Raw genomic sequence first — 144,179 nt, 5'->3', positions numbered from 1 at the left:
ATCTGTTTGTGCCTCTTAAAAGTAAATGCCTGTACCCACACCTATGTCATTTCTCAACGTGAACTGGCCTGCCCAATTGGTATTGAAGAATCGTGATGTTAATGTGTATTATGAACTATAACGACTTTCGCTTGAGGTTACCAGAGGTAAAGTAAATCTCTTTGTGCCTCTTAAAAGTAAATGCCTAAACACACACCTATGTCATTTCTCAACGTAAACTGGCCTGCCGAGTTGGTAATGAAGGAACGTGATGTTTAATGTGGATTATGAATTATTATGTCTTTCTCTTGAGGTTACCAGAGGAGAAGTAAATCTGTTTGTGCCTCTTAAAAGTAAATGCCTGAACCTACACCTATGTCATTTACAACGTAAGCTGGCCTGCTCAGTTGGTAATTAGGGAACGTGTTGTTTAATGTGGATCATGAATTATAACGTCTTCCTCTTGAGGTTACCATAGGTAAAGTAAATCTATTTGTGCCTCTTATAAGTAAATGCCTGAACCCACACCTATCTCATTTCCCAACGTAAACTGGCCTGCCCAGTTGGTAATGAAGGATCGTGATGTTAATGTGAATTATGAATTATAACGACTTTCTCTTGAGGTTGCCAGAGTTAAGGTAAATCTCTTTGTGCCTCTTAAAAGTAAATTCCTAAACACACACCTATGTCATTTCTCAACGTAAACTGGCCTGAGCAGTTGGTAATAAAGGATCGTGATGTTTAATGTGGATTATAATTATTACGTCTTTCTTTTGAGGTTACCAGAGGTAAAGTAAATCTGTTTCTGCCTCTTAAAAGTAAATGCCTGAACCTACACCTATGTCATTTGCCAATGTAAACTGGCCTCCTTAGTTGGTAATTAGGGAACGTGATATTTAATGTTGATTATGAATTATAACGTCTTTTTCTTGAGGATACCAGAGGTAAAGTAAATCTATTAGTGCCTCTTAGAAGTAAATGCAGGAACCCACACCTATGGCATTTCCCAACGTAAAATGGCCTGCCCAGTTGGTAATGAGGAACGTGATGTTTAATGTGGATTATGAATAACAATGTCTTTCTCTTGAGGTTACCAGAGATAAAGTAAATCTGTTTATGTCTATTAATAGTAAACGCCTGGAAGCACACCTATGCCATTTCCCAACGTAAACCGGCTTGCCCACTTGTTACTAAAGGAAACGTGATGTTTTATGTGGATTGTGAATTATAACGTCATTCTCTTGAGGTTACCACAGGTAAAGTAAATCTGTTTGTGCCTCTTAAAAGTAAATGTCTGAACCTACACCTAAGTCTATCAAAACGTAAACTGGCCTGCCCATATGGTCGTGAAGAAACTTGATGTTTAATGTGGATTATGAATTATAACGTCTTTCTCTTGAGTTTACAAGAGATAAAGTAAATCTCTTTGTGCCTCTTAGAAATAAATGCCTGTATCCACACCTATGTCATTTCGAACGTAATCTGTCCTGCCCACTTGAAAATGAAGGTACGTGATGTTTAATGTGGATTATGAATTATAACGTCTTCCTCTTGCGGTTACCAGCGGTAAAGTAAATCTCTTTATGCCACTTAAAAGTAATTTCCTGTCCCCACACCTATGTCGTTTACCATTGTAGACTGGACTGCCCAATTAAGAAAGAATGAAGGTGATGTTTCATGTGAATTATAAATTATAACCTCTTCCCTTGTGGTTACGAGAGGTAAAGTAGATCTGTTTGTGCCTCTTAAAAGTAAATGCCTGAACGAACACCAATGTTACTTTCAGACGTAAACTTGATTGCCCAGTTGGTAACGAACGAACGTGATATATAATGTGGATTATGAATTATAACGTCCTTCTCTTGAGGTTACCAGAGGTTTGGTAAATCTGTTTGTGCATCTTAAAATTAAATGCCTCAACACACGCCTATGTCATTTCCCAAAGTAAACTGGCCTGCCCAGTTGGTTATGAAGGAACGTGATATTTAATGTGGATTATGAATTATAACGTGTTTCTCTTCAGGTCAAAAGGGGTAAAGTATGTCTGTTTGGCCTCTTAAAAATCAATGCCTGAACCCACACACATGTCATTTCCCAACACAAACTGGCTTGCCAGTTGGTAATTAGGGAACGTAATGTTTAATGTGAATTATGAATTATAACGTCCTTCTCTTGAGGTTACCAGAGGTAAAGTAAATCTGTTTGTGCCTCTTAAAAGTAAATGCCTGAACCCATACCTATGTCATTTCCCAACGTACACTAGCCTGAAAAGTTGGTAGTAAGGGAACGTGATGTTTAATGTGGATTATGAATTATAATGTCTTTCTCTTGAGGTTACCAGAGGTAATGTAAATCTGTTTGTGACCTTTAAAAAAAATACCTGAACCCACACCTATGTCGTTTCCCAATGTAAACTGGCCTGCCCAGTTGGTCATGAAGGAACGTGATGTTTAATGTGGATTATGAATTATAACGTCTTTCTCTGTAGGTTAACAGAGTTAAAGTAAATCTCTTTGTGCCTCTTAAAAGTAAAGGCCTAAATACACACCTATGTAATTTCTCAACGTAAACTGGCCTGCCCAGTTGGTAATGAAGGAACGTGATGTTTAATGTGGCTTATAATAATTATGTCTTTTTTCTAGAGGTTACAAGAGGTAAAGTAAATCTATTTTTGCCTCTTATAAGTAAATGCCTGAACCCACACCTGTCTCATTTCCCAACGTAAACTGGCCTGCCCGGTTGATAATGAGGGATCGTGATGTTAATGTGAATTACGAATAATAACGACTTTCTATTGAGGTTACCAGAGTTAAAGTAAATCTCTTTGTGCCTGTTAAAAGCAAATGCCTAAACACACACCTATGTCATATCTCAACGTAAACTGGACTGCCGAGTTCGTAATGAAAGAACGTGTTGTTTAATCTGGATTATGAATTATTACGTCTTTCTCTTGAGGTTACCAGAGGTAAAGTAAATAATTTTGTGCCTCTTAAAAGTAAATGCCAGAATCTACACCTATGTCATTTACCAACGTAACCTGGCCTGCTCAGTTGTTAATTAAGGCATGTGTTGTTTAATGTGGATTATGAATTATAACATCTTTCTCTTTAGGTTACCAGTGGTAAAGTAAATCTATTTGTGCCTCTTGTAAGTAAATGCCTGAACCCACATATATGTCGTTTACCTTCGTAGACTGGCCTGCCCAATTAGTAAAGAATGAATGTGATGTTCAATGTGGATTATAAATTATAACCTCTTTCTCTTGAGGTGACGAGAGGTAAAGTAGATCTGTTTGTGCCTCTTAAAAGCAAATGCCTGAAAGCACACCAATGTTACTTTCTGACGTAAACTTGATTGCCCAATTGGTAATGAACGAACGTGATGTATAATGTGGATTATGAATTATAACGTCCTTCTCTTGAGGTTACCAGAGGTAAGGTAAATCTGTTTGTGCATCTTAAAAGTAAATGCATGAACCCACACCTACCTCATTTCCCAACATAAACTGGCCTGCCCAGTGGGTAATGAAGGATCGTGATTTTAATGTGAATTATGAATTATAACGTCTTTCTCTTGAGGTTACCAGAGGTAAAGTAAATCTCTTTGTGCCTCTTAAAATTAAATGCCTGAACACACACCTATGTCATTTCCCAATGTAAACTGGCCTGCCCAGTTGGTTATACAAGATGGTGATGTTAATGTTAATGTAGATTATGAATTATTACGTCTCTCTCTTGATGTTACAAGAGGTAAAGTAAATCTGTTTGTGCCTCTTAAAAGTAAATGCCTGAACCTACACCTATGTCATTTACCAAAGTAACCTTGCCTGCTCAGTTGGTAATTAGGGAACGTGTTGTTTAATGGGGATTATGAATTATAACGTCTTTCTCTTGAGGTAAAGTAAATCTGTTTCTGACTCTTAAAAGTAAATGCCTGCACCTACACCTATGTCATTTGCCAATTTAAACTGGCCTGCTCAAATGGTAATTAGGGAACGTGATGTTTAATGTAGATTATGAATTATAACGACTTTCTCTTGAAGATACCAGAGGTAAAGTAAATCTATTAGTGCCTCTTATAAGTAAATGCCGGAACATACACCTATGTCATTTCCCGACGTAAACTGGCCTGACCGGTTGGTAATGAAGGATCGTGATGTTAATGTGAATTATGAATTATAACGCCTTTCTCTGGTGGTTACCAGAGGTAAAGTAAATCTGTTTATGCCTCTTAAAAGTAAATGCCTGAACCTACACCTATGTCATTTGACAATGTATACTGGCCTGCTCAGGTGGTAATTAGAGAACGTGATGTTTAATGTGGATTGAGAATTATAACGTCTTTCTCTTGAGCATACCAGAGGTAAAGAAAATCTATTTGTGCCTCTTATAAGTAAATGCCTGAACCCACACCTATGCCATTTCCCAATGTAAACTGGCCTGTGGCCTGCCCACTTGGTAATGAAGGAACGTGATGTCTAATGTGGATTATGAATTACAACGTCTTTCTCTTGAGGTTACCAGAGGTAAAGTAAATCTGTTTACGCCTCTTAAAAGTAAATGCCTGAACCCACGTCTATGTCATTTCCCAACATAAATTGGCTCTGCCCAATTAGCAATGAGGGAACGTGATATTTAATGTGGATTATGAATTTTAACATCTCACTCTTGAAGTTACCAGAGGTAAAGTAAATCTGTTTGTGCCTCTTACAAGTAAATGCCTGAACACACTCCTATGTCATTTCTCAACGTAAACTGGCTTTCCCAGTTGGTAATAAAGGAACGTGATATTTAGTGTGGATTATGAATTATAATGTCTTTCTTTTGAGGTTACCAGAGGTAAAGTACATCTGTTTATGCCACTTAAAAGTAAATGCCTGAACCCACACCTATGTCATTTTCCAACGTAAACTGGCCTTCCAGTTGGCAATGAAGGAACGTGGTGTTTAATGTGGATTATGAATTATTACGTCTTTCTCTTGAGGTTACCAGAGGAAAAGTAAATCCGTTTGTGCCTCTTAAAATTAAATGCCTGAACCTACATTTATGTCATTTGACAACGTAAACTGGCCTGCTCAGTTGGTAATTAGGGAACGTGTTGTCTAATGTGGATTATGAATTATAACGTCTTTCTCTTGAGGATACCAGAGGTAAAGTAAATCTATATGTGCCTGTTATAACTAAATGCCTGAACATACACCTATGTTATTTCCCAAAGTAAACTGGCCTGCCCAGTTGGTAAAGATGTATCGTGATGTTAATGTGAATTATGAATTATAACGACTTTTCCTTGATGTTACCAGAGGTAAAGTAAATCTCTTTGTGCTTGTTAAATGTAAATGCCTAAACACACACCTATTTCATTTCTCAACGTAAACTGACTGCCCAGTTGGTAATGGAGAAATGTGATGTTTAATGTGAATTATGAACTATAACATCTTTCTCTTGAGGTTACCGGAGGTACAGTAAATCTGTTTGTGCCTCTTAAAAGTATATGCCTGAACACACGCCTATGTCATTTACCCAACATAAATTGGCTCTGCCCAATTACCAATGAGGAAACGTGATATTTAATGTGGATTATGAATTATAACATCTCACTCTTAAAGGTTACCAGAGGTAAAGTAAATCTGTTTCTGCCTCTTAAAAGTAAATGCCTGAACACACAACTATGACATTTTACAACATAAACTTAATTGCTCAGTTGATAAGGAAGGAACGTGATATTTAATGTGGATTATGTATTATAACATCTTTCTCTTGAGGTTGCCAGGGGTAAAGTAAATCTGTTTGTGCCTATTAAAAGTAAATGCCTGAACCAACACCTGTGTCATTCCCCATCGTAAACTGGCCTGCCCAGTTGGTAATGGAGAAGTGTGATGTTTAATGTGAATTATGAACTATGACGTCTTTCTCTTGAGTTTACCAGAGGCAAAGTAAATCTGTTTGTGCCTCTTAAAAGTAAATGCCTGAACCAACACATATGTCATTTCCCAACATAAACTTGCTTGCCCAGTTGGTAATGCAGGAACGTGATGTTAAGGTGAATTTTGAATTATAATGAGTTGCTCTTGAGGTTACCAGAGGTAAAGTAAATCTGTATGTGCCTCTTAAAAGTAAATGGCATAACACACACCTATGTCACTTCTCAACGTAAACTGGCCTGCCCAGTTGGTAATAAAGGAACGTGATGTTTAATGTGGAATATGAATTATAATGTCTTTCTTTTGAGGTTACCAGAGGTAAAGTACATCTGTTTATGCCACTTAAAAGTAAATGCCTGAACCCACACCTATGTCATTTTCCAACGTAAACTGGCCTTCCCAGTTGGTAATGAAGGAACGTGATGTTTAATGTGGATTATGAATTATAACGTCTTTCTCTGTAGGTCACCAGAGGTAAAGTAAATCTGTTATTGCCTCTTAAAAGTAAATGCCTGAACACACACCTATGTCATTTCCCAACGTTAACTTGATTGTCCAGTTGGTAATGAAGGAACGTGATGTTCAATGTGGATTATGAATTATTACGTCTTTCTCTTGAGGTTACCAGACTTAAAGTAAATCTCTTTGTGCTTGTTAACAGTAAATGCCTAAACACACACCTATGTCATTTCTCAACGTAAACTGACCTGCCCAGTTGGTAATGAAGGAATGTGATGTTTAATGTGGATTATGAATTACTACGTCATTCTCTGGAAGTTACCAGAGGTAAAGTAAATCTGTTTGTGCCTCTTAAAAGTAAATGCCTGACCCTACACGTATGTCACTTGCCAACGTAAACTGGCCTGCTTGGTTGGTAATTAGGGAACGAAATGTTTAATGCGGATTATGAATTATAACGTCTTTCTCTTGAAAATACCGGAGGTAAATTAAATCTATTTCTGCCTCTCATAAGTAAATGCCTGAACCCACACCTATGTCATTTCCCAATGTAAACTGGCCTGTGGCCTGCCCACTTGGTAATGAAGGAACGTGATGTTTAATGTGGATTATGAATTATAACGTCTTTCTTTTGAGGTTACCAGAGGTGAAGTAAATCTTTTTGTGCCTCTTAAAAGTAAATGCCTGTACCCACGCCTATGTCATTTCCCAACATAAATTGGCTCTGCCCAATTAGCAATGAGGGAACATGATATTTAATGTGGATTATGAATTATAACATCTCACTCTTGAAGTTACCAGAGGTAAAGTAAATCTGTTTGTGCCTCTTAAAAGTAAATGCCTGAACACACTCATATGTCATTTCTCAACGTAAACTGGCTTTCCCAGTTGGTAATGAAGGAACGTGATGTTTAACGTGGATTATGAATTATAACGTCTTTCTCTGCAGGTTACCAGAGCTAAAGTAAATCTGTTATTGCCTCTAAAAAGTAAATGCCTGAACCCACACCTATGTCATTCCCCAATATAAACTTGATTGTCCAGTTGGCAATGAAGGAACGTGGTGTTTAATGTGGATTATGAATTATTACGTCTTTCTCTTGAGGTTACCAGAGGAAAAGTAAATCTGTTTGTGCCTCTTAAAATTAAATGCCTGAACCTACATTTATGTCATTTGACAACGTAATCTGGCCTGCTCAGTTGGTAATTAGGGAACGTGTTGTCTAATGTGGATTATGAATTATAACGTCTTTCTGTTGAGGATACCAGAGGAAAAGTAAATCTGTTTGTGCCTCTTAAAATTAAATGCCTGAACCTACATTTATGTCATTTGACAACGTAATCTGGCCTGCTCAGTTGGTAATTAGGGAACGTGTTGTCTAATGTGGATTATGTATTATAACATCTTTCTCTTGAGGTTGCCAGGGGTAAAGTAAATCTGTTTGTGCCTATTAAAAGTAAATGCCTGAATCAACACCTGTGTCATTCCCCATCGTAAACTGGCCTGCCCAGTTGGTAATGGAGAAGTGTGATGTTTAATGTGAATTATGAACTATGACGTCTTTCTCTTGAGTTTACCAGAGGCAAAGTAAATCTGTTTGTGCCTCTTAAAAGTAAATGCCTGAACACACTCCTATGTCATTTCTCAACGTAAACTGGCTTTCCCAGTTGGTAATGAAGGAACGTGATGTTTAACGTGGATTATGAATTATAACGTCTTTCTCTGCAGGTTACCAGAGCTAAAGTAAATCTGTTATTGCCTCTAAAAAGTAAATGCCTGAACCCACACCTATGTCATTCCCCAATATAAACTTGATTGTCCAGTTGGCAATGAAGGAACGTGGTGTTTAATGTGGATTATGAATTATTACGTCTTTCTCTTGAGGTTACCAGAGGAAAAGTAAATCTGTTTGTGCCTCTTAAAATTAAATGCCTGAACCTACATTTATGTCATTTGACAACGTAATCTGGCCTGCTCAGTTGGTAATTAGGGAACGTGTTGTCTAATGTGGATTATGAATTATAACGTCTTTCTGTTGAGGATACCAGAGGAAAAGTAAATCTGTTTGTGCCTCTTAAAATTAAATGCCTGAACCTACATTTATGTCATTTGACAACGTAATCTGGCCTGCTCAGTTGGTAATTAGGGAACGTGTTGTCTAATGTGGATTATGTATTATAACATCTTTCTCTTGAGGTTGCCAGGGGTAAAGTAAATCTGTTTGTGCCTATTAAAAGTAAATGCCTGAACCAACACCTGTGTCATTCCCCATTGTAAACTGGCCTGCCCAGTTGGTAATGGAGAAGTGTGATGTTTAATGTGAATTATGAACTATGACGTCTTTCTCTTGAGTTTACCAGAGGCAAAGTAAATCTGTTTGTGCCTCTTAAAAGTAAATGCCTGAACACACACCTATGTCATTTCTCAACGTAAACTGACCTGCCCAGTTGGTAATGAAGGAACGTGATGTTAAGGTGAATTATGAATAATAATGACTGTCTCTTGAGGTTACCAGAGGTAAAGTAAATCTGCTTGTGCCTCTTAAAAGTAAATGCCTGAACACGTACCTATCTCATTTCTCAATGTAAACTGGCCTGCTTAGATGGTAATGAAGGAACATGATGTTTAATGTGGATTATGAATTATAACGTCTTTCTCTTGAGGTTACCAGAGGTAAAGTAAATCTGTTTGTGCCTCTTAAAAGTAAATGCCTGAACCCACGCCTATGTCATTTCCCAAAGTAAACTGGCTATGCCCAGATTGTATTGAAGGAACGTGTTTTTTAATGTGGATTATAAATTATAACGTCTTTCTCTTGAGGTTACCAGAGGTAATGTAAATGTGTTTGTTCCTCTTAAAAGTAAATGCCTGAACCCACGCATATCACCTGAGATAGTTCGTTCCACCAGACCATTGTGGCCACATTTCCCAGCCCCAGGAGTGTGCCTTAACGGATGATATGCCTAGCTTGCAAAATTAGTCACGGTGGAAAACATTCGAGTCTATTAAAAGGTTAAGTTGAAGAATTCTTCTGACGTAGAGATTATGCTATTCTGATGTCATCAGGATGTTATGACTCTTCTAGGCATCATATTCTCGATGTGAGGCCATTTAGAAATTTTCACTAATTCAGCAAGTTTTTTAGTTCGAGAAAATCCACTGTGAAATGTAAAGTTACCTGATAATTCCAATATTACCGTCATTATTGCTATCATTTTCTTACTACCACTGCTGGAACACATGTGGTTGAACATCATTTAATGCCTTTTGGTGATTATATAGGTAGTTGTCAGCAACAGGTTTATTTCCTGTCTACGGAATTCTATTCATGGCTTTGAGCGTGGTTCCAGTCTGAAGTGCCTAAAACCGTTCTTCCACTTCGGCCGGCTATTCTTTTCATGTTAATATGAAATATCAGCAATTACTCGTACCTTACATAAAAACTGAAGTAATTGCTAAAGACGTCACTTGATAACACAAACGCACTGTCTTTCTTCATTTACTTGCAGCTAGAAATGGCTGTCGAATACTGCCAAACCAAAAGCCAAGGGATCTTACTGCCTTCCGATACATGTCACTGTCAGTTCTTACATATGATTTGGTTGACGTGACCTGTTTCAAGTTGTTTATGACAGTGAATGTTGTAGAAAATCAATTATTTTCCTTTGCAATAAAAAGGAAAATTTTCCTTCTAAACTACCGAAGTTCAATGTTTTCGCAATATTAGTTCAAATTTAATATTCGCTTCTGTAATGTGGGAAAGTATTTCACAGTTGCAAAACCTGCATCCGACCCATTGACCTTACACTTAGTCGCTGACCATAAATTCTAGCTCAGGTGACCCCAGTTTAAGTAACCTAATTTAGCGAAGACTGTTTGCCAGTGCACTTTCTCACCAGAAAATACGAATTAACCCATTGGGCTCCATCAATACACTGTAACAGTGTGTATGGAATGCATACGGGTTGTATAATTTAGTGGTGCTCTCTTTTCCACTTCTATATAGAATATGCCTGATCCAGACGGGCCTTTTATCATCACGGGCCCTGGGCAGTGCTACATTATGCTGACAACAGTAATGTGAAACTTACCGGCAGATTAAAACTGTGTGCCAGACCGAGATTCGAACTCAGGACGTTTGCCTTTCATGGGCAAGTGCTCTGCCAGCTGAGCTACCCAAGCACGACTCACGCGTCGTCCTCATAACTTTACTTCTGCCAGTATCTCTTCTCCTACTTTCCAGACTTTACAGAAGCTGTTCTGCGAACCCTGCAGAACTAACACTCCTGACAGAAAGGATATTGCAGAGACATGGCTTAACCACAGCCTGGAGGATGATTCCAGAATGAGATTTGCACTCTGCAGCGGAGCGTGCGCTGATATGAAACTTCCTGACAGATTAAAACTGTGTGCCGGATCGAGACTCGGACTCGGGACCTTTGCCTTTCGCAGGCAAGTGCTCTACCAGTTGAGCTACCCAAGCACGACTGTAATGTGCTTTTACTGACAACCTCACTGTTCGTTTTCCTGATGTTGTAATCATTTAAATAAAATAACATGACCTTCCAGAGGGAGGAATTTCGTCCCCCTTTTCCTTATGTGAAATTTGTCAGTAAGCTTTTTGCCTTCCAACCAGCGAAATGCGAAAGAGGACGGTTGGTACACGATTCACAAACAACGATTTAGTGCCGTTAAGACGATTTGTTTAAACATTGTCGTAGCTGAAGGAATTTAGTTTCTTCTTAAATCGTCCTATGCAGCTACGTTCACTGATATCTCAAATAGGAAAAAATCTTTATCCAGGTACGAAGGTTGTAAAACAAACTTCTCACAGTTTGTGTCAGGTTGATCTTTTCTTCTGATAGCACAGCTTAAGTATTTTGTCGAAGAGGTATCACAATCAGTGTTCAAGAAGCTGTGGGAACCATTGGTTGAAAACGAGTTTAACACCAACGGGTGAAAAATGCCGAGTTGCATTGTCGTCCGAAAGCCACGTTAAACTGTAGGTTCCGCTATTAATTGTCTAGGCAAGTCGACTCAAAGGTGGGAGGAAAGTTACGGCATACCACCTCCAACAGGTCAGTGCCTATTAAAGCCCTGTGGTGTTCATACCAATCTTCTAACTGATGACTACTTTACTTTACTATTGGTTCCAAAGTCAATGATCTTCAGGTTATTAGCATTTTTGTTTTCATGCTGTAGCTTTGATAGCAGTAATCGTAAGTAACTGGCAGAGATCTGTCACCGTTAGAGTTGTCAAGGTGGTACATGTCGATGCTGTCGACCCCTGTTACAAGCTTGTTCATGGCTATGTTTCAGTCGAATACCACTTAGTGCCTTTCTGTGTATTTCAAAATATAGTTTTATACGCTTGGTACACATCCACATTGATATATGATAGAGCTGTATTTAGCAACATGAATCAGATGTGTTTTCCAAGCAGTATATAAGACAACACGTCAGAACAGCGAGATTTCGTTTGTGTGTAGCGCATGGTGCAAGAAATAATTGTGTTTTGCTTGCTTTTGTCACCTTAAATCCAAATGAATATTTTAACTATCACTTTTGAATAGCGTTCACTTCTTCATTAATTGATGTATGGACCTCAAAACAAGTAAATTGCCTGAGTAGCTATAAAGCATGTTCTAAAAGGCATTGGCCCAATGTTTTGCATCCATTTTCCATAGGGAATCAAAGAAACTAACCAAATGCATTACATTGCGTCTACTCTCTGTGCCTTGACTAACACATATGAATCCATGAAAAAAATAAATTATTTGAAGAATCTCCTGTGAAAGGTAAACGAACAGGATATGATGCTTTAATTATGGCACACTGGATCAGAAGCAATGAAATTAATTCTGTGCCACATTGATGTATTGCATACTAGTGAAACAAAATACTCATCAAATAAAAACGGTTTTTTACCTCCGTTGCTATCGAGTTTGAAAAACAAATCGTAGACAGATTTTATGGGTCACCACTCAACAACATTAAAGCATGTTACACTGTCCAGAATGAAGAGTGGAGCAGACGTTGTCAGCAGAAGGCAAGGTAGCGCAGTGCCTCAGGCGCCGCCGGTAGGCAGCAAATGGGCTCCAGAGAACTCAGACGCATGCAGTGTTCAGAGGCAGATTGCCAGCCAAGAAATCTCTCCCTAAAATAGTGTTGAACCTAACTGCTTTAACCAATGTGACAGAAAGCGAAATGTATTATACACTCCTGGAAATTGAAATAAGAACACCGTGCATTCATTGTCCCAGGAAGGGGAAACTTTATTGACACATTCCTGGGGTCAGATACATCACATGATCACACTGACAGAACCACAGGCACATAGACACAGGCAACAGAGCATGCACAATGTCGGCTCTAGTACAGTGTATATCCACCTTTCGCAGCAATGCAGGCTGCTATTCTCCCATGGTGACGATCGTAGAGATGCTGGATGTAGTCCTGTGGAACGGCTTGCCATGCCATTTCCACCTGGCGCCTCAGTTGGACCAGCGTTCGTGCTGGACGTGCAGACCGCGTGAGACGACGCTTCATCCAGTCCCAAACATGCTCAATGGGGGACAGATCCGGACATCTTGCTGGCCAGGGTAGTTGACTTACACCTTCTAGAGCACGTTGGGTGGAACGGGAAACATGCGGACGTGCATTGTCCTTTGGAACAGCAAGTTCCCTTGCCGGTCTCGGAATGGTAGAACGATGGGTTCGATGACGGTTTGGATGTACCGTGCACTATTCAGTGTCCCCTCGACGATCACCAGAGGTGTACGGCCAGTGTAGGAGATCGCTCCCCACACCATGATGCCGAGTGGTGGCCCTGTGTGCCTCGGTCGTATGGAGTCCTGATTGTGGCGCTCACCTGCACGGCGCCAAACACGCATACGACCGTCATTGGCATCAAGGCAGAAGCGACTCTCATCGCTGAAGACGACACCTCTCCATTCGTCCCTCCATTCACGCTTGTCGCGACACCACTGGAGGCGGGCTGCACGATGTTGGGGCGTGAGCGGAAGACGGCCTAACGGTGTGAAGGACCGTAGCCCAGCTTCATGGAGACGGTTGCGAATGGTCCTCGCCGATACCCCAGGAGCAACAGTGTCCCTAATTTGCTGGGAAGTGGCGGTGCGGTCCCCTACGGCACTGCGTAGGATCCTACGGTCTTGGCGTGCATGCGTGCGTCGCTGCAGTCCGGTCCCAGGTCGACGGGCACGTGCACCTTCCGCCGACCACTGGCGACAACATCGATGTACTGTGGAGACCTCACGCCCCACGTGTTGAGCAATTCTGCGGTACGTCCACCCGGCCTCCCGCATGCCCACTATACGCCCTCGCTCAAAGTCCGTCAACTGCACATACGGTTCACGTCCACGCTGTCGCGGCATGCTACCAGTGTTAAAGACTGCGATGGAGCTCTATATGCCACGGCAAACTGGCTGACACTGACGGCGGCGGTACACAAATGCTGCGCAGCTAGCGCCATTCGACGGCCAACACCGCGGTTCCTGGTGTGTCCGCTGTGCCGTGCGTGTGATCATTGCTTGTACAGCCCTCTCGCAGTGTCCGGAGCAAGTATGGTGGGTCTGACACACCGGTGTCAATGTGTTCTTTTTTCCATTTCCAGGAGTGTAGATTCGCTTGAATTAAACTCATAGCTTCAGCTCCGAGAGGCAAGGGCCAGTGAAGGTTTTGTTGGCGTGTGCTTTCTGTTGCCAGATGTCGTATTACCTAGCCCCGTGTTTTACCTCAAGACTACAGTTGTAGTTAAGACTGATGTACTCAGACTGCAGTCAAGACTTCCTCTGGGAAGTGCCGCTGGCTTCAATGTTGCCAGACCGAGCATATTGCTGGACATAGAGTACTGAGGGGAGCACGACGGTATTATCCACCTTACGTGACTGTCACGGCGGTCACTTTCTCTGTCTAAGAATGTATCTGCAACACATATAGCACATTGAAGACCCAGAAGATTTCAAAAAACAAAATTAGTTTCAGAGCAACGTTAACTATAGCGTTAGCAGTGTTAATAGTATTGTATTCGTGTGTGTGTAAATATCTTTCAATGCCTACTCAAGGAAGACAGGGATACACATTGTAGCTTCAATATTACAATACGCCACAGTTTCTGAATGAACTAAGTCTTAGATTGATAATCATTTTGATTATTTAGCAGTACTGTACCCATCGGTGTGAAACTCGTTTTCAACCAATTGTTCCCACAGCTACGTGAACACTACTTGTGATAATTCTTAGACAAAATACTTACACAGTGCTATCAGAAGAAAAGATCAACCTGACACAAACTGTGGGAAGTTTGTTTTACAACCTCCGTACCTGGATAAAAAGCTTTTCCTATTTGAGATATCTGTGAACGTTGCTGCATAGGACGCTTCAAGAAGAAACTAAATTCCTTCAGCTACGACAATGTTTAAACAAATCGTCTTAACGGCACGAAATCGTGGTTTGTGAATCGTTTACCAGCCGTACTCTGCCGCATTTCGCTGGTTAGAAGGCAAAAAGCTTACTGACAAATTTCACGGAAGGAAGAGGGGAACGAAATGTCTCCCACTGGAAGGCCATGTTGTTTTATTTAAATGATTACAAAATCAACTAAAATGAACAATGTGGTTGTCAGCATGCAACATCATACTGTTGTCAGTATGCTGTTGCACTGTCCAGGGCCTGTAATGATAAAGGGCCCGTTATGTCAGGCATATTGTATACAGAAGAAAAGAGAGTGCACCACTAAATTTTACAATATGTATGCATTCCATACACACAGAAATTACTGTTACAGTGTACTGATGGAGCCCAATGGGTTAATTCGTATTTTCTGGTGAGAAAGAGCACTGTCAAACAGTCTTCGCTACATTAGGTTACTTAAACTGGTGTCACTCTGAGCTAGAATTTATGGTCAGCGACTAAGCGTAAGGTCAATGGGTCAGTTGCGAGTTTTGCAACTGCGAAATACTTTCCCATATTACAGAAACGAATATTAAATTTGAATTGATATTCCGAAAATTTTGAACTTCGGTAGTTTAGAATGAAAATCTTTGTGTTTATTGCAAAGGAAAATAATTGATTTTCTACAACATTCTCTGCCATACACAACTTGAAACAGGTCACGTCGACCAAATCATGGAAGAACTGACAGCGACGTATATCGGAAGGCATTAAGAATCCTTGGCTTTTGGTTTGGCATTATTCGACAGCCATTTATAGGCGCAAGTAAATGAAGAGTCTTTACATCCTCCTGACATGAGAATAGCATAATCTCTGTGTCAGAAGATTGCTTTTACTTAACCATTTAATGGGCTCGCATGTTTTCCACCGTGTCTAATTTTGTAAGCTAAGCATATCATCCGTTACAGCACACTCCTGGGGCTGGGAAATGTGGCCACAATAGTCTGGTGGAACGAACTATCTCAGGTGCAATGCGTGGGTTCAGCCGTTTACTTTTAAGAGACCCAAACAGATTTGCTTTACCTCTGGTAACTTCAAGAGAAAGACGTTATAATTCGTAATCCACATTAAACATCACGTTCCTTCATTACCAACTGGGCAGAGCCAGTTTACGTTGGGAAATGACATAGGCGAAAGAAATGGTAAACAGTAATACTGTCGCCAGTAAACTTTCTTGCGTTAGGAAATTTTATCTTTTTTGATGAACCGATAGCCATTCAAATGAACAGGGCTGTTACATTATTTGTACTTGATTGAACTGCAGACGTAGAATATTTTGGTTGTGGACTGTGATTTGAATTCTTATCTCCTCTCTCGAGGATCTGAATCTCTCGGAACCGTATAGTTCAGTGGGTCTGTATACTGATCCAGTACTAAAATATTCATAATTTCATTTCAAGCACTATCACGTGCATACCGGCCTACTAGTGAAAATTAATATGCATTTTTAATGTCTGGTCATGTGTTTCCAACATTCTTAATAGGTGTCGTCATTTCTGGTCTTACTGTCGGCGAGTAACCAACTGATACTTAAGCCATATTCGTCGTGATAAAGAAGGACGCTAGGTGTGCAGTCCGATTGTCACTCAGGCACAAAAATTTGTATCCTTATTTCAGATACAAACACCTAGCAGCTAGAAAGAAAAACCGATACATATCATTTGATTTTACTTAGTTAACAATCCGATTACGTGTTGGTTTCGTATCCCCGTCACAGAACTTCTCATCATGGGCTCCACCTTTAAATGCATGCACACTATGTTACTTCTGAATGGAGGTATATCAGACATCTTTCGTGGTTAGTTAACAGAGACGAAAGGGTCTAGATGGGAGTCCATGTTTATTACAAAAACTATGGTCTTTTATTTTCAATTTTAGATTAAGTTACCGATATTGGCGAATATTTCTATATTTAATGACTCTTCATGGCTAGTAAGCAATATGATTAGATTTGATTCGATTTGATTTCATTCGATTAATATTTGTCCCATGGATCATGAATACGAAATATCGTAATAATGTGCAACATGTTATTTTAATGAAAGATTTCCTTACATACCATAAGGAAATTCCTTTACAACAATATTTACTCTCTCTCTCTCTCATTCTTCTTTATATTTCTCTCTCTCTCTCTCTGTCTCTCTCTCTCTTTCTTTCCTCTCTCTCTCTCTCTCTCTCTCTCTCTCTCTCTCTCTCTCTCCTCTCTCTCTCTCTCTCTCTCTCTCTCTCTCTCTCTCTCTCTCTCTCTCTCTCTCTCACACACACACACACACACACACACACACATTGTTTCTTATTTTTCTTATTTGTTGTGCTCTTCTATCGGCCAGGCACGATAACGTCCATGAATGAATATCTTAGTTTTGAGTACACTTGCGAAAGGAATATATATAAACAACTATGAGAGTTACTGTTTTCTTATGCTTAGTTTACAGTCAGTTCTGATTATTATTAGTAACTACGCTTCAGTCCCTAAACCTAGTTACAGAAATGCAAATCAGACGTATTCCAGGCCGTGCAGCCGCGTCTTTGAGATGCCATCTATGGTCACTTCCCAGCCCTCTGTAGGAACACATCGGTTCGTCTTTTCCTGCTGGTAATGTAACTGAGATTGGCAACAAGGCAAGGTATGTTTGGCAACTCTGTGATCGACGAGTTCACTTGATTTTTTCCTGTCATTTCCGTTGAATAATCTGAGTTATTACCATTTCAGGTGAAACAAAAGTCTGTACAATTACGGTTTTCAGCCCAGGAAAGTCGTTGCACGTGGAAATCGCAAGTAATCGGTTCGTCTTTTCCTGCTGGTAATGTAACTGAGATTGGCAACAAGGCAAGGTATGTTTGGCAACTCTGTGATCGACGAGTTCACTTGATTTTTCCTGTCATTTCCGTTGAATAATCTGAGTTATTACCATTTCAGGTGAAACAAAAGTCTGTACAATTACGGTTTTCAGCCCAGGAAAGTCGTTGCACGTGGAAATTGCAAGTAATCTTGTCCTTTAAATAGCGATTTACGAGTTCTAGTCATTATTGGCCTCTTAATAGGAATCACAAACGAAAGAAGTGGCTTATAAGGCGCTTGTTCGACACATTCTTGACTATTGTTCGTGTATCTGTGTTACCTGTCAGGTATGACTGATAGAAGAGAGAGAGAAGATCCAACGAAGAGCGGCAGGTTTCGTCACAGGATCGTTTAGTTGGCACGAGAGCGTTACGGAGATGCTTAACGAACTCCATGGCAGACGTTACAAGAGAGGCGTTGTACATCACAGGGGACTTACTATTGAAATTTAGAGAGAACACTTTCCGGGAAGAGTCAGACAACATATTACTTTCCCCTAAAGTCAGACAGCATATTACGTTCCCCTACATACGTCTCGCAAAGGAGAAAATTCGAGAAATTAGAGCCAATCCTGAGGCTTACCGACTGTCAGTCTTCCCACACGCTATTCGCGAGTGGAACAGGGTTGGAGGGCTCAGTTAGTGGTACAAAAAGTACCTTCCGCCACAGACCATTAGGTGGCTTACGGAATATGATGTAGATGCTTCGCCGTTAGAGTTTTTAGATGTCTGCTGCATGGGGCAAGTGTCAACGATAAAAGTTGAGGACCCCTAAGAACGGGCGCCATTCCATGGCCATTTCTGTTCGAGCTATGCTGGGGATAGCCTCTATCGTTTCTGGCAACGAGCGTGAGCTCTCAGAGGAAATAAAGTATCCCAAGAACGTAATTTCTGCCCTACCGAACACGCACTTCGATATATTCAAAACGATTCCCAGCTCGCCCTTGTCAAAACCGTTCAAACTTCTTAACTGATATAGATCCCATACCGCGCTGCAGTACGGAGCTTTACCGACTATCATTTCTTTTACGTACGTTTTGTCAATGGAACCCTCCACCACGTAACGCAAGACGTATCGTGGTATGTCGACGTGGATGGATATGTAGACTTGAACAAGCTTTCGTATTAGTTTTATAACGTGCTCATCGCGAACCAGCATAATATTCTTCTAAACTGGTTGAGAAACTTCCAGGTTCGGTACAACATCAATAATACTACGCTCTTATTCGATTCAAGATAGTGTCATTTTCCTGTTTCGCATGGCAAATTTTTTACTCTATAAGAACAACGGATTCTGTAACTGAACAGCAGTGGCTCACGATAGTGAACTCATTTTGTCGTCTTGGTACTGCACACTGTAGCTGGCCTCCGACCATGTTATACATGTCGCAGTAAGTGTTTTTTTTCTTTTTGCTGTTATAAGTAAATGTAAGAGGCATACATAATACATAACATAGAGTATTGTACTGAGACAATGAATGTAGGGGAGTAGATGTAGCATCGCCGTCCTGGACAAGCTTCTAATGGTGGTGGTTTGCCAGTGCCTTAATCTGACGTGTTATGAAGTGCCACGTATGCACCTCTACAGCGTTGATGACTTTGATGGGCACTTACACAGTGCGGTGTTGGGTTTGTGTAGTTAACGACGAAGGGAAGGGACCTGTCACGGAGCCTACTCCTCCCGAAGAGCGTGAAGGGGGCCTCCGACTCTTTATGTCCCCTACGACGGACTGATTACAACAGTACCACATGCCCTCACTTCATCAGACACTGCGGAGAGTTTTGGAATTTAATCCAGGACACTGGCGCAAAGACTGGTGATTCGGAAACTTAACGCCGCCACCTCTCCTCTCCGCCGGCCAAATATTAGATAACAGCTTGGCCCGAGTCGAGAGCCATCAGAGAAGCATGCGTTAGCGATCTCTGTTACGGTGAACACCAAGCTAAATGGACAGATTGCATCCAATAAGGCTTACCGGCTCCACCAGGAACATAGTTTACTATGTTCACAATGGAGACACGTTCACAATGGAGACACACGTTTCCTTAGCTCCAGTGGGAATCTGCACTTACCGTCAGCGTAACACGTTCTGATACAAAAAAAAAAACGCTTGCTGTCGTCTGTACATTAAGACACAACGCAAAAGTTTTTTCTGGTGCGGCGTCTCGTCACCAGTAAAAACCGGACTGTCCGGCGTCTCGTCACCATTGAAAACAGGTCTGTCAGAGATTGTTAACGATAGGTTACACTTGAAGCTTCTATACGCTCTGAACAGTGTTATCACTGATCGTTAAGAAAGCAGTCGTATGTCTCTCAATGCTACGCTGACGTTACGCAATCAATTTTATGATTACATAAAAGAAAACTAAGACATAGTAGTTTTGCTGCATTTCTCTCTTGGTCTTGGTCTCGTGCGACTTGTGTGTGTGTCTTCCGAAAGCTGTTTGCTCCCCTGTTGTGGCGCCGACGGATCTCTCTGCGTGTACCACAGCTTCATGCAGTGCTGTCAGATAGCCATTCACTGTAGTCACAGGCGCAGTAATTGGACTACTTCATGCAGTGCTGTCAGATAGCCATTCACTGTAGTCACAGGCGCAGTAATTGGACTAGGCGCAGTAATGGGACTGTCATGTAAGAAAAAAAAAGGCAAAGTAAGTTTATAGTATTTATTTGCAATTTCTTCTGTACATGATTTATCTCTGTATCTGGGAGGGTGTAAGTAGTTCCGGCATTTGCCTTACAACCAAGGAAAACCTCCCGAAAACCCTGGTCGGAACTGAGGGTCCGTAGTCAGCTGGACGGACTGGATGGGCGACGCTAAGCATCTGTCATGTAGAGGCGTCATGCGTGACACAGGCGCGAAGAGTCAAGAGTCGGTGGAGTCCCTCTCTGCGTAGGGTAGCCGACACGTAGCAGACCATCACAGGCCCGCAGCGTAGTGTCGCACTGTCCATGGAAAACAGTTCGGTTCGTTCCAGCAGGAGAGTGCAGCAGGGCGCGACGGCAGCTTTTCACAGAAAGAATTTTTCACGTGAGTGTAAATACGTTCGTGACACCACAGACCTGCCGACGAATATGCCTCTGCGACTCGCGTCTGATGCTCTTACATCTGCGAATCACACGCCTCCTCGACTACACATTGGCAGCTACACGCTTCTGTGGTTCAGCACGTCGAACTACTTCTGTGATTCCTACATGTATGGGGCAGTACATCTGGGACACAATTTTTGCACGCAGGGTTGAGACGTATTTAGGACTACATACCTGACCCTCCTACGTGTCTGTACTGTTACATCTGCGAATCGAGTTGTCGGGGACGCTAAAACTGCGCATCTGAGAATCTTCGCAATGCGTCCGCGCTCTGCGACTCTATACTAGGCATCCAAGAGTCTAAGCGTCAGCGACTCTACATTGCACGACCAAGAATCTACGCTAAGCATCCTAGGCTACACATACACGAGACTACACTTTGTGCCACTCGCCAACGATCAGCCCCGACAGTCTGAAGCACTAACCGTGAAGACCCTCCTGCGAAAGACCGACGACCGGTCCAGCAAGGCAACGCATGGCCTAGAAGGTCCAGCACAAGGTCTTCTGGGTGTGACACGTGGTAGCAACAGGACTGGCATCGCGGCTATAAGGCGTTTGCCATTGTCCTTGCAGTGTTCTTCTCCTGACCGAAGCATCGCGTAAGCTCGAGGACACAGTGTAGGCTCGTGGACGGTTAGTGTAGATGCATAGCGTAGATTCACGGACGCGTAACTACTTAAGAGTAGCAGATGCGGAGACTTGTGGAGGCACAGCACAGACTCGCAGACCGCGTACTGCTGGAAAGATTCTCAGACGCGCAGCGTGGAGTCGGCGACGGCTTCGTTCACAGACGAGCAACGTACAAAAACGCAGCAGTCCTAGATGTGGAGTTCCAAATGCGTCCGAGTCACAGCCCTGTACGCACAAATGGTGAAGAGTCCCAGACGTACTTTCAAACACTTGTAGATGTCACAGAAGAGTAGTCCCGCACAAATATGGTGAACCACAGAGGCGTACAGTCGCCAGCGCGTATCGTGCAGGCGTGTAACTCGCAGATGTGAAGAATCGCAGACGCCAAGACCTGTAGACGCGTAGTCGCCGAACAACCTGTCGAGTCACAGACTTGGCTACACTCAGGTAAAAACTCGCAGCTGCCGTCACCCCGTGTTGCCCTCACCTGCTGCTGAACTGGACTGAATTTCATGCACAGGAAGCCTCCTTATATAGCCACCGTGGGTCTGTTGAGCTGCTGTTTCCGAGGAAACCCGCAGCGATATTGTTGCCTCGCCGCCCTGGTTCTAATGTTACAACAATCGGTAGCATATTTCACGTGTATACTCCTTATAATACCTATTAAGACACAGTGATTCAGATCTTTCCGAGAATGTTGCTTTTAGCAGTCCTGGCGTATATTATTACTGGTTCCGATTTGGAACCTCTAAGCAATTGAAGAAACGTGCTCTCTAATCTCGATCTCCACCAACATTTTGCGTCATCCGTTAGTATTTTCACTCCGCAAACAGCAGACTTCAGTCCGAGCTTCTTTCTTTAGGTCGTCGGTCTTCTGACTGGTTTAACGCGGCTTGCTACGAATTCGTATCCTGTGCCAAATTCTTCATCTCAGAGTAGCACTTGTAACCTACGTCCTCATTTATTTGTTGAATGTATTTGTGTCTTGAAAGGAGGATATAAGATGAACATCAACAAAAGCAAAACGAGGATAATGGAATGTAGTCAAATTAAATCGGGTGATGCTGAGGGAATTAGATTAGGAAATGAGACACTTAAAGTAGTAAAAGAGTTTTGCTATTTAGGAAGTAAAATAACTGATGATGGTCGAAGTAGAGAGGATATAAAATGTAGACTGGCAATGGCAAGGAAAGCGTTTCTGAAGAAGAGAAATTTGTTAACATCGAATATAGATTTATGTATCAGGAAGTCGTTTCTGAAAGTATTTGTTTGGAGTGTAGCCATGTATGGAAGTGAAACATGGACGATAACTAGTTTGGACAAGAAGAGAATAGAAGCTTTCGAAATGTGGTGCTACAGAAGAATACTGAAGATAAGGTGGATAGATCACATAACTAATGAGGAGGTATTGAATAGGATTGGGGAGAAGAGAAGTTTGTGGCACAACTTGACTAGAAGAAGGGATCGGTTGGTAGGACATGTTTTGAGGCATCAAGGGATCACAAATTTAGCATTGGAGTGCAGCGTGGAGGGTAAAAATCGTAGAGGGAGACCGAGAGATGAGTACACTAAGCAGATTCAGAAGGATGTAGGTTGCAGTAGGTACTGGGAGATGAAGCAGCTTGCACAGGATAGAGTAGCATGGAGAGCTGCATCAAACCAGTCTCAGGACTGAAGACAACAACAACATCCCGATCTCTGTCTTCCTGTACAGTTTTTGTCTTCTACAGCTCCGTACAGCCACTACTCCTTCTCAGTGTCTTCCACATATTCCTTTCTTCTCCTATAAGACGCCATTGGCTGCACCTCAGTGGGTTTGAACGAAGTCGTATAATAAGGTACGAGAAGTTGGATGTTCCTTCTGCGATGTTTCAGAAATGCTTAGATACTGTAGCAGCGGCAGTCACGGGAACGTATGATCGCAGGATGACCGGGCTCCGGACGGCCACGCAGCACTTTTTTTCTGAGTGGTTTGATGCGACCTCCCACGAATTCCTCTCCTGTGCCAACCTTTTCATCTCAGAGTAACCTTGCAACATAGGTCCTCAATTATTTGCTGGACATATACCAGTGTCTGTTTTCTTCCACAGTTTTAGCTCTCTACAGCTCCCGCTAGTCCCATGGAAGCTATTCCCTGATGTCTTAATAGAGGATCTTATCATCTTGCCCCTTCTCCATGTCATTGTTTCCCACATATTCCTATCCTGTGCGATTCTGCCCAGAACTTCCTCATATCTCACCTTATCAGTCCACCTAATATTCAACATTCGCCAGTAGCACCGCATCTCAAACGCTACGATTATCTTCTGTTCCGATTTTCCCACAGTCCACGTTTTACTACCATACAATGCTCTGCTCCAAACGTACATTCTCAGAAATTTCTTCCTCAAATTAAGACCTATGTTTGATACTAGTAGACTTTTCTTGGCCAGGAATGCTCTTTTTGCCAGTGCTAGTCTGTTTTTTACGCCCTTCTTGCTCCGTCCGTCATTGGTTACTTTGCTGCATAGGTAGTAGAATTCCTTAACTTCATCTACTTTGTGGTCGTCAATCCTAATGTTAAGTTTCTTTCTGTTACTTCTCATTACTTTTGTCTTTCTTCGATTTACTCTCAGTCCATATTTTGTACTCATTACATTGGTCATTCCATTCAGCATATCAAGCGATTCTTCTTCACTTTCATTCAGGATACCAGTGTCATCAACGAATTGTATCACTGATATCTTTCCCCTTGAGTTTTATTTCCATTCCTGAAACTTTCTTTTATTTCCATTACTGCTTCTTCGATGTACGGGTTGAATAGTGTTGGTGTCTTACACACTTTTTAATGCGAACACCTAGCTCTTGGTCGTCACAGAGCGAGTTGAGGCAGTGGTTAGCACACTGCACTCGCATTCGGGAGGACGATGGTTCAAACCGGCTTCCGACCATCCAGATTTAGGGTTTCCGTGATTTCTGTAAATCGCTTCAGGCAAATACAGGGATGGTTCCTGCCCTAATTCGAGCTTGTGCTCCGTATGTAATAACCACGATGTCGATCTCCTCCTCCTCTTGGTCGTCCACTCTTATTATTCCATCTTGGTTCTTGTACGTATTGTATGCTACCCCTCTCTCCCTATAGCTTACCCCTATTTTTCTCAGAATTTCAAACATCTTGCACCATTTCACATTTCCGAATGCTTTTTCCAGGTCGACAAGTCCTATGGACGTGTCTTGATTTTTCTTTAGTCGTTCTTCCATTATGAACTACAACGTCATAATTCTATAGCTGCTGCCCTCACCTTCTCTAAATTCAAACTAATCGTCATCTAGCACATCCTCAATTTTCTTTTCCATTACCCTGTATATTATGATTGACAGCAACGTGGATGCAAGGGCTTGTTAATTCACGCTATAATTCTCGCACTTGTCAGCTCTTGCAGCCTTCAATTTGTGTGGATGACTTTTTTTCCGAAAGTCAGATAGTATGTCACCAAACTCATACATTCTACACAACAACGTTAATAATCGTTTTGTTGCTGCTTCAATGTACTCTTTCCACTTATCAGCTTTCTCATCGACATTTAACAGTAGGACTCCCGTTGCAGTCTGTAATGTTACCTCCCTGGCTTTTAATGTCACCGAAGGTTGTTTTGACTCTACTATATGCTGAGTCAGTCCTTCCGAGAATCATTTATATTTCGATGTTTTCACAATTTTTATGCAGCCACTTCGTCTTAGCTTCTCTACACTTCCTGTTTATTTCGTTGCTCAGCGACTTATATTTCTGTAGTACTGAATTTCCCTGAAAATTTTTGTACTTCCTTCTCTCATCGATCAGCAAAAGTATTTCTTCTGTTACCCATGGTTTCTTTGCAGATACCTTCTTTGTACCTATGTTTTTCTTTCCAATTTCTGTGATTGCTGTTTTTAGAGACGTCCATTCCTCTTCAAAAGTACTGCCTACCGAGCTATTCCTTATCACTCTACTATGGCATTAGCGAACTTCAAGCGTGTCTCGTCATCCCTTAGTACTTCTCTATCCCACTTCAATGCGTTTTGATTCTTCCTGACTAATGTCTTAAACTTCAGCCCACTCTTCATCACTACTAGGTTGTGATCTGAGTCAGTATGTGCTCTTGGGTACGCCTTACAATCCAGTATCTGATTTCGGAATCTCTTTTTGACCTGATCTAACTGAAATCTTCCCTTATCACCTGGTCTTTTCCAAGTTTGATGCTTGAACACAGTATACGCTATTACTAGCTGAAATTTATTACAGAACTCAATCAGTCTTTCTCATCTCTCATTCCTTGTCCCAGTTCCACATTCTCCTGTAACCTTTTCTTCCACTCCTTTCCTTACAACTACATTCTAGTCCCCCATGGCTATTAGATTTTCATCTCCCTTTACGTCCTGTATTATCCTTTCCATATCCTCATATACTTTCTCTGTCTCTAAAAAAATCCTTCTTATTTGGATATTTTGAATGAAAAAGAAATACATCATTCGAACTGCAATCTTTTTGAAGTGAAATACCCCACCTTAATTAAGAATGTTTGCACCTGCTTTCATTTCGTTACACACAAAAAAATGAATACTTTTTTAGACACTTAGACATCCATCAATAGTTACATGGCGAACACAAAGCCAATATACACACGTATTTCTGTCTAATCTTCGGGAACCTTTATAGAGATTTCGGTGTGTGAGATGATGACTGTGTAACACGTCAGAACATGGAGTCCAACGCTCTACCACAAAAACGAATTCCTGTAGACAATATACAGGAAATGTGACGGTGTACAACAAGAATACAACAACGCCAAAGCTACAGACCAATCATTGGACACATTACATGAGCAGACAGTGGCAGAAAATGTTGTTCTTCGTAACTTTTGTCTTAGTATTTGATGTTGTGATGGCTCTTAGGAGTATCATAGAAACCGCGGGGGAGTTCTGATATTTTCAGCTGTTTCCTGAAGCCCCTTACGAAAGTGGTGGAATATCTGTGTGTGTGTGTGTGTGTGTGTGTGTGTGTGTGTTTGTGAAGGAAAGAGAGAGAGAGAGAGAGAGAGAGAGAGAGAGAGAGAGAGAGAGAGAGAGAGAGAGATGAAAATAAAAAAAGAAAGAGAGAGAGAGTAAAATATTGTTGTAAAGAAATTGAATCATGGTATGTAAAGAAATCTTTCATTAAAATGACACTTTACACATAATTACGAAATATCGTATTCATAATCTGTGGAACAAGTACTAATCTAATCAAATCATATTGCTGACTATCCACGAAACTGCCGAAATTTTCGCTAATATTAGTAACGAAATCTGAACTTGTAAATAAAAAACGACAGTTTTTGTAATAAACCGGGACTCTTATCAAAACCATTTCGTCCCTGTTAACTGACCACGAAAGATGTCTGATATGCCGCCATTCATAAATAACAAAGTGTGCATGCATTTAAAGATGAAGTGCATGATGTGAAATTCTGTGACGGAGATACGAACCCAACACATAATCGGATTGTTAACTAAGTAAAATCAAATGTTACATATCGGTTTCTCTTACCATCTGCTAGGTGTTTCAGTCTAAAATAAGGACACAAATTTTTGTCCCTGAGCGACAATCGAACTGCACACATACCGTCCTTCTTTATCATCCACGAATACAACTTATGTATCAATTGCTTACTCACCAACAGTTAGATGTGTGTGTGTATTACCAAAAATGACGACACCTATTGCGATTGTTGGCAACACATGAACAGACATTAAAAACACACGTTAATTTTCACTAGCAGGCCCGTGTTCACATGATAGTGCTTGAAATTATATTATGAATATTTTGCACTGGATCAGGATTCAGACCCACATACTTACTTTTGGAGGAGACCTAGAGAAGACTGCAGTCTTGGGAAAAGGAACGAAATGATTGAACTATACTGTTCCGAGATATTCAGATCCTCGAAAGAGGAGACACAAATTCGATTCACAGTCCAGCACCAAATTTTTCAGCGTCTCTAGTTCAATCAAGTACAAGTAAAATAAGACACCTGTTCCTTTAAATGGTTATCGGTTCATCAAATCAGATAAAATTTTCTAACGTAAATAAGTTTACTGGTGACAGTAGTTTTGGTTACCGTGACTTCTGCCTATGTCATTTCCCTAAGTAAAGCGGCTCTGCGCAGTTGGTAATGAATGAACGTGATGTTTAATTCGGATTCTGTATTATAACGTCATTCTTTTGAGGTTACTGGAGATAAAGGGAATCTGTTTGTGCCTCTTAAAAGTAAATGTCTGAGCCCACGCGTTGCACCGGTGATAGTACGTTTCACCAGACCATTGTGGTCACATTTGTCATCCCCAGAATTGTGCTGTAACGGATGATGTGCTTAGCTTACAAAATTAGTCACTGTGGAAAAAATGCGAGTCTATTCAATGGTTAAGTAGAAGCAAGCTTCTGATGAGGAGATTTTGCTGCTCTCATGTCAGCAGGATCTAAAGACTCTTCTAGGCATCATAGCCTCAATGAAAAGCCATTTTGTAATTTTCACTAATTCAGCAAATTTTTATATTTCGAGAAAGTCCACTGTGAAGTGTGAAGTTAACGGATAATTCAGTTATTACCGTCATAATTACTATCATTTTCTTCATACCGCTGCTGGAACACATGTGCTTGAAGATTATCTAATGCCTTTTTGTCATTGTAGAATTAGTTGCCCAAGAAAAGGTTCTTTCCCTGTCTACATGTTAATATCAAACATCAGCATTACTCGTAGATTACATTAAAACTAAAGTAATTGATGAAGACGTCGCTTGATAACAAAAACGCGCTGACTTTCTTCATTTACTTGCGCCTATAAATGGCTGGCGAATAATGACAAACCAAAAGCCAACTGATCTTACTGCCTTTCGATATACGTCGCTGTCAGTTTGAAACGTCCCCTTTGAACAATTATACAAGACTGTGCTTAAACTGACAACAATATTTTTTTTTAGTGCAACGCAATCTGACCTTCAATAATCCCTACAAAAGAATGGCTCTGACTAACATTAACCAATACCTTTCACAAATCACTTACCTCACAAAAATCTTAGTTACTCGAACTACTGCAATACAGCGAGCACCACTACTGCCAGCTAAATAAAAGATTCATGCTACTGAAGGCACTAACTACTGATATTCATAGTTAGCAAATGAAAGATTTTGACAGAGAACAAACAATGTATTTACGTTCAAAAGTCATTATATATATAGCAGTTCATGACATCCAGTCTTACAAATTTCAAAACTCCGCCATTTCTCTCCCCACATCCACCACTGCTGGCGGTTCACCTCCAACTGCACAGTGCTACGCGTTGTTCACATCCATTTGCCCAACACTGCAATGGCAGACAACAATGCAAACTAGCCACAGACTGCGCACAGCCAGTGATTCGTTACCAATAACAAAACCTAAACAGCCTACTTACATAGCCCCCATGCTCCCCACAAAAAATTTTACAACTTGTTTTGGGCACTGGCCAATACAGATTTGAAAAAATTGTTCATAATAATGTAAGAAAGATATCAAATGCACACACTCATTGATACAATGTTGGTCAAAAGCTAAAATTTTCTCACAGTCCATAAAGACAGTCTTGATTGTTCATCACAGTAAAATTGCAGTGTGTTTCTCAAAGTCTGAGCATTTATAGAAAATGCACTCGGAAGTAGTGGATTTCCATGCAGTCATGAAAAAGTAGTGTTGTACTTCCAACGGAAAGACAGTGCTGACACTTCACATGTAGACAGGTAATGGGCCACAACAGAGCAAACAAACAGTAGAGTCAGTCGAAGTTGCAGAATATTGGTAGGTAGGTCATCACAGAGCAGACCGCTGTAGTCTTGTTAGAGATTACGGTATTGGTGGGCCACCAGAGATGCAGACCCACTGCAGTCCTTGTAGAAATAATGGTATTGGTGGGTCATCAAAGATGCAGACCCACTGTAGTCCTTGTAGAGATGGCCAGCAGCCATCTGTTGTGACTGTGCATGTGCACAATCACCATTGAAGAGACTTGTGGACAATATAGCAAGTCCATAAACCACCACTTGCGCACTCACAAAGTTTTTGGAACTGTCCTTAAAAGTCTTGCAGACAATAGAGCAAGTCTGTAAACCACCACTTGTGCACTCACAAAGTTTTTGGAATTGTCATTAGAACCAGCAATGCTGTTATCCAGTCCCTTGCTGAATTATTAACACACGTGCAAACACTATCAGTCCCTACTTCTCACATATTGTCCATATACTATGACCAACAGAAACGTGTGCAGCGAAATGTAACTTACAAGTTACTTAATTTCATGAACTGGTGTCAATTACAATATTATAACATGAGAATACAATAACAAAGGTAGAAAATACATCATTAAAGAACGTAACAGTACAGATAACATTAGTAGTAACACAGGTTTACAAAAGAATACAAATAAACATACACACCAGTATTACAGGAATTATGACATAAGTAAATATAATAGTTTTTGAAACATTAATTTTACACATGAGCATTGAAACGAAACAGAATTAATGATGTCTAAACATCTTTACAAAGTAAATAACACATTATCAGAAAAATTCTACAATGTAACTCTCATCAGATAAACACATAAAGACAGGAAGAACACAAATACACAAGGGAACACAAACACGTAGAGGGCTAACACAAAAGGAAAGGATTGGGTTTGTTTTACTGCAGTATTTTTCATGGAGATCTCCCTTCGTTCATCATTATTCCCAAAAAGTCATATCAAAGCCTGCTTTCTGTATTCTGTTCACATCCTCTTTCAAAAATAGTTTTTCCCCACTGTACACTTTCTCCACTGTACACTGTACACCAAGGGACAAGGCAATGCAGCAGCACATAACAATTAACACGAACAGCAATGACAAAAAAATGCAAATTGGCAAAGCAAGCAGCATAAATTAGCAAAGAAAATGCAATATTATCACTAATATAAGGCAATGTGCAGCAAACAAGAAAAGTAAATCCGTAGTAAAACTGGCTTAACAGAGTAATACAAAGTCAAATCCAGTAACATTATGCCTGGCAAACAGCAGCAGCAAATGCAATAACTTATATGTAAACATGACAAAGCTCAAGCAGAAAAACTATTACAGTAAAAATGGCCATGTTTAATACCTATGTTATATCTTAACACTAGGGTGATACATCACCTTACGTACACTACTAAATAAGTTACCCAATCATTGACAAAAATTATGTATGCAATTCCTGTGAAGGGAAATGTCTTTTTGTGCTCCCTCGTTTTTTTTTTAAATAGATTATAAAGTTATTATTTATGAGAATTTGCATTACAAACGTGTAGAAAATAAAATCCTATAAATATAACAGTGTTCAAAAATTTTTTGACAGCACTGTAATACATTCATGCATGTTCACACATTTCGTAATTCTAAAAGTACGATTCTTCATTTCCAACATCCTTTTCCACAAATCAGAGTCCCTAACCACTACTCATTATTCCTTACCTTATTCGTCGACACTTCTTTAATATTTCATCATAACAGATACGTAGCATAATCAAATAACTCATATAGCATCAGCTTATTGATCATAAACATACCGCAACAGCATAATACATATCGTCATCATAACATCATAAAACCTCAGCCAAATCTCAAAATCATCGTAGCTTTCTACAATAACTTCGACGGCCGCGGTGGTCTCGCGGTTCTAGGCGCACAGTTCGGAACCGCACGACTGCTACGGTCGCAGGTTCGAATCCTGCCTCGGGCATGGATGTGTGTGATGTCCTTAGGTTAGTTAGGTTTCAGTAGTTCTAAGTTCTAGGGGACTGATGACCACAGCTGTTAAGCCCCATAGTGCTCAGAGCCATTTGAACCATTATTTTTCGCAATAACTTCAACACCTAAAAAATATTCTCAGCTCATGTCAAAAGTGTCATCCGCCTCAAACGTACTTTAAAATCTTGATCCCATTCAAAATACATCATTCAAAGCTCTGATAGTATCACAATGGTTGCGAAAAATATGAATATTTCACGAAGTACAGACAAAATACAATTTCGTAAGTGTGAAGTTATCCAAGGGTGTAATTAGGTAAACACCTGTCACTGATGTAATAAAATAAATGTTTGTCTCTCTCAGTTAAATGATCAGATAGCTGTGTAATTCTGTGTTAGAGAAATATGGTACTGATGTGTAAATTTGTATAAGCAAATACTATATTAGCTAGGGCTCCTTGTGTTTGCCAGACACATAGTACACAATGTAGGTGTGTACCCCCCTGAGGATTAATGTAATTATACCCCTCCATGAACCATGGACCTTGCCGTTGGTGGGGAGGCCTGCGTGCCTCAGCGATACAGATAGCCGTACCATAGGTGCAACCAGAGTGGAGGGGTATCTGTTGAGAGGCTAGACAAATGTGTGGTTCCTGAAGAGGGGCAGAAGCCTTTTTAGTAGTTGCAAGGGCAATAGTCAGGATGATGGAGTGACCTGGCCTTGTTACACTAACCAAAACGGTCTTGCTGTGTTGGTACTGCGAACAGCTGAAAGCAAGGGTAAACTACTGCCGTAATTTTTCCCAAGGGCAAGCACCTTTGCTGTATGATTAAATGATGGTAGCGTCCTCTTGGGTAAAATATTCTAGAGGTAAAATAGTCCCCCGTTCGGATCTCCGGGCAGGGCCTACGCAAGAGTATGTCGTTATTAGGAGAAAGAAAACTGGCGTTCTACTGCTCGGAGTGTGGAATGTCAGATCACTTATTCAGGCAGGTAGGTTAGAAAATTTAAAAAGGGAAATGGATAGGTTAAAGTTAGATATAGTGGGAATTAGTGAAGTTCAGTGGCAGGAGGATCAAGACTTCTGGTCAGGTGACTACAGGGTTATAAACACACAATCAAATAGGGGTAATGCAGGAGTAGATTTAATAATGAATAGGAAAATAAGGAGTGTGGGTAAGCTACTACAAACAGCATAGTGAACGCATTATTGTGGCCAAGATAGATACGAAGCCCACGCCTACTACAGTAGTACAAGTTTATATGCCAACTAGCTCTGCAGATGACGAAGAAATTGAAAAAATTTATGATGAAATAAAAGAAATTATTGAGATAGTGAAGGGTGATGAAAATTTAATAGGGATGGGTGACTGGAATTCGGTAGTGGAAAAAGGGAGAGAAGGAAATATAGTAGGTGAATATGGAATGGGACAAAGAAATGAAAGAGGAAGCCGCCTGGTAGAATTTTGCGCAGAGCACAACTTAATCATAGGTAACACTTCTTTCAAGAATCATAAAAGAAGGCTGTATACATGGAAGAAGCCTGGAGATACTGACAGGTTTCAGATAGATTATATAATGGTAAAACAGAGATTTAGGAACCAGGTTTTAAATTGTAAGACATTTACAGGGCAGATGTGGACTCGGACCACAATCTATTGGTTATGACCTGTAGATTAAAACTAAAGAAACTGCAAAAAGGTGGGAATTTAAGGAGGTGGGACCTGGATAAACTAAAAGAACCAGAGGTTGTAGAGAGTTTCAGGGATAGCATAAGGGAGCAATTGACAGGAATGGTGGAAAGAAATACGGTGGAAGAAGAATGGGTAGCTTTCAGGGATGAAGTAGTGAAGGCAGCAGAGGATCAAGTAGGTAAAAAGACGAGGGCTAGTAGAAATCCTTGGGTAACAGAAGAAATATTTAATTTAATTGATGAAAGAAGAAAATATAAAAATGCAGTAAATGAAGCAGGCAAAAAGGAATACAAACGTCTCAAAAATGAAATTGACTAGAAGTGCAAAATGGCTAAGCAGGGATGGCTAAAGGACAAATGTAAGGATGTAGAGGCTTATCTCACTAGGGGTAAGATAGATACTGCCTACAGGAAAATTAAAGAGACCTTTGGAGATAAGAGAACCACATGTATGAACATCAAGAGCTCAGATGGAAACCCAGTTCTAAGCAAAGAAGGAAAGGCAGAAAGGTGGAAGGAGTATATAGAGGGTATATACAAGGGCGATGTACTTGAGGACAATATTATTGAAATGGAAGAGGATGTAGATGAAGATGAAATGGGAGATACGATACTGCGTGAAGAGTTTGAAAGAGCACTGAAAGACCTAAGTAGAAACAAGGCCCTGAGAGTACACAACATTCTATTAGAACTACTGACGGCCTTGGGAGAGCCAGTCCTGACAAAACTCTACCATCTGGTGAGCAAGATGTATGAAACGGGCGAAATACCCTCAGACTTCAAGAAGAATATAACTATTCCAATCCCAAAGAAAGCAGGTGTTGACAGATGTGAAAATTACCGAACAATCAGTTTAATAAGCCACAGCTGCAAAATACTAACACGAATTCTTTACAGACGAAGGGAAAAACTAGTAGAAGCCGACATAGGGGAAGATCAGTTTGGATTCCGTAGAAATACTGGAACACATAAGGCAATACTGACCTTACGACTTATCTTAGAAGAAAGATTAAAGAAAGACAAACCTACGTTTCTAGCATTTGTAGACTTAGAAAAAACTTTTGACAATGTTGACTGGAATACTCTCTTTCAGATTCTAAAGGTGGCAGGTATAAAATACAGGGAGCGAAAGGCTATTTACAATTTGTACAGAAACCAGATGGCAGTTATAAGAGTCAAGGGACATGAAAGAGAAGCAGTTGTTGGGAAGGAGTAAGACAGGGTTGTAGTCTCTCCCCGATGTTATTCAATCTGTATATTGAGCAAGCAGTAAAGGAAACAAAAAAAATGTATAGTAGGTATTAAAATCCATGGAGAAGAAATAATAACTTTGAGGTTTGCCGATGACATTGTAATTCTGTCAGAGACAGCAAAGGACTTGGAAGAGCAGTTGAATTGAATGGATAGCGTCTTGAAAGGAGGATATAAGATGAACATCTACGAAACAAAAGGAAGATAATGGAATGTAGTCGAATTAAGTCGGGTAATGCTGAGGGAATTAGATTAGGAAATGAGACACTTAAAGTAGTAAAGTAGTTTTGCTATTTGGGGAGCAAAATAACTGATGGTGGTCGTTTCTGAAGAAGAGAAATTTGTTAACATCGAGTATAGATTTAAGTGTCAGGAAGTCATTTCTGAAAGTATTCGTATGGAGTGTAGCCATGTATGGAAGTGAAATATGGTCTATAAATAGTTTGGACAAGAAGAGAATAGAAGTTTTCGAAATGTGGCGCTACATAAGAATGCTGAAGATTAGATGGGTAGATCACATAACTAATGAGGAGGTACTGAATAGGATTGGGGAGAAGAGAAGTTTGTGGCACAACTTGACGAGAAGAAGGGATCGGTTGGTAGAACATGTTCTGAGGCATCAAGGGATCACCAATTTAGTATTGGAGGGCAGCTTGGAGGGTAAAAATCGTAGAGGGAGACCAAGAGATGAATACACTAAGCAGATTCAAATGGATGTAGGTTGCAGTAGGTACTGGGAGATGAAGAGACTTGCAAAGAATAGAGTGGCATGGAGAGCTGCATCAAACCAGTCTCAGGACTGAAGACCACAACAACAACCCTCAGGTGTTACAGATTACAGCAATGGAATGAAATGTATCGTGGAAAACTTTTTTTATAATTCAAAAATCTTGAAAAATAAGTGGCTTAAGTACAAAATTAATCTCTCACATGCGTGTCCTGTAGAGCTAAATGTGCGTCTTGCTGTAAGATAATTCTGTAGAAGTGTCGTAGTTATCGTCCTCTGCAAGCAAAGGTCTGCTGAAGTCAATGTACTTACCTCATCATAAACAAAAGTGAAATGCTTTGCGTATAGATATCGTAGTTATTACGTACCTTACCGTGATGAAGAAAGCACTATAATGTAACGTATTGTTGTGCTACGAGAAAGTCTGTCTCATTGTAGCTATACCACAAAAGTTACTACTAAAACATAATTTACTTTCCAGAATAATACAGAAAAACTGTGCAGATATAAAACAGATACAGCGCAAAAGCAATAATATAAATTGTGTCACTCATTAGTAGCGTCGTGATATAATCGTGTAGCTGTCAAACTAACCACTGTGTCATCTAATATCTCTTAGAAAGTACTTTAAATCCAGAATGTATTTTCAAGTAAACCAAATGTTGCATTAAAATCTCATTTCCAGTACCGGTGCATGTTCTAAGTATGTGAGCCTTATGGTTATTACGTAATCGTGCAACTAACAAGCAAGAATGTACAAATACAACACTGTGTCGTCTGTTCACTATAACAATGCACTCGTAATTTCTGTTTAAATAAGATCTCTAGGTTCTAGACTGTATAGTTTACTTCAAAACACTGTTGCATCTTAACAGTTTCTCAGTGTGACAAATTGTACTGTTTCTGATGGACACACCTTCAGATTATCCATTCTCAAAAATCTGCCATCTCACTTCCCCACATCCACCAGTGCTAGCGGCTCACCTCCAACTGCGCAATGCTACGCACTGTTAACACCTAGCTGCCCAACACTACAATGGCGAGTATTACAACAATGCCAACCAGCCACGGACTGCACACAGCACAGCCAGTGATTTTAATACATAGCGCTACGTGGCTTTACCAATATAAAAAACCTAAACAGCCTACTTACAAGTTCTTCCATATGATTCGGTCGATGTGACCTGTTTCAAGTTGTGTATGTGATGTAGCGAAGACTGTTTGTCAGTGCTCTTTCTCACAGAAAAATATGCAATTCACTCATTGGGCTCCATTAGTACACTGTAACAGTAATTTCTGTGTGTATGCAATGCATACGGATTGCAGAATTTAGTGGTGCACTCTCTTCTCTTCTGTATACAATATGCCTGACATAACGGGCCCTTTATCATTACAGGCCCTGGACAGTGCAACAGCATACTGACAACAGTATGATGTTGCATGCTGACAACCAAACTGTTCATTTTAGTTGATTTTGTAATCATTTAAATAAAACAACATGACCTTCCAGTGGGAGACATTTCGTTCCCCTCTTCTTTCCGTGAAATTTGTCAGTAAGCTTTTTGCCTTCTAACCAACGAAATGCGGCAGAGTACGGCTGGTAAACGATTTACAAACCACGATTTAGTGCCGTTAAGACGATTTTTTTAAACATTGTCGTAGCCGAAGGAATTTAGTTCCTTCGTAAATCGTCTCATGCAGCAACGTTCACAGATATCTAAAACAGGAAAAGATTTTTATCCAGGTGCAAAGGTTATTAATCAAACTTCGCACATTTTGTGTCATGTTGATCTTTTCTTCTGATAGCACTGTGTAAGTATTTTGTGTAAGAGGTATCACAGGTAGTGTTCCTGTAGCTGTGGCAGTCATTGGTTGAAAACGAGTTTAACACCAATGGGTACAGTACTGCTAAATTTTCATAATGATTATCAACCTAAGTCTGAGTTCACCCACAAACTGAGGCATATTTGTAATACTGAAGGTAGACTGTGTATCCTTGTCTTCCTTGAGTGGGCATTGGAAGACATATAGTTAACGTTGCTCTCATAAACTAGTTTTGTTTTGTTAATTCCTCTGGGTCTTCAGCAAGCAATATGTGTTGTAGATACAGTCTTAGACAAAAAAAACTGACCGCCGAGTCGTGCTCGTAAACTGGACAATACAGTCGTGCTCCCCTAAGGATTCTGTGTCCAGCAATATGCTCGATCTGGCAACATTGTAGACTGTGGCACTTCTACCACTCCACTGCCGAACAGCGCGTGGGAAAAACGAAAACCTAAACCTCTCTGTTCGAGCTCTGATTTCTCTTATTTTATTTTGATAATCTTTCCTACCTATGTAGGTTGGGCTCTTCGTGGCTAATCAGCAATATGATATGATTCGAATAGTACTTGTTCAATAGATTATGAATACGACATTTCGTAATGATGTGTAAAGTGTCATTTTAATGAAACATTTCCTTACATACCATGATTCAATTTCTTTACAGCAATATTTTACTCTCTCTCTCTCTTTCTTTCATTTTTATTTTCACCTCTCTGTCTGTCTCTCTCTCTCTCTCTCTCTCTCTCTCTCTCTCTCCCCCTCACACACACACACACACACACACACACACACACACACACACACACATACTCTTTTTGTATTTTTATTTGTTTGTTGTGCTCGACTATCGGCGAGGCACGAAAACGTCCATCAATGAGTTCCTTAGTTTTGAGTACACTTACGAAATATGAAAACAACTATGAGAGTTACTGATTTATGAAGCTTAATTTTCAGTCAGTTCTGAGTATTGTTAGTTACTACGCTCCAGTCCCTAAAACTAGTTACAGAAATGTGAATCAGACGGATTACGTTTTCCAGGCCGTAGCAGCCGCGTCTTTGAGAACCCAGCTATGGTCACTTCCCAGCCCGCTGTAGGATCACATCGGTTCGACTTCTTCCTGCTGGTAATGTAACTGAGATTTGATAACAAGGCAAGGTATGTTTGCCAACTCTGTGATCGACGAGTTACTTCCTGGTGTGCCTCAAAGCCTCAAAGTTCACTTGATTTTTCTTGTCATTTCTATTGAATAATCTGAGTTATTATCGCTTGAGTGTAACAAAAGATTGTAAATTGACGGTATTCAGCCCAGGAAAGTCGTTGCACGTGAAAATTGCAACTAATCTCCTCCTTTAAATAGCGGTTTACGAGTTCTAGCTTTTATTGGCCTTGTAAAAGGATGTGAAAACACGTGCATCTTCCCTAGCTCTGTAGTAGCGAGCTGACCTGTGAAAAATCGTCTGTTATGGTTTGCTGTTCCTGTCTTGCTGACTGTAACGTCTTTATCCCTTCTGTGAAAGAGATACAAGCAGTCAGATCAAACATCGATAAAAAAATCGCAAGAAAATACTTTCAGATCATAGAGCAATGGTAAAAAACTTACAACGCTGACCAACAGGTAACGCCACTTTCTGCTGCTAACAAGCGAATTTTGGGTTTCTAGGGATACGTAACTTTATCTATGAAATGCCACAGTTGCATACCACTTGAGTATGACACACCATACCAATCAAACACAGATCCAATCGAAATCCAAGTGAATAGTATTTTACTAATTCGTGCCGATAGAGGCACGCTTGTGTACAGATTCTCAGTTTTATTGAAACAGAGTTTCGTCGTAAGGTTATCTTGGGCAGTTTTATTTGGTTTCTTATAATACAGTGCACAATTTTCGAAAGGTTTCTTTTTGTGTTGTTAAAACAATAGTAAACATGTGAGGGAAATTAATCATCAACGATATATGAGAATTCCCTGATTTATCTATAACAGTTTGACAACGCACACGCAGTTTATTGATTACGTGCATGTAGAAAACTTGTTCTGAATTAAAGTTGTCAAACAAGGCTTGATGAAGAATAAAAGGCCACTACCACACGACAGTTAGTGTAGATAATACCTTTCTGACATATTTTGGCACGATGCGCCCTCCCCATAGATAAAAAAGTGTCTTGATGCACCTACTGCCTGGCCGTCTATTAAACCTGAAAAGAACAAAATGTACCAGAAGTTAGTTCTTTTTCCACATGAGAATAATTTTGGGGTGAGAAGTGAAGGGAATTATGTTCAAAATTCTATTAGACTGATAACTTCTGAGAGACAGACAGTTACAACTTTTCTTTTGCACTGGAAGACGTATTCAACAAACAGATAGCACAATAGAGTATCTCAAATGGAAAGGAACACTTCCTATTTAAATGTCTGCATCCTGCACTGTTGGCAGTTCTGTGTAGGTGACAGTTACGTGATTTTATTTCGGTGATTACAAAATAGAGTCTTGTATGCACTGGGTAGCCGAGGCAGCTAGTTCATGGCGATTCGGTCAACCAAGTAAATGAATGTATGGAACATGCTGCAAAACACTACAGGGAGCCTGTTTGTCAGAATTCTCACCCAGTCAGGCGCAACGTTGTTATGATGGAAAGATGAGTCACAGAGAAGAGGATTTGGTGGTCTATTGGCTACTTATGGTCAGGGTTCGATTCCAACTTTTGCTGATGATTTTCGATAACGAGAGACAAATTCTACTCTCTTCTGGCTACGCCAAAGTGGAGAAGGTATAATGGCGTTGTGGTCTGAAATTCACGTTAAACATGATATTCCTTCTCTAGCAACTATACGTTACGTTGAACCACAATAAAGTCCGGAGTCGCGTCACGTAGAAACTCTATCAGCAGTAATCTTTCTTATACTAGTTAATTATTTCTAGAGACGAAGCAAACGCTATGTAGGGTCACAGGACACTTATTCCATCTTTTATCTGAGCTTCTGTATGTAGATAAAATTGGTTCTGAACTGGGAATACAACTCAGACCGCCCTTAATGCGGAATTCGAACCCTTCGTGACAATACACCTCGACTGCAGTTTGTTGTTTGTTCAAAACTGCAGATTCCGCAACATCTCCACATACTGCGAGTGAATGGGTTCGAATACTGGCCCAGCAATAAAATTTTGATTATGTATTATCAAGTTCTAGTATGAGAACACCCATCTGCTGGTGGATAATAATTATGATTTTTAATGTATTTTCATTCGTTGTCAACACTAACCATATTTGACGCTTTTGATATCCAGTGAGACACAGAACTATTTGCGAGATCACTGTAAGTTCAAGATGTTATTCCGAGCTGCTGGTGGAGAAAAATTCGGTAGCTGGCGTCTCTTTGTGTGTAGTCAACAACGATATGTTTTGGGTTCGATTCTCAGTCAGCACTGAACACTACGTCATATTATTTCTAGTTCAAACACGCTCACATGTCGCTGCTGGTGCAACAAACCCATATTTAACATTCGTTTTCTCTAGAATATAACAGCGATAGGTGCCGGGTTTGAGTCCTGGGAAGGAAAAAATAATGTTTCGTCTCGTCATTTCAGTTAAAACAACTAGCTACTGCCGAGAAAAGACGATATGTCACTGTTGATTGTGCTTCGATATCTGTCTTATTAGGTTCTGGGTTCGAATCCCTGTCCAACACAAAGCTTACCTGACTGCATTTCAAATAAGTTACTTGTGAAGAAGCAATATTTAACGTCTCTCGTAGTTCGTTAACAGGGACAATAGTAGCTGGGTAGGAATTCGCGTCGGTTAAAAATGTTCGCGTTATGTAATTTAAAGTTGGTATTTGATAAATGATACTGTCTAAAATCGAGGTATATCACTCACTGTATGCCTAATCAGGAATGACTGTTAGTTTCCGTCAGTCACGAAAACTTTGCTTATTCTGCATGTCCTGGGTTTGAATCCATATGCAGAACGAGACGGTTCGCCGTGTCATTTGAAGCTCATATACATTCTCAACTAGCTGCTCGTGAATAACTTAAATTCTTAATGTCATTTTGTATTAAACAATAAGTATGGTATGTTACTTTGAAGAGGAAATCATGAATACGACGAACTTACCACGTGCGTTACCTACCTGACGTAATAATGAGAGTGGTAACATTTCAGGTATGTCATTTATTGTAATAAATGTCAGCTTACAAGCCTTAAGGACAGTCTTATCTGTGATAAGGGGTTTCCTGGTATTTGTAGTACCTTGGTATTACTTTACATCTGAGCAGTGTTTTCTAGTGGTGAATGTTGGAACCATTTTCAATAGTCAAACGACTGTACCTAGGAGCGATTAGAGGACCTGCTATACAGCTGCGTTATGTGGGTTGCATGCGAATCAGGCGAAATACAATTCAGGTCGTTCGGATACTTTTGAGCACGACTGTACCGACGCGTTATTGACTTGCTGAGTTTGTGAAGCTCTTTCTCTTGAATAAAGTATTAACTTTTTCTGAAACTGTAATAATTTGTTTGCCTGTACATGCACATACATCTACCAATTTTCGTACCATTTGGATAATTCCTTCGTGATATGCATTTCTTTATTTTTTTTTATTTTTCATCTTCTTCTTCTGCTTGTAGTAGCTTAGGGTCGACACAATACTGACTGACGTAAGAAAGCAGGAATATAATATAAGCAAATACTGTAACGTAAGAGCAAAAGCAGGTGACGTGAGAGGATGGCCACTCTGTGAGTAAAGAGATTTTGCCTTTGTGCCGTCCGCTGATGACACTGCTCTCATTTGTACGGAGACGTGGAGGCATTAACTTCTCATGTGGATTGAAGATTAGATATATAGGGAGGGTGTCTAACGTCGTGGTAATTAGTAGCTGCGATGGAACTGGTATTCTCAGCTAACGTAAGACCTCAGTTATACTCTCCCTGCAGTTAAGAGATGTTTATGCATGTTGTTATTGCAAAAGAATTAAACGTGTTAACGTTCTTCATTATCTGCGAATTCTCTGCTAAAAACATTAATGCGGATGTAATTAAGTTTAAAATATGCAATCACATGTTTCATGTGGAACGCGTGAGGCAATACTGACCCTACGACTTATCTTAGAAAATAGATTAAGGAAAGGCAAACCTACGTTTCTAGCATTTGTAGACTTATAGAAAGCTTTTGACAATGTTGACTGGAATAATCTCTATCAAATTCTGAAGGTTGCAAGGGTAAAATGCACGGAGCGAAAGGCTATTTAGAATTTGTACAGAAACCAGATGGCAGTTATAAGAGTCGAGTGACATGAAAGGGAAGTAGTGGTTGGTAAGGGAGTGAGACAGGGTTGTAGCCTCTCACCGATGTTATTCAATCTGTATATTGAGCAAGCAGTAAAGGAAACAAAAGAAAAGTTCGGAGTAGGTATTAAAATCCATGGAGAAGAAATGAAAACTTTGAGGTTCACCGATGCCATTGTAATTCTGTCAGAGACAGCAAAGGACCTGGAGGAGCACCTGAACGGAATGGACAGTCTCTTGAAAGGAGGATATAAGATGAATATTAACAAAAGCAAAACGAGGATAATGGAATGAAGTCGAAGTAAATCGGGTGATTCTGAGGGAATTAGATTAGGAAATAAGGTACTTAAAGTAGTAAATGAGTTTTGCTATTTGGGGAGCAAGATAAATGATGATGGTCGAAGTAGAGAGGATATAAAAAGTAGACTGAGAATGGAAGGGAAGCATTTCTGAAGAAGAGAAATTTGTTAACATCGAGTATAGATTTAAGTGTCAGGAAGTCGTTTCTCAAAATAATTGTATTGAGCGTAGCCATGTATGGAAGTGAAACGTGAACGATAATTAGTTTAGACAAGAAGAGAATAGAAGCTTTCGAAATGTGGTGCTACAGAAAAATGCTGAAAATTAGATGAGTAGATCACATAACTAATGAGGAGGTATTGAATAGAACTGGAGAGAAGAGAAATTTGTGGTACAACTTGACCAGAAGAAGGGATCGGTAGGTGGGGCATATTCTGAGGCATCAAGGGATAACCAATTTAGTATTGGAGGGCAGCGTGGAGGGTAAAAATGATAGAGGGAGACCACTAAGCAGATTCAGTAGGATGTAGGTTGCAGCAGGTACTGTGAGATGAAAAAGCTTGCACAGGATAGAGTAGCATGGAGAGCTGCATCAAACCAGTCTCAGGACTGTAGACCACAACAACAACAATGTTTCATTGGAGTATTTACACTCGTGGCGACCCGATCAAAATATGTGAATATTAATGTAATTATGGTAAGTTCATCCAGCTTCATTCCGTTTGGCGGAGACTGTTGCGTACACTGACGAATGGAGCCCATGTACTCAGTGAACAGGCTTATCTTTATCTCACCAATGTCTCGTCAGTTTATACTCGACAGAACGTGATGTTTCGTGGTTAGTGAACCGTGTTACACGTAGTTCGTATTATCTGCCGAAGGAGTGGGTGTTCGAACTGATCGGCCTTCGTGCAAGTACAACACTAACCTGAATAACGGTCACGAAACACGTCGGAGTAGCTGTTTCCTGCGAGGCAGTACTTTGTCGCAGCACTGCGGAGGCGGCTGTGGCCCGTGACGCGGCCGTGATGGCTGTTAAGATAGCGGCGATCCGCAGATAGGGGCCAGCCAGGCCAGACGCCCACGCTGCCGCCTCAGGGAGGACGCGACCGGGCGAGAGCCACTGGCTGGCTGCGCGGCGTAGCACCCCACTTCCGCGTCTCCGTGAAACATCATTGTGTGGCGAAAGTAGACAGTAGGGGAATTTGGAGATCGAGGCATTACTACAGAAGATAACGGCACACCGTGAACTAAAGAAAAATCTCCACAAACCTTTCCGATTTTAATTTGTTGATTTATTAAACCAATGCGGAACAATCAGCAGACCGATGAAGTCTATAACAAGTTTTATGAAGGTGTTTAATATCCATAGATGAAGAAATTTTCTTCCAAATTCGAAGAGTCCGAAACTATCAGTGAAATTTCTGCCACTTATTTAGTGTTTAGTCCAGTTCTTTTCACTCATTAACAGCAGTTTCTCGGCTAACCAGCAGCTGATTCCTATGTACACTTCAGCCTTCCTCTGTGTTGTGGCTGTGCCCTCTTACATTGTTTTGTGGTTCCTGGCTGGATGAGGAGAGGATGGTATGATAAGTGGGTGGCCGGTTTCTTCTCACTACAACACAATCTGCTTATGTGGTTAAGAAACACTTTATTAGATGGACCAGCTGAGTGCTTAACTTCAATGACGTCCAATCTGAAGTTCTATGATTAACAGCAATCAAATAACATGTACTAATTCTTGAATCTTACACTTGCCCATATTACAAATGTATGCAATGACTAACGCTTCCTGAGGTGTGAGGCGACGACTATCTGAAAGACTAGAACACAGTGCGACGTAATGAGGTGCAATGCGAACTGAGTCCCGATGTGACGTACTAGAGTACTGAGATCCAGAGATTAAGACAGCGCGGTCAGCGTCTGCGGCCTATATGCACGCAGCTCAGGGGGCGTTATTGGCGGGTAAACCTGGAGGCGTGTCTTGGTCTTCTCTTATCCTACGAGTGCCTAGTTCAGCGCCTCCTATACAATGTTTCCTAGTGCCGACCATTGTGCTGCTGAAGGCGTACGCCAGCACACTCTGTACCGTATCTTTTGGGCAGGACCTGAATGTTGTCAAACATTCATACCACCATGACGTTCCGATCAACATTGTACACATTTTAACTTCGCTTGTTATGCTATAAATTTCATCTCCGTTATTCTTATTTCAGTCATTCCTTCACTTTACTTTTAAAATCAGTTAGACTCTTCTGTTTCATGCTAATATAATATGAAACATCCCCTTTAGGAAAATTTTATAAATGACAGTGCAGGAAAACCTATTACGTTATTTGATTTTCAAACAGCTGAGCAGAACTGAACGTACACAGACATTTCTCTCATTACAAATTCTGATTAACAGTAAATTGACACACAATTTTTTTTTTTTTTTTTTTTTAGTGCAACGCAATCTGACTTTCAATAATCCATACAAAAGAATGACCCTGACTAACAATAACCTACAACTTTCATGAATCACTTACCTCACAAAAATCTTTGTTACTCAAACTACTGCAATATAGCGTGCGCCAATACTACTAGTTAAGGAAAAGATTCTAACTACTGAAGGCACTAACTACTAATAGGCATGGTAGCCGAGCGGTTCTAGGTACTTCAGTCCGGAACCGCCCGACCGCTAGGGTCGCAGGTTCGAATCCTGCCTCGGGCATAGATGTGTGTAATGTCCTTAGGCTAGTTAGGTTTAAGTAGTTCTAAGTTCTAGGGGACTGATGACCGCAGATATTAAGTCTCATAGTGCTCAGAGCCATTTGAGTTTTCAGTTCATGACATCCAGCCTTACAAATTTCCTTCTTTCGGACGGACACACGTCCAGATCGTCCGCTCTCGAAACTCTGCCATTTCTCTCCCCATATCCACAACTGCTGGTGGCTCACGTCCAACTGCGCAACGCTACGCGCTGTTCACATCCAGCTCCCCAACACTAAAATAGCAAATATTCCAACAATGCAAACATGCCACAGACTGCACATAGCACAGTTAGAGATTTTCATACAGAGCAAAACGTCGCGTTACTAACATAAAAACCTAAACAGCCTACTTACAATAAGCCCTGTCTCTAGCAAGTCCATTTTCGTACAGTTACTTCATTTGGTGAGGCTGTGTGTTTTATATCGGCAAAAAGTAATTAAGGTATCTCATAATTTTCATAATAACTTAACAGATGCTAAAAATTCAGTAGAACTGTATCTCGTAGTGCAAATGTTTGATGTTACGGTTTAAATTCTTAGCTGGAGGTGCATCACAAAATTACTGGTTTTTGACTACTCGTATTTGTTTCTTCGGAAGTTAAGTCAATTACATTTTTTTAAAAATATGATTTTGACTAGTCCTTCCACGTTAAAGTTCTTTTGTGAAGTACATATCTCAGGATATTAGTCATTTTCAGCTAAAATGCACCGTCTGTCAAAAAGAAGGAAAGAAAAATCCAGAGCTGGGGACACAATGAAACTTCACTGCTGAGGGTATGGGATGCTGTTGCAGCGTTCATGAAATCGAATCAAATTTACGTACAAATAATTTGGTAGAGTGCGCACAGGCGCGCGGGGTAGCCGCTCGGCCTTGAGCGCCTTGCCACGGTTCACGCGGCTGCCCACCTCGGAGGTTCGAGTCCTTCCTCGGGCATGGGTGTCTGTGTTGTCCTTAGTGTCAGTTACCTTAAGTTAGATTAAGTAGTGTGTAAGCCTAGGGACCGATGACCTCAGCAGTTTCCAGTGCGCACACTTACGTATTACGGTGCACTCCGTAAGGCGTGGATGAATGCATTGGTTCTGTTGGCAACGTTGACATAAAGTTTCAGTATCCTCTTCTATGGCAAGCCTGCTCACAACTAATGTAACTGATTCACGATTTCCTGGATACTGACGTCCGAGTTGGTCCCACAGAAGTTATACTGGGAACAAATCTGGGAATGTTGCTGACCGCAGGAGGTCATAGACAGGCAGGTCATAGAGGGAAGTGCCACCTGTAAACAAGCAATGCCCTTTGAAAAGTGGCCCCGCGTTACTGTCCCATGAGGGGTAACACGTCAGGACGCAGGACGTCTGTGACCTACCGTTGTGCCGTCACAGTTCTCTCAGTTGTTAGCAGCCGTGACCCGACGTCAAACGTCAAACCTGATGGCTCCTCACATGAAGACGCCAGGGGAAGCACTTCTGTGCCTCTTCAAATTGAAAGACTTGTATCTCTGCCTAGGTCACCGACATACACTGCGACGAGAGCCGCGCGGGATTAGCCGAGCGGTCTGGGGCTCTGCAGTCATGGACTGTGGGGTTGGTCCCGGCGGACGTTCGAGTCCTCCCTCGGGCATGGGTGTGTGTGTTTGTCCTTAGGATAATTTAGGTTAAGTAGTGTGTAAGCTTAGGGACGGTTGACCTTAGCAGTTAAGTCCCATAAGATTTCACACACAACACTGCGACGAGACTCATCTGGAGTTGTGCAGAAATGCTAGTTCCCGTCCAAAGGTGTGGGCTGATGTAGAATATTAAACGGAGTCAATTGCCTATTCTCAGATGGCTTGGAGAACAAACGGTGATCTTCCATCTTCTGGTGGCTGACCGGACATTAATAACGAGCATGCCTGCCGTCACGTTGTCATAGAGTCCAACGTCGGGGCGCTGTCACGTCCGAGAGCTTCACAGGTCAAGATATTCTACGATTCGACGAGCCAGCCAAACGGAAACCCTCAATGAGGCCCCTCTCAAACTCTATCAAATGGTGATAGTCCTATCTCACACGGGTACGCGGTGCTACCGTGTCCTTCACAATGATCGCTGAATGTCTGACACTGCCCACGCACCTTAATGCCCACAAAATAATTTATTTTATTTTATTTTTATTTATTAATATTACAAAGTACTGCACCCCACAGCCGACTATGGAGGGTAGTCTCCTACTAGAAACTACTGATAAAGATGCAGAGGTGGTCCCTTCATCTTTTTCTGTAGTTTCTCTTAGTGCAGTTATTTATCCTCTCTATATTAACATAATTTCTTCTTGACTGGTAACATATATCACACATAAAATAAATTTTGGAAAGGGAAAATAAATTTTACAATCCTTTTAAGAACAAAAAATAAAAGATAGGTGAGCCGTGGCTTCCGTCGAAGTTACGCGCCTAGCGGCGTCCTGGTTGACTATCGTCCTCTATTTAGGATCACCGCGGCTCGCGAGGTGAGACTCGGTTGGGAACAGTGACGGATTCTTGGTCGGGGCAGTGACAGGGGGAAGACAGCACACGGAGCATCGCGAGTAGTCACTCGGCGGTTGGTGTACTGAGTACAGCGAGAACACACGGTGTTGGCATTATGGCGCGTGGGTCTGGTGAGCGGAAATGGAGTGCGGAAGCAGTCACCGGACAACATAGGCTCTGTTCAAGCGTCATGTTTATCCCGAATCCTGAGGAGAGCGTGATGTTTATCCTGGCGTGTATGTTAACAGTAAGTTCCTGGACTAACTTTAACTGGTGAGCCATTTTGTGGTGAAACTTTTGGATTTGATTGCTCTGTGTAGCCATTATGATGTTCACTATTCATTCCTTAAACCACTTGGACGTGGGGTCGGATTACTTGGTATTGAAAATCCACGCAACTCCGTTGTGCACTGGTTGCGTTGCATTTATGTTTCCTTAAAAATGTGGCAGATATTTGGCCATTCCTATTTTCATTATTATTGTTGGTCAGTTTTATGAATCAAAGTTTATTCTCTGTAATTTAAATTGAAATTATAGATTTCTTCCTTGTTGGCAACTGTAATACACTCCTGGAAATGGAAAAAAGAACACATTGACACCGGTGTGTCAGACCCACCATACTTGCTCCGGACACTGCGAGAGGGCTGTACAAGCAATGATCACACGCACGGCACAGCGGACACACCAGGAACCGCGGTGTTGGCCGTCGAATGGCGCTAGCTGCGCAGCATTTGTGCACCGCCGCCGTCAGTGTCAGTCAGTTTGCCGTGGCATACGGAGCTCCATCGCAGTCTTTAACACTGGTAGCATGCCGCGACAGCGTGGACGTGAACCGTATGTGCAGTTGACGGACTTTGAGCGAGGGCGTATAGTGGGCATGCGGGAAGCCAGGTGGACGTACCGCCGAATTGCTCAACACGTGGGGCGTGAGGTCTCCACAGTACATCGATGTTGTCGCCAGTGGTCGGCGGAAGGTGCACGTGCCCGTCGACCTGGGACCGGACCGCAGCGACGCACGGATGCACGCCAAGACCGTAGGATCCTACGCAGTGCCGTAGAGGACCGCCCCGCCACTTCCCAGCAAATTAGGGACACTGTCGCTCCTGGGGTATCGGCGAGGACCATTCGCAACCGTCTCCATGAAGCTGTGCTACGGTCCCGCACACCATTAGGCCGTCTTCCGCTCATGCCCCAACATCGTGCAGCCCGTCTCCAGTGGTGTCGCGACAGGTGTGAATGGAGGGACGAATGGAGACGTGTCGTCTTCAGCGATGAGTGTTGCTTCTGCCTTGGTGCCAATGATGGTCGTATGCGTGTTTGGCGCCGTGCAGGTGAGCGCCACAATCAGGACTGCATACGACCGAGGCACACAGGGCCAACACTCGGCATCATGGTGCGGGGAGCGATCTCCTACACTGGCCATACACCTCTGGTGATCGTCGAGGGGACACTGAATAGTGCACGGTACATCCAAACCGTCATCGAACCCTTCGTTCTACCATTCCTAGACCGGCAAGGGAACTAGCTGTTCCAACAGGACAATGCACGTCCGCATGTATCCCGTGCCACCCAACATGCTCTAGAAGGTGTAAGTCAACTACCCTGGCCAGCAAGATCTCCGGATCTGTCCCCCATTGAGCATGTTTGGGACTGGATGAAGCGTCGTCTCACGCGGTCTGCACGTCCAGCACGAACGCTGGTCCAACTGAGGCGCCAGGTGGAAATGGCATGGCAAGCCGTTCCACAGGACTACATCCAGCATCTCTACGATAGTCTCCATGGGAGAATAGCAGCGTGCATTGTTGCGGAAGGTGGATATACACTGTACTAGTGCCGACATTGTGCATGCTCTGTTGCCTGTGTCTATGTGCCTATGGTTCTGTCAGTGTGATCATGTGATGTATCTGACCCCAGGAATGTGTCAATAAAGTTTCCCCTTCCTGGGACAATGAATTCACGGTGTTCTTATTTCAATTTCCAGGAGTGTAGCTACAATTTTGTGCCGTCAAACGGTGCTTTGGTATTTAATGTTGTCTGCCGATTGTGTGGTCATTATCACCTTCAGCTAGTTGTGGTTTATAAATTTATCAAGTGAAATTTCACGTCATTGGAGATTGATTAATGATGTATGGCTTTCATAGTAACTGCGGCTGTCACACTTTAACGTTTAACATCTCTTCCTGTATTTGGCTCTACTTAGTAGTTGGCTTTTGCTTTTAGTATTTTAGTGAACTGTGTATTAATACTGGGTTTGTGTGTTCTAGAAGCCGTTATTGGTGTGGGCAGACCCTGCTGCCTTTTGTTGTTACTTTATCTCTCGAGCACGGAATTCAGACGCGTGGACGATGTGAACACCAAACGTCGAGAGAATGCTGACTGCTGTGTAGATCTTTCAGTCTCTCATAACATCATATTGCGGAATGTTTTCCATAACAGATAAACCACGTTTTTATGAGATCTTGCTATTTAAGTATTTTGAAATCAAATAGCTTTTATAAATTGTTATTTTTCATATTCATAAGGACTAATAATCGACTTAATTTCACAGCTAATGAGCTCAGATCTGCAGTTATGTTAAAGCCATATTTGTGTAAAGTACTTTTTTAGTAATTTAATGTTGTGGCCATAACGATGATTTTCTTTCAAAATTTTTGAATTATTCTCATTGCTTTTGTACAATTGGATAATAGGTGTCTATAGCCGCAATTTGCAAATACTAATTAGTCATCTTGTTGTTACGAGTGCATTGTTTAAATTAACGTGGTGCAAATAAAATTTCTGATCTTCAAATGGGATCAGCACTCCACTCCAGTAGCTCATGTGTCCTGCTTTCCAATCCTAATCCTTATCAATAGGGAAGATTTAGATAGAATAATAGGTTCAAAAATAAGTCCCTTTATCTGACTGTTGCAAGTGGGAAGGCTTTGACAAACACTACAAATCTGTCTCACGTAAAATATCCTATTCTCCTCTGCTGTGGTTACTGTTACACACTGACGAGCCAGAACACTATCACCGTCGATCTACTACCGATACTAACACGTCGAGGTGTTAGCAGCGACACCTGGCGACGAATGACTGCCAGTCACAGACGTCCACTCTGCATTTAGTACCGCTGAGCGTACCGTCTGTGTGTAGAAAGGAGACGGTGCGCGCTCTATCTGAGTTTGACCGAGGGCAGATTGTGATGACCCAGTGGCTCGGCACCACTAGTTCAAAAACTACACGACTTTTCCGGTATTCGAAGAGTGTTGTGGTGAGTGTCCTCAACATGCGATGAAACCAAAATGAAACCACGTCCAGATGTCGTGGTACTGAGCTGTCACTCCTCATTACTGATGTCGGACGTCGTTGGCTGGGCAGACTGATAAAACAGGACGAGCGGCGAACTGTGGCGGAACAAACATCAGACTTTAATGCTGGGCAGAGCGCAAGCGTGTCTGAACACAATGTGCACCTAACACTCCTAACGATGGATCCCTCATCCGATGACCCATGCATGTGCCACTGTTAACACGACGACATCGGCAACTACGACTGAAGTGGGCACGAGGCCATCACCACTAGACCTCGACGCAGTGGCAGAGTGTTGCTTGGTCCGACGAATCCCTATACGTTCTTCGTCGTACCGATGGGAGGGCGTGAATCCGTCGTCTTCCAGGGGAACAGCTCCTTGACACCAGTGTTGCGGGTCAGAGACAAGCTAACAGCGTCTCCTTTATGCTCTGCAGAACATTCACATGGGCAGCAATGGGTGCAGAAGAGCTCGTGCAAGGCAGTATGACGGTCAATGCGTATCGTACACTCACTGCATACCACATACACTCCTTAATGATAATCATGTTTCCCGACGGCAATGGCGTTTTCCAACAGGATAATGCGCCATGTTACAAGGCCAGGAGTGTGATTCCCTGTTTCGAGGAATAGAGAGGCGAGTGCCAATTGATGTGCTGACCCCCAGTTTGCCAAATGTCAACCCGATCAAACCTATCGGGGATGTTATTGAACGTGGCGTCAGCGCTCATCGCGACCTTACTCAGAATTTGCGGGAATTGGGTGACTTGCTTGTGCACATGCGAAGTACCAAAGCGTCATCGCGTCCGTATCACGACCCAACGCCATTGTTATACGTTCCAAAGGTGGACATATCGCTTTTTAGGTAGGTGGTTATAATGCTCTGGCTGATCAGTTTGTAACATCACAGTAAGATATTGTGTGATTTTTCTTCTCTTTTTCTTCTGAACAATTATGCTTTGCACAAAGTGTATTTTCTTTAATAATGCTCTTTGATATGTTGTACTGTGTTTTCTCTTTACTGAATAATTGCTTTGTTAGTTTTTAGAAATGGACGATTTTTGTGAATAATTTTGTATTGATTTGTTAATATGAGTAAATGCAATGTTTGCTTTAAAATGTTTACTTGCTACTTTTTAACTTCTTATCCACACTTAGGGCTCTTGGTTCATGTTATGATAAAAGACGGAGTGGTTCCCCTCTAAAACCGAGGTTATTTAGCGCGCTCAAATTGCAGTTGGTGTGAGTAAAAAGGTGGACATGAGAGTGAGTCGGAGGCAGGCTACCGCACATTTGCAAGCTAGTGATTGGTAGGTGCATTAGGCGGGAGCCGAGTGAGGCTTGTAGTGCTTGGATTTATTACACCAAAGCCGCGGGTGGATGAATGTATTTAACACAATGCTCTGGGGCCTGAAAGTATTACATCTCATGATCGTCGCCACAAAGAAAATAACGGAGCATTTTGATTCCAACGCCAAAACCATCTGTCACCATATACTCGCCACCAATGTTGCGCAATGATTGTAACAGAGAGGAGGGATCATACACTCCTGGAAATTGAAATAAGAACACCGTGAATTCATTGTCCCAGGAAGGGGAAACTTTATTGACACATTCCTGGGGTCAGATACATCACATGATCACACTGACAGAACCACAGGCACATAGACACAGGCAACAGAGCATGCACAATGTCGGCACTAGTACAGTGTATATCCACCTTTCGCAGCAATGCAGGCTGATATTCCCCCATGGAGACGATCGTAGAGATGCTGGATGTAGTCTTGTGGAACGGCTTGCCATGCCATTTTCACCTGGCGCCTCAGTTGGACCAGCGTTCGTGCTGGACATGCAGACCGCGTGAGACGACGCTTCATCCAGTCCCAAACAAGCTCAATGGGGGACAGATCCGGAGATCTTGCTGGCCAGGGTAGTTGACTTACACCTTCTAGAGCATGTTGGGTGGCACGGGATACATGCGGACGTGCATTGTCCTGTTGGAACAGCTAGTTCCCTTGCCGGTCTAGGAATGGTAGAACGATGGGTTCGATGACGGTTTGGATGTACCGTGCACTATTCAGTGTCCCCTCGACGATCACCAGAGGTGTGTACGGCCAGTGTAGGACATCGCTCCCCACACCATGATGCCGAGTGTTGGCCCTGTGTGCCTCGGTCGTATCCAGTCCTGATTGTGGCGCTCACCTGCACGGCGCCAAACACGCATACGACCATCATTGGCACCAAGGCAGAAGCGACTCATCGCTGAAGACGACACGTCTCCATTCGTCCCTCCATTCACGCCTGTCGCGACACCACTGGAGGCGGGCTGCACGACGTTGGGGCGTGAGCGGAAGACGGCCTAACGGCGTGCGGGACCGTAGCCCAGCTTCATGGAGACGGTTGCGAATGGTCCTCGCCGATACCCCAGGAGCAACAGTGTCCCTAATTTGCTGGGAAGTGGCGGGGCGGTCCCCTACGGCATTGCGTAGGATCCTACGGTCTAGGCGTGCATCCGTGCGTCGCTGCGGTCCGGTCCCAGGTCGACGGGTACGTGCACCTTCCGCCGACCACTGGCGACAACATCGATGTACTGTGGAGACCTCACTCCCCACGTGTTGAGCAATTCGGCGGTACGTCCACCCGGCCTCCCGCATGCCCACTATACGCCCTCGCTCAAAGTCCGTCAACTGCACATATGGTTCACGTCCACGCTGTCGCGGCATGCTACCAGTGTTAAAGACTGCGATGGAGCTCCGTATGCCACGGCAAACTGGCTGACACTAACGGCGACGGTGCACAAATGCTGCGCAGCTAGCGCCATTCGACGGCCAACACCGCGGTTCCTGGTGTGTCTTCTGTGCCGTGCGTGTGATCATTGCTTGTACAGCCCTCTCGCAGTGTCCGGAGCAAGTATGGTGGGTCTGACACACCGGTGTCAATGTGTTCTTTTTTTCCATTTCCTGGAGTGTAGTTTGTAAAGTGATGGATTAGCATATTTAGTATGTTGCAAATACAATGTAAATCGTACCAAAATTTATATACCTACCTTTTTTTGTTCGTCATTATAAAATCTCTCAGGGTCCTCCCCATTCGAAAAATGATTTCCGAGTGTCCAGACTGTGAAATATGATAATCAAAAAGAAAGACAATTATTTGATTAATTTTGTTTGAAACAGAGAGAAAAAGGCTATCAAAAATTCCTGTTTTGGTAAAGTTGAGGAGGAAGTAAGTGTAGCTTTTGTGAAAGCCTCCCAGTGATTGTACTACCCCATTTTAAAGTTTTATGGACTTTTAAAATTACTTGCTTAGCTTCTGGTTTCAGAAGTAAAGAACTATGATGATAATTGTTAGACAACAATCTATTTTGAGGTTAGCTTTAACGTAAATTTTCTTAAAGAAAACCTGGTGAACATATTTACTTTAAGATCTGTTATAAAAATGCATACAAGGTGAGTCAATATTTCAAAATGGGGACTTCCAAAAGTTGTCAATCTTTATATTATTCACGAAAGTGTGTTAGTTTGCTTTACAACAGCGGCAAAGATTAAGGGCCCCCATTGAAAATTGCTAAAAATACATGAAGTTACTGGATTAATGAATATTCTCACTGCTCTTGAAATTTAGGTTGAGTTTTGTGCACATTGTGTGCTAAAAAGTGTAATATCAGATTATGAGTACCCATGTATTGTTTTATTCTCACGGTGGGTAAAGTTACGATGAATGACATTATCCATGAATAGAGTTTCTTCTTTGCTTTTAAATAAATGTGTGAATATTTATGCAAGTGAAACTTAATTGAATTTGTGCTGTCTAGAAAATATCTGACAAAATAAGACTAGACCCACCCTCTATTTCCATTTTAGTATTGGCTTGCAATTGTTGTGTTGATGAAGTTACTCAAGTTTGACAAAGTATTTAAAATTGATGAGTGCAACAGTGTCTTTTGTGTTTGGGAGGGCAGACATGTTTTACAATAACTGTTAGTATCCACTTTACCACCTTTTTGCTTGTGATTGGGTTCACTGCACTTTCGTAGGAAAGAAGTGTAGGCTGTGTTTTTCCAATAAAACTGTTTACTTTGTCTTCAAATGAAATTTTACACTTTTCCATGCCCAATTAGAGTGGCGACCATATTCTGTTTCATTTGCATAATTTTGAGTAGTTAAGATAGCTCCTAAATTAGATCTGTTACTTCCTGTGTGTTAGTAAATTTAATTTTGTGTCCCATCGGCAAAAACTCGTTAGGTATTTCATGGTCAAATCTACAAAAATCCTTACAGACGGTAACATTATATTGCATCTAAGTACCGTATTTGGTTATAACGACAGTATTAGTATACTAAACGGTGCAGAGTGTAGTGTTATAAATTATGTGTCATGAGCTTACGTAGTCCTCCGCGGTTTCTGTATGAGGTACGACAGTACTATTTGTTACGCAATTACTTTCTTTATTTGCGAGCGCCATAAGTGCGAGCGGCACTTGTTGTCTATGTTGTGTGTTGGTGTTTGTGTAATTAATTCTTATTATACTGCATAAGTACTCGTATTGTTATGTAAACGTTAATAGGTTCTCTTCAGGAAGTGTGCCATACCGCGGCTTGGAATAAATTGTCTCAACTTCGGCCAACACAAGACAGTCCTTGTCTGATATTTCCCATTCATTTTGTCATGTCTCAAGTCTCCGATTTAATTGGCGTTTTTCTGTAATATGCTCCCCTGTTGTCTCATGTTCCCAGTGCAGTCTTCCCTTTTTGAGGCAGTATGCTGCTATTCTGTCTGATAGTTACGCCAGTGGAGTATATTGTAAGAACAACCCATACAGCTTCCACTGACGTGGTGCCAAATCCTCTGACATGTTAAGCAATACACTTCTTTGTCCACGCCTCGCAATGGTTTTGTGGTCCGTGAGAGTAACAGTTGATGAGCCCAGGCATTTACTGCGAAGCACTTAATACTGTTAAAAGAGGGATGTATGATGCATTCGTAGTATCCGTAATGGTACTCTGTAGTGAGTTCAGTTTAACGTAGCACCTTTGTGCGTTAGTCTTGTCGCCTTTCCAGTTGTCAGTACAACGTGTTCTTTGAATGCCAATCGTTCGTCGAAGTGTATCCCTAGATAATTTGTTGTTATTTTTCTCTATTATTGATCAACCTAATGGTGGGGTTTCTCTGCAGTGCCCCTTTGATTGGTAAATATACTACTTGTCACAATTTTGAGCTTGTATAGCCTCTTTCTTCTTTTTTTTCGTTCCATGTAGGCTCTTGAGTTTGCAACTATTACTACTAACAAGACGTCATCTTTGTCCGGAATATTTCGAGCGGTTCTACGGCAATGTCGTAGAAAATTGGCCAACAGATTGAACTTTGTTGGCGTTCTTTAATTATTTTGTTGATAACCTTCCCTGCTCCTATTTTGCACTGAGCTAAACTATCTTAACAATAGCCAAATAAGCTATTGTATGGGTCTGTTGGTGTCTGCGTCTCTCATACCCTTGCAAACAAAGCAGGCCACCTGAGACTTTCTAAGTGCTAATTCTTATTTTTCTTTTGTATATATTGGCGAAAATACATGATTAATTCCGGAGGTACGCATAAAATATTATCCGAAATTGTGCTAAACGCATTCTCTGAAAATTATTCGAGCAGTTAGTTGACGAGCCCACACGAATAGTAAACGGTTGTGACCTCTTAGCAACAAATAATCCTGAGTTAATAACCAGCATCAAAACCGATATAGGGATTAGTGAACACAAGGTTGTCGTAGCGAGGTTGAATATTGTTATCCCCAAATCCTCGAAAATAAGGGAAAAATATACCTATTCAAAAAAGCAGATAAAAATTCACTTGACGGTTTCCTGAGAGACAATTTCCACTCATTCCAAATTAATAATACAAGTGTAGACCAGATGTGGCTTAAATTCAAAGAAATAGTATCGGCAGCAATTGAGACATTTATACCAAACAAACTAATAAACGACGGAGCTGATCTTCCTTCGTACACAAAACGGGTTAGAACACTGTTGCAGAAGCAACTAAACAAACATGCCAAATTTAAACAGACGCTAAATCCCCAAGATTTGCGATCCTTTAAAGAAGCTCGAAACTTAGCGCGGATTTCAATGCGAGACGCTTATAACAGTTTCCACAACGAAACTTTGTCTCGAAGCCTGGCAGACAATCCAAAGAGATTCTGGTCGTATGTGAAGTATGTTAGCGGCAAGAGACAATCAATGCCTGCTCTGCACGATAACAATGGAAATACTATCGAAGACAGTGCTGCCAAAGCAGATTTACTAAACACAGCCTTCCGAAATGCCTTCACAAAAAAAGGCGAAGTATATATTCCAGAATTCGAATAGAGAACAGCTGCCAACATTAGTAACGTAGAAGTAAATATCCTCGGAGTAGTGAAGCAACTCAAATCACTTAATAAAAGCAAGTCTTCTAGCCCAGACTGTATCTCAATTAGGTTCCTTTCGGATGCCGATGAATTGGCTCCATACTTAACAATAATATAAAACCGTTCACTCTTCGAAAGATCCGGGAAAGTTGCACAGGTCACACCAATATTCAAGAAAGGTAGTAGGAGTAATCCACTAAATTACAGGCCCATATCGTTAACGTCGATATGCAGCATGATTTTAGAACATATATTGTGTTCGAACATTAAGATTTATCTCGAAGGAAACGGCCTATTGATACAAAGTCATCATGGGTTTAGGAAACATCGTTCCTGTGAAACACAACTACCTCTTTATTCATATGAAGTGCTGAGTGCTATTGACAAGGGATTTCAGATCGATTCCCTATCCTTGGATTTCCGGAAGGCTTTTGACACTGTACCACACAAGCGGCTCGTAGTAAAATTGCGTGCTTATGGAATATCGTCTCAGTTATGTGATTGGATTTGCGATTTCCTGTGAGAGAGGTCACAGTTCGTAGTAATTGACGGAAAGTCATCGAGTAAAACAGAAGTGATTTCAGGCGTTCCCCAAGGTAGTGTTATAGGCCCTTTGCTGTTTCTTATCTACATAAACGATTTGGGAGACAATCTGAGCAGCCGTCTTCAGTTGTTTGCAGATGACGTTGTCGTTTATCGACGAATAAAGTCATCAGAAGAACAAAACAAACTGCAAAATGATTTAGAAAAAATATTTGAATGGTACGAAAAGTGCCAGTTCACCATAAATAGTGTGAAAAGTGTGAGGTCATCCACATGAGTGCTAAAAGGAACTCGTTAAACTTCGGTTCCACGATAAATCAGTCTAATATAAAAGCCGTAAATTCAACTAAATACCTAGGTTTTATAATTACGAACACTTAAATTGGAAAGAACACATAGAAAATGTCGTGGGGAAGTCTAACCAAAGACTGCTGTTTATTGGCCGGACACTTAGAAAATGTAACTGACCTACTAAGGAGACTGCCCACACTACGCATGTCCGTTCTCTTTTAGAATATTGCTTCGCGGAGTGGGATCCTTACCAGGTAGGGCTGACGGAGTACATCGAAAAAGTTCAGAGAAAGGGAGCACGGTTTGAATTATCGCGAAATGTGGGAGACAGTGTCACAGAAATGATACAAGATTTGGGCTTGAAATTGTTAAAAGAAAGGCGGTTGTCATTACGACGGAATCTTCCCACGAAATTCCAATCACCAACTTTCTCCTCAGAATGCGAAAATATTTTGCTGACACCGACCTACATAGAGCGGAACGATCACCATGATAAAATAAGGGAAATTAGAGCTCGTACGGAAAGATATAGGTGTTCATTCTTCCCGTGAGCTATACGAGATTGGAATAACAGAGAATTGTGAAAGTGGTTCAATGAACCCTCTGCCAGGCACTTAAATGTGATTTGCAGAGTATCCATGTAGATGTAGATATCTTGTATTCATTCCAGTGCGCACACCAAGCGAGGTGGCGCACTTGTTAGCACTCTGGAGTCGCATTAGGGAGGACCACGCTTCAAACCCGCGTCCGGCCATGCTGATTTAGGTTCCCCGTGAATTCCCTAAATTGTTTCAGGCAAATTCTGGGATGGTTCCCTCGAAAGAGCAATGCTGATTTCCTTCCCTCTCCTTCCTTAATCCGGTGGGATAGATGACCTCGCTGTTTGGTCCCCTCCCACAAATCAACCAACCAGCGCGCGGTTAACTGGATTGGCTATGAGCTCTTGGGTCTAAACCAAGAATGAAGTGGACTAAGGCTAAAAAGCCTCCTGTTTGACTGTAGTCCATCATAAACTAATTCTGATGTGGACTTAAGCTGGAAAGTCCCCTGTTTGCTTGTAGACTATCACACAGGAACTTGTTCTGCACCATAATCAACGTATCCAAAAGGCAAATGGGCTTGTAAGTCCTTAATTCTTTTGCGTCCCGATTCAGGTATTTTCTGATGATTACTGCATTCCTAGTTTTCCATGCGGCAGGGACTCTAACTTGCAATAACATTTCTTCCAGGAACTCTCTTACAAAAGGAATGATCCGTGCAACCGTATTTTTGGACAGATTCTTCTTGTTCCTTAATTGTTTAATAACTAACGCTACCTCTTCTTGTACAAATGGGACAGTAACGGGGCTATTGTGGCGATGTAATCCACTTGTCTGTGTGATGTTCCTGGTCCTTCGTCTTCTTCATCATCAGGAAGAAGCTTGTTCAGCAGGCACTCTACTAAACATCTCCAACACCCTGTTACAGTGCTGCCTATGTGCCAGTGAGTTGGTAGTACTGAGGGACTCTTTACCTGTTCGTTTAGAATTTTAAATGATTCCGCCATGTATTGTTTTGTAGCTAAGTGTTGACAAAATTATTCCACTGCTCCTGTCTGGCCTTCTATAGTTCGGTTTTTGTTATTTTTGCTTTAAGTCACGCTGTAGTTCCAGTCTTACTTCCCTCTCTTAAGCTGGTTTTGTTTTTTGTTATTCTTTTTGTCTTCAGTGTCTTTCGTTATTGTTTTTAACTGAGTGGACCAGGGGAACTTCAGTTTCGGTGCACGGTTAGTCTTTGGAATAGCTAACTTGTGATATTTGAAGCAATTCTGTCAGTACGTGTGCATTATAGTCTAGGTTGAGGTGACAAACGACATAGGATGGCTCCAAAATTGTGTCGAACCTCCTTTTGCGCGGAGTAATGGAGCATCTCGAGCTGGCATGGACCCAGAAAGTAACTGAAAGTCCCCTGTAGAGATACTGAGCCATGTTGCCTGTATAGCCGTTCATAATTGTTAAAGTATTACCGGTACAGGATTTTGTGCACGAACTGACCTCTCGATTATATCCCATAAATGTTTGATGTGATTCATGTTGGACGATCTGAGTAGCCTAACCATTCGCTAGAATTGCCCAGAGTGTTCTTCGAAACAACCGCCAACAACTGTGGCCCAGTGACACGGCGGATTGTCAAACATCGCTGTGTGGGAATATGAAGTTCATGAATGGGTGTACATGATCTCCAAGGAGCCGAACATAACCATTTACAGCCGATGATTGGTTCGGTTAGACCATAGGAACCCCACACTTAAGCACAGCACACACTATCATGCAGCGCCCCCGAGCTTGCACAGTACCTTGTTGAGAACTTGGTTCCATGCCTTAGTGGGCCCTGCGCCACTCTCGAAATGTACCATCGGCTCTTACCGACTGAAATCGGGGCACCTCTGACCAAACCACAATTTTCAGTCGTCTAGGGTCAAACCGATAAGGCCAGGAGCCCTGAAGATGAACTGCGGGCGATGTTGTGCTGTCAGCTAACGCAGTCGCGTCGATCATCTGTTACCTTAGCTCATTAACGCCTAATTTCGCCGCACTGCCCCAGCGGATGCCTCAGTCGCGCATCTCACGTTGATTTCTGCGGCTATTTCATGGAGTGCCGTTTGTCTGTCAGCACTCACAACCTTACGCAGAAGCCGCTGCTTTCGGTGATTAAGTAAAGGCCGTCGCGCACTGCGCTGTCCTTGGTGAGAGATAATCACTGAAATTTGGTGTTCGTGGCACTCTCTTGGCGCAGAGGACCTCAGAATATTGAATTCGCTAACAATTTCCAAAATGGAATGTCCGATGCCTCTAGCTCCAACAACCATTCCGCCTTTAAAGTATGTTAATTCATACCGTGCGGCAATAACCACGTCGGAAATTTTTCACATGAATCGAATGAGTACAAACGCACCATCCCCCCCCCCCCTTTTATACCTTGTGTACACGATACTACCGGCTTGTGTAAATGTGTATATCGGTATCCCATGACTTTCGTCACCTCGTTGTAAATGCTGAGCAGTTTCTCAGTCAATGTCACGACCTAATAAACTTCAGCATTGTAACTAAACAACATGAAATACTGTAATACTGAGTAGTTCAATTATTTATTGAATTTAATATTGTCCACTGAGTAAAGCGTAATTTACAACGTTAAAACACTACGTTCTGTGCAAACTGATTGTCTCCGTGCTTATAATGTTTCGTTACCTAACAACTAATGCTCCTTCCGGGCATAGGCCAGTTGTTTGATGAAGATGGCCCAATAAGCCGAAAAATAGACTGAAGCGCTAAAGAAACTAGTATCGGCATGAGTATTGATATACAGAGATATGTAAACACTCAGATTAGGGCACCGCCGTGAGCAACGCCTATATAAGACAACAAGTGTGACGCAGTTGTTAGATCGGTTATTGCTGCTGCAATGGCAGGTTTAAAAGTGGTGTTATAATCGGCGCTCGGGCGATGGGACAAAACATCTCCGAGATAGCGATGAAGTGGAGATTTTCCCGTGCGACCATTTCACGAGTGTACCTTGAACATCAGGAATCCGGTAAAACTTCAAATCTCCGACATCGCTGCAGCCGGAAAATGATCCTGCAAGAGCCGGACCACCGACGACTGAAGAGAATCGTTCAACGTGACAGAATGCAACCCTTCCGCAAATTGGTGCAAAGTTCAATGCTGGGCCATCAGTAAGTGTAAGCGTGCGAACCAGTCAACGAAACATCATCGATGTGGACTTTCGGAGCAGAAAGCTCAATCGTGTACCCTTGATCACTGCACGACACAGAGGTTTACGCCCCGCCCGGACCGGTCAACACCGACATTTGACTGTTAATGACTGGAAACGTGTTGCCTGGTCAGACGACTCCCGTTTCAAATTGTGTTGAGCGGATGGAGATGTACAAATATGGAAAAAACCTCATGAATCCATGGACTCTTCGTGTCAGCAGGAGCTGCTGAAGTGGTGGAGGCTCTGTAATGGTGTGGGGTGTGTGCAGTTGGACTGATATGGGACCCGTGATACGTCAAGGTATGACTCTGGCAGGTGACACGTACGTAAGTACCTTGTCTCATCACCTGCATCCATTCATATCCAATGTTCATTCCGACGGACTTGGGCAATTCCAGCAGAACAATGCGACACCCCACACGTCGCTCCAGGAACAATCTTTTTCGGCTGGCCATCAAACCCCCCAAACATGAACATTGAGGAAAAGGTCATTAGTCAATGTTGATAACGGCTGTGATGTGGGATCTGAGTGGGGTACTATCAAGTGGGGTGTGCCCCAGGGATCAGTGTTGGGGCCGCTCCTGTTCCTTATTTATATAAATGATATGCCCTCTAGTATTATGGGTAACTCTAAAATATTTCTGTTTGCTTATGACACTAGCTTGGTAGCAAGGGATGTTGTGTGCAACATTGCCTCGGTTTCAAGTAGTGCAGTACATGACCTCAGTTCATGGCTTGTAGAAAATAAACTAACGTTAAATCACAGTAAGACATAGTTTTTACAGTTTCTAACATACAATTCAACAAAACCTGAAGTTTTAATCTCACAAAACGGGCATATGATTAGTGAAACTGAACAGTTAAAATTCCTAGGTGTTCAGATAGATAGTAAGCTGTCGTGGAAAGCCCACGTTCAGGATCTTGTTCAAAGACTTAATACTGCCATTTTCACTATTCGAACGGTATCGAAAGTGAGTGATACTTTGACACGTAAATTAGTCTACTTTGCTTATTTTCATTCACTTATGTCGTATGGTATTATGGTTTGGGGTAACTCTTCCATTCTAGAAGGATATATTTGGATCAGAAACGGGCGGTTCTGGCAATAAGTGGTGTGAGTTCACGGAGCTCTTGTCGACCTCTGTTCACGAGTCTGGGTGTTTTGACATTGGCCTCTCAATATGTATATTCCTTATAGTCGTTTCTTGTTATGAATATTAGTTTATTTCGAACAATAAACAGCTGTCACTCGGTTAATACTCGGCAGAAACCAAACCTCCATTTCGATCGGACTTCCTTAACACTTGTGCAAAAAGGTGTGCAGTATACTGCTGCATCCATTTTCAATAAGCTGCCGCTCGAATTCAAAAATCTTAGCAGTAATCCACGCGCTTCCAAATAGAAACTGAAGAGTTTCCTCATGGGTCACTCCTATTCTGTCGAGGAGTTCCTTGAAAAAATAAGCTGATTCTCATTGAATTGCTGATTTTCTTTCAGGTTCGTGAAGATTTATTTTTGTGTGTTAATACTTTTATGTTGTAAGTTGAACGTACTGACACGTTCCATGACCTTGGAGGTTTGTTCCTCTATTTGGTCCTACGGAACTTGACATGTAAATAAATAAAATAAATCTGGGATGCCTTGCAACGTGCTGTATCATCCCTCGTACTCTTACGGATTTATGGAGAGCTGTGAAGGATTCATGGTGTCATTATCCTCCAGCACTACTTCAGACATTAGTCGAGTCCATACCACGTCATGTTGCGGTACTTTTGCGTGCTCGCAGGGGCCCTACACGATATTAGGCACGTACACAAGTTTCTTTGACTCTTCAGTGTATTTAGAAACTTAAAAAAAATCTGTAGAGCAAAGATGATTTACTTTGTAAGTAGGCTGTTTACGTTTTCTTATTGGTAACGCCACGTAGCGCTCTGTAAGAAAATCACTGGCTGTGCTGTGTGCAGTCTGTGGCTAGTTTGCATTGTTGTCTGCCATTGTAGTGTTGGGCAGCGGCAGCTGGATGCTAACAGCGCTTAGCGTTGCGCAGTTGGAGGTGAGCTGCCAGCAGTGGTGGACGTGGGGAGAGAGATGGCGGAGTTTTGAAATTTGTAAGAATTGGTGTCATGAACTGCTATATATATTATGACTAGTGAGGTAAATACATTGTTTGTTCTCTATTAAAATCTTTCATTTGCTAACTATGCCTATCAGTAGTTAGTGCCTTCAGTAGTTTGAATCTTTTATTTAGCTGGCAGTAGTGGCGCTCGCTGTATTGCCGTAGTTCGAGTAACGAAGATTTTTGTGAGGTAAGTGATTTGTGAAACGTATAGGTTATTGTTAGTCAGGGCCATTCTTTCGTAGGGATTTTTGAAAGTCAGATTGCGTTGCGCTAAAAAATATTGTGTTTCAGTTTAAGCACAGTCTTGTAATAATTTTTCTAAGGGGACATTTCATATATCGACCCTTAGCCAAGGATACCTCACTTTAATCTTCTGATTTTTTTTCTTGTAGTTTGTGTAATTAATGTAGATTTTTTTTTATTGCTAGCGCGTAATCATAGAGAGAATTTCCTTTGTAGTTGTAGTCTTTCATTGTTGCACAGTACAACAGTTGTGGCATGCATGTAGAGTTGCACCAAGTATTTCGCAGCTGCGCTTGCAATTAACTAGATATTATTTTCAGTGCTATGTTAATGTGTTCTTTTATTTTTGTTCTTCAAATTGTGTTTTTCTGTGTTGTCGTATGAAAAATTGTGACAATGATGGCGTGTGAAAAACGTAACACTAGGCTCCAAAGTAAACTGAAAAATGACAGTGAAGACGAAAGCAGTGTGTTAGCGCCACCATGTAATGAATTAACTAATGTTCAAAGTAGTAATTTGGTAATTGTGTGTAGGGAAATGGAGCGGGTTGCAAATAATGGTGTAGGCAGTGAAACAATTAGTGAACAGGGAAGCGTTATCGATCGATCGGTCGGCAACAGCTCGCCTCTGGATTCCGAAATGACAGGACACAATCTTGCAAATACTGTAGATTCAGATTTTGCGTCCTCACCGTTTTCTCAAATAAATCAAGACACATTTTCTGCTTTTCAAAATGCGAATATTGCCGGTTCAAATGCACTGCCGAAAAGCACTGAGGAACATGTTTCAGACACCAGTGCACTATTATTACAGTTAATGCAACAAATGGGACAAAGGCTACAAAAGTTAGACACAACGCTTGAACAAAATCAGAAACAAATGGGACAAAATCTTCAAAAGTTAGACACAATGGAACAAAATCTTCAAAAGTTAGACAAAACGCTTGAACAAAATCAGAAACAAATGGGACAGAATCTTCAAAAGTTAGACACAATGGAACAAAATCAGAGAGAAACACAGAAAAAGCTTCAAAAGTTAGACACCACACTTGAACAAACACATGAAGATTTAACTAATGAGTTACATAACATCGAATCGAAATGTCAAAAAGTCTGTAATGACCTAAAAACACAAATTTGTGAGCATTTCCAACCTATTTTTTCGCGGCATGAAAATGCATTACAGAATCACGAAGCAGCCATAAAAGAACTGCAAACTATTGTTCATGAAAATCATGAGACCTTACAAGCTAAAATTGACTCAGTTGCATCTACCGATTCGGTTACACAACTTGCAAAAACTCAAGCGAACTTAAAGGACACAGTAGATACTCTGAAAATTGGTTCAGAAAGACACACAGAGGAACTAATTTCACTGTCGGATAAAGTAGCCGAACTTTCAGATCAGTTCACTAACTTATCTACGAAGGTAGATGGTGATCTGAATGACACAAAACCTGTAGCCTTCACTGACACTGAAGAGTATGAACAAATTAGGAAATTCAAACAGAATCAAAATCAAATCAACACACAGTACAAAAGAGAAATGCGGGAAGTACAAGATCAGTTGGCTCAAGTAATACAAGAATTACATATTTCAGAGGACACTCGCTCCCCAGTATGGGAAGAGGGACATAGCAATACAGAACAACCACAAAATAATAACACAGGGCATTTCGGAAATCATGAAAGTAATTGGCAAGGTGCACCGAATTTTGAGATGGAACCGCCGATACGACGTAACAATGACCGATATGCTACCCGCCGACACGATGATTTTGACTATAAGCTGTTCATTACTGCACGTAAATTCAAAACATTTAAGAATTCTGGCAACGACATTCATCCACAAACGTGGCTCCATCAATTCTCTCATTGTTTTCCTCCCAACTGGTCATTAGAACACAGATTAGAATTTATGTGTGGCTACTTGGAGAATGAACCAGCTGTAAGAATGCGATCGATCATTCACGATTGTCACATTGAAGGAGAATTTTATCATGCTTTCCTCTCAGCATATTGGTCTCAAGCTACACAAGACCGAGTAAAACATAACGTAATGATGATGAAACACTTTGAACAATCTGAATTTTCCAGTCTTGTCAAATATTGTGAAGATATGTTGCATAAGAACCAATATCTTTCAAACCCATATAGCCCTTCAGAACTCATCCGCATTTGCATAATGAAATTGCCTGAACCTTTAAGGAATATTATTTTAGCAGGACAATGCAAAGACGACATTGAAGCTTTTCAGGGACTCTTACAAGAATTAGAAATTGACACAGGCAGTCGCGGAATGCGAAAACAGGAAAACAATCACTACAGTTCACATCCGTCACAATTCCGTAACGACAGAAACAATAACTGGACACGACAGGTCTATTCTCACAACACAAATCGTGACCAAAACAGACACCACCCATATGACAACCACTCGCAGAGTAATAGTTACAGAGAAAGATCGCATTTCCGTAGTAATGAATATCACAGACACAATCAGAGAAACAGACAATACGGGAAACAAAATAATTATTATCAAGGGAGACGGAATAACTTCAGACTCAACGGTCCAGCGTGCAGTTACGATTCAGGGAGAAATTCTCCACCACGTGACCGACAAGAAATTAATTACAGAAATTACCGACATGACGACAGACGATATGATCGTAACGACAGGCCTGAATTGCATCAGAACTGACGGGATTCAAACAGAGCAGGGCCCTCTCGGCAAGGTGAATTTGTAGAAGTTAGGTCTCCTAATCCCAATAACGACGCGTGCCAACAAAGAAACAGACAATGACTCCCACCGGAGGCAGCCGCGTGCGCCGGCGGGCTCAGAGAAAAATAACATAAGCTAACCTTGAGCAAAATTCCAGTGTTCCTTACCGACGTAACCACATGATAATTGCTTTTCAGTTGACAGTCTGCGTACTAGGAAGAGTAAAGGTTTACACCACATTTTACATGTAAAACCGTTTATTAAGAAATAATCTGCTTTTAAAGTTTGTCTTTGCCATAAAACATTTCACTTCACATTTCTAGTATGCTTTGTCACACTTAGAAACTGTTAACATGCAACAATGTTTTGAAGTTCACTATCCAGTCTAGAACCTACGGAACATATTTAGACAGTATTTACGAGTGCATTGTTATAGTGAACAGACATCACTGTGTTATTTCGTGTGTGCATTCTTGCTTGTTAGTTGCACGATTACGTAACGACTATAAGGCTCACATAATTAGAACATTTGCCAGTATTGCTAATGAGATTTTAATGCAACATTTTGGTTTACTTGAAAATACATTCTGGATTTAAAGTACTTTCTGTGAGATACCAGATGATACAGTGGTTAGTTTATGTGACAGCTACACGATTTTATCACGACGCTACTAATGAGTGACAATTTACAATGTTGCTTTTGCAGTTTATCTGTTTTATATCTGCACAGTTTTTCGGAATTTTTCTGGAAAGTAAAACATGTTTTAGTAGCAACGTTTGTGGTATAGCTACAATGAGACAGCCTTTTCTGTAGCACAACAATACGTACAGTACAGTACTTACTTCATCACGGCAATAAGCGTAATAACTAAGATATCTATACGCAAAGCATTTCAATTTCGTTTATCATGAGGTAAGTACATTGGCTTCTGCAGAACTTAGCTTTTGGAGGACAATAACTACGACACTTCCACAGAGATTGTCTTACAGCAAGACGCACATTTAGCGCTACAGGACACGCATTAAACTATTTATTTTTCAACATATTTAGATTACAAAGGAAGTTTTCCGTGATACATTTCATTCCATTGCTGTAATCTGTAACACCTGAGGATATAATTACATTATTCCTCAGGAGGGTACATGCTTACTTTGTGTACCATGTATTTGGCAAGCACAAGGAGCCCTAGGTAATATGGTATTTGTTTATACAACTTTACACATCGGTACCATATTTCTCTAATACAGAATTACACAGCTATCTGATTATTTGACAGAGAAACAAACATCTTTTTACTACGTCAGTGACACATGTTTAAGCAATTACGCAGTTGCATAACTTCACACTTATGAAATTCTATTTTGTCTGTACTTTGTGAAATGTTCATATTTTTTCAGAACCATTGTGATACTATGAGAGGTTTGAATGATGTATTTGGTATGGGATCATGATTTTTAAAGTACATTTGAGGCCTATGACACTTGACATGAGCAGAGAATTTTTTTTTAGGTTTTTAAATTATTGGAGGAAGCTACAACGTTTTTGAGAATTGACTGAGATGTTATGATATTATTACGATGACTATGTGTATTATGCTGTTGTGGTATGTTTATGGTCAATAAGCTGATGCTATATGAATTATTTGATTATGCTACGTATCTTTGTGACGAAATATTGAAGAAGCGTCGACGAATAATGTAAGGAATAATGAGTAGTGGTTAGGGACTCTGGTTTATGAAAAAGGTGGTTGGAAACCAAGAATCATACTTTTAAGAGTTATGAAATGTATGTAAATGCGTGAACGTATTACAATACCGACGGAACTTTTTTGGACACTGTTATATCAATAGGATTTTGTTTCTACAGATTTGTAACGCAAGTTCTTGACCTGTGAAATTTTTTTATATGAGACTGCCACTGTAGCGGAAACTGGTGTCGTAAATATTTCGGTAAGACAATTAAGTGACCAACTGCACGTAATGCGTCGTGGGCACCCAGCAGCGCGACAACCACCTGACAAAAGAGAGCCATTAGTGTGTGCCTTTCAGAGGCACAGGTAAAAAAAAAGGGGCCATGATCCTCTCTATTGACATTCCTTTGTAGAAAGCACCGCAAATACGACACGCTCATTACTGAGAAAGATACTTACATCTGACACCTGATTATAACAAACGTCTTTCTACGAGAGTTGAGAGAATTCTACTAACTTATGAAATGTCACATGACTATTGAATGATATTTTTATGCTTTGTCCATAGTAGTTTATTTCATTTGATATGTTTTCCAGCTGTGTTGCAGCATTGGTTTTATAAAATTAAATGCATTTGCTAATGTGAACACTTTCTGTCGACAGATCTATTAAATAATTATTTTATGATCCACATTCTGCGAAAAAGAAGCTCTTGAAATGGAAAGAGCAATAAGAAGCGACTAATAACAGTAACTGTATATATAATTTTCTTTTCAAGTACATGGTAATATTTTTTTACAATAAATTTTTGTGGTGCACCACTTTAATTGCCTAGACATTAAGATGTGAATAGACATTGTCCTTATCTTCATTGTTGTCTTTAGTGTAACATTTTTTCTGATTGAGCTTTGTCATGTTTAGGTATAAGTTATAGCATTTGCTGCGGCTGTTTGCCATTCATAGTGCTACTGAATGTCACTTTGTATTACTAGGTTAAGCCAATTTTATTACTGATTTATTTTTCTTGTTTGCTGCACATTGCCTTATATTAGTGGTAATGTTACTGCCTTTTTTTGCCAATTTCCATTTTTTTATCATTGCTTTTTGTGTAAATTGTTTTGTGCTGCTGCATTGCCTCGTCCCTTAGTTAAGCATCTGAGCTCAGTAGATTTAAGTTAGCTTAAGAGGGGGTAGCCTATATAAGAGAATGATTTGCGATGGATTGGAAGAAATGGATTGAGAAGTTATATGAAAAAAGTAATGAAATCAGGTATAGATAGGACTTTTTGGAAATAATGAAGAACGAATGGAGATCTCCGAGAAGTAAAGAAAGTTTTGTTTGCAAAATACTGCAGTAAAACAAACCCTGTCCTTTCCTTTCGTATTATCCCTCTATGTGTTTATGTACCCTTGTGTATTTGTCTTTTTCCTGTCTTTATGTGTTTAGCTAATAAGAATTATGTTGTAGAATTTTTCAAATACTATGTTATTTTCTTTGTAAATATGTTCAGACATTATTTATTGTGTTTTGTTTTAATGCTCATATGTGAAGTTGATGTTTCAAAAGTTATTCTGATCTTTTATGTATGTACTTATGTCGTAATTTTGTAACACTGATGTATTTGCTACTTCGATTCTTTTGTAAAGCCTGTACTACTGCAAATGTTATCTGTATTGTTATGTTCTTTAAAGATGTGTTTTGTAAATTTGCTATTGTATTCTTATGTTATAAAATTGTAATTGACACCAGTTCATCAAATTAAGTAACTTGTAAATTACATTTCACTGCACACGTTTCTGTTGGTCATAGTATATGGACAATATGTGAGAAGTAGGGACTGATAGTGTTTGCACATGTGTTAATAACTCAGTAAGGGAGTGGATAACAGCATTGCTGGTTCTAAGGACTTTTCAAAAACAATTTTTCTGAGTGCACAAGTGGTGGTTATGGACTTGTTATATTACCCGCAAGACTCTTCAATGGTGATTGTGCGCCTGCACAGACAAACAGATGGCTGCTGGCCATCTCTACAAGGACTACAGTGGGTCTACACCTTTGATGACCCACCAATACCATTATTTCTACAAGGACTGCAATGGGTCTGCACCTCTGGTGGCCCACCAATACCGTAATCTCTACCAGGACTACAGTGGGTCTGCTCTGTGATGACCTACCTACCGATAGTCTTCAACTTTGACTGACTCTGCTGTGGGTTTGCTCTGTTGTGGCCCATTACCTGTCTGCATGTCAAGAGTCAGCACTGTCTTTCCGTTGGAAGGACAATGCTACTTCTTCAAGACTACATGGAAATCCACTACTTCCGTGTGCATTTTCTTTTACTACTCAGACTTTGAGAAAAACACTGCAATTTTACTTTGATGAATGATCATGACTGTCTTTATGGACTATGAGAAAATTTTAGCTTTTGACCAACATTGTATAGATAAGTGTGTGCATTTCAATTCTTTGTTATTGTAATTATGAAAAAAAATTTCAAATATGTATTGGCCACTGCCCAAAACAACCTGTAAATTTTTTGTGGGGAGCATGGGGGCTATGTAAGTAGGCTGTTTACGTTTTCTTATTGGTAACGCCACGTAGCGCTCTGTAAGAAAATCACTGGCTGTGCTGTGTGCAGTCTGTGGCTAGTTTGCATTGTTGTCTGCCATTGTAGTGTTGGGCAGCGGCAGCTGGATGCTAACAGCGCTTAGCGTTGCGCAGTTGGAGGTGAGCTGCCAGCAGTGGTGGACGTGGGGAGAGAGATGGCGGAGTTTTGAAATTTGTAAGAATTGGTGTCATGAACTGCTATATATATTATGACTAGTGAGGTAAATACATTGTTTGTTCTCTATTAAAATCTTTCATTTGCTAACTATGCCTATCAGTAGTTAGTGCCTTCAGTAGTTTGAATCTTTTATTTAGCTGGCAGTAGTGGCGCTCGCTGTATTGCAGTAGCTTGAGTAACGAAGATTTTTGTGAGGTAAGTGATTTGTGAAACGTATAGGTTATTGTTAGTCAGGGCCATTCTCTCGTAGGGATTTTTGAAAGTCAGATTGCGTTGCGCTGAAAAGTATTGTGTTTCAGTTTAAGCACAGTCTTGTAATAATTTTTCTAAGGGGACGTTTCAACTTGTTATTCAAACATTAAAAAAAGTATCTACAGTCGGTCATCCTGTGTCTCAGTTACGAATTTTATACGAATAGGAAAAAATAATGATTTACGAGGTACTCTTCTAACGTACACATATGTAGCAGTTAGAGAGTAACGGTATCTACCAGTTTGTGGTGTGTGGTTTTAGAAAGTTTCCAGTCTGTCGTTAGTATCACGTTAGGATCAGTTTGGGCGCTATAGTAGCGAACTGGGGCTGTTTCGTGTCCTAGACTGACACGTGTCATCAACTTGGGCCGTATTGTGCAGTGCGCTGATCGACGTCCAGGTGGCGGCAGTGAATGCGCCGCCTGCCGGTGGCGCCCAACTGCGCGGCGCCGGGTGGGCGGGGCCGGGCTGTCGTCACGCGGCCAAGTGTAAATCGAGTTTGCAGAGCGCCGCGCCGCCGGAGCCGCCGCACAAGTCGTAGTTAGCAGCAGTCGGCGCGCCGCCACTCCACCCAGCTGCCGCACCAACTCCGCCTGCTGGACGGCTGCCCGGGGTCACTATGGCGACCGCGGTTGTCGCTGCAACAATCGATTTTCGGCTGTATAAGCTTTCCTCCATACCACTGTTTACCTGATTGTTAAAACCATTCAAACAACTGGTTTCTGATATAACCGACTTCTTATTCCTGTAATAAACGTCGAAATCGAACAATGAGTGAAAAATTTTGATTAACAATTTCAGGATGTACTGAATCAAAATATTAAATTAATTAAGCAAATAAAAGACAACTTAGTGAGCCCGTCATTTGCTGCTTTTCTTTAAAATACTGGTTGAAAACTACAAAAAATCACCAGTATTCTCCTATTGATGCCAATTTTTTGAAGCTCTGCCGCAAAATCATATTTTAAGCTGCGGAGCTATGGGGTATCATCTCAGTTGTGCGACTGGATTCGTGATTTCCTGTCAGGAAGGTCGCAGTTCGTAGTAATAGACGGCAAATCATCGAGTAAAACTGAAGTGATATCAGATGTTCCCCAGGGAAGCGTCCTGGGACCTCTACTGTTCCTGATCTATATAAATGACCTGGGTAACAATCTGAGCAGTTCTCTTAGACTGTTCGCAGATGATGCTGTAATTTACCGTCTAGTAAGGTCATCCGAAGACCAGTATCAGTTGCAAAGCGATTTAGAAAAGATTGCTGTATGGTGTGTCAGGTGGCAGTTGACGCTAAATAACGAAAAGAGTGAGATGATCCACATGAGTTCCAAAAGAAATCCGTTGGAATTCGATTACTCGATAAATAGTACAATTCTCAAGGCTGTCAATTCAACTAAGTACCTGGATGTTAAAATTACGAACAACTTCAGTTGGAAGGACCACATAGATAATATTGTCGGGAAGACGAGCCAAAGGTTGCGTTTCATTGGCAGGACACTTAGAAGATGCAACAAGTCCACTAAAGAGACAGCTTACACTACACTCGTTCGTCCTCTGTTAGAATATTGCTGCGCGGTGTGGGATCCTTACCAGGTGGGATTGACGGAGGACATCGAAAGGGTGCAAAAAAGGGCAGCTCGTTTTGTATTATCACGTCATAGGGGAGAGAGTGTGGCAGATATGATACACGAGTTGGGATGGAAGTCATTACAGCATAGACGTTTTTCGTCGCGGCGAGACCTATTTACGAAATTTCAGTCACCGACTTTCTCTTCCGAATGCGAAAATATTTTGTTGAGCCCAACCTACATAGGTAGGAATGATCATCAAAATAAAATAAGAGAATTCAGAGCTCGAACAGAAAGGTTTAGGTGTTCGTTTTTCCCGCTCGCTGTTCGGGAGTGGAATAGTAGAGTGATACTATGATCGTGGTTCGATGAACCGTCTGCCAAGCACTTAAATGTGAATTGCAGAGTAGTCATGTAGATGTAGATGTTAATGCGGGATCATTCCTCTATTTGAGCATTACGAATAGTCAGTGCTAAAGAGCGAAAAATTGAAGTTGAACAATTCTGTTTTCCGTGTTAATTGGTCCATTTGCAAGGGCTACATGCAAATAAAAGAATATTATGTACACACAGTCACTATATCAGCAACTTCCTATTTTTATTACAAACTGTGAATGAATTGCTCTAAAGCTTTTCATTTATTACTGTTATCGTAACCGCGCTGGGTAGCAGCGCGGTCCCAGGCGCCTTCTCGCGGTTCTCGCGGCTGCCCCCGTCGAAGGTTCGAGTCTTGCCGCGGGCATACATGTGTGTGTTGTCCTTAGCATATGTCAGTGTAAGTTAGATTAAGTAGTGCGTAAGCTTATGGACCCTTGACCTCAGTAGTCTGGTCCCACAGAACTGACCACAAATTTCCAAATTCTTGTTACTATAATTTTCTTGCTCTTTTATTGTTACATAGAAAATGCAGAGAAATTCGTAATATTTTAAAGCAAATGAAGCATTGTATTTCACTGACACATCGCTTCGTGAAAATATTTCCAAAGTAGGGTTGGCGCGATTCTGCAGTACGACGGATGTCCTGCGACGTCAGCGATAAACTACCACGTAGACGAGGTGGGGGCAAGTCGCCGGCCGGGATCGCTGAGCGGCTCTAGGCGCTACAGTCTAGAACTGCGCCACCACTGCGGTCGCAAGTTCGAATCCTGCCTCGGGCATGGATGTGTGTGATGTCCTTAGGTTAGTTAGGTTTAAGTAGTTCTAAGTTCTAGGGGTCTGATGACCACAGCAGTTAAGTCCCATAGTGCTCAGAGCCGTTTGAACCATTTTGGGGGCAAGTACTGCACACTGAACGTATACGGGTACCTTATGCCACGACACACGCAATATGGACATTATTGTCCCAGTAATGCTGTATCAGTTCTTACGCCACGTCTTTGTCGCTTGTTTCTATAGGCATTGTTATTAACATATCAATGACCGAAGTTCCCGTTTCCTACAATAACGCATTATTTGAAACCAATTCAACTCAGAAACAGAAAGATTTACTTAAAAAACGAAGCATTTCGGTACTAATGCAGTGGTTAACTGATACTTCTATTTTTTACTCGGTTACTAGTAAAAAGTAAGAAATACTTGTTATAATTGAGACAAAAATACCGAAAATACTGGTTATTCAGAAATAAGGTACCGATAACGGTTTTAAACGGTCGGCTTTTCCCAACCCTAGTCAGCTGGCACAAAAACAAGTGCCCGCTTCCGAGAACATTGTCCACCATTGCCGTTCAGTGTGAAATGGTTGCCTTTACTAAACATATTCTTATGTAAACCCGCGCCCGGGTTCCCGGGTTCGATTCCCGGGTCAGGGATTTTCTCTGCCTCGTGATGGCTGGGTGTTGTGTGCTGTCCTTAGGTTAGTTAGGTTTAAGTAGTTCTAAGTTCTAGGGGACTGATGACCATAATTGTTAAGTCCCATAGTGCTCAGAGCCATTTGAACCATTTTTGTCTTATGTAAGTACACTCCGCCAAACAAAAACTACGCACAACGCATTCAGTGCAGTGGTGAAGTGATAATTTAAATATAATACCTGCAACCGAAACCCAACAACATACTTCTATACTTCTACTATTTATATATTTGAATAGCCCCTGTTGGAGGTTATGATATCTCGACCTCTGCTCTGCTACTATGTGTTTAGTTTTCGTTGCTCCCAGACTGTCTTCATCCTTTTCCTCGAGGATCACTTTCTTTCGCTTTTAGACCTCTTTCCTTCCTGAAATCCGGCCTTTCTTCTTGTTCCTCTTAAAAAGTACTCTGTTTTCTATTACTCCTATTCTCATACCAGTGTTTTTCATAACTTTGTCAATGCCGGTGAGAGATGTGGGTTTGCATTTGTAGCTCCTTAGTAAGGGGAAGATCTGCTTGGTTAGTCCGTTATTATCCATTATGTATAGGTGTCCATAAACTGTAGTCTTTGTTCCTCACTATGTCAATTAGCTCTTCAATTTTCAAATAGCGTTCTCCTTTTGTTTCATGTTCCACGACAACTTTTTTATGTTTCCTTTCGAATTGCATGTTGTCTTTTCTCTTACGTATTTAAAACACTTGTTTAAATGTTGTGTGGTTACAGATTTTAAGATTTGGGGATGGACCGTCTTTGATATTTAACATGATGTCTGAGTTTTCTAATTGTATTTTTAGTCCCATTTTGTCTCCTTGTTTCGTACTTCTGTGATTAGTTCTTTGGTACTACTCAGCTGTTGAAAAGTAGAGCTCATAAGCCATCTCCCTGTCTTAGACCTTATTTTATTACAAAAGGTTTTGACAACTCCCGCATACATTTTACTTCCCATTATGTGTTTTTTAAAGTCTCTTTAATTAGTGCTGTTGTTTTACTGTCTATTCTAAATTCCGATGTATGCCTCTATAAAATCTACAGTAGTTACAACATATTTCAAGTTTCCGATCTTCATCAATTCTATAATTTTCTTTAGATTTTAGTACTTAATCTGCACAAGACCCTCTCCTTCTAAGTCCTACTTGATATTCTCCTAGTTGTGTGTCGAGTATTCCTCTACCTCTCTTTAAAAGTGCAATGGCCAAAATCATACACATCACAATAAGGACGTCCGAACACCATAACACTAAGAAAATCTACATTCTTGAGGAAAACTTCTTAGACAACTAATTACATGATTATCACCAAATCCATTTGGTGGTGAAAACGAAATCAATCACGTTGCCATAAGTAGACCCTTTGTAATGGGTGTATTGAATGTAAAAGTTCGCCAAGAGCGCCAGCTACGATTCAGACGAATGCTTGTCTGTCATTAAGTTCTAGGTTAAACCAAACCAGTACTAATCCAAAAAGATTGCCGCCTAGAAGCTATCTCGAGAAAATTATTATAAAAGCAACTGGGAAAAGGAATACCACATATTTCAAGTTTACGATTTTCCTCAGTACTACCATGTTAGAATACCTAAATACTGGAACCACTTCAAGAAGACATTCAGACTGCAGAAGAAACTATTTCTCTTAAAAAGAACTGAAAACTTTTCTGGTGGAATGAAGATTGTGATGAATTAATTATAAAGAGTCAATGAACCTGAAATATCTGGTACGTAAATAAAAATGAAGAGAACAGTAAACATTTTATAGAAGCAAGGAAAATTGTATCAAAAGATCTCAAAAAGATCAGAGTACGACGTATAAAATTTCAATTAACCTCACCTGAGTCATATGTAAAGCAGAATAAAACAAGCGACTCTTACAAGACATACACAAATAGTTTAATGAAGTACGCAGCACTAAGTTGACGGTTTATAAATCGAAAAACGCGGAAGACTGCATATAACACCGAGAACTGCAGAATACTTGTGCACTACTTCAGAGAAGTAATGCACAAGCGATCCTCCAAAAGCATAATTTCATTTTTATAACGTAATCTGATGTGACCTGATAAACTGAAAGAGCCATAGATTGCAGAGAGTTTCAGAAAAAGCATTAGGAAACGACTGATAAGAACGGGGGAAAAATAGAGTAGAAGAAGAATGGGTAGCTTTGCCAGATGAAATAGTGATGGCAAAAGAGGATCAGGTAGGTTAAAAGGAGAAAATATAAAAACACGGTTAATGAAGCAGGCAAAAAGGAATACAGGAAGTGCAAAAAAGCTAAGCAAGCATGGCTAGAGGATAGATTTAAGGATGTAGAGGCTTACATCACTAAGGGTAAGACAGATACTGAATACAGAAAATTAAAGAGATCTTTGGAGAAAAGAGAACCACGTGTATGAATATCAATAGCTCAGATGGAAAACGAGTTCTAAGCAAAGAAGGGAAAGCAGAATGGCGGAAGGAATATATACAGGGTCTATACGAAGGTTATTTACTTGAGGGCAATATTATGGAAATGGAAGAAAACGTAGATGATGAAATGAGAGATACGATACTGCGTGAAGAATTTGACACAGCACTGAAATACTTAAGTCGAAACAAGGCCCCGGGAGTAGACAACATTCCATTAGAACTACTGATAGCCTTGGGAGAGCCAGCTCTGACAAAACTCTACCACCATGTGAACAAGAGGTATGAGGCAACTGAAATACCCTCAGACTTCAAGAAGAATATAATAATTCCAATCCCAAAGAAAACAGGTGTTGAGATGTGTGAAAATTCAGTTTAATAAGTCGTGCCAGCAAAATACTAACACGAATTCTTTACAGAAGAATGGAAAAATTGGTAGAAGCCGACCTCGGATAAGATCAGTTTGGACTCCGTAGACATGTTGGAACACATGAGACAATCCTGACCCTACGAATTATTTTAGAAGATAGATTAAGGAAACGCAAACCTACGTTTCTAGCATTTGTAGACTTAGATAAAGCTTTTGACAGTGTTGACTGGAATACTCTCTTTCAAGTTCTGAAGGTGTCAGGCGTAAAATACAGTGTGCGAAAGGCTACTTACAATTTGTACAGATACCGGATTGCAGTTATAATAGGGACATGAAAGGGAAGTAGTGGTTGGGAAGGGAGTGAGGCAGGGTTGTAGTCTATCGCCGGTGTTATACAATATGAATACTGAGCAAGCAGCAAAGGAAACAAAAGAAAAATTTGGAGTAGGAATTACAATCCATGGAGAAGAAATAATAACTTTGAGGTTTGGAGACGAAATTGTAATTCTGTCAGAGACAGCAAATAATATGGAGGAGCAGCTCAACGGAATGGACAGTGTCTTGAAAGGAGTATATAAGAAGAAGATCAATAAAAGAAAAAAGAGGATAATGGGATGTAGTCGAATCAAATCAGGTGATTCTGAGAGAATTGGATTAGGAAATGAGACACTTAAAATAGTAAAAGTGTTTTGCTATTTGGATAACAAAATAACTGTTGACTGTCGAAGTAGAGGGGATATAAATTGTAGACTGGCAATGGAAAGAAAAGCGTTTCTGAAGAAGAGAAATTTGTTAACATCGAGATTAGATTTAAGTGTCAGGAAATCTTTTCTGAATGTATTTGTATGGAGTGTGGCCATGTTTGGAAGTGAAACATGGACGATAAATAGTTTAGATAAGAACAGAATAGAAGTTCTCAAAATGTGGTGCTACATCAGAATGATGAAGATTAGATGGGTAAATCATGTAACTAATGAGGAGGTACTGAACAGAACTGGAGAGAAGAGGAATTTGTGGCACAACTTGACTAGAAGAGTACATCGGTTGGTAGAACACCTTCTGAGGCATCAAGGGTTAACCAATTTAGTATTGGAGGGCAGGGTGGAGGGTAAAAATCGTAAAGGGAGACCATGAGATGAATACACTAAGCAGATTCAGAAAGATTTAGCTTGCAGTAGCTACTTGGAGATGAAGAAGTTTTCACAGGATAGAGTAGCATGGAGAGCTGCATCAAACAAGTCTCTGGACTGAAGTCCACAACAACAACAACAATCTAAATACAACGAGCCGGAAAGCCATCAATAATAGAGGACATCAGAGAAATCGTAATACAACGAAGAATCTGAAGAAGAAAATACAGTTGCTCGGTTGTGGAAACACTCCAGTCACAACATCGAGTCTAACAGAAATCGATAATGAAATCTGGACAACAAACAGACTACCATCAGATTGGACATCGTCTTTAACACATCCACTACATACAAAAAGAAAGAAAACTGATATAAATATTTAATGCTTAATAAACAGGAACAAAAATATCTTTTCTTGAGATAAGTCCACTGAGTAGCAACCTCTTTTAATACAACTATATCCCCTCCCATGAATGGAAGCTGCGTCCTATGATGCACGCTGCCCACACGTTCATTTAAATACGACAGTTCTAATTGTTTCCAGGCAATCCTGCGTAATTCGTGGAGGGTCTGTATGTGTTTTTACAGTTCCCTTCAACTCTTCACAGCACCTTCCACAGCATTAATACCGGGAGAACATTTAGGCCAATCCAGTCAAACGTCGTCGGCACAATTTAACAGATCACTGATTCCTACACGAAATACTCGGAAGTAATCTTACAAAGACTTGATTTATTCCCCGAAACATTAAGGGAACTGCCAAAGATGAGATGGAGGATTTTATCCTTGTATTTTGCATTGTGAAGAATTGATTTTGCGATGAGTGGACAACAATGGCATGCGAAGTCGTCATATTATGTCGTTCCAGAATATTAGTAATCCTCCATTATGTGATCATTGACTGGATGTCTCTCACGTGTAAAATAAAGCATATTATGTTCTCAAACGTTGACGATGGTCATCTGATGTCAGACAAATACGACAGTCATCTATGAAGAGAGCTTTCGCCAGGTTTCAGTAGTTCATTCTTGGTCATTTGGTGTCTGTCTGCACCGTACAATTTGCTGCCTCGGTATAAGTGTCGGGCCTCTACACGGCCGTGTAACATACAGGGAGCCTGTTCGGACAGTTTATTTGTACACGTCCATCCTGATGGACCTCACAAAGCCTTTCTTTATCATAGTACCAGTCTGGTAGCAGTTCATGTTCTCTAGTAATCGCAGGTACCGTCATTTACCGCAGCGACCAGTACAGGGTAGTCCCCAAAAAATATTTGAGTTTAAAAAATTACTCTGGACATGTACCACAATACTCTGGCTCATTGCTATCAGCCTCAAAACGCCGCTTGTTAACAGTCCTAATTGATCTGAAGCAACAATCCGTCTGCGAACAAACGTTGATATCTGTCTCCGCCGCGTTGCCCAACATTTTTTTTCTGATCGGCGTTACACATGTAATTGCTTCATCGACATTCATTGAAACAGATGGGGACGTACACAAAGTTACTTACATATTTAGACTGTTCGAATGAATGTGTCTGTGTAATTATGTCAACCTTGATATAGGAGGAAAATGTTCATGGCACACACAGATGATACAGAACATTTTCTGAGGTGGTCCAAACGTTGGGTAATACAGGAGCGAGGGAAGTGGCTGCATCGGAGACACCTACTGGCAACCACAATCGTGTGTGGCTACTTACGACTGACAGAGAATTGAACTACTTTCGATTAGTAAGTTAAGATTTGTACCAAATTTCTACATTACTGACCATTAAAATTGCCACAGATGTGCTACAGACTTGAAATTTAACCGACAGGAAGAAGATGCTGTGATATGGTAATGACTAGCTTTTAAGAGCATTCACACATGGTTGGCACTGGTGGCGACACCTTACTACGTACTGACATGAGGAAAGTTTCCAACCGATTTCTCATACACAAACAGCAATTGACCGGCGTAGCCTGGTGAAACGTTGTTGCTATGCCTCGTGTAAGGAGGAGATATACGTACCATCATGTTTCCGACTTTGATAAAGGTCGGATTGTAGCCTATTGCCATTGCAGTTTATCGTATCACGACATTGCTGCTCGCGTTGGTCGAGATCCAATGACTGTTAGCAGAATATGGAATCGGTGGGCTCAGGAGGGTAATACGGAACGCCGTGCTGGACCCCAACGGCCTCGTATCACTAGCAGTCGAGATCTTATCCGCATGGCTGTAACGGATCGTGCAGCCACGCCTCGATCCCTGAGTCAACAGACGGAGACGTTTGCAAGACAACAACCATCTGCACGAACAGTTCGACGACGTTTGCATCAGCATGGACTATCAGCTCGGAGACCATGGCTGCGGTTACCCTTGACGCTGCGTCACAGACAGGAGCGCCTGCGATGGTGTACACAACGACGAACCTGGGTGCACGAATGGCAAAACGTCATTTTTTCGGATGAATCCAAGTTCTGTTTGCAGCATCATGATGGTCGCATCCGTGTTTGGCGACATCGCGGTGAACGCTAATTAGAAGCGTATATTCGTCATCGCCATACTGGCGTATCACCCGGCGTGATGGTATGGGGTGCCATTGATTACACGTCTCGGTCACCTCTTGTTCGCATTGACGGCACTTTGAACAATGGACGTTACGTTTCAAATGTGTTACGACCCGTGGCTCTAGCCTTCATTCGATCTCTGCGAAACCTTACATTTCAGCAGGATAATGCACGACCGCATGTTGCAGGTCCTGTACGGGTCTTTCTGTATACAGAAAATGTTCGACTGCTGCCCTGGCCCGCACATTTCCAGATCTCTCAGCAACTGAAAACGTCTGGTCAATGGTGGCCGAGCAACTGGTTCGTCACAATACGCCAGTCACTATTATTGATGAACTGTGGTATCGTGTTGAAGCTGCATGGGCAGCTGTACCTATATATGCCATCCAAGCTCTGTTTGACTTAATGCCCAGGCGTATCAAGGCCGTTATTACGGCCAGATGTGGTTGTTCTTGGTACAGATTTCTCAGGATCTATGCACCCAAATTGCATGAAAGTGTAATCACAAAAAAATGTTCAAATGCGTATGAAATCTTATGGGACTTAGCTTCTAAGCTCATCAGTGTCTCAGGTTACACAATACTTAACCTAAATTATCCTAAGGACAAACACACACACACCCATGCCCGAGGGAGGACTCGAACCTCCGATGGGACCAGCTGCGTACTCCATGACTGCAACCCCCCAGACCGCTCGGCTAATCCCGCCCGGCATGTTATCACATGTCAGTTCTAGTATAATATATTTATCCAATGAATACCCGTTTATCATCTGCATTTCTTCTTGGTGTAGCAATTTTAATGGCCAGTAGTGTATGTTCAGTCATGTAGAAGCTACAGTAATTTGAAACTGAATGAATCCTTTTGAAACCTCGTGTAGGAACCTGCAAAAGAAAAACTATGTCCACTGATAACTACGTAGATGACTACCACACTAGCTAAGCGCTCGCTGCTTCACTCGCGTAGACTGTATGGTCTGTTAAGATTTTTTTATTCGAATATCTATATTGTTCACCGTTCGCTAGATCTTCTAAACGTTTCAGGCTAATTAAGGCCGTGGAAGCATGTTCTTTTCCTAATGTATTTCTGACCGGAAAGTGATTCTGGTAGATGGAGTCATGGAGGTTTTTGTTAATCATACCATCTGTGTTCTTATGGTGATATTTCCATAGAAACTTCCATCTCATAATAGGTATTTCCTTCTGTCTAACCGAGAAGTGAGACACTAATTTTCTTTGATTTAACATAACTAAATATTTTCATGTAAATTATGAACCCCTATTTCACCCCCTTAGAGGATTAATTTCCAAAAATAGTAAAACACGTATTTTTTGCTTCTAGCTTTGAAAACGTAACAGTAATGAAATAAGTTTATAAAACTTTTCATCGCCCATCTTACTCCCTTAGGTGTTGGATATATAAAAACAATGAAACACTTTTTCTTTTATTTCCAAGCAAGAAGTCAAACACCAGTTTTCATAGATGTAGCTTTAAAGTTCAATAACCATTTACTTTCAAACATACTTTCACCCAATATTTTACCCCCTTAGTGGTTGAATTTCCAAAAAAGCTGAAATATGTATATTTTTCGTTTCTGAATAAGGAACCAAATATCAATGTTCGTACTTCTAGATTCAAAATTCTCTTAAAAGCGACATACATTCAAAAGGCCTCTCATCCCCTATTTCACCTCCTTAGGAGTGGAATTTCGAACAATCTCTTCTTAAAGAGGCATACACCATAGATCAACACCCTCTCCAAATTTCAAATTTCTGTTCTCAGCGGCTTGGTCTGGGCTATGATGAGTCCGACAGTCAGGATATTGGCTTTTATGTAGATATGGATACGGAAAGTAACGCAATATGATTTGTGAAAGTGAGGTCGAATGTGTTAACATGAAATCTATTTGATGAAATATTAACACTAATTTTTAGCTGTATCAGCATCTAAATGCCAAGAATGGCTTGATAACTAAGGCATTGAAATCTTATGAATAAGCAGTCTGCAACCTCTACAATGGTTTAGTCTGTCATAGTGGCAGTTGCTTGGGACATTGCTTAAAAATAACGATGCGTGGTAGAAAACTCTTTCACATAAAGCTTTCACTTAAATATTCCGATTCACTATTTTTATTTCCGAACACCGCCATGTTTATGTCCGTGGCAATCAGTGCGCTTACAGGCGTTTCACGTTCCAGTCGTGGGTGGAAGCTCACCAATACTGCATGCTCCTCCTACGCAGTGAGTTATTCACGAAGCGGAAAATGGCCGCGGCAGCGGGACAAAAGCTTCACAGTGGAATTCCGTCGACATTACAGTGACTACATGACGGACAGACTGACGCTCCAAGCCCGTGCATGATGGATCCCGCAAATTGCTCCCATCGCCACATCATGAATGAAACTGAGTCCATAAGCGTCACCACGCCGTGTTGTTGGAAGGGAATTTGTGGTTCCTCTCTCGGACTGGGTAATTAGTTTTCATTCGTTATTTCTGCTAACTGAATGTGTCGGTTCCACATTTTTTTTTTATCTTAGAGCTACCATGTCTCCTAGAAACAGTGAAATGGTTCACCACTGTGTTAAAGTCTCGCCCAGTTATTTACAAAATAACAAATGGCAGAACTGTAGTTCTTATGAGAAATACATCTGACACCAAAGTTATTTCTCTTTCCATTCACATCACGTACCGAGACCAAAATCATGATCATCTGGAAACGTTAGGAGTAAATCAGCACAGCGTTAGATGACTATCTTAATCACAATTTGAAGGAACCATACCAGAGCCAATGGACAGCACGACTAAACCAGGCTGCAGTTTGTGGCTTATATCGGCACCATCGATGTCTATCGCCTGGAATCTGAGCCCGTTCCCCGAACTGGCGGGAGTGACAAAGACAGCTTGTTTGACTCGTAGAATCCAAAAACGGATGTCGATTTGCAACATGATCCCGACAACAGAATGAAGTTCTCTGGAGATGAGCGGAAGGTCTACCACGAAGTCTTCGTCCTATATGTACGCGCAGTGCTGCATATTTCTCAATCTGTGGATGCTGGTAAACTGGTGTAACGGAGTTTAGCAGTGAACTTTTAGTTATTTTTGGGTTGTAAGAATCTTATACTTCACGATTATTTATCTTTAAATTTCAGTTTCAGCACAAACTAAATTGACGATCTTTTGAAATCAGGTTCATTCATTTCATCAGCTTACTTTTTATAATAGAGTATCTTGAAAAACTGCATTTTGTGGCTTTCTGCCTATCGAAAGGTGATTAATCAATGAAATTCTACTCCGTCTTCCTTCGCACACTCCCTATCCTGGAAGCTCCAAGAACAATAACTGCATCAAAAAAAAAAAATGGTTCATATGGCTCTGAGCACTATGGGACTTAACTGCTATGGTCATCAAAACCCTAGAACTTAGAACTACTTAAACCTATCTAACCTAAGGACAACACACACATCTATGCCCGAGGCAGGATTCGAACCTGCGACCGTAGCGGTTGCACGGTTCCAGACTGTAGCGCCTAGAACCGCTCGGCCATCCCGGCCAGCAACTGCGTTCCACAGGAGATCGCTCGTAATAGGGGCCTAAAATAAATCCCCAGCGGATGCGCAATGGTTAACTAGAATGGTGGCCCTGACAAAAATTTTCTGCATCTGCGTGAGTTAATGTCAGCGATTCTCATTCTCAAAGTACGAACTGTCCACGTTTCTCTTCCCTAAGGTTTCTAGAGTTTGCAAAGAATGAATAATCTGCAGTGTTTGTAATTTTTCCCGAATGGAACAATTTGTTCAGTATCTTAGCTTCACTTCAAAAATCACACTTAAATACCTTCACTTCAACAAGTTCGAACTATAAAACATAAAGAGGTTAAATGCTGTAATATAGTTGTGGTGTATTTTGAAAACACTTAACACATACAATGCGCCGTAATTTTCCCTAACTATCTCGAATTCTTATATTCCAAATTTAATTTAACGTAAATTACAATATGAGTCTTTGCTGGTATAATGTAAGGTAATATGTCAGGCGGTCAAATATATGAACGGAATACCGACGTCTGACACACCACGGCTGCCAGAGAATCGTCGTTGATCATACAGTCTGCGCCAGGTGATTTTACCTTCACCACCACGTCAGGATGCTGCGTGCCGTTGTATTATTCTTGCACACGACACATCCCCCTGCTTGTGACTGCCAGGCCGCTCAGTAATTCTGTGCACGACATGCTGCTGACTTAAGTATCTGTACGAAGAATGAATTTACATAATAACTGTCGTCATACGTGAACCACTGCGATGTTAGGAGGTAAACAGCATCTGCATAGATCAGTGAGTCTTCGAACAAGACATGACACAGTGAGCTGCATTTTCATTAATATGGAATGACATTTGCCAATGTCTTCTGCAGGTTACGTCTTCAACAGCACTTATTTAGTACGTATTGAATGCTTCACAGTCCACAGCATGCAAATACTTGTTAAAAGACATCTTGCGAACACCATGAACTTCATTTAAAATCTTCAATATCTGAATTGGTATTCAGCTGACCAGTGCATCCTCAGTGTCATATTACGTCTCTCTTCTTCAGTGACATCCGCCTCAATTAAAAATTCTTTGTGTTGTTCACCTTGATGTCCGCCTCACAGTACACAGTGTACATCTACATTTATACTCCGCAAGGCACCCAATGGTTTGTGGCGGAGGGCACTTTACGTGCCACTGTCATTGCCTCCCTTTTCTGTTCCAGTCGCGTATGGTTCGCGGGAAGAACGACTGACTGAAAGGCTCCGTGCACGTTCGAATCTCTCTAATTTTACATTCGCGATCTCCTCGGGAGGTATAAGTAGGGGGAAGCAATATATTCGATACCTCATCCAGAAACGCACTCTCTCGAAGCCTGGCGAGCAAGCTACACCGCGATGCAGAGCGCCTCTTTTGCTGAGTCTGCCACTTGAGTTTGCTAAACATCTCCGTAAAGCTATCACGGTTTCCAAATAACCCTGTGATGAAACGCGCCTCTCTTCTTTGGATCTTCCCTATCTCCTCCATCAACCCGATCTGGTACGGATCCCACACTGATGAACAATACTCAAGTATAGGTCGAACGAGTGTTTTGTAAGCCACCTCCTTTTTTGATGGACTACATTTTCTAAGGACTCTCCCAGTGAATCTCAACCTGGTACCCGCCTTACCAACAGTTAATTTTATATGATCACACGCCCATATATTTTACAGAAGTAACTGCTACCAGTGTATGTTCCGCTATCATATAATCATACAATAAAGGATCCTTCTTTCTTTGTATTCGCAATACACTACATTTGTCTATGTTAAGGGTCAGTTGCCACTCCCTGCACCAAGTGCCTATCCGCTGCAGATGTTCCTGCATTTCGCTACAATTTTCTAATGCTGCAACGTCTCTGTATACTATAGCATCACCCGCGAAAGGCCGCATGGAACTTCCGACACTATCTACTAGGTCATTTATATATATTGTGAAAAGCAATGGTCCCATAACACTCCCCTGTGGCACACCAGAGGTTACTTTAACGTCTTTAGACGTCTCTCCATTGACAACAACATGCTGTATTCTGTCTGCTAAAAACTCTTCAAACCAGCCACACAGCTGGTCTGATATTCCGTAGGCTCTTACTTTGCTTATCAGGCGACAGTGCGGAACTGTATCGAACGCCTTCCGGAAGTCAAGGAAAACAGCATCTACCTGGGAGCCTGTATCTAACATTTTCTGGGTCTCATGAACAAATAAAGCGAGTTGGGTCTCACACGATCGCTGTTTCCGGAATCCATGTTGATTCCTACAGAGTAGATTCTGGGTTTCCAAAAACGACATGATACTCGAGCAAAAAACATGTTCTAAAATTCTCCAACAGATTGAAGTCAGAGATATAGGTCTATAGTTTTGCGCATCTGCTCGACGACCCTTCTTTAAGACTGGGACTACCTGTGCTCTTTTCCAATCATTTGTAACCTTCCGTTCCTCTAGAGACTTGCGATGCACGGCTGTTAGAAGAGGGCAAGTTGTTTCGCGTACTCTGTGTAGAATCGAATTGGTATCCCGTCAGGTCCAGTGGACTTTCCTCTGTTGAGTGATACCAGTTGCTTTTCTATACTTTGGACACTTATTTCGATGCCAGTCATTTTTTCGTTTGTGCGAGGATTTAGAGAAGGAACTGCAGTGCGGTCGTCCTCTGTGAAACAGCTATGGAAAAAGGTGTTTGGTATTTCAGCTTTACGCGTGTCATTCTCTGTTTCAATGCCATCATCATCCCGGAGTGTCTGGATATGCTGTTTCGAGCCACTTACTGATTTAACGTAAGACCAGAGCTTCCTAGGATTTTCTGTCAAGTCGGTGCATAGAATTTTACTTTCGAATTCACTGATCTCTTCACGCATAGCTCTCCTTACGCTAACTTTGGCATCGTTTTTCGTGTATGTCACTTCTGTCAGTTCTTAAACAGTGACATTAATTGGTCACATTGTACGGAACTGCCTATAATGCGTACGTGGAACTGACAGATGCACATTACGCTAAGCTACAGGTTCCAGACAACCGCGGAAGTTTCAGAATCATACCATCCACACAATCAGGCTTTCTACCTCACCCACAGAGTGACAGGGAACAGGAGAGGAGTAACTGTAAACAGAACATAAATAAAAAGTATTAAGCATAAGAGCGTAAGGTGTACACAACATTCTTGTTTCTCTTCCAGAAGGTGGTTACCATAGGACGAAAAGTAGTTGCGGCTTACGATGACAGGGACACATAAACGATTATATATAAATGAACAAAACGGATGGTATGGAACCGATTCATCATAGGACGGTTCTCGAAAGCTACGTGAGTAGAAAGTGACCTTGCAGTGGAAGCTTTGTTCGCAGCTTTTCTTTAACCTGACACTTCATATAATGTATCAATGAGATGGCAAAACTTTTTTGTAGAAGTAGTAGTAGTTGGATATCCAAACACAAAAAATGCCTACTTAAATAACATATACAAAAAATGATGTGCTAGCCCCCAACTCGCCAGATCTGAATCCGATCTGGGGTGTCAGTGAAAGTGGATCGGTGTATATAAACGAGTAAAACACACGAAAAATGCTAGCAGAATGGGCTAAAGTACACTCTCAATCAGTCTGACGGACCAAAGTACCTCTATAGGAATATGTAAAACATATGATAAATTCTAGCAAAAACGGCTCAATCGCGCTCTCGAAGTCACTGTATATAAATGATGCAAACATGGAAAATGCTAACTATAATGGCTCAGCTGCACTCTAAATCGCTCTGATGTACCAGTGTCACCATACTTACAGAGATAAAAAGTAACTAAGGTGATCGCAGTCTATGTTTATCTTACTAACCTGCTGAAAGGAAACACATGGAATCACTGAATCATAGATGTGGCAATTCGTCACTCTAAACAGTTTACATACTTGAAAATGTGGTGCAACTTCTCGAGCCTTTGTGAGATGGGGCTATATCTTATTGAGGGACCGCAGAGGAGAGACTGAGGAATGGTAGTTACAGTTATCAGCGAGGACTGACCATCTGGGACATCAGCGAGCATTCTGACCCCTCTGACGTTTTACTAAGTTGCCTCCATGACATAGTTCTTTTGACGATTTGACATTACAGAGGAACGACCAGCTCCACCATAGAGCAGGGTGAAGTGTCCATCTTGATTGCATGGGAGTGAGATCAGCAACAGGACGTCTTATCCCATGTGTTCAGTTAGGTGCGCCTGACACCAGCACTGGATTGAAGGTTTTTCAACTCAATTTGGCATCACGGATTAGGTGGCATTTTGGAAACCAATCGTGAGTACATGCACCAGGTAATGTGTATTGTCCTATCGTATTTGGCATGAGCGTGTCTTCTGGGGTAGTGTGAAACTTATGACTTAGGTAGCAGTTAGTCGAGTGGCGCGGTACATTAAGCCCAGGCCTGTGAGTACATTCGCCTGCTCCTTTGACCGTTGCAATATATTGCACCTGTGCTTAGGGTTACATGTGTGTGACTTGAACCCGTATGAAATCAACTGAACGTCCATGGATGACTCTGTTCAGTGGACTAAGAGGTGTGGCAGTGACCAGTGTCTCTTGGCAGGACACGCAGCCCAGATGATTAGCCGTGCACAGCTGCTCCCCTAACAGGCAGCTGGATTCTGTGACGTGAGAAGGGGCGAGGACTCCTCATCTAGCATCAGCTGTGCGGGTTTCATGGCAGGAAATCGGCCGCAATTGGACCCCTCACCAAAAAGTGAGTGCAGGCTGCGTCCTAAGTGTGTCACAACAAGCCTGCCGTATATGCCCTGGGTCGTGTGAAAACAGAGTTCTGGGGGTTGTCCATTGTCGTCGCCACAGTCTACCTCATCAGAGAATGTTAGGTCCAAATAATACATGGTCTTACGAAAGAATTACGGCCTCCATAGTTATTTACATGGAGAGAGCTCATTTTACATGCTATGCTTAACCTATAAATGGTTACCAATAAGAGAAAGGAATAATGCTAAACTTCCCCTTACGACTTTACACAGCGGAGTTCATTATGGCTAGCATATAAAAGGACACTAGAAAAGGAACTAAAACAACAAACATTTTCTTAAACTTCCCTTGCGTAGAGGTGAGAAATTATACTGATTGTAGGCGTAGATTTCAACAGTATACCGAGAGCAACACAAAATGTATTTATATTGTAATACTACCATATCAGTCATTACCAAACATAGGATCTTCTCGTTGGAGCATGGATGAGAGTCAGTCTAGAAGACGTGCAACCAAAACTACTTCAAACTACTTTTCATCATTTCATTCGCACTATATGCTCATCTGCTTGTCAAAATGCACCATTACTGTCACCAGTCTAGTGTGGTACCCCTTGTTAAACTTCAAACACCTCATGAAAAACTAAAACCTGAAATATTTAGATTATAGTAATATAGATTACTACTGATTATTATACGACAACTTCAGTTGATCTATATTACACGTACCTGGTGTGGCCCATGTGTTATCATGAGGAATCACCACTTCGTCATTACACTTTTGATCTACAACGAAAAGAAATCAGTGTTCTTCGATTTCTCTTTCGAATTCAAGACATAAGTGTACCCGCAAAACATAGTCCCAGCAGCAGGTTTAACAAAAGGGCAAGTTAAAGAACGAGGCTTTGACAAGGCTGTAGCTGTGTGCTGCGAGGCCAAGAACAGGTAGCATGAACTCTGCACTGCGCCAGTCTTGTCTCAGTAGCTCACTAGTGCAGTGGTGAACAGTTGTGCAGACTCGCTGATGATCGAGTCGCGTATGCGCAATACTTTTTCTTTCTCGTTAAAGCATCAAATTGTATCCTACTTACTCCTCAACAATGCTGTATCTTATTTATTTCTTCCTGTTATTGTTACTTAATTTAAACATCAAGACATAATATGAACATTTTCAGACGTAAACGATCACTTTGTTTAGCCCACAACACAAATAAAACCGACAGAAAATAATAATGGATAGAGTAACATCGTCTGTATCCAATGGGGTACAAAAAACACAGTAGTTAGGCTACACTAGATTGCACATTATGCTACGAAAATTAATTCCATTCTGTGCACTTGACGTCCAAGGTTGTCTTCACAGAACTGGTAAGCTCAAGTACGAGCAATGTCCGCTTTAGAGAAATCTTCAAAGTAACTACCTTTCATTTGCAAACACTTCACCGCTCGCTGGATCATACTTTTCTAGACTAAGCAGCACACCTGCACTCACCATAGCCGAAGTGCTATGCACATGAGCTGTTAGGCTGCATATACCCGTGGATTGTTCCTTCAAATGTCCCCACATATCAAAATCCAAGTGGAACGTTTTCTAAATCGTCAGGCGAAGTATTGCAAAGACACTTACAATACAGGTGCGCATTCGACTATTCCAGCAGTAGGTATGAGCCCAAAAGTGCTCCGCCCTTGATTGCATCCCACAGGCTTATCCCAAATTGTGCAAAAAAGCCACGTTTACAGATGACGCGTGGGTTGTGTTCCGACCAATAACACCTGTCGTGGAGGTTGAAAATACCTTCAAGAGTGAAGCTAGATTTGTGCGTCCTTATCATGTTACTTATGAAATGTTCGTTATCTTCCACTCGGTGCAAAAGCCATTCACAAAAGTATGCTCGTCGGCTGCGATTTTCTAGCCCCCGGTGGTGAGTTAACGTGTTATGATATGGAAGCAGTTCATCGTACAACACTTAAACAGCAGTCTGTAAGATATCTGAAATTGTCTTGCATTATCATGGGTACTCCGCCGAAGTGACTAGTGAGCGGTTTAAAGAAGCGCGTGGATTACGTCTAGTCTTTGGACAGCTTCTCCCACTACTTGTGGACGTAGATTACCATTTTCTCCAAACCGTTCCTCCAGGCGACGAAAAACGTTATTACTGGGACAGCGCCTTTGAGAGTACCTTGCAGCATATACACGAGCAGTAGCACCAGCTTGGTTGTTGAATGCACCCAGCACCAAAAGCACATCGACATAGTCACCGTTTGTGCACTCCATCGGGAAGCCGCCGTTCATGAACATGAAAGGAGCACTCTTGGTTGTGCACTGTGCGGTTAGTATATACATGCGTGCAGTTCAATGGATCCCACTGCCATGTGATATGCTTTTATCATGTGACAATATGAGGTCTTACGAACGACAAGAACTCGGGAAAGGACGTCAACAAAAAGAAAAAAAAAAGGGGGAACCTAACGAGGATTAGAGCCATAGTTCCATGGTGGATACGGGTTTGATGTACAAGCAGTCTGCTCAGTGATGGCTTTTATGGCAGTGGTTGGAGGGGGGGGGGGTGACAGACATTCCTCTGCACATTCTGAGACTCGCTGCATGCATGATGTGACGGTGTTGCCAGCTCCTCGTTTTCATTTTTTTTGTTTTTTCAAAATACACCAGATCTCATTTTGTTAGACAAGCGTTTGTCTTGAATCTGGATGAGAAATCGCAAGCCGCAATGCGACATTTTTCCATCACCCTGTATATGTGACAAAATCAAGATATCAGATATCAGATATCACAAAAAAGGATCTGTTCCTAGAGCTTGAAACCTTCCCGTCTCGTCTATATCTCTTTTGTTACACAATCTTCCCTTCTACAATAACCTTTGAAACCTTCCCTTAGGATTTCTGTCTCTTGCTTAATAATAACAAACTAAATGTTCCCTTTGAAATTTTTTCTCTTTTTCAGTCTTCGCATACAAATTTAATTGCTGCTTATTAAAAGTGATTTTCTGATTATTTCGACGAAACATAGAATGTGTCGTCGTCGTGGCCCTCAGTCGTTATCTGCAATAACCCCAAACTCTTCCTTACCTTTTTTACTGTTACTGGATCGCCATCTGACTGCTACATCGAACTGCGACATGAATATACTTACTCTGTTTTACTATACTTTATTAGCTGCTGGTGGGCTGCATTAATAAGTGGCTGTATTTATTTCCAAAACTGACGTTATTCTTTAATTAATTTGACTGACGTAATTCATGGTTAAACTTTTTCTTGACAACAATAAAATTTTGCAAAGTGTTACATTGATGGTTTTTGGGATGGATTATAATCAGTAATGCAATATTGCTGGCAAAAATTAATTACATTCTGAATGAAATGATTTTACAAACGTTCAAATGGGACTTTTTACAATAATATTACAACTAGCATTGCGCAAACATACCTGCAGTAGTCTCGAGTTTCTCAAAAAACTAATGCAATAATATTAGTTCCCTCTTATGATAATAGTTAGCTGATGTCTCTGTACATCCGTTTGTAATCTCTTGTAAACCATAGCTGGTGGCTGGCAGACACACCGCTCCTCTCAACCTCTCGCTTCAGACCTGCTACTCGCTTACTATTGCCTTCCTACGAACGCTAAAGTGCGGTCTCTCTCGGCAACAATGCTTTCTGTGCTTTCTGGTGCAGACAATCCCTGCTACCATTACAAAATGTTTCAATGCGCGGTCTTTCCCCCCTCTTTTCTTAAAATGTATCCATACGCGGTCTCTCCCGCCCTTTATAAAATTATAACAATGTGCGGTCTCTCCTGCCAACAATACTTTGGTGCAGACATTCCCTGCTACCACAATTATTTCCAACATGACAAATATTAATTATTCCTACTTAATCCTATTAATAAAATATAAACATCTTTCATAAACAGTGGTTTGACAACAGACAATAGAAATATACACGTCTTACAAGCTAACATTTAATCTTTTTTATCTGACAAATTTAAACTACAGACGAACGATCTTTATTTTACCTTGTGTATTCTTCAAGTATCCATCACCTCATACTTTCTCCTCTTTATCCTCATCAAATCAAGCTTAAGTTTTCTGGCTACAAAAACGTGGAATGCGAATTATTTGTGGTGTGAATTTAAGCAGCGGTATGTTTAGGGAACTGGGGATATTAACTACTGAATCCCTATATACTTCTTCCCTCATGAAATTTGTCATTAAAAATATAGCTCTCTTTCAGACCTACACCTCAATTTATGGAATCAATTCTACGAATAATAATATTCTTCACGCATATTTAAAGTCACTTACTTTGATTCAAAGAGGTATCCATTGTTCAGGAACACACATTTTCAATAACTTGCCAGCAAAAATTAAAATTTAGCTACCAAAAGTTCAGTTTAAGAGGATCCAAAGAGATTGTTGATGGACAACTCCTATTACTCCATTGAAGAATTTCTTATTAGAAACTACTGATGTGTGTGTGTGTGTGTGTGTGTAGTGTGTAGTGTGTAGTGTGTCTGTGTGTGTGTGCACAAATTCAGTGCAGTAATGAGATCATTGTAAATAACTGTTGTTAAACCATTCTTCTGTTAACTGTTTATTTCCTCACAAGTGAAAAGAAGTTTAAAAAAATTCCAACTTTTCCACGTCCATGATGATTATATCACTTCGGATCTGTGAAGGATACATTAGCATATTTGTATTTGTTTTTCATTGTAAATATTTATTTTGTATTGTTTTTCGTCTGGCATGTTCTACATACTGGAGGATCTCCTCACTATGTACCAGTTGAAAGTTGAAAGAAAAAAAACTAATCTAACCGTCGTATTACTCAATTTGACTCAATTTCTGGGTCTATATCGTCTCTACTCCTATGTTTTTGATATGTATAATTCTCAAAACTTGCAACTGAGTACACTGAAAAATTTCTTCCCTTATTGGAAAGCCTCTGCAAACCTTTGGCTCAACATGAAATACAATTTTTCTAATATGCTTCTTATTTGGTTTCCTCTTGAACCTTGCGGCTTGCTTCAAGTTTTGTAATACACTGTCAGTGATGAGTGACTGAGGTGATAGGGATTCCTTCAGCCAGTGGTCTGTCTCCTTATGCCTTTTGGAAGATTCCTTATTCTATAAAGCTAAGATTGGTGATAACATGGTTGACTCGTGTGGCAACTCCTGCAAGATTTCTGGAGAAACATGAGGTACATGTCAAACTTTTTTATGTAACGGGAAAGCTTCCAAAGCTTCTCTTCTCGAACTCCTTCTTAACACACTGTGTACGATTAGATGAGGGATGAGGTAATGAAATGAAAATAGGACTCTCACAATTCTCAAGCAATGCTACTTTCTGAATTGCAGTCCCTTGGCCAAAATTATGTAGATTACCATACCTGCCTCAATAAGAAATGTTTTACAAAGGTCACACCAACTGCCCTTGCTGTAGGTCTCCTGAAAGGTGTAAACGAAAAAAGTTTTGAAGGTTATTCATTAGCTGTTAAAGCAGATGATAACCACAGGTGCGTGAAATGGCATGGCTCAAACAAATCTACTGCGACTACATCAGGCAACGTCGGCGGAACGATGGGATATGTCAACATGGGACACAACATTGTAGCAGGCTTTTCTTTTTGCCTAGCGTCACAAATTCTCTAAATATGTAATATTCTCTCCAGTATGCTTTTAAAGTAGAGAGTCTCATACAGTTTATTGAAGCATTGCTGCTTACTAAATTGCGGATAGATTGACTAAAGTTTGCTCAGTACACCATCCGGTATGACCGACAACCAACGGGAGTCATCTGGATTTCTGTGTCTGAATAAGATGTGACCTTTTACTAATAAGAGAAACTCTTCACTGCACTCCACTCCCCCCTCAGATTTAGTGATAAAATGGCCTAATGGATAGCCTGTCAAAAACTGAACACAGATCAAGCATGAAAACAGGAAGAAGTTGTACTAAACTGAGAAAAAGAAGCAAAATAGAAACAATGAACGGTCCAAGTTCAAGATGTCGAACATCGAGCGAATGGGAAGAACCACGACGTCGTGGCTGTGTGGTCACGGTGTTAAACTGCGAAGTTGAAATCTCCCATTTATTTCCACAAAATTATGCACCGTCCCTCTGGTCATTGACGTGTCTGCTGTCCTTCTGCAATCTTTGCAGTTACCATACTATACACTGGTTATAGAATATGATTAATATGATAAGAATGTATTACTGTCGCAAGAAAATGTGATGAATTGTGAGAGCAGGCAAAATGCCGCAGAGACCTCTCACACAAATGAAAACAACAAACAAATGCGTGTGAATTATGTTACAACAAAGGAATTCAGGACTCCAAACTTCCAAAACGGAACGCAAGAGTATTTCTGTAGAAAAATATAGGAGGTACGTACGTCTGGAGGTCGGGCACGACGGAGATTTCAATACGGTCCCCCCTTCGCAGTTCAACACCGTGACCATAACACCACGATGGAGTGGCTATAGAAATTCGCTCAGTGTTGCACATCTTGAGCTTGGACCATTCACTGTTTCTATTTTGCTTTTTTCTCAGTTCAGTACTCCTTCTTCCTGTTCTCAGGCCTGATCTGTGTTTAGTTCCTGACGGTTTATCCACTGGGTCATCTTACCACTAAATGTAAGGAGAGGGCGACAGGGAGTCCCCTTGTAATTTATATTGATGCACTCCCGTATTGTGGCTATCTTGCCACTTGTCTTAATCTCTTGAACATGGATTCTTTGACCTCTTCATGGATGATGCTTTCAAGTGACAAGGTAATTTTCGAAAGTAACATTTCTTAAATGCAACAAACTAAAATTATTTTCTCATAGATTTCATTCAACGCTATGAATAACCCACGCGGAGCACACACGACAGTATCAATAACTATATTTCAACTACCACAAACATACTCAACAGTAAATTTGAGTTCTTGTGGCAGAGTGCCCATCAGATTAACCCACAGTGTGTCAGCTTTGTAGAAACTGCAAAGTGTGGTGATCATTGTATACCTTAGTTGTCCTATCAAATAAAAAGTATAGGAATTTTGTGAAAGCTCAGAAGATAGCAAGTGCTTCAAGTTGCTTGACTAATTTCGTTCTCCCAAACATATTGCAAAAATCTTTGCTTCAGTCAGGATGTTCTAATACCGGTGTATTCGTTAAAGCATTCCTTATGCTGTCAAATTCGTTCTGCACTTGCTCTTCTCAATTTAAAGTCACATTTTTCCCCATAACATGCATACACTACATGATAAAAAGTTTCCTGATACACCAAACAACATATTTTTTACATATTAGGTGGATTGTGCTGCCATCTACTGCCGGGTACTCCGTATCAGCGACCTCAATAGTCATCAGACATCGTGAATCAACTAAAACTACTGTGACAGTAAGACGGGAGGTGAGAAAAATTAGACTTCAAGGTCTAGTGGCTGCTCATAAGCCACATATCACGCCAGTAAGTGTCAAACGATGCCTCGGTTGGGGTAAGGAGCCTAGAAATTGGACTATTGAACAGTGGAAAAATGTTGTGTGGAGTGACGAATCACGGTATACTATGTGGCGATCCGATGGCAGGGTATGAGTACGGCGAATGCTCGGTGAATTTCATCTACCAGCTCGTGTAGTGCCAACAGTGAAATTCGGAGGAGATGGTGTTATGGTGTGGTCGTGTTTTTCATGGAGATGGCTTGCACTCCTTGCTGTTTTGCGTGGGATTATCACAGCACAGGCTTGCATTGATGTTTTAAGCGCCTTCTTGCTTCCCACTGTTGAAGAACAATTAGGGGATGGAGACTGCATCTTTCGACACGATCGAGCACCTGTTCTTAACTCACGGCCTGTGACGGAGTGGTTACACGACAATAACATCCTTGTAATGGACTGGCCTTCACAGAGTCCTGACTCCTACAGAACACGTTTGGGATGTTTTGGAACGCCGACTTCGTCCCAAGCCTCATCGACAGACGTCAAAACCTCTCCTCAGTGCAGCACTCCGTGAAGAATGGGCTGCCATTCCCCACGAAACCTTCCAGCGAATGATTGGATGGATGCCTGCGACATTGGAAGCTGTCACCAAGGCAAACGCCATATTGAATTCCAGCATTACTAATGGAGGACGCCACGAACTTGTGAGTCATTTTCAGCCAGATGTCCGGATACGTTTGATCACATAGTTTAGCTGTGGCGTAGATAAAACCTCTGAATTTATCAGTATCAGGATAAGTCCCATCATGCTAGCATGATGTGCTAACGTAATTTAATACTTTTTCTACTAAACTGTGACTTCTGGAGACTTGCAGTCACACCATGTTGCCCAAAAACATAGAACAGTCGGTCCAGCAATACATTATGGTCAGCCCACGATTCTCAATGATCAAGTTATTGTCCACATAGAGAATCTCGAAATCCTTTAAATCATCAGGCAATATCATATTTAACCTTCTTATAAATAAACACAGCTAAAGGTACATTCAACCTGAAAGGAAGACACCGCAGCTGATAGCAGGTTCTGAAACATAAGAATGCCGTATACGGTCGGCATGCAGGGTGCAACACTGTCAACAGCTGGCATGCAAATATACGATGATAAGATTTTAATGCTGTAAGATATCTGCAGTAATTCAGATAAACTCTCAGTTCTGTGAGTTTCTCGTAGAATGATAAGATTTATCTGTCTGGAGTCCAAAACCAACATAACAGAACCACTTCACTTCAGCGCCGTTAAGAAAGGACTATTGAAGTAGCTCACAGCTCACGTAATCACACATTTCTCCAGTACCTCCTGAAGTACTTTTTTTTGCCTTATATGTCAGTTGGATTGGGTACGGCTTATGTAAAACTTCTTGTGTTATCACACCGTAAACTCATATGTGAAACATTGTACTGTACCAGAGCCCTAGAAAATAAGTCAGCATGTCCCTGCAAACTACGACAAAAACACACCATAGTGTACACTCTCCCTCACAATGTTCGAAAAGACCTCATTCTGTCCTGGCTCAGATAACTGAGGACAGATCATTCCCATAATTCACGATTATTTCCTGGTCTGGAAAGAATTCAGTGCAAATGATAAATCTGATCAACTGACCTCTATCTCTTCCCTCTCAACACAATCCTCAAATCTAAATTCTACAGGGATCAAATTACACCTGCTCCCAAGTCTATCACTGCTTGGTATACATGCATGAAGTATGTCCCCGACGTCGCCTCTATATTCACCAAGGGTACAATTAATAAATTCATATCGAATTCCTATCCCGGACATTCCAAAACACATCTCGAGTTTGGCTTTTGACTTCCACACATTCAGGAAGACTGCCTCCTTTACCTACGTCCCTCGCAATAATAAGATCAGCGAAGTCCCCATTTCCTCACATTTTCGAAACGCTGATTTACTGAAACTCTAGAAAGCCCTGCCCGTGTCCAGAATGCAAGTCGAAGGTGCTGTTCCTACAAAAATTGTTATCACAGGGCTTTAAGTTGGAACCTGACTGCTGTCTGCTTCCTGTTAAAATATCCCTCTTACATCTTGCCAACCAATGTAGGTTACCCCACAAGTGTCCCGCTCCACTCTTTCCATAAAATTTTATCCCGCCACTGATACTTGTCACTGCCATAGAGGTGCCATGTACTCCATCTGAATGGTTTGCATGCCATTTGATTGATACATGACCAAACCACATTAGTATCATTGTTTTTTCACACTTCCTATACAGATAATTCCCATACCCCTGCCGGTTCCATCCTGACCACTTTTCTCCTTCACTTCTTTCATTCATATTTATTTTATATTGGCTGCCATTATCCTAATAGTTCAACTGTTGAGGTTAATGTTCATTATCAAAACGACCTTGTCTGCATGTCTTATCGTACCTCTTCTCCTATGGTCCTATCTTGCTGTCGTGCCTATTATGTGACGTTTCCTTGGCTGTGACACGTTTTAGCCATTGTGTCAGTGTGTTGAACACTTCAACATCATCTTTACTCTGTCTGGCAAGCACAAAGTGTCGAAGATCTATCGGCGGTCTCATCGATCAGTTGTACAGGGCTATAAGGGTCACACAAGAAGTGATTCCGCTAGACCATATGTTCAAAAAACTTCAAGAGAGTGGAAAAACCGACTGCTTGTAGTTTTGAAGCATAATTATGCCCACTGTCTTGCACTATTTCCGACCAATATGCCAACAGAAAAGCTTGGCGGCACTCTTTGTATGTCGCACATCTGCAAACAACAGTTCGCATTCTGAGTGGCGGTTCCCATTCAGAAAAGTCATACATATATTAAGTTATGTAGCCACTTGGTAATGCGGATGGTAATGAACATTGTAACTGTTCCAACCAGGTCCTTCGGAGGATTCCGTTAGGGGAGAGCTTGAATATCTCAGATAACTGTACCGACAGGGAAGTCTTGCAGTTAAAGCCTTCCTTTATCTACTGGGGCATGCGCCGGCCAATACGTTGTATTCCCGCAATCTTCACTGTAATTCTATTCCTCCTGATGCCACGAAATATTTTCATCGTCCCTTCCACATCCGCCTTTATTTGTAAAAGTTCCATCTTTATCTGGCCATCAATAATGTTTGTCGACTCGTAACACACGCTCGTGGAGCTTGTTCATAATCCACCAGTGGCATCTATTGATTTGAAACTGACCTTCCTTGAATTTCAGCAGTGATCAGATCACATTATTATCTGCCACCAGTGTTCGACCTGTCTTGTCCTCACTCTAGTTCACATCCATTAATTCCTCTACGCTCTCCACGAGTTCAAATTTAGATTCTCTTTTGTGCTTGTCGATTTCACAGCTTCGAATTTATCTTTCAGGTCTCGCAACACTACTTTCTGTGACTCTCCCCTTTAGTGCTTCACCATTCTCAGAAGTTGTACCACTGTATCTTTCCAACACTTCTCTCTCAGCTCATTAAAAACCTTCTGTGCCTTATTCTTGTGAGACGTAACTTCTCTTCGTATATTTAATTGTTTCCGTTCCATAGTACTCAACCGATCCTCGACCTTCTCAAATTTCGACCTAAATTCTTCAGTTATTTCTTCCTGAATTGGATTCTGAAACTTTATGAAGAGCAGCCTATCCATATCACTTTCGTTCGCGAATTTCTCGTCTTTCTGACAACATTTCCACTTTGCAGCACTCATTCTGCTTTAGTAATTTTTCTCTTATACTAATATGACCTCATCACTAGTGAATCACAGCCAGCAGACACATTAACTGGCATGTCCTGCTCATGCGTTTGTGTATTAACAGCTACGGCTTTTATGGTCGGAAAGCCAAACATACACTCCTGGAAATTGAAATAAGAACACCGTGAATTCATTGTCCCAGGAAGGGGAAACTTTATTGACACATTCCCGGGGTCAGATACATCACATGATCACACTGACAGAACCACAGGCACATAGACACAGGCAACAGAGCATGCACAATGTCGGCACTAGTACAGTGTATATCCAACTTTCGCAGCAATGCAGGCTGCTATTCTCCCATGGAGACGATCGTAGAGATGCTGGATGTAGTCCTGTGGAACGGCTTGCCATGCCATTTCCACCTGGCACCTCAGTTGGACCAGCGTTCGTGCTGGACGTGCAGACCGCGTGAGACGACGCTTCATCCAGTCCCAAACATGCTCAATGGGGGACAGATCTGGAGATCTTGCTGGCCAGGGTAGTTGACTTACACCTTCTAGAGCACGTTGGGTGGCACGGGATACATGCGGACGTGCATTGTCCTGTTGGAACAGCAAGCTCCCTTGCCGTTCTAGGAATGGTAGAACGATGGGTTCGATGACGGTTTGGATGTACCGTGCACTATTCAGTGTCCCCTCGACGATCATCAGAGGTGTACGGCCAGTGTAGGAGATCGCTCCCCACACCATGATGCCGGGTGTTGGCCCTGTGTGCCTCGGTCGTATGCAGTCCTGATTGTGGCGCTCACCTGCACGGCGCCAAACACGCATACGACCATCATTGGCAACCAAGGCAGAAGCGACTCTCATCGCTGAAGACGACACGTCTCCATTCGTCCCTCCATTCACGCTTGTCGCGACACCACTGGAGGCGGGCTGCACGATGTTGGGGCGTGAGCGGAAGACGGCCTAACGGTGTGCGGGACCGTAGCCCAGCTTCATGGAGACGGTTGCGAATGGTCCTCGCCGATACCCCAGGAGCAACAGTGTCCCTAATTTGCTGGGAAGTGGCGGTGCGGTCCTCTACGGCACTGCGTAGGATCTTACGGTCTTGGCGTGCATCCGTGCGTCGCTGCGGTCCGGTCCCAGTTCAACGGGCACGTGCTCCTTCCGCCGACCACTGGCAACAACATCGATGTACTGTGGAGACCTCACGCCCCACGTGTTGAGCAATTCGGCGGTACGTCCACCGGGCCCTCGCATGCCCACTATACGCCCTCGTTCAAAGTCCGTCAACTGCACATACGGTTCATGTCCACGCTGTCGCGGCATGCTACCAGTGTTAAAGACTGCGATGGATCTCCGTATGCCACGGCAAACTGGCTGACACTGACGGCGGCGATGCACAAATGCTGCGCAGCTAGCGCCATTCGACGGCCAACACCGCGGTTCCTGGTGTGTCCGCTGTGCCGTGCGTGTGATCATTGCTTGTACAGCCCTCTCGCAGTGTTCGGAGCAAGTATGGTGGGTCTGACACACCGGTGTCAATGTGTTCTTTTTTCCATTTCCAGGAGTGTATTACTTAAATTTTCGCCAACTAGAGGGAGTGGATTCCGTCCAACCTGGGTTTAACGTAGCACAAACATCGATGAATTTAGGCTTTGGAATCCTGAACCCTGTTTGCTCGTGCACAGGATACTAAACTGTTCTTAGTTCTGCATTTCTCTCAAAAATGGGATGGTGATACTCTCTACTGCGTCATGTAGCACATCAGATCCGTTCTCATTTGTTCCTATCACTGCTGGCTTACCTCTCACATCTTATTTCGCCCTTCCTAAGGTGCTTTTTCAGCAGTTACAAGAATCTATGGTCTCTCTCCCCCCTCAGCCCCCCACCCACACACGCCAACAATCTTTTTTCACCTGCTCCCAGAATTACTCTTGCAAAGAGACAAACATAGATATTTAACAAGGAAGAACTTTTCAAGGCTTACAAAACTTAATAAACCTACAAACATAATGTATTACACACTCCTGCCATAGATAGTCACATGCAAAATAAAAATACCCACATTTTCTGACAAGGAACCACCCGCTACAGAAAGTTCCAAAAAACAATAAATACAATATTTAAGCAACGACCCCCAAAATACAGAATACACAGACACCTGTGATCAGTGTTATTCAGTCAATGCTGTTCCATCAATGCTGTTCCATCAATGCTGTTCCATCAATGCTGTTCCATCAATGCTGTTCCATCAGTGCTGTTCCATCAGTGCTGTTCCACCAGTGCTTTTCCACCAGGGCTGTTCCATCAATGGAATCGAGTGAGTCCTGGAGGAAATATATCAACTGAACACCCAACTGTATCTGCTTGTTGTTTAGAAGGTGATCGTACTAAGATATCTTGAGTTAAGAATCGACAAATGTATGATTACTTCTGTGTTTGCCCTGTTGACTCTGGGAAAAGGTCGGAAAATGAAAGTTATCTACTCTGATGGACTTTGAAACTCCTTTAGCTAATTCGGGGGTAGGGGACATACCTTGCTTCTCTGCATTGCCTGAATACCTGAAATGATTTGATATAACCAGATGGTAAACACGTGGGGCGTGAGGTCTCCACAGTACATCGATGTTGTCGCCAGTGGTCGGCGGAAGGTGCACGTGCCCGTCGGCCTGGGACCAGACCGCAGCGACGCACGGATGCACGCCAAGACCGTACTATCCTACGCAGTGCCGTAGGGGACCGCACCGCCACTTCCCAGCAAATTAGGGACACTGTTGCTCCTGGGGTATCGCCGAGGACCATTCGCAACCGTCTCCATGAATCTGGGGTACGGTGCCGCACACCGTTCGGCCGTCTTCCGCTCACGCCCCAACATGTGCAGCCCGCCTCTAGTGGTGTCGCGACAGGCGTGAATGGAGGGACGAATGGAGACGTGTCGTCTTCAGCGATGAGATTCGCTTCTGCCTTGGTGCCAATGATGGTCGTATGCGTGTTTGGCGCCGTGCAGGTGAGCGCCACAATCAGGACTGCATACGACCGAGGCACACAGGGCCAACATCTGGCATCATGGTGTGGGGAGCGATCTCCTACACTGGCCGTACACCTCTGGTGATCGTCGAGGGGACACTGAATAGTGCCCGGTACATCCAAACCGTCATCGAACCCATCGCTCTACCATTCCTAGACCGGCAAGGGAATTTGCTGTTCCAACAGGACAATGCACGTCCGCATGTATCCCGTGCCACCCAACGTGCTCTAGAAGGTGTAAGTCAACTACCCTGGCCAGCAAGATCTCTGGATCTGTCCCCCATTGAGCATGTTTGGGACTGGATGAAGCGTCGTCTCACGCGGTCTGCATGTCCAGCACGAACGCTGGTCCAACTGAGGCGCCAGGTGGAAATGGCATGGCAAGCCGTTCCACAGGACTACATCCAGCATCTCTACGATCGTCTCCATGGGAGAAAAGCAGCCTGCATTGCTGCGAAAGTTGGATATACACTGTACTAGTGCCGACATTGTGCATGCTCTGTTGCCTGTGTCTATGTGCCTGTGGTTCTGTCAGTGTGATCATGTGATGTATCTGACCCCAGGAATGTGTCAATAAAGTTTCCCCTTCCTGGGACAATGAATTCACGGTGTTCTTATTTCAATTTCCGGGAGTGTATTAACATGGAGATTCAGACAGTGGAATGGAGAGAATGAAGGCAGTATTTCAGTAGCTTTCACTTAGAGATTGTCATAGTAAATGCGAAAAGAGGCCACCCACAATTATAGGGGCGAGATTAAGGTTCAAAAGTTGCTACCCGCAATATAAATATCATTTGTGGCACACAATCACAATGAATCATCTTCCATTTACATAACTTGCAGCCAACAAGAGTTTTGTCATATGTAGACTGCTGTAATATCACAAAACCAGTGAAATGTATTATTTACCAAGCCGAAAAAATTCTCTGGACATGTAGTGTGTAATACACTCAGGATAGAAGCACGTGGGTGGTTGGATGGACTAACCGGGGAAAACATGTTAAAGTCGGTTTTGGAACAAAAATTAAATAATGTGCAACTTAGGTATTCATCAGAACGGTAAGACTGTTTACTGTGGAAACAATTCACTGGTTCTTGGGTAACATACACAATAACAGCACGTGTGGTTGGTCTAGGGGACTAAAGATTGACCGCATGCACGATTAAAATAAACTCGTGTAATGTACAAAGAAATACGGTTATGGAAGAAAAGAATGGACTTACGGAATAAACATAGATGATACTAGGATAGAATCTTCATCATGAGAGCTAAAGGCTCAGGAACAGTTATAGGAACACAAGGGAAACTGTCGAACAAAGCCCCAAATTCAACAAGCATTACACATCACTAAAATAAAAGAAACAGAGATGATCCAGAGCAAACTCAGAATGATAAAATCACTGATTAAAAAGAAACACTCACCTAAATACTGAATACTGACGCATTTGTGGTACAGTCCCACATGATAGCAGTTTGTTATGAGACAAGGCACCTCCCATACAGACTCTGATAATCCCTGAGTGTGATAAATACACATAGTATGAAACGTCCCCATAGAACAATTGTACACGACTGTGCTTAAACTGACTCACAATATTTTTTTTCGCAACGCAATCTGACTTTCAGTAATCCCTACAAGAGAATGGCCCTGACTAACATTAATCTATATGTTTCACAAACCACTTACCTCACTAAAATTTTCGTTACTCGAACTACTGCAATACAGCGAGCGCCACTACTGCCAGCTAACTAAAAGATTCAAACTACGGAAGTCACTAACTACTGATAGGCACAGTTAGCAAATGAAAGATTTTAATAGAGAACAAACAATGTGTTTACCTTAATAGTCATAACATATATAGCAGTTCATGACACCAATTCTTACAAATTTCAAATTTCCGCCATCTCTCTCCACACCTCCACCACTGCTGGCGGCTCACCTCCAACTGCCCAACGCTACGCTCTGTTAGCATCCAGCTGCCGCTGCCCAACACTACAATGGCAGACAACAATGCAAACCAGCCACAGACTGCACACGGCACAGCCAGTGATTTTTCATACAGAGCGCTACGTGGCGTTACCAATAAGAAAACGTAAACAGCCTACTTACAAGTTGAAAATAAAAGTTAGGATATCACTGTGGTGAAGTTAAGAATTACTGGAATACCGAAATCCAACTTACTGGAGGATATCTGAGGGACACATCTGCTCTTACCAAGAATCTGAGATCAAATGCCCGCAAGCTTATGTTTACCCGCACTCCTCATGCTAGATGTAGGAGGGGCTCAGAGGGGCAGCCATTGACAGCGAACTGCGCCAGTCCTCCAGCAAGTGTACGCACAGGCGATACAGACCAGGTCTCAGAACCACTCGCTACAACCATTTTTTTTTATTTTTCTCTTTTAGCCATCAGTCTTCTGACTGGTTTAATGCGGTCAGCCACGAATTCCTCACTTGTGTCAAACTTCGTCTCAGAGAAGCACTTCCAACCTAGGTCTTTAATTATTTGCTCGATGTGCTCCGATCTCTGTCTGCGTCTACAAGTTTTACCATGTGTAGCTCTCTAGTAGCATTCCCAGATACAAAACTGTTAAGGCTTTCGTGGTCGCTTTTTGTCGAATTCCCTATTGACTGTTGAGGTTCTTCGACCAACATTCGATAATTTTCTGTTGAGTTGTGCCTGACTTCAGCATACTACAAATGTCAAGGAAATTACTACGAGCAGACAGACGGCGTAGCAATGGGGTCTCCCCTATCTCCGCTGGCAGCCGACATATTCATAGAAGCCTTTGAAGCAATGGCCCTTGGTTCAGCTCCTTTTCGCCCACGTTGCTGGTTCAGATACGTGGACGACACGTTCGCTATATGGCCTCATGGTGAAACGGAGCTACACAGGTTTCACGAATATTTGAACAACATGCACGAGAAGATACAGTTGAAGTTCGAAGTAGACAATAATGGTGCAGTTCCATTTCTAGACGTCGAAGTATACAGGACAACGGAGGGCATACTGGGGCACAGAGTATATCGCAAGCCTACACAGACAGGTATCTGCACGCCCAATCCTACCACCACCTAGCGCAGAAGTACTCGGACATGCGTTCTTTGGAAATTCGTCCGCAGCGCCTAAGTGACGCTCAAAACATAACACCTGAGCTCAAAAGGCTACGCCCAACGTTTCTATCAAATTGCTACAGCCCTAAGTCGATCCACACAGTCTTGTCGACGAAACCAAGTAAGAAAGGTAAGAAAGAAACAGACAAGCTGCAGTGAACAATGCGCTTACCTTACGTTAAAAATGTTACTGACCGAATAAGCAAACACTTTCGCCGTGTTGGGGTGCAGCCTGTCTTCCATTGTGGTCGTAGCATCCAGGACGTGCTAGGCTCCAGTTAGGACTAGGTGGCTGCAGTACACACTGCAGGCGTGTACAAGGTGGAATGCGAATGTGGAGAGGCATACATCGGTGAGACTGGCAGGCCAATAGCGATTCGCATTCGGGAACACGAGCGCTATATGCGTCTAGAGCAACACAACAAATCTGCAGTGGCAGAACATCAGCAAGATTGCGGAAAAGAAATAAAATTCAGTGAAGCCTGTGTGTTGGCCAAGCAGCCGGTTATGACGAAACGCAAAATCAGAGAAACCATCGAAATACTAAAACATCCTAATAACATGCATAGAGGATGGTCTCAGGCTTGCCTCATCTTGGCTACCAGCAATCAGAGCCCAACAGACCGCACTGTCAACACGAAGCGCGAGCACTGCCTGCGAGTAGCTGCCACCGAGCGGCCGACGTTCAGCAACTGGTAAACAACACCCAACTTCTCATTCGACGGTGACACCAATCATGGCACATAACACAAGAGCCAATAGACAACAGAGGTTACGCTCTCCCTCCTCCCCATTAACCTATTAAAATAAAGTTCCCTCTCCTTCTTCCTTAAGTGTCCAATGAAACGAACTATCTTTTAAAATTATGACGTAATGACATGCGCAATGGACAGTAACAACAAAATATAAGAGACGCTGCATAGCTAGAACTCACCAGTAGACCCAGAAGGAAGCCACTGCAACCGTGACGGAAACGTTTTTTTTTAATTTTTTAAATTTTTTGTTCCCCTCCAGCAGCAGTAGTTTATACATTATGACGCGGTACCACACAGAGAAACTTTTATGTCGACTTATCAGTCCATTTAAATTTCGAAGTTATTCTGTAGCTTCACATCTCAAAAGCTTCTCTTCTGTTCCGTTTGCCCCACAGTTCATATTTTACTACCATATAATGTTGTGCTCCAAATTTACATTCTCAGAAATTTCTTCCTGAAGGCCTCGATACCAGCGGAGGTATCTTTGCCAAGACTGCCGTTTTGGCCAGTTCTGCATAGGTAGCAGAATTCCTTGAATTCGTCTATTTTGCCATCCCCAATCCTGATGTTAAGTTTCACGCTGTTCTCGTTTCTGCTACTTATCGTTCCTTTCGTCTTTCTACGATTTACTCTCAGTCTATATTCTTTTCTCCATACTGTTCGTTCCATTCAGCTACCCCTGGGATTTTTCCTCCACTTTTACTCAGGATAGCCATGTCATCAGAGAATATTATTGATATCCTTTCACCTTTAATTTTAATGCCACTTTTAAATTTTTGGCTATTTTCGTGTTACTGCTTCAATTTATAGACTGAATAGTGGGAGCGAAAGACTACATTCATATCTTACACCCTTATTAATCCGAGCACTGTCTTCCAATCTCATTGTTTCCACTTGGTTCTTGTGCATATTATATATTAGGCTCCCTAAAGCTTATCCCGATTTTTCTCAGAATTTCGAGCATCTATCAGCATTTTACATTGTCGAGGGCTTTTTCCATATCTACAGATCCTATGCGCGTCTCTTGATTTTTCTTCAGTCTTGCTTTCATTATCATCCGCAACGTCATAACTGCGTCTCTGATGCCTTTAATTTTTATAAACCCGAGCAGATCGTTATCACACCTTACAAGCTGGCAATATTGTTACCCCACCCTACAGGTCCTCGATACCTGCATAATTTGCGAATTCAAACCACTCACACAATAATGCATTCTATCTCTCATTCACGCAGTGATAAAAAGGGAGGAGAATAAGTGAACAAAACATACAGAATCAACCACAAGTGCGCAAGATCTACACAACAACTCACTAGTCTTCCAGACGGTTGTTACCATCGCACCTACGTACCTGGAGCTTACGGTCACAGGAGAAAGAGGACAAATAGTTTGATAACTTAATGAAACGGATCATACGGAATCGGTTCAGGCTTATAAAACGGAAAACTGCACGGGCTGAATAAGTGTTGTGATACTCAAAATATTTGTTTTCATTCATAAACCAGAATTTAATTTTTCTCATTTTTCCGCATACTCGCTTTTGTTTTTTTTAATTTAGTCTCTGAACTGGAAGTCATTGTATTTGGTGTTTGTTAATTTTCCACCACGCAGCTACTAATTATATCTTATTTGTACATCGATTTCGACGCTTAATTGTCCCCTTTTCATTGTCTACTGTTTATTTGGTGCTATACAAGCAGTCTGGATACGCCACATCTCTAATTGTATCATCGCAAATGGACTTTTTACATTAAAAACAGACTGCAAAATGATAAAGATCGCAGATGTTGAGCCAGTGCACTCTTCCTCAGTGTAGGAAAACCTCAAGCTAACTATTCTGGAAGTTGTCTTACTGGCTGTTTGAACCGGCAAAGTGGCGAAGTGGTACAGTACTTCATACTAGAGTACGCCGTTAGGAAACCTCAATTGTATCTATGTGGTGACACCAATATTGGGAAAAGGACATTGGTAGATCAGTTAATAAAAGGCGGCGAGGTGTGCATGCCATTTGTTGGTGATTTTTGCTTCGTCAGTTACAGACCACGCTTGACTAATGTTATTCTGTTTGAAGAATTTGAATGGCGCTTATGGAAGCCAAGTACTTATATAATTAAGAGATTGGTAGGAAGGAGGTCTCTTAATGTTAATGTGAAAGGGGGACTGTTATGGAGATTGTACATAGAGCTATAGTTGGTGTTGTAGCTCTGCTACTTAATGTCGCCCATCCTAATTGTTATATTTTTCATTGTAAGGTACAACCTCCGATCAAGATCGAAATGGAATATAGGCAGTGTTCTTACGTAAAAAGCTAAGAAGCCAAGTTCTGCTGCGCACAGCCCTTGCCCGGCTACTGCCAGACTGCAGATAGAGTAAAGCCGCTCTTGCTGGCGGCACTAAGAGGGGAATGATGGCGGGCCCATAGCTCAGGCCGGTTTTTACCTCCAGGAAAAATTCCTAGTACTCCTTTTATACCAGGAGCTCTAGAGCCGCAGTCGAGTTCTCTACCCATGCCCACAGATGGTGCTAATAGCTACATTAAATTATAAAATAGAAAATAATTTCTAACTAGTCAGTGTTAATCACTAACTTGTGTCAGGAAGGAAAAGCCAATTTCATAAGATGGAAAGGACACGTGGAAGAGAATCATGGATATATCGCCCAGAATTATCGGAAACTACGTTGCAAAAGGAAAAATGGATACAGGTAGATGGCGGAAGAAATGTAGATCGTCATCATTGTGATATACTTCTTGAAGATAAAAAGAAAAATTTGCTGGTCACACACATACTCCATAATCACACATGAAAAGTGATGCTTAAATGTGTGTACCTATAACATTTTCGTGCCACACACAACGAAACGCCCCAAATTCGATACATAATTTATTGGCTTCAAGTGTTTTGAAGGATTGGGTGACCTTTCTTCGAACGCTCTACATGTAATAAATTTGTAATTTCATTTGATGTTCTGTTTTTTACCTGTTTTACCACAATTTAATTGCGAGTTATCAACGAACACTATTAACAGGAAACATTGTGTGTAACTCTGGTTCGATTTTTTTGCTTGAAAATGTGTCCTTCAAGACTTTTTAAATATTATATAATCATTAGCCTTTCGACATGTTTGCTGCCCTCCTCCATCTTTTCCTATACTGTCCTAATCTTTTCATCTGTACGTAAGTACGAATACTTCCAACAACATCTGTAATCTGGTTTACTAGTCTTTTCCGCCCACCTCCAAATTTTCCCTCTACTGCTCCTTCCACCTAAAAGTTAAATATTCCTGGATGCCTACAGACGTCTCTCTAACCTGGCCATTTTTAAACTTGGATCTTCAATTAAGTGATTCACAGCTTCCTTATCCGGACATGATCTGTTAGCAGTTACGCTGTTAAAGAGCACCGAACTATCTTCTTCTCTCTCTTACGCCTACATAGCTGTGAAGCATACTTACTTATGTCTGTGGGTTGTAAGGCCACCGTTTTTGAAACGAAAATATGAAATTCCATCCGAGAACACGATAGCTCCCCTTTGGTACAAGAAGTACAAGAAGTACAAGAAGGTATCTCTGACATTCAGAGAAATAAGTTAACCAATTACCCGTTAAATGTCAGCTACAGGTTTCCTCTTGAAGCAAGCAGACGATAAATAATATCCACTGTTTTAAGCGTGGGTTTCACACCAGCGCTACCCATCCTTTTATTAAATTACTCTTGTTGAGCAGCGGAGTGTTTCCATTGGCAATAATTGTAGATGGGATGCTGCCAGAATTGGATCAAAAATAATGAAGCCTGTGCACGGATAAGAATATGAGGCCACCCTCTGTGGTGAATGTTCGTAAAACCTCCTAAAAATTCATTGTCATGTCTGCTTTTCACATTTTTGCTCTTGTTTAGTTTTGCTATCCATGCTTATAGTGCAATTAAAAAGTCACTAAAGCAAATTTATGTGAATGAGTGAAATGTTAATGAGGGAAAATAATCGCAGTAAATGTGTTTACTACACTTCCATGACAGTGGTGCTCCAGGAGACTAGTCATATAAGAATAAGATATCTTTTGCTTCACTTACGACATTCCACATCAACACATTAGGAGTGACATGAAAGGGAAGCTGCTCTAGTAATTTATTGTAACGACTGGCTTACTCTTATGGCATTTATAGGTTATTCAGTAGCTGATTGCTGCTTTTGCCTTAATGGAAACCAAAATTTGTTGTATGAGCACTAGTAAATGTAAAACGTATTTTTCGTGCGGTGCGAATTTTGCTTGATATTCCGGTAGTCATTTTGAACTTCTTGGGTAGAATCATTTTAATTATACAAATTGCTCTAAAGATAATTAAGCAGAAATGAAATGTCTCAATGGAAAGCATTGAAGAACTCACAATAAAACTGCTGAACTATATAAGGAATAGTTTTACTGAACTCCAAATGTAGTTTTGTTTATGCGCCTATGTTCCCGTGTACCATTTGCACCAAACAGTACTTCTAAAGAGTATAATCTTGAGAATACTACGTATTGATCAATATCTGTTTTCATATTTAGAAATTTTCTTAAGCGTAAGAGACTTATCCACCTAAAGGTATCTTTCATTGTTGGTGTTCAGAAGTGAACAAACAAAATATTTCACTGAACGTCGCATGGGTCTGTTAGGCATTGCGTCCCTAAGTTATATGAGCAATATGCACTGATGAGGCAAAGAAACTGGTAAACCTGCCTAATATCAAATAGGGTCCCCGCGAGCACGCAGGGGTGCCACATCACGACGTGTATGGACTCGACTAATGTCTGAAGGTAGTGCTGGAGGAAACTGACTCGATGAATCCTGCACGGGTGTCATAAGATTACGAGGGTTTGGAGATTTCTGAAAGCACGATGCAAGGCATCCAAGAAAGGCTCAATAATTTTCCTGTCTGTGTAGTTTGATGCACACCGGAAGTGTTGAAACTCAGAAGAGTGTTCATGAAGCCACTCTGTAGCAACTCTGGACGTCTGGCCAGTCACATCGTCCTGCTGCAATTGCCCAAGTCCGTCGGAATGCACACTGGATATGAATGGATGGAGGTGATCAGATGAGATGCTTATTTACGTGTCACCTGTCAGAGACATATCTAGACGTATCAGAGTCCCATATCAATCCAAATGCACACTCCCCACACCATTGCTCCACCAACTTGAACAGTCCCCAGCTGACATTCAAGATCCATAGATTCCGAGGATGTCTGCATACCAGTACACGACCATCCGCTCGATGCGATTTGAAACGAAACTCGTCCGAACAGGCGACATGTTTCCAGTCGTCAAAAAGTACAATGTCGGTGTTGATGGGCCCACACGAGGTGTAAAGCTTTGTGTCGCGTCGTCCAGTCATCAAGGGTGCACCAGTGGGCGTTCGGCTCCGAAAGCCCTTATCGATGATGTTTCGTTGAATGGTTAGCGGGCTGACATTTGTTGATGGCCTAGTATTGCAATCTGCAGCAATTTGCGGAAGGGTTGCACTTCTGTCACGTTGAACGACTCTCTTCAGTCAAGGTTGGTCCAGTTCTCACAGGATCTTTTTCCGGTCGGTGATTTGAGGTTTTACTGGATTCCTGATAATCACGGTACACTTGTGAAATGGTCGTACGGGAAAATCCCCGCTTCAACGCTATCTCGGAGATGCTGTGTCTCACCGCTCATGCGTCGACTATAACATGATGTTCAAACTCACCTACACATTCATCACCTGCCATTGTAGCAGCAGTAACCGATCTAACAAGTGCGCCAAATACTTCTTGTGTTATACAGGCGTTGCCGGCCGCGGCGCCCTATTCTGCCTGTTTACGTATCTCTGTATCTGAATACGCAACACTATACCAGTTTCTTTGGCGCTGCTGTGTATATCACGGATGTTTTATTTCTCTAATTCTGAAGAATTTTGCATGCGAACGAGACATGCACTCGACCCCCTCCTTACCTACCACCTAATTACTTATGCGCACAACGATAACGAAAGGAAATGATGGTGGACCCTGCTAGTTGGTAGAATAAGGAGTGCACACTCACAATAATTTAATAAGAATCGTAATCAACTCAGAGCAAAAAAAACTTTATCATAATAACAAGAGGAAGTGGGATTCTGCATATATCTACGAAATGATATGATGATTAAATATTACAGTGAGATTTATTATACACCAGAACATAAATGCACATGACTATCGACACAAACAGTAGGTCAAAGGATAGGGTATACTGAACTATTATGAGAACAGGAGTTGGCTCGAGAACAAGGGGCTCCTACTCCCTGTGATGAAATAGATTGATGATAATGACTGGAGGTCCAAATGAATCAAGTATTACTCTCCCGACTATATAGCAGTATCGCGATTAGTAGCGAAAGCTCAAATGGATCACATGGAGAAACAAGCAAAGTGGACTAGTAGCAAAGCGAGCGCCTATGCCGCTGAGGGATTCAGTATAAAAATGATAGGCCTACAACGCCACAGCCGCAAAATACTGTACCAGACCTGAAATCTGCAGCACGACGTTGGTAGGCAGCGTTCTGGTGATGCAGGTGGCGAATTCTGCTGTGCAACAACCTCTGTTTCAACCCCTGGGCTCTAAGGCTATCCGAGGATTTTAAGTTCAGCCGAAAAAGTGCGACTAAGTCGCAAGACCATCCGACTCTGACGAAGATCAGAAGGGGAATTCTCTGCGCCCGCGCGACGCAAGAGCGAAGCCAACATTGCTCAAATCCCTAATCCCCTCGAAAACCATGTATCAGCATTCGGTGCTGTTTCCAAAATTCCTCCACACTGTCTTAGAACATCATTCGCGCCAATAGCGACGTTCCCTCCAATTTCGAGCAGGGATTTATGACGTCAACTAGCTTCAGTTAAAGTTGACCAATCATTCCTCTGCTAGTGAGCTGAGGGCACTGAACTTGCCGTTTGACCAGCTACGAAAATAACATGCATAGACCACCGGCCATCCGGCGCCAGACAGTCGCACCCAGTAGGGCACGGTCCACAAGTATTCTCAAAATCAAGAGGACAATGCAGTCAGTCGTTGCCAGGAGTCTTCGTTCCGGCCTCGCCAGGTCGTTTCCCCATGCAAGCAATAGGCGAAACTCGACCGACGTCAGTGGTTCCGCCAGGCGCTTAAGCTCATTGTACGAACCCAACAGAATTCAGGGAAGTGCAGCCCCCAACCGCTAACGCCGTGTGCCGCGTCCTCCGATGCTCGCCTCGCACAGACCACCCAGGGAAGTAACCCAACATGCTTAGGAATCAAGTGGATAATATTCAGTAGAAATACTCTCATTACAATAACCTTATTCGGTCTGTTACTACCGTGCAATGACATAGAACATTGATGAAAATGAGAGGCGACATGCAAAAGAGGACATGGATAATCTCAGAGTATTTGCTGTCAATCTGTTCATCGAATGTTGTTGTGGTCTTCAGCCGGCAATGAATTAAATTTCAAAATAAGTATGCTAGGAAATATAATTCGTAATTCCTAACACGTGTGCTTGAACTATTTCTGACATAGCCGTCTACATCTTCAAGGAACGAAGAATTAGATCGCAACGTTTTATGGACATAGCGCTCACCAGTGAGCTCATCTAGACTGGGAACAGGGACAGGAGCGAGAACTCGCTGTTTTAAGTGTATGTTGTGTTTCCAATCTTTGAAGGGCTCAGCAGCCATACTCTCACATACTATCACTCACACTTAAATTGTAAACATTTTCTAACTGCTGAAACCCTATAGAATAAATTAAAGTACTAATAGAATAAACGTAGCTACTTGATCGTTTAAGAAACTGGATTCTCCAGCCCGTCTGATAACTTGTGGTAATCTTGCCCAAATAATCTATGAATTTCATAAACATTTCATAAATCACTGTACGCAACCATTCTTCGAGAAGCCATTGTTGACTGTTCTGTTGGGTAAATGTTTAGTTTGGAAGGTACTATGGGAACAAATCGCATCTGATCTAATGTCCTTAGGATCTTAACTAATCCAACATCAAATACTGCTCAATTTCATAATTATAACTTGTGACGGGCTCAGGAAATACAATGCTGCCACTACTTCTCTCACCAATATGCGATGATCGTACAACTGTGACGTTGTTATAAGATTTCTGCATGTATATCTACGTGGTTGCTCTGTACTTATAATTCAATGTTTGGTAGGGGATCTGTACAACTACTATTACAATGAAATGAACACCCTTAGCTACTTATAGGCGTTGACATACGTCAACAGGGAGAGATAAAAGTGTGTGTCCCGACCGGGACTCGAACCCGGGATCTCCTGCTTACATGGCAGACGCAGGAATTTATCTCTGACACGCCTCCAGCGAATCCCACGTTCTCAACGTATTGTCCCGCACTACATTCGTAGTGCACCCGCCCATTATACATGTCCGGAAGAACAGATACCATCTTAGTATATATACACTCCTGGAAATTGAAACAAGAACACCGTGAATTCGTTGTCTCAGGAAGGGGAAACTTTATTGACACATTCCTGGGGTCAGATACATCACATGATCACACTGACAGAACCACAGGCACATAGACACAGGCAACAGAGCATGCACAATGTCGGCACTAGTACAGTGTATATCCACCTTTAGCAGCAATGCAGGCTGCTATTATCCCATGGAGACGTTCGTAGAGATGCTGGATGTAGTCCTGTGGAACGGCTTGCCATGCCATTTCCACCTGGCGCCTCAGTTGGACCAGCGTTCGTGCTGGACGTGTAGACCGCGTGAGACGACGCTTCATCCAGTCCCAAACATGCTCAATGGGGGACAGATCCGGAGATCTTGCTGGCCAGGGTAGTTGACTTACACCTTTTAGATCACGTTGGGTGGCACGGGATACATGCGGACGTGCATTGTCCTGTTGGAACAGCAAGTTCCCTTGCCGGTCTAGGAATGGTAGAACGATGGGTTCGATGACGGTTTGGATGTACCGTGCACTATTCAGTGTCCCCTCGACGATCACCAGAGGTGTACGGCCAGTGTAGGAGATCGCTTCCCACACCATGATGCCGGTTGTTGGCCCTGTGTGCCTCGGTCGTATGCAGTCCTGATTGAGGCGCTCACCTGCACAGCGCCAAACACGCATATGACCATCATTGGCACCAAGGCAGAAGCGACTCTCATCGCTGAAGACGACACGTCTCCATTCGTCCCTCCATTCACACCTGTCGCGACACCACTGGAGGCGGGCTGCACGATGTTGGGGCGTGAGCGGAAGACGGCCTAAGGTGTGCGGGACCGTAGCCCAGCTTCATGGAGACGGTTGCGAATGGTCCTCGGCGATACCCCAGGAGCAACAGTGTCCCTAATTAGCTGGGAAGTGGCGGTGCGGTCCCCTACGGCACTGCGTAGGATCCTACGGTGTTGGCGTGCATCCGTGCGTCGCTGCGGTCCGGTCCCAGGTCGACAGGCACGTGCACCTTCCGCCGACCACTGGCGACAACATCGATGTACTGTGGAGACCTCACGCCCCACGTGTTGAGCAATTCGGCGGTACGTCCACCCGGCCTCCAGCATGCCCACTATACGCCCTCACTCAAAGTCTGTCAACTGCACATACGGTTCACGTCTACGCTGTCGCGGCATGCTACCAGTGTTAAAGACTGGGATGGGCTCCATATGCCTCGGCAAACTGGCTGACACTGACGGCGGCGGTGCACAAATGCTGCGCAGCTAGCGCCATTCGACGGCCAACACCGCGGTTCCTGGTGTGTCCGCTGTGCCGTGCGTGTGATCATTGCTTGTACAGCCCTCTCGCAGTGTCAGGAGCAAGTATGGTGGGTCTGACACACCGGTGTCAATGTGTTCTTTTTTCCATTTCCAGGAGTGTATATAGTAAAGAAGTTACAATCACGCGAAAACCGAAATAAAATGGAGTTGAAGTATCCCAACAAAAACTGGGAACAAATATGGACTAATATAAATAACAAAACACTGACTATGGAAGTGCAAGCGTCTTGGTACAGAGTTGTCTACAATATCATTAGTACCAATGAAAAACTGTATTCAATAGGACTACAAGCAACCAATGTGTGCCAAAAATGTCACAATTTGGACTCCTTAAAGCATCGCTTCATCTGTAATGGATACAAGAATATTTGGAATGACATTGTATTGCAAGTCGCTTTTCTCAAACTGATCGATGGAAGAGAAATCACACTAAACGATATACTCTTCCCAGAAGAAATTTCCTTTCCACCACAAATAAACAATGTCATCTTGTGGCTATTCGGAAATTTTGTCAGTTATGTCGTTAACAAGAAAGGCAATGACAATATACAAGACTATCGAGAATATATGAAAGACGAATACTTCAAAACATACCGGAACAATGACCATAAAAAGAAGTTCGGAAATATGATGCAAATTTTGTTTCAGAAACAAGGCATCGGTTAATATCTAAATAATATGAAATCGACCGAACATGATAGACTGCCAAAGTAGGCGATTGCTGTTGAGGGTGAAGTACGGTGGGGACTTCGTGTGCCCCGGGACCGATACAGTAGCCGTGAAGGCCTCAACAGAACTCCGAAAAGGCATGTTTTCCCAAGAAGTGACAGGAGTCATGCCACAGCACAAGAATAGTAGGGAAAAACTATTCTCATGCAAAAGACGTGCATCACTGAAGAAGTTTAATTTCCTTTCTTACTTTTTACTTTTGCTTCTCTTTCACTTTTGTTAAAATTCTAATGGAAGAATATTTTGCGTTCCGTTAATGCAGTCAATAGTATTATAGAGAGAGTTATTTTCACCGTAGTCAATTCGGATTACAATTTACAGTTTTCTAACATTGTCTTCAAGATGCAATTCAGTTTCATCACCCATAAAAAAAAGTGGGGCGTTGAAGCTCGCCGAAGAGGGCGCATGAAGGAGAGCGAATGGAAGGGCTAGAAGGGGAGTTGGAAGGCACTAAAACGAAAAAAAAAAAATTTTAAAAACGAAAAGAAGATGGATAGAGCGCCTGCCATGTAAGCAGGAGATCCCGGGTTCGAGTCCCGGTGGGGGCACACATTTTCGTCTGTCAACGCCTGTAAGCAGCTAAGGGTGTTCATTTGACTGTAATTTCATTCTAACGAGCTGTATGATCGGACATGTCCGAAAGAACAGATACCATCTTAGCATATATGTACAACTACTTTCAGGTTATTTCTCTACTGCTGGATTTTCCACAGCACTTGAGGAAAGTACTTAAATCTTACAGCACGACCCCTCCCTCCTGTGTTATCGTGCTAATCATTCGTCCCATGCAGATGTGAGACAAAGAAATATTTTGACATTCTGAGTGGACATTTGCTGACTGAAAATTCGTGGAAAGATCCAGCCGCAACGATTAACGTCCTGGTATAAATGATTGCTCTTCCAACTCTCTTATCATATCCGTAACTCCCTCGCCTCTACTCCGTGATAACACAAAACGATCTGCAGTTCTCTGAAATTTTTCGACGTCCTCCTTCAATGTAACGTAGCAACAATCCACCTGTACTTCAGAAGAATGTGGCCAAGCGTATTGTAGGCAGTCTCTTTAAATGATTTGTTGCATTCTCTAAGAAAATTAAAGAGTGCTATTCCTGATTCGTCTCCACAAAATATGTTTTATGATTCCAAATGAAGTTATTATGAATTGCCATCCCTAGGTATTTATTTGACTAGACAACCGTTTAATCTGTGTCATTTGTCATATGATAGTAGGTCTAATTCAACGGATCTTTATTAGTACTCGTGTACAGGACATCGCTTTTTATACACTACTGGCCATTAAAATTGCAACACAAAGAAGAAATGTAGATGATAAACGGGTATTCATTGGACAAATATATTATACTAGAACTGACATGTGATTACATTTTCACGCAATTTGGGTACATAGATCCTGAGAAATCAGTACCCAGAACAACCACCTACGGCCGTAATAATGGCCTTGATACGCCTGGACATTGAGTCAAACAGAGCTTGGATGGCGTGTGCAGGTACAGCTACCCATGCAGCTTCAACATGATACCACAGTTCATCAAGAGCAGTGACTGGCGTATTGTGACGAGCCAGTTGCTTGGCCGCCATTGACCAGACGTTTTCAATTGGTGAGAGATCTGGAGAATGTGCTAGCCAGGGCAGCAGTCGAACATTTTCTGTATCCAGAAAGTACAGGACCTGCAACATGCGGTCGTGCACTATCCTGCTGAACTGTAGAGTTTAACAGGGATCGAATGAAGGGTAGAGGCACGGGTCGTAACACATCTGAAATGTAACGTCCACTGTTCAAAGTGCCGTCAATGAGAACAAGAGGTGACCGATACCTGTAAGCAATGACACCCCATACCATCACGCCGGGTCATACGCCAGTATGGCGATCACGAATACGCGCTTCCAATGTGCGTTCATAGCGATGTCTCCAAATACGGATGCGAACATCAAAATGCTGTAAACAGAACCTGGATTCATCCGAAAAAACCACGTTTTGTCACTCGTGCACCCAGGTTCGTCGTTGAGTACACCATCGCAGGCGCTCCTGTCTGTGATGCAGCGTCAAGGGTAATTGCAGCCATGGTCTCCGAGCTGATAGTCCATGCTGCTGCAAACGTCGTCGAACTGTTCGTGCAGATGGTTGTTGTCTTGAAAACGTCCTCATCTGTTGACTCAGGGATCGAGACGTGACTGAGCGATCCGTTACAGCCATGCGGATTAGATGCCTGTCATCTCGACTGCTAGTGATACGAGGCGGTTGGGATTCACCACGACATTCCGTATTACCCTCCTGAACCCACAGATTCTATATTCTTCTAACAGTCATTGGATCTCGACCAACGCGAGCAGTAATGTCGCAATCAGTCCTACCTTTATCAAAGTCGGAAACGTGATGGAACGCATTTCTCCTCCTTACACGAGGCATCACAACAAAATTTCACCAGGCAACGGTGGTCAAGTGCTGTTTGTGTATGAGAAATCGGTTGGAAACTTTCGTTATGGAAGCCTTGTGTGAATGCTCTGAAAAGCTAACGATTTGCATATCACATCATCTTCTTCCTGTCAGTTAAAATTCCCGTCTGTAGCTCGTCATCATCGTGGTGTAGCAATTTTAATGGCCAGTAGTGTATTATTCAGAGTGAAATGGTTCAAATGGCTCTGAGCACTATGGGACTTAACATCTAAGGGCAGCGGTCCCCTAAACTTAGAGCTACTTAAACCTAACTAACCCAAAGACATCACACACACCCATGCCCGAGGCAGGATTCGAACCGGCAACCGTAGAAGCAGCGCGTTTGCGGACTGAAGCGCCTAGAACCGCTGCGCCACAACGGCCGGCTATTCAGAGTCAATTGTCGCTTTTCGCACCATGTCGAAATCCTACGTAAATCAATTTGTAATTCCATTCAATTTTCTGATGATTTTAGTATGTGGTAAATGACGGCATCATCTGCAGACACTCTAACGGGAATGCTAAGACTGTCTTTTTCTTTTTGTCATGAGTCTTCTGACTAGCTGGATGCTACCCGCCACGAATTCCTCTCTTGCATAACCTCTTCATCTCAGAATAGCACCTGCGCCATACATCTTCAGTTATTTGCTGGATGTATTCCAATATTTCTATCCCCTTACAGTTTTTAGCCTGTGCACCTTCCTCTAGCACCATGGAAGTTATTTCCTGATGTCCTATTATCCTGTCCCTTCTCGTTGTCGGTGTTTTCCATATGATCCTTTCTTTGCTGATTCTACAGGGAACCTTCTCATTCCTTATCTTATCAGTCCATCTAATTTTCAACACTGTTCCGTAGCACCACATTTCAAGTACTACGATTCTCTTCTGTTCTAGATATAACTTCGGTTTCACTATATGACGTCCTACCAGATACCACGAACTATGACACTTTTAACAGGAAATGAGGCAAATGGTACAGCTGAGACGACTCGCGGAATTCGATTAGAATAAGTTTGTGGGTAACGATGTCAAAATCATTCTGAAAGCCTGAAAATTCGGAATCAACTTGAGATCCCCTGTCGAGAGCAATTACCACTTAGTGCGAATAAAGAACCAGTTACGTTTCACAAAAACGATATTTTCTGAATTCGTGGTGACTATACGTCATTCGTTTACTTTGCCTGGGTATTTTACACCGCTGGTGCACAACATATGTTACAAACATCGACAAATTGATTTGAATGACATGAGTCAAAAATTCGGTAGGTTATTTCCATTACCTTTCTTGTTCATTGAAGTAAACTGTGCAACTTTCCAACCTTTAAGTACCGATCTTCGAAAAAAAATGGTTCAAGTGGCTCTGAGCACTATGTCACTTAACTACTGTGGTCATCAGTCCCCTAGAACTTAGAACTACTTAAACCTAACTAACCTAAGGACATCACACACATCCATGCCCGAGGCAGGATTCGAACCTGCGACCGTAGCGGTGGGGCTCTTAGGTAATCAGAGTGATAAATGGGTCTCATCTGTCTTAGGATTGGCATTTGCCTACATCAAATTCTGAAGCTTAAGAAATGGACAGAACTGATTGTTAGGCACATATCTCGAATACTGAAGTACTAACGAATGGCGCCGTCCATATGAAGATCTCTGTAGCTGAGATACAGCCACAAGTAGTACCACAGTAACCAGATCAGTTGTAGGTGAATCAACATACCTGAAAGATCCGTCACAGGTTTGGACAGATGAACATTTCGTATCAGAAGAAATATTTATACTCATTGACTAAAAGAGTTGACGAAAAAAGGTCCGGAAAAGAAAGGACTGCGGCAATGAGCCACAAAGGGGAAAGTTTTGGAAATATGTGGTAAGGTCCTATGGGGCAAAGCCGCTGAGATCATCGGTCCCTAAGCTCTTACGTTAATGACAACACACCCGCACACACATGCCCGAGGGAGAACTCCAACCTCCGACGGGGAAAGCCGCACGGACCGTGACAAGCCTCCCCTGACCGCGAGGCTACCCAGCGAGGCAGTCAGAAAAGAGTGAAACCAATAAAAGAAATTAGGGGACCTGCAGTGAAATGGCTGCTGAAAAAAATGTTAAGAAATCGAAAATAAAATGGCCTACAGAAGCACAGATTCAGCTTATACAAAGGGGAAGCAACTTTTGGTGAAATTGAAGGTATTCTCATGAATGACAAAGTAATTCTGCTAGTACTTGCGGAGGAAATAGAGAAAAGGTGGAAAAATACAATGCGGATATCTACAGAGGAAGGAACTATCTTATGAAGTCACAGGAGAAGAAGTACGGATCAACTGGGAAGACATGGGAATTCTATTTAACAGAGCTTTGGAAAAATTTCGTTCAATTTACCGAAGAACCGGTGGTCTAGCAACTTCGGCACGGTAGCTCAGCCTGTGTGGTCAGGCGACTGGCCGCCATCCGAAGTAGTGAAACTGATTAAAGGTCCTCATCCATGGAACTGTAATACACTCCTGGAAATTGAAATAAGAACACCGTGAATTCATGGTCCCAGGAAGGGGAACCTTTATTGACACATTCCTGGGGTCAGATACATCACATGATCACACTGACAGAACCACAGGTACATAGACACAGGCAACAGAGCATGCACAATGTCGGCACTAGTACAGTGTATATCCACCTTTCGCAGCAATGCAGGCTGCTATTCTCCCATGGAGACGATCATAGAGATGCTGGATGTAGTCCTGTGGAACGGCTTGCCATGCCATTTCCACCTGGCGCCTCAGTTGGACCAGCGTTCGTGCTGGACGCGCACACCGCGTGAGACGACGCTTCATCCAGTCCCAAACATGCTCATTGGGGGACAGATCCGGAGATCTTGCTGGCCAGGGTAGTTGACTTGCACCTTCTAGAGCACGTTGGGTGGTACGGGATACATGCGGACGTGCATTGTCCTGTTGGAACAGCAAGTTCCCTTGTCGATCTAGGAATGGTAGAACGATGGGTTCGATGACGGTTCGGATGTACCGTGCACTATTAAGTGTCCCCTCGACGATCACCAGAGGTGTACGGCCAGTGTAGGAGATCGCTCCCCACACCATGATGCCGGTTGTTGGCCCTGTGTGCCTCGGTCGTATGCAGTCCTGATTGTGGCGCTCACCTGCACGGCGCCAAACACGCATACGACCATCATTGGCACCAAGGCAGAAGCGACTCTCATCACTGAAGACGACACGTCTCCATTCGTCCCACCATTCACGCCTGTCGCGACACTACTGGAGGCGGGCTGCACGATGTTGGGGCGTGAGCGGAAGACGGCCTAACGGTATGATGGACCGTAGCCCAGCTTCATGGAGACGGTTGCGAATGGTCCTCGCCGATACCCCAGGAGCAACAGTGTCCCTAATTTGCTGGGAAGTGGCGGTGCGGTCCCCTACGGCACTGCGTAGGATCCTACGGTCTTGGCGTGCATCCGAGCGTCGCTGCGGTCCGGTCCCAGGTCGACGGGCACGTGCACCTTCCGCCGACCACTGGCGACAACATCGATGTACTGTGGATACCTCACGCCCCACGTGTTGAGCAATTCAGCGGTACGTCCACCCGGCCTCCCGCATGCCCACTATACGCCCTCGCTCAAAGTCTGTCAACTGCACGTACGGTTCACGTCCACGCTGTCGCGGCATGCTACCAGTGTTAAAGACTGCGATGGAGCTCTGTATGCCACGGCAAACTGGCTGACACTGACGGCGGCGGTGCGCAAATGCTGCGCAGCTAGCGCCATTCGACGGACAACACTGCGGTTCCTGGTGTGTCCGCTGTGCCGTGCGTGTGATCATTGCTTGTACAGCCCTCTCGCAGTGTCCGGAGCAAGTATGGTGGGTCTGACACACCGGTGTCAATGTGTTCTTTTTTTCCATTTCCTGGAGTGTATGTCATGTGACATCCACACAGAACAGAACTCAACATATAATCGAAAGAAAGAAGACACATACAAAAAAGGTGTAGTGTCTTTGGCTACTGACCAAAAGGTCCAGGATCCCGAATTCGAACCGAGCCATTGCTTAATTGAAGAACAAAAATCGCCATCAATGGTGGTAGAGGCTCTTTGTGTAAGAACTTTCCCTTGTTCAGCCAGAGACCTTCTCAAAGAATGCGGATGAGGGTGCAGTGTCCTTGGAAGAGATCACTGTTTAACGTCCGGTTGACATAAAGGTCATTGGAGACGGAGCACAAGTTCGGATTAGGGAAGGATGGAGAAGGAAAGCGACCGTACCTTTTCGATGGAATCATTCCGGAATTTCCTTAAACGATTTAGGGAAAACATGGAAAACCTAAATCAGGATGACCGCTCGTGGTTTCAACGGTATTCCTCCCGAATGCGAGTCGAGTGTGCTAACCACTGCGCTACAACCCCCCCCCCCCCCTCCCCACTAGCTTGTCCTTGCAATGGGAAAAACTGCCCCTTGCATTGTGGAAGAATCAGCTATGATCAGAGGCATGAGGAAAGGAAATGGAATTCACTGCATTTAAGACACCCGTGGTCTAGGTGTAGCGTCTTTAATTCATAATCAAAACGTCTTCGGTCCTGGGTTCGATCCTCGCCACTGCCTAAATTTAGATAAATAATCAGCATTGGCGGCCGAAGACTTCCGGCATAAGAAGTCAGCCTCATTCTGCCAATGGCCTTGTCAAAGAGGGCGGAGGAGCGGATAGAGGTTCAGGGTACTCTCTTGTCCTAGGGGTGGGAAATTCCCCTAAAGGCGGAAGAATCAGCAATGATCAACGACATGAGGATGCAGAAGGCAATGGAAACCACTGCATTAAAGACACGTGACGTGTATCCACAGAACATGTGGCCTGTAGTTGAAGAAGTGTCATGATGATCTCTCCATTCGCAAAAGATTCCGGAATAGTCCTCCATTCGGATCTCCGGGAGGGGACTGCCAAGGGGGAGGTTACCATAAGAAAAAGATTGAATAATGAACGAAAGGATAATGTTCTACGAGTCGGTGCGTGGAATGTCAGAAGCTTAAACGTGGTAGGGAAACTAGAAAATCTGAAAAGTGAAATGCAAAGGCTCAATCTAGATATAGTAGGAGTCAGTGAAGTGAAGTGGAAACAAGACAAGGATTTCTGGTCAGATGAGTTTCGGGTAATATCAACAGCAGCAGAAAATGGTATAACAGGTGTAGGATTCGTTATGAATAGGAAGATAGGGCAGAGGGTGTGTTACTGTGAACAGTTCAGTGACCAGGTTGTTCTAATCAGAATCGACAGCAGACCAACACCGACAACGATATTTCAGGTATACATGCCGACGTCGCAAGCTGAACAGACAGGGAAAGTGGATGAGGATATTGAAGGGGTAATGCAGTATGCAAAGGGGGACGAAAATCTAATAGTCATGGGCGACTGAACTGCAGTTGTAGGGGAAGGAGTAGAATAAAAGGTTACAGGAGAATATGGGCTTGGGACAAGGAATGAAAGAGGAGAAAGACTAATTGAGTTCTGTAACAAGTTTCAGCTAGTAATAGCGAATACCCTGTTCAAGAATCACAAGAGCAGGGGTGTACTTGGAAAAGGCCGGGAGATACGGGAAGATTTCAATTAGATTACATCATGGTCAACAGAGATTCCGAAATCAGATACTGGATTGTAAGGCGTACCCAGGAGCAGATATAGACTCAGATCATAATATAGTAGTGATGAAGAGTAGGCTGAAATTCAAGACATTAGTCAGGAAGAATCAATACGCAAAGAAGTGGGATACGGAAATTCTAAGGAATGACGAGATATGTTTGAAGTTCTCTAACTCTATAGATACAACAATAAGGAATAGCGCAGTAGGCAACACAGTTGAAGAGGAATGGACATCTCTAAGAAGGGCCATCACAGAAGTTAGGAAGGAAAGCATAGGTACAAAGAAGGTAGATGCAAAGAAACCATGGGTAACAGAAGAAATACTTCAGTTGATTGATGAAAGGAGGAAGTACAAACAAGTTCCGGGAAAATCAGGAATACAGAAATACAAGTCACTGAGGAATGAAATAAATAGGAAGTGCAGGGAAGCTAAGACGAAATGGCTGCAGGAAAAATGTGAAGACATCGAAAAAGATATGATTGTCGGAAGGACAGACTCAGCATACAGGAAAGCCAAAACAACCTTTGGTGACATTAAAAGCAAAGGTGGTAACATTAAGAGCGCAACGGGAATTCCACTGTTAAATGCAGAGAAGAGAGGAGATAGGTGGAAAGAATACATTGAAAGATTTGTCTGATGTGATAGAAGAAGAAACCGGAGTTGATTTAGAAGAGATAGGGGATCCAGTATTAGAATCGGAATTTAAATAGCTTTGGAGGACTTACGGTCAAATAAGGCAGAAGGGATAGATAACATTCCATCAGAATTTCTAAAATCATTAGGGGAAGTGGCAACAAAACGTTGGTGTGTAGAATATATGAGTCTGGCGACATACCATCTGACTTTCGGAAAAGCGTCATCCACACAATTCCTAAGACGGCAAGAGCTGACAAGTGCGAGAATTATCGCACAATCAGCTTAACAGCTCATGCATCGAAGCTGCTTACAAGAGTAATATACAGAAAAATGGAAAAGAAAATTGAGAATGCGCTAGGTGACGATCAGTTTGGCTTTAGGAAAAGTAAAGGCACGAGAGAGGCAATTCTGACGTTACGGCTAATAATGGAAGCAAGGCTGAAGAAAAATCAAGACACGTTCATAGGATTTGTCGATCTGGAAAAAGCTTTCGACAATATAAAATGGTGGAAGCTGTTCGAGATTCTGAAAAAAGTAGGGGTAACCTATAGGGAGAGACGGGTCATATACAATACGTACAACAACCAAGAGGGAATAATAAGAGTGGACCATCAAGAAGTGCTCGTATTAAAAAGGGAGTAAGACAAGGCTGTAGCCTTTCGCCCCTACTCTTCAATCTGTACATCGAGGAATCAATGATGGAAATAAAAGAAAGGTTCAGGAGTGGAATTAAAATACAAGGAGATAGGATATCAATGATACGATAAGCTGATGACATTGCTATCCTGAGTGAAAGTGAAGAAGAATTAAATGATCTGCTGAACGGAATGAAGAGTCTAATGAGTACACGGTATGGTTTGTGAGTAAATCGGAGAAAGACGAAGGTAATGAGAAGTAGTAGAAATGAGAACAGCGTGAAACTTAACATCAGGATTGATGGTCACGAAGTCAATGAAGTTAAGGAATTCTGCTACCTAGGCAGTAAAATAACCAATGACGGACGAAGCAAGGAGGACATCAAAAGCAGACTCGCTATGGCAAAAAAGGCATTTCTGGCCAAGAGAAGTCTACTAATATCAAATACCGGCCTTAATTTGAGGAAGAAATTTCTGAGGATGTACGAGTGCAGCATTGTATGGTAGTGAAACATGGACTGTGGGAAAACCGGAACAGAAGAGAATCGAAGCATTTTAGATGTGCTGCTATAGACGAATGTTGAAAAGTAGGTGGACTGATAAGGAAAGGAATGAGGAGGTTCTACGCAGAATCGGAGAGGAAAGACATGAGGGAATCACTTCCATGGTACTAGAGGGAGCTGTAGAGGGCAGAAACTGTAGAGGAAGAGAGAGATTGGAATACGTCAAGCAAATAATTAAGGACGGAGGTTGCAAGTGCTACTCTGAGATGAAGAGGTTAGCACAGGGGAGGATTTCGTGGCGGGCAGCATCAATCCAGTCAGTAGACTGATGACCCAAAAAAAGTGCACTCACAGGACATGCAGCTGTAATTTAAAAGTGTCTTGGTGATCTCACCATTGATTAGTGCAAAGTTCGAATCTCCGGGAGGGGTCTTCAACGGGGAGGTAATCCTGAGAGAAAGGTTCAATAATCACAAAGAGGTATCAAACTACATCATGCAATGTCAGAAGTTTGAATGTCTAACTAGAAAATCTAAAAGGAGAAATGCAAAGGCTCAGTCTATATACAATGGAGGAAAGTCAGGTAAGATGGCAAGGAGATAAGGATTTCTGGTAAGACGAATGCAGGATGACATCAACAACAGCAGCAAACGGTATAACGGAAGAAGGATAATTTTCGAATTGGAAAGTAGGGCAGACAACGAGCTACTGTGAGGAGTTCAGTGTAAGGGTTGTCCTCACGACTCGACAGTAAAACAACACCGACAACAATAGTTTAAGTACACTTGGCGAAGTCGAAGGCAGAAGGTGAAGAGACAGAGGAAGCATATGAGGATATTAAACGAGTAATTCATTATGCAAAGGGAGAGGGAAATCTAATAATCATTGTGATTTGAGCGCGGTTGAAGGTAAGAAATAGGAGAAAAGAGTGCAGGAGATTAGGAGATAGGCTGTAGGAATGAGAGACGAGAAAGAGAAATAGCGTTCTACTATAAATTTCAGATGTTAACAGCGAATACTCTTTAAAGAATCATAAGAGGAGAAGGTATACTTGAAAAACATCTGGGGACGGGAAGATTCCAGATGGATTACGTCGTGGTCAGACAGAGATTCCGAATTCAGATATTGGATTGCACGGCGTACCTCGGAGCGGATATAGACACATTTAATCATTTACAACGATAAATAACACACTGAACATCAAGAAAATCGTACGGAAGAATCAATAACGAAAGAAGTGGAATACTGAAATATTGAGAAATGATGAGACACGTTTTAGGTTCACTAAGGATGTATATATTGAGATAAATCATATTACAATAGGCAGTTAAGCTGAAGGTGAGTGCGCATCTCAAAAAATTGCAAACGCGGATGTTTGACAGTAAGGCACAGATATAAGGAAGATAACTCAGACGAAACCGTGAGTAACAGAAGAAATACCTCAATTGTTCGACCTAAGGGAGGAGTACAAAAATTTTTAGTGTAATACACCAATATAAATCACTTACAAATAAATAGAAACTGCAAGGAAGTTAAGGTCAATGGTTGCAGGAAACGTGTGAAGAAATCGAAAATGAAATGATCGTCGGAGTGACTGACTCAGCTTGTAGAAGATCCAAAATCAGGTAAAAATTAAAAGTAGGGTATTAAAAGTAAGACTGTAATGGTAATTCCATTGTTAAACGCAGAGGAGAGTGCGGATAGGGGGAGGACTTGTCTGATGAGGTCAAGAGTCGACAGCAAAAAGATAGGGGCTACTATTTTAGAATTTAAATGAGTTTTGGACAACTTAAATTCAGATGTGGCTGAAGTAATAGATAACTGGCAGAGGCAACAAAGCAAGTATCCACGCTGGAGTGTACGAGTAGAATGTATTAGTTGGCAATATACCATCCGAATTTCGAAAAAGTATCATGCACACAATTCCGACCGAAGACAGCAGGAGCTGACAACTGCGAAAATTATTACATAATCAGCTCAACAGTTTATGCATCCATATTGTTGACAAGAATAATACACAGATGATGGGAAAAGAAACCACCGTATGCCGAACAGTTACTTTCCTACAGTGGTGGTTACTAACAGTGGTTCAGGTACAAGTTCTCCGCTGCTCCGCAGTCAGTGTCGTACCATATTGCAGATCGTTCTGTGATGAAATCGGTTTCATGTATCTGAGTGAGAACTAGGCAATTTGCAGTTTGCACAAAACAAAAATAAATGGGGTATTTTTTGTGAGGGCAGAGAGGAAATGTGCTCACCACTCTTCTGGTTTGAAGTAGCCTACCTCGACTTACTCTCTTTTGTCAATGTCTTCACTTCACAGTATCAGAGTGTACACTATAAACATCTTCCATCACAGTTTCTCCCCCTACAGCTCCCTTTGGTACAACAGACATTGCTTCTTGATGTCTTAACACATGTCCTGCTGTCCTCTCCCCTCCTTTAGACAATATTTTCAACATCTTCCTCTCCTCACCGACTCTGTATACAACCTTTTCATGTCTCAACGGTTCATTTAACTTTCAACACCTATCTGTAGCACCATATCTCAGATTAATTTTTTTCCGATTTTTCCACCATTCTGTCATTTCCTTCCATGCATTATCAGTAATTTCTTACCCAGTTTAAGACCTATGTTTGATACTAGCACACTTCTTTTAATTTTTCTTTATCCTTGCTAGCCTACTTCTGTTACGGATCACCCACACGTGGTCTAATGGTTCCGTCCTTGCACTCGCTATCGACGAAGGCTGTCTACACGGCGATACAACTGTCCTGGGTCTCCAGTGAGATAGAATAGAAGTACCCGTAATGCAGATGGCGCAATATATGGCGGGCAGTGAACGCCCCTTTTCTTGACATTACTGCACGCTACGGGTGGTATGGTTCGGTCAGTGGCAAGCAACCAAATCGTCCTCGTCTCAACCAAGTTCTCCTCGCCAACTCTCTGCTTTCTATAGCAAGCGGAGTGCCGGACATGGACTATCATCGTTTCTTTTGTGGTCCGGTAGCAGACATCTGGTGCTTGGTCTAGCAAATTTTGGCCTTTCTCACATGTGCCACTACTGACCGAATTACACAGCATGTGATGTTGTTCCAGGTGACGTCTCCTACCCGAGAACAAGACTTATTCTGTGAACTGGTTCTATATATTTGCCACTGCCGTGAAAAGTATTCTCGGTTTTTTAACTTACGCGAACGACCAACGTTGCACCACTCTCCGTAAACCGAAATACAGGCAAGTGGTTTCTACTCCATGCCGCGTAGTTGGAATGACCCAGCAATGAGCAGCTGATATGATCTGATCCATTATTTCTGGATTTTTGATGTTATGATCCCCAATGGTATTTTCCTTTATTTTAGAGAAGACGTGCATGGATGTCCTCACGGCTACGGGTTGCTTCACGGACTTAACTCCACAGGTTAAGCAAATAGTAAAAAAACCACGATCACTCGAAAAAAACCTTTTTCTCTGTTAAGTAAATAAGACACCCTCTCCCCCCTTCCATTTCCTCCTTTCTTAGTTTAGGTGGAACCATTGGAATGGGTGTAGTAAGGGGCCAACTCCTGATGTGGCTCATATATATTTTTAGGGTCACAGTGGCGGTGACAAACTTAACTTTTAAGATAGAGGTTTCTTTATAATCCGGAGAGCCGAAAAAACGCAAGCAGGAGATCGCAGTTTCGAATAAAAAAAGAGGGTTGGCGTATTTGATTAGTAATATTACGTCAAGGGTAGCAGCTTCGAAACCATCCACTGCTTTAGTTTAGAATAAAGATCATCAGCAATGGCTGCCGCATAATTCCAGTGTAGGTAGTCACTCCAGCTCTAGCAACGACCTTGTCAAAGGGGGAACTCTCTTAAGATGGGATACTGTCCCTAGAAGGAGAAAGAATTGTCAATGAATGCAATGAAAACCAATGAAGTAAATACATATAAGGTTTGTCCTCAGGACATATGCTTATAATTGGAGAAGTGTCATGATGACCTCCTCTTTGGCAAAATATTCCAGATTAAACCTCCAATCGGATCTCCGAGAGAGGACTTCCAAAGAAGAGGTGACGCTGTGAAAAACATTAATGCAAAATTTCAGTCTAGACATGGGTGATGGGGAGGGGGGGTCAGTGAAGTGAAGTGGAAAGAAGATAAGAATTACTGGTCAGACGAATATAGGATAATATCAACAATAGCTGGAAATGGTATAACGGCAGTAGGATTCATTACGAATAAGAAAGCAGAGCAGCTAGCTGATGTGAACAGTTCAGTGATAGGGTTCTCAACCGATTCGATAGCAAACCAACGCCGACAAAGATAGTTCAGATATACAAGCTGGCCTTGCAAGTAGAAGATGAAGAGAGAGAAAGTATATGCGCATATTGAACGGGTAATTTAGTATCTGAAGGGAGACGAATATATAAAAGCCAAAGAGGCTGGAACGCAGTGGTAGGGGAAGGATTAGAAGAAAGATTAAAGGGAAAATTGTGCTAGGCAACAGGAATGAGAGAGCAATAAGATTGAGTTCATTATCATTGTAATTTCACATGTATTTTTATCTATTATCCAACAACATCCACCACTTGAAGTGTGTTGATCACGGCATTGACTGTTTATGTATTTTAGAGGATGATTAATTTTTTGACATGAGCTAAAGCCCAAATTTGTCCACTTGGAAATGATTTTACGGTTTAAATTGCAAGAAAGTGAACTGACATAAACCTGAAACCATTATCCTTCAAAATGATTTACATACCGCTCTACCATGCTAAAGAAATCATAATCACTATATAGTATGTTTTCCTCTTGTCACCTAAATGTGCACTAAGATGACTATGCATGCATTTAACATTAAAGTTAATGCCAAATGTACTATACACATTTGCCAATGTACAGGACAAGCAGAAAGCGTAGAGTGATGCTTCAGGTTGGTGCTTTTTTTGGAACAGTAGCTCTTACTGCAGCAAACCTCAAATCCATGGGTGCGAACCAACCTCTTTTGTCATCAGTGTTCTGACTGTTTTTATGGTTAGCGCCACTAATTTCTCTCCTGTGCTAATTTCTTTATCAAAGGCAGTACTTGCACCAAACGTCCCCAATTACTTGTGGGATATGTTTCAATCTCTCTCTTCCCCCACAGTCCTTCCAAGTACCATGTAAGTTGTTCCTAAATATCTTAACACAAGCGCACACTTTATCATCCTGCTCCTTCTTCTTGCTAATGTTTTCCTGTTCGCAGCGATTCTGTGGTGAAACTACCTATTTCTTATCTTACTAGTCTACCCAATTTTCAACTTCCTTCCTTAGCACCACGTCTCACACGCTACTATTCTCTACTTTGCCGGTTTACCCACAGTTCTTGATTCACTCCTGTACTGTTACTCTATGCCCCAAAATTTCGTTTTCAAATTAAGGCAGATGTTTGACACTAGTAGATTTCCTTAGGCCAGAAGTGTCTTCTTTGCCTGTACTAGTTTGCTTTCTATCCTCCTCTTGCTTCGGTGCTGTGTTGTTTAGTTTCCAACCCTACGAAAGACATATTCGACAGACGTCAAGGTAACGCGAAGTCCAGGCAACAAGTGGTATCTCTCCTCCTTCAAAGAGAGTTAAAAATTCTTCGCCATAGATGATTGCACATTGTCGTGCTCGGGATATGGTCCATGAAACTGGAGTACGTCTGTCTGTAAAGCATCAAATGTATGTATGTGCGTGGGTGGGTGTTCTTTTGGGTATGTCCGAAAGAGCAGACAACATATTTGTTACAGTGGCCTTACAAATATGTTGTCAAATGGTTTTAATGGCGGTATCTTGATTTCGGCGTTGAATTGAATTAGTGGTAACAGGTGAAAATTTGTGCCAGACCAGAACTCGAACCTGGATTTCTTGCTTGACGCGAACGGTCTTCTTGATCGCCTCGGTCATCCGAGCGTGCTTTCCATCCCACCCGAATACCCAGCCTATTGCATACCACAGACGTAGTGTCACGTATCCGTGAAGCCCTTACTCGCTGTTCCTGGTTCCCGTGAGAAATCTGGCGTACAGTGCATCCACACTGAAAGAAAGGTCTTAGGTCGTCGTCACTTTACCGACTTATATAGAGATTATCTCTTTCACGAGTATTTTGGCAGAAATTTGCAATACGGTTTTTGCTACGTGTAGCTGGAGGCCGCCCATACGAAATTTACACATCGGGTATTTCATGGGACGCCCAGTGTCGATGCAAAGCGTCGGTTTGTTTCCCATCACAAACAAAATTTTTTTAAAGCGGAATCTTTCGTTTGAATAGTACAAACCGTCCCGTCTTAGCATAATGAGATATTCGTTTTATCGATGTGTGTAGACAGGCACGGTAAAACACGAGGAATAACCAGCAATCCACAAGTAACAGCACTGCTCTGGGCCACGCTGATTGCCACCGTCGTGCAGAAACGCTGCTCAGTCGCATATGGATGCGAATAAGTTGATAGTGTTCCGTTACTGTTGTCACACAGCGTGATCCAGTAAGCTGTCATCCTGAACGACCCTCTTATGTCCAACGCTGCCTCACACAAATAACCGTGGTAACGAAACGCCCTGTAAAACTCAAAATTTCGTCTGATGGCAGACTCATTTTGTGGGCACCGATCACTCTGTTGCATTCAAATTCACTAACATATTGTTATTATGGGCACTGGTGACAATGATGTGTACTGGCACTGATTACCACATTTGCAACTACGTTAACAGCTCTTCAGTATCAGCATTTCGCATTACACTTTCTTATCCCAATGGCTTGCTATACAATGTGTTCGACAGTGCATAAAGTCAGAGAAAAATCATCTGTCTCTCCAGCGCTGGGCCATAACTACAGTACAAGAGTGTTGGCTGTGCGATCACGTTTCCACCTTGTTGCCAATCTTGAAGGCGATCACTTGCAGACCCACTTTCATATTTGGCCGGCAATAAAGAGGCGTAAGCTGCTTACATTCCCACTCAGATTTATCACAAATTACTGTCCAGAAGCTCAGTGAATGAGCGACTCTCATACTGACTCTTTCTGTTCAGTCTTGGTCCTCGTGGGAACGAGACTTGTTTTGGCACACGCATTATACAAGGACAAATTTAGACGACATTTTTTATATAGACGAGAACAGTGAAAGCCAGCAACCAACTGTCAGATTGTAATATGAGTGCTTAGCGATTATGCCTCCAGTACCAATGCCTTGAAAATATTCCTCTTCTTGTTGAAGATTTGGATTCATGAATAAACAGCGAGATCTGCCTGCTGTTAATGAAATATTTGATAGTAAGCACACTTTCACAGGCAACGATATACAGGAAGGGATCATTAACATGTGTTACAGTACTGACGTTCAACCATTTCTCCTATAGAGAAAACGCGTGCAATGTAGATGCGAACTGCACTTTGTATTGCAACTCCACTCACGATGTCTGCAGGTCTGCAACACGTGACTAAGTTCTCTGCGGCTCAAGTCAACCTTACGTGGGCTGAAGATTGCGTGCAGAGAATTAAATATACTATCTTCTGAAACCAGTTTATAATACACTCCTCGAAATTAAAATAAGAACACCGTGAATTCATTGTCCCAGGAAGGGAAAACTTTATTGACACATTCCTGGGGTCAGATACATCACATGATCACACTGACAGAACCACAGGCACATAGACACAGGCAACAGAGCATGCACAATGTCGGCACTAGTACAGTGTACATCCACCTTTCGCAGCAATGCAGGCTGCTATTCTCCCATGGCGACGATCGTAGAGATGCTGGATGTAGTCCTGTGGAACGGCTTGCCATGCCATTTCCACCTGGCGCCTCAGTTGGACCAGCGTTCGTGCTGGACGTGCAGACCGCGTGAGACGACGCTTCATCCAGTCCCAAACATGCTCAATGGGGGACAGATCCGGAGATCTTGCTGGCCAGGGTAGTTGACTTATACCTTCTAGAGCACGTTGGGTGGTACGGGATACATGCGGACGTGCATTGTCCTGTTGGAACAGCAAGTTCCCTTACCGGTCCAGGAATGGTAGAACGATGGGTTCGATGACGGTTCGGATGTACCGTGCACTATTCAGTGTCCCCTCGACGATCACCAGAGGTGTACGGCCAGTGTAGGAGATCGCTCCCCACACCACGATGCCGGGTGTTGGGCCTGTGTGCCTCGGTCGTATGCAGTCCTGATTGTGGCTCTCACCTGCACGGCGCCAAACACGCATACGACCATCATTGGCACCAAGGCAGAAGCGACTCTCATCGCTGAAGACGACACGTCTCCATTCGTCCCACCATTCATGCCTGTCGCGACACCACTGGAGGTGGGCTGCACGATGTTGGGGCGTGAGCGGAAGACGGCCTAACGGTATGATGGACCGTAGCCCAGCTTCATGGAGACGGTTGCGAATGGTCCTCGCCGATACCCCAGGAGCAACAGTGTCCCTAATTTGCTGGGAAGTGGCGGTGCGGTTCCCTACGGCACTGCGTAGGATCCTACGGTCTTGGCGTGCATCCGTGAGTCGCTGCGGTCCGGTCCCAGGTCGACGGGCACGTGCACCTTCCGCCGACCACTGGCGACAACATCGATGTACTGTGGAGACCTCACGTCCCACGTGTTGAGCAATTCGGCGGTACGTCCACCCGGCCTCCCGCATGCCCACTATACGCCCTCGCTCAAAGTCCGTCAACTGCACATACGGTTCACGTCCACGCTGTCGCGGCTTGCTACCAGTGTTAAAGACTGCGATGGAGCTCCGTATGCCACGGCAAACTGGCTGACACTGACGGCGGCGGTGCACAAATGCTGCGCAGCTAGCGCCATTCGACGGCCAACACCGCGGTTCCTGCTGTGTCCGCTGTGCCGCGCTTGTGATCATTGCTTGTACAGCCCTCTCGCAGTGTCCGGAGCAAGTATGGTGGGTCTGACACACCGGTGTCAATGTGTTCTTTCTTCCATTTCCAGGAGTGTAGTATTCTACAGAAAGCAGGTTGTCCCCAATAAGCACTGCTCGTACGCCTATTGACATGAATAAAGGATAAACGTGTACATATAGACTGAACACAAAAGTCGTACACTGGGAAACTATGTCAGGAGAAAAATAGTTACAGAGAAGCTTGAGGTTAATTACAGTTATTATTCAGTGAAGAAGAGTGAAGGTTCACTAACTGTAGCTAAATATATCTTGCAGGGAATCATATGGAAAAACAGTAAAACATTCCCTTAACGACAGGTAATTTACCCTACAGTCTTACAAATCCAGGCAATACCATTAAGTGAGTGATAATGTAAAGTTCAAAACGATCAACATCTGCAGATGGGTCGAACAAAAGTAGATAATAATCCAACACTAAATCAGACAAGAACTCAAGACCTAACCCCGCTTACACTGAAAACACATCTGCAAAGCTGAAGCAAAAATATGGAATTACGCCGATGCAACGCTACCTAGCAACGCTCTCACCATTAATCCTGAATACTGCAGCTTAAAAACATATACACGAAACAGTAACGTCTGAATTTAGCAAGTACAATAGTGTAACCTGTTGCGGACGGCGACCGCAGGAACAAGCGAGGCAAGAGGAAGTGCCCGCCACATAGCATTATTCGAACTGAATTTAATCGTCTTTCCATCTGTTGGCTGGGCAGATTCCTGCGCTCAAAGTGCAACTTGCCGATCTGCTTTACCATGTATAGTAAGATATGGCTTCCCTAGCTGACGAGAGCATTGAACAGATCGTCTCTGAGGCACGTGAGTGATTCTCAACTCGCGTATTGATATATAATACGAAAGACTTTTCTAACATATGGCTTTAATGGGAGACTTGATAAAAAACACACACTATTTAAAAATGCACCAACTCCACAGTTTTGGAGATATGTTAATGAAATTTTGTACCACGCTTTACATGAAGGTAACACATTTACCTGTAAAATCCTTTGATTATACATATTCAACTTCTTTTTTAATGAAATTTGAATTTTTATTTTCAAAAAATAATATATGTTCCTTTTTCTCAGAAATTATTAAAGAGACTCCTCCAAACATTTCTCTGTTTCATCTCCTTATATGTTGTTAGCTTCTCGCATGAGGTTTTTGGAATAGGTCCAATAGGAGAATTTTCATAATTTTTTAATTATAATTCCACAATTACAATTTTAAATTCATGCAAAATTCCAAGCAGTTTGCCCCATATCTCAGCTTGCAATTAGAATTTCGAAATTTTCTCTTGCGACAACGTTCATTAGATTTACAGAAACATGTGTACAAAATTTCATAATTCTAGCATTCATAGAAGCTGAGGAAAAGGTACATAAACTTTAAAAAAAAATTTTCAGGAAACGCAATTTAAATTTCAAACTAGCTTTTTTCCCTATGTCACTTTTTCAGAAGGCACCAAATTTGTACTCTGGGCCGTTTTGACCTTCAAGGCTTCTCTTCTGGTTTCTTGTTGTCTGTCTTGTTTCCTTTACCAGGTCTTCAGCTGACTTTTCAGCTGCAGAGACCTGCTGTAAATCTATTTTTCTCAGGATGTCTTACGTAAAATTTCCTGCCTTGAAGCCCATTCTTTCTAATACCTTCATCCTACCGACGTTCCCATCATTAAACACAATAACTCCATCATAAGTTGCAATTCTGACAACTGTAGCAGATGCAAATGTGTTTATAGGGTATCGTTTCAATATGAGTGAATTTAGAGACTCATTTGGATTTTGGTTTTTGAAGTGAACACACTTTTTGAGAAGTGCAGGATTTGCCAGAAACCTGTAAGGGGGCTTTACAAGATCCAGGATACAATTTGGAAGCCTCTCCTTGTGAATGTCGGGGTTGTTAGCCCTCTGAGCTTGTAGATATTTACACCAGCTAAGGTGGCACAGATGATGAAGAGGGTGTTCATATGTTGACAACATGTGGAAATATGTATCCCATACTGCAGTTTTCATGTCATTTACACTAGATAGGTTTTGTTTGATAGCCTTGCCATAATACACTTGAAGAGAGTCTAGCATCTTCTTTGTGAGTATGTTGTGTCCACCAGTGCTCTTTCCATCTTCCATACTTTTTGTCCATCATTTCACTGACAAGGTTCCTTAGTCTTGAGCCCATTCTCTTCTGGATGTGACCTATCCCTACAAGTTTCTCAACTGAAAGTTCTCCATAAGGTTCGCTCTCATTCACAGACTTGAATGCACTGGAGTCACCATCCCCAAGATATTTCATATATCTGACACCACGTTCCTTGACAGATCTCTTAAAAATAATTTGCATATTAGCTCCTTCCATTCCACCACCAGAACCAGAACATGTTTTGCTGCAACTATTTCCTTTTACATCTTCTTCACGTTCTCCACTAAGTGCACAGTTATGGCAGAATTTGCTCATAATTTGAACATCTAGTACCTTACCTATGTCAACACTTATGACACTTGACACACTATATAAAGACGTATGCCCTCTTTTCATGAATGAACCATCACATGGCACAACAAGAAGTAGGTACTGAAGTGGTGCTTCGAAACGTGGGCGTGGCAGGAAGGCCGCGTCACACTTTTAATTAATTTTCAGGCATTTCGGATGCGATTGCAACATTGAAACTTTGGGAACTTATTGTCCATGAGTTGTACTAACAAATAAAAAATAAATAGATATTGACATTTTTGGTCAATTACATCAACGTCCCCCCTTAAACAGGATGGGGTTTGGTAACGGCTACATACCTGTTCATTAGACTATGGCTTTCAGTATATTTTACCTTGCGCCAATGAACAGATTTTTAGCACGGGCTTTACTTACTCATCTTTTTGGAATCTTACATTGTTTCTGAGACATTTTTCAATACATGTTCTGTGTTAAAATTCATACAGACTACTCTGAAACTTGAAATTTTCCCAGGGTATAAAACGTTCAAACAACTTACAGGAAAGCAGCCAGATGACGTCGTCGCCAGCTACCGATATTTTGACAGATGGACATCCATCATTTTCAAGGCACAAACCCAACGAGAGAGTAAATATAAACACTTGGTGGGCGGGGCTACGCCAACCTTGCTGTAATACGGCGCATGCGGAAAGACACAAAAACACCGAAAACAAATACTGCCATCACACAAACAAAGAACACCAGTAGTTATCGATAGTGAATATTGAATACCACCTGATGTGCAGGTAGCATTAACCCTGTCCCTCTGTTGTTTGACCAGGGAGAGAGGCTTCCAAAGAGGATTCTATCAAATTCTATGGAATACAACAACACAGAGAATCTGGCGCACTCTAGCAGCTTATGTGATATCGTTACAAAGGAAACATTTGAGATTAAAATAGCAGGTGACCATACCTTCTGCTTGAATTATGCTCCGAATCCCTCTTTTGCGGCTCAAACAGCAGAGGCACAGAGTTAATACTGCTTGTCACCCATTGGTGCTTTGTATTCGCTACCAATAATTTCCGACGTTGACCATTGGAATACATCCAGCAAGTAACTGAGGATGTAGGTCGCAAGTGCTATTCTGTGGTGAAGAGGTTGGCATGGGAGGGGAATTCCTGGCGGGCTGTATTAAACCAGTCACAAGACTGACAAAAAAATATATTCAATTCATCCAAATATCCTAACTCTACATTGACTTGCTTCATGCTTACAAATTTTCGTTATATTTATTTCTTCCAATACTGAGCCTAAAACCTGAGTTTAATGTAAAATTTTAAAAAAATTATGTTTTTTCCCTTGAGAGGCAATATCCATTGAAGATTTTTCTACCAACCCACCCTATTTCTCTTCCCTCCTCCTACTGAAACGTAGGTCTCATAAGCTACGGTATGGCAACAAATGAATGTTCGGTCAAATGAATGTTCAACCCCATAACTGTGAGAAGCAGTCGATGTAACTTCCTCCTGACCTGACTACTAGAGCTGTTCAGTTGCTACCAACCATAACGCCTCGAAACAGGAGCAAAATCAGCATGTATAGCATTTATTGCTGATGCTATCTTTACCGGATTACTCTCATACTGTAGCAAAGATCTCGGCCGATACTGATTCCTGCCCCACCTACCATCGCAAAATGATCCGTCTTTCTAAAATCTTTATAGAAAAAATCTGTATCCTCTACGAACTGTCTACGACAAGCTCTTAGCTTGAGGATGTCTGGCAAATTGTACTTCTTTTCTAATTCCTCATGAAAAAGTTGTCCTATGCGTTTTCCGTGACAAAATACCTAACAGTAACATTTATATTCACATTCTTACATTCTCTGAACACGATCGCAATGGTTCTTGCACGTTTGTTAGGATGTTATCACAAGTTACAATAAGTGTTCCTTATGGTCTCCCACCTCAACAACATGCTACATCGTAAAGCGGCGTGGTCAACTGTTGCTCGCAGCAAGTGCGATGTAATGAGAGTGATATGTTGCCGTGTGCTGTCCTTCAGATCATGAAGAGTCCGGATACGTCCCTGATAGACACAATCTTTGAGATAGCCCGCACAACCAGAAGCCATGAAGCAAATCTTTCACCAGACAGATGACGTGTGGTGTTGCCCCATCTTTCATGAAAATAGTGGTGTGGACACAATTGCTTTCTTGCAAAGCTGGTATGACGTGTTGCTAAAGAAGGTTCGTACAATATGCAGATGTCACTGTACACATAACTGGTCTACGAGGTGTCATCTTCCCGAAGAAAATGGAATTTGTGAAACCACACTACTCAATCGTGTAACCTAAGTTTGGTGCATGTTTCTGTACATGAGGCGGAGTAGAACCCCATATGCGACAGTTCTGCGTATTCACGACCATGCAAAATGCGCCTCGTTCGTCCAAAGAATATTCGCCAGCCATGTATCATCCATTTTCCATATCTGCCATAAAACGGAGAGCAAAATCATGCCATTGTAGCTCGTCTTAGGCTTCATTAGGTGCATATTCGGTACCTGGTAGGGACCCCAGTGTAAAATGTGCCGCAAAATCTTTTCAACTGTTAACCAGGTTGGAGGCAATTCCCATGACTGCAGAATTTGAGGTAGGCTACGTGCTGCGCGCTCAGCTATAACTACAGGAACTTCATTAACAACTGCCCTGGGAATGGGCCGTCTCACTCTCCTTGCTGCACCACCTGATTCAACTGTTTCTTCAAATTTCTCAATCATATCCTTTTTCCGTCTACTAGCATAGGGCCTCTTTGCAGCTGTTTCTGTAGATGATATCCCCGCAGTACAGAGCTGCAATTTCTGCCGTTCTGATAACACAACTTGACCAGCAGTGCATGCTCCTAGTTTTCAATTCATTCAACCTTCTTAACCGTTTACACGATCAGTCACTTCACAAAAGAAATTGTTTGCAGCATTTCACCGATTCTCTTAAGACTTTGAGCCTGGCGTATATCTGCACTGAAACTTAATTTTATATATATAATTATATAGAATAGAATGTTTTGGAAGTTCATTTCAGAGAAGAAAGCTGAATATTAGGTAGATGGATTCTACATGTAATGAAGAAGTCCTGAATAGTCTCGGAGAGGAAAACTGTTTTATGACACGACTAAAAGTAAATATATGTGGATAAGTCTCATCCTGAGACATCGAGAAATAATAGCTTTGATACTGAGGGGAGAAGTAGGGGACGAAAACTTAAGATGAAAAACAAGGCTTGAAAAGGGGAAATAATAATAAGCTGCAGTAGTTATGCAGACATTAGGACATGCACATGGCAGAAAAATTTGGACAGTTTTTGAACATACCACGCTGGCAGTACTTGCTTATTTCCTGCTGAATAAAAATTATATTTGTAAGCATGTTGTTGTAGCGAAGACAGTTATGTTAAAAAATATCATCGACCAGTTTAACAAGTCAAAAACCTGTCCGATATTAACAATTCATTTATAAGGACAATACAGGCTGTGCGGGGTGCACTTTTATACAGTTCGATGAGTTTTGATTCCTTGTGAAAAGTAGTTCATCTATAATTGTCAGATAAAAATAGTCAACTATTAAATGAAAGCAGGCTATGTGTTCATGTTCCCAGCTGCCCAGAAGCAAACCATTGTCCATTTCTGCAACTAATAGAAATAGTTGGAAGTAAAACAAAGAATTTAATAGTGAGAGAACGAGGCAGGGTAAGCTTACAAGCGGCATGTCACCTACTATCAGAATGAAGACCCCACTATAAATGTAATGACGTAAAAAATTTTCACAGTTTGTCAGAAAGTCGTAATGCGTCTGACAGAACTGTGGCAACAACTGGCAGCAGGAAACTGAATAATCAGTACGAGTTAAGCGACCACGTGGCTTAATGGTCAGCAATTAAGGGGAGTAACAGATAAATTGTGAAACGCAGAAAATATCTTTAGAGCGCAAAAGTAGCTGCAGCGGTCTTGTTAAGTGCACGCAATCTACGAGTTCTATTTCTAAACGTCATTTTGACTCGTAGCAAATCACAGCAGTATCAGCGTTGCCTAGTGGCGGGTTGTAAAACGCGACCGCTGTCCGTGCGTTTGTGTGGAAACTTTCAGTATGAATGAGTCTACACGTTCTGGTCAGACAGGGGAAGCAGTATAGATAAGGCAGGCCGCTTTAAATAGCCCCTCACTGTCGGGCTGCAAGGTATTTTCACTCGGGCGAGAACGAGAATAGAGCTGGCGCTCAGCCAGGAATTGATCACTCTCGGAGCGTAACGAGGAGGACAGTCCGATCGGCTGTGTGATTTGCGTAAAAGGGGGGCAAACGTGAGTGGGTGCAGTGCAGCGAAACCTCTTCCGTAACACCGTTCGTTACGTGTACGACTCCTGTCGTTATCTCATATATCTTCTCTGTGCAACTGGTGCCTTTTACACTAAAGGAGAGCTTACAGATGAGAAAAAATACAGCTAAGAATGAATGTAGTAATATAAATCGTTGTCTGAAGATAATGAAACTGACTTTGAACAATCGATCAGGAGATGCAAGACCTCGTACTGTGCATTAGTTAACTGATATACACACATAAAAAAAAGTTTTGCATCACCTCCGTTTCGAG

Source organism: Schistocerca gregaria, chromosome 3 (genome assembly GCF_023897955.1).
Source record: "Schistocerca gregaria isolate iqSchGreg1 chromosome 3, iqSchGreg1.2, whole genome shotgun sequence".
Lineage (NCBI taxonomy): Eukaryota > Metazoa > Arthropoda > Insecta > Orthoptera > Acrididae > Schistocerca > Schistocerca gregaria.
This window is presented reverse-complemented; position numbering follows the sequence as displayed.